This window comes from Marmota monax, unplaced genomic scaffold (assembly GCF_021218885.2).
Source record: "Marmota monax isolate L192 unplaced genomic scaffold, Marmota_monax_Labrador192_F-V1.1 WCK01_AAM20220418_F8-fsc00292, whole genome shotgun sequence".
NCBI lineage: Eukaryota > Metazoa > Chordata > Mammalia > Rodentia > Sciuridae > Marmota > Marmota monax.
The window spans coordinates 236027-359218 of NW_026692864.1; the positions used below are offsets into that span (position 1 = coordinate 236027).

General features: G+C 44.7%; 6 protein-coding genes and 1 long non-coding RNA gene across 21 annotated transcripts; 3 read left to right on the forward strand and 4 right to left on the reverse strand.

Moving 5' to 3' along the window:
* Positions 1 to 370: 370 nt before the first annotated feature.
* Sumo2 (small ubiquitin like modifier 2) lies at positions 371 to 16421 on the reverse strand. Of its 3 annotated transcripts, none has more exons than XM_046449566.2 (4): positions 16216 to 16421; positions 14520 to 14651; positions 3769 to 3840; positions 371 to 1056 (listed from the first exon to the last, which is right to left on the reverse strand). In XM_046449566.2, the coding sequence occupies exons 1-4, from the start codon at positions 16234 to 16236 to the stop codon at positions 994 to 996; spliced, it is 288 nt and encodes a 95-aa protein (XP_046305522.1). In that variant the 5' UTR covers positions 16237 to 16421; the 3' UTR covers positions 371 to 993. The 3 variants fall into 3 exon arrangements, with proteins under 3 accessions (XP_046305522.1, XP_058436968.1, XP_058436967.1); XM_058580984.1 differs by lacking the exon at positions 371 to 1056 and adding an exon at positions 1064 to 2076 and having other exon boundaries at positions 16216 to 16380; XM_058580985.1 differs by lacking the exon at positions 3769 to 3840 and having other exon boundaries at positions 16216 to 16380.
* A 17310-nt stretch (positions 16422 to 33731) lies between these two features.
* Nup85 (nucleoporin 85) lies at positions 33732 to 62827 on the forward strand. Of its 3 annotated transcripts, none has more exons than XM_046449577.2 (19): positions 33732 to 33874; positions 37199 to 37292; positions 38721 to 38883; positions 42801 to 42871; positions 45102 to 45145; positions 46966 to 47035; positions 48824 to 48945; positions 50025 to 50159; positions 50262 to 50384; positions 50611 to 50742; positions 50954 to 51060; positions 57319 to 57402; positions 57553 to 57618; positions 57793 to 57944; positions 58643 to 58760; positions 58864 to 58964; positions 61747 to 61898; positions 62281 to 62382; positions 62652 to 62827. In XM_046449577.2, the coding sequence occupies exons 1-19, from the start codon at positions 33842 to 33844 to the stop codon at positions 62751 to 62753; spliced, it is 1971 nt and encodes a 656-aa protein (XP_046305533.1). In that variant the 5' UTR covers positions 33732 to 33841; the 3' UTR covers positions 62754 to 62827. The 3 variants fall into 3 exon arrangements, with proteins under 3 accessions (XP_046305533.1, XP_046305534.1, XP_058436972.1); XM_058580989.1 differs by lacking the exon at positions 33732 to 33874 and adding an exon at positions 38484 to 38553 and having other exon boundaries at positions 37202 to 37292; XM_046449578.2 differs by lacking the exon at positions 57319 to 57402.
* Positions 62828 to 63370: 543 nt separating this feature from the next.
* Gga3 (golgi associated, gamma adaptin ear containing, ARF binding protein 3) lies at positions 63371 to 79866 on the reverse strand. Of its 6 annotated transcripts, XR_006852769.2 has the most exons (19): positions 79728 to 79846; positions 75393 to 75466; positions 73181 to 73265; positions 72982 to 73057; positions 71115 to 71213; positions 69953 to 70076; positions 69570 to 69673; positions 69323 to 69403; positions 68810 to 68947; positions 68283 to 68364; positions 68062 to 68178; positions 67502 to 67735; positions 67130 to 67200; positions 66515 to 66834; positions 66083 to 66306; positions 65596 to 65765; positions 65296 to 65406; positions 64268 to 65080; positions 63371 to 63886 (listed from the first exon to the last, which is right to left on the reverse strand). XR_006852769.2 is itself a non-coding variant. In XM_058580986.1 (18 exons), the coding sequence occupies exons 1-18, from the start codon at positions 79844 to 79846 to the stop codon at positions 64970 to 64972; spliced, it is 2340 nt and encodes a 779-aa protein (XP_058436969.1). In that variant the 3' UTR covers positions 63371 to 64969. The 6 variants fall into 6 exon arrangements, 5 of the variants coding, with proteins under 5 accessions (XP_058436969.1, XP_046305529.2, XP_046305530.1 ...); XM_058580986.1 differs by having other exon boundaries at positions 63371 to 65080; XM_046449573.2 differs by lacking the exon at positions 79728 to 79846 and adding an exon at positions 79334 to 79654 and having other exon boundaries at positions 63371 to 65080.
* A 168-nt stretch (positions 79867 to 80034) lies between these two features.
* Mrps7 (mitochondrial ribosomal protein S7) lies at positions 80035 to 83461 on the forward strand. The gene is made up of 5 exons (XM_046449582.2): positions 80035 to 80166; positions 80698 to 80889; positions 81001 to 81064; positions 81593 to 81760; positions 82853 to 83461. The coding sequence occupies exons 1-5, from the start codon at positions 80084 to 80086 to the stop codon at positions 83072 to 83074; spliced, it is 729 nt and encodes a 242-aa protein (XP_046305538.1). The 5' UTR covers positions 80035 to 80083; the 3' UTR covers positions 83075 to 83461.
* Mif4gd (MIF4G domain containing) lies at positions 83381 to 88295 on the reverse strand. Of its 4 annotated transcripts, none has more exons than XM_046449587.2 (6): positions 87934 to 88295; positions 86674 to 86805; positions 85447 to 85556; positions 85112 to 85267; positions 84899 to 84991; positions 83381 to 84148 (listed from the first exon to the last, which is right to left on the reverse strand). In XM_046449587.2, the coding sequence occupies exons 2-6, from the start codon at positions 86759 to 86761 to the stop codon at positions 83921 to 83923; spliced, it is 675 nt and encodes a 224-aa protein (XP_046305543.1). In that variant the 5' UTR covers positions 86762 to 86805; positions 87934 to 88295; the 3' UTR covers positions 83381 to 83920. The 4 variants fall into 4 exon arrangements, with proteins under 4 accessions (XP_046305543.1, XP_046305541.1, XP_046305542.1 ...); XM_046449585.2 differs by lacking the exon at positions 87934 to 88295 and adding an exon at positions 87712 to 87839; XM_046449586.2 differs by lacking the exon at positions 87934 to 88295 and adding an exon at positions 87329 to 87705.
* Positions 88296 to 89372: 1077 nt separating this feature from the next.
* On the reverse strand, positions 89373 to 102175 carry Slc25a19 (solute carrier family 25 member 19). Of its 3 annotated transcripts, none has more exons than XM_046449579.2 (7): positions 102059 to 102175; positions 98217 to 98386; positions 97876 to 98031; positions 95790 to 95960; positions 92156 to 92339; positions 91024 to 91154; positions 89373 to 90159 (listed from the first exon to the last, which is right to left on the reverse strand). In XM_046449579.2, the coding sequence occupies exons 2-7, from the start codon at positions 98346 to 98348 to the stop codon at positions 89977 to 89979; spliced, it is 957 nt and encodes a 318-aa protein (XP_046305535.1). In that variant the 5' UTR covers positions 98349 to 98386; positions 102059 to 102175; the 3' UTR covers positions 89373 to 89976. The 3 variants fall into 3 exon arrangements, with proteins under 3 accessions (XP_046305535.1, XP_046305536.1, XP_046305537.1); XM_046449580.2 differs by lacking the exon at positions 102059 to 102175 and adding an exon at positions 101887 to 102017; XM_046449581.2 differs by lacking the exon at positions 102059 to 102175 and having other exon boundaries at positions 95790 to 95982; positions 98217 to 98380.
* A 15205-nt stretch (positions 102176 to 117380) lies between these two features.
* Positions 117381 to 118396, forward strand: LOC124096080 (uncharacterized). The gene is made up of 2 exons (XR_006852777.2): positions 117381 to 118018; positions 118091 to 118396. It is a non-coding gene; the product is annotated as an uncharacterized LOC124096080 (long non-coding RNA).
* The last annotated feature ends 4796 nt before the right edge of the window (positions 118397 to 123192 follow it).

The following is a 123192-nucleotide window of genomic DNA, read 5'->3' on the forward strand; positions in this document are numbered from 1 at the left end:
TTTTGGCAGCAGAGGCTACCAGAGGCTTAAACACTGAGCCACATCTAACCCTTTTTTTTTGAGACAAGGTCTCACTAAATTACTAAGGGCCTTGCTAAATTGTTGAGGCTAGTTTGAATTTGAGATTCTCCTACCTCAGGCACCTGAGATGCTGGGATTACAGGTGTACCAAGCTTTTTTGAAGATGCCGAAACTTCCAATGCCAGTCATTTATACAACTTTGCTACTCCTTGTTTATATGATTTGCTCAGAAATGCTTAATAATTTCATTTCTTCTCCTGAAATGTTACTTCCAGCAGGCCCATTCAAATCATGTTTTATTCTAGGCTTCAACTTTTTATTTAATACTCTTCAGAATAAAGAAAACAGCTCATTTTAAACAAGAAGTTTATTTAAACAACAAGACGCTTGACTTGAAGGGAAAACTATCTAGGAATCTTTTTTAAGAGTAATTTACCCCTACTTAAAGACAGATTGCCCTACATGTAACAGCTACGTACAAAAAAGTTATAAAATTGTCCTTGGTTTTACAATGATAAATGAAAAACATTAAAATTCTCCAATCGAACAAGGTATGCAAGGATTTTTATGTTGTTCAGGTTTTTTTTTTTTGTTGTTTTTTTGTTTTTTGTTAAAACAGTGAGAGCAAAATAACTTACTGGAATATAAAGATAAGAGCTGAATGAGCATGCCACTAATGGAGAAAGGGGATATTTTCACAGAACCAGTATTTTTCCCCATCCCATCTCCATTTGATGTCAATCAAAACATATCATTGGCCATTTAGTTTAAAAAAAAAAATGCAATATGCTTGTGCACATACACCAGTTACTTTATGTACAATAAAGGAATGGGGAAGGGGAAAATGAAAGAATAAAGAAAACTATACTGTAGTAGTCAGGATGTGGTGGAACCAAATTGCAGTTTTCTAATTGAGAATGTATTCTTGGTCTGTAAGAACAGAGTTCTGGAGTAAAGTAGCAGGTTCCCTTTTTAGTAGACACCTCCTGTCTGCTGCTGGAACACATCAATTGTATCTTCATCCTCCATTTCCAACTAGTATAAAACAGAAAAACAAATTTAAGACCACTGATTAATTTAGATGTCATGGATTAATCAGGCATCAAATTTGATTTAAGTAATTTTTCACTTGGCCTCCTTTTTAAATGAATGTCACAGAAATCTTCGTTTTTAAGTTAAAAAAGCTAGATATGTCCACTGGACCTTACTGCAATATTTAGATCAGAAAAGATGGGGAATAACTTGTCAATAGAAACTCAAAGAAATAAAACATGATACATTTATATCCCAAAGATAAGACTAAAAATAAAATTTAAAAACTAAGCAGATTAATAGCTTATAGTATGATTAGATTGTTTTTATGAGTTTATAAAAATGAGTGTAGATAATAGGCAATAAGAGTTCACTTTATCATGCAAATTTATTTATATAGAAAAAACAATTTAAAATTCCAAATTATATTCAAAAATTTAGTTACCAAGATTTACTATTCACACACTATCTGTAAAACAACCATGGTGATAGGAAGGTCTTAGCACATATTGAAACACTGTAAAGTCAAGCAGCTTTTTAATTGTTTACTATGCTGCAAATTAACTTTTAAACCATTCCTTCTAAAAACTGATCACCCTGCCCCTCAGAACTGGGGACTGAAACCAGGGGTGCTCTACCTCCCCAGCCCTTTTTTAAATTTTTGAGGCAGGGTCTAACTAAATTGTTCAGGTTGGCCCAGAACTTGTGACCCTCCTGCCTCAGCATTAGGACTTTCTGGGATTACAGGAAAACACCACAGCACCCAGCTAAATAGTGATATTTTTTAAAATAAAATAGTACCCTTGGATACCTTAAGACAAGAAAGGAAGCTCGTTCTAAGTAGATACAAATAGACTAAAAGTAGAGGTAATATTAAATATTAAAATATTCTTAACTCTAGTTCTTCTAGTTGGGTGTGGTGGCTACTTGCCTATAATCCCAAGGATTGTATTGGGGAAGCAGAGGCAGGAGGTAGAAAGTTCACAAATTCAAGCAAGGACAGGCTTAACAATTTAAACAAACCTGTCTCAAAAAAAAAAAAAAAAAAATCCTGTGGATATATTGCTCAGTGATAACACACCCAATACCTAAATAAAATAAATCCATGACTCTCATTTCCCACTTCTATAAAATATCACTCAGTTATAACAATTAAAAATGAGTCCAAGAAAGTAAACCATAACTAGCAGAATGAGGGGCACATACTAATCATTTGTGATCTTAAATAGAACTTTTCATGTAATTGAGAAATACTGTGAGAGTTCTAAAATGAACCAAAATAATTCCAAGCTGTACTTAAACATTTTATAATCCCTCACGGGGAGTTTTTCTCTCCTACCACCAATCCTGTACTGAGGATTGAAATCTGTGACTTTACCACTTAGCCACATCCCCAGACATTTATATTTTTGAGACATGGTTTTGCAAAATTTCAGAAGCTGACCTTGAACTTGCAATCCTCCCACCTCCACCTCTCAAAACTGCTGGGATTACAGATGTACACCACGAAGCCCACCTCAAGATCAAAGGCTCTTTAATTAAGGCTTACCTTTTCACACTGAAATGTCACTTTTTTTGGGGGGGGGGGGCGGGGGGAGAATCAGGGATTGAACTCAGAGGCATTCCACCACTGAGCCACATCCCTAGCCCCTATTCTATATTTTATTAGACAGTCTTGCTGAGTTGCTTAGCACCTCAATAAATTGCTGAGGCTGACTTTGAACTTGTGATCCTCCTGCCTCCACGCTGGGATTACAGGCTTGTGCCCAGCTTGAATTGTTACATTTTTTACTAAAACTGTAAAAGCCTTCCAAAAAAGGGCCATTATTTATAGAGACTATAGCACCTCCTAGCGACTACACTATGCAATTGTTTTATGGAGACTCACCAATGGAAATCTTCTTCAAAATATTCTCCCCTAGAGAACTCAGATATGTCAATTTTTTGAAGATCATCAACAAAACCACATCTGGATGTGCTACTTCATTAATGCCATACTTATCTTTCTTTTACTGGGCAACAAAATTAAAATTCAAAAGTATAAATGATGCACTTTAAATTTCTGCAAGTAAATTATTTGTTTCCAGGACTAAAATCTTAAGTTGAAATGGTAAATAGAAACAAAGTGTTCTGCCATAGGAGATAGACCAACCAATCCCATACAAGTCACAGAACAAACTGATATGTAAAAAAGATTAAGGATCAGAGATCATCACCTTTCTTACAAAGTGTCTGAAAAATCTCTTATTATCAAGAGTTCTTCCTGTCAAACTAAGGTATCAGGAGACTTTGCAGGTAAGAGTAATTAATTCTGGAGAATAGATGAAAGCAAATTCACTTCAGCATGAGGAATTTAAGTGGGCAGGATCAATAGCCAACCAATTACCTGTGGAGAACCCTGGGTATGATCAAGGGCTGCAGCAACAAAAACAAATGAAACTTATATTCTGAAGAAAGAGACAATGGTTTTAATTATTTTTTCCAAATAATGATGACAACAAGGGAAAAATGGGATTTATTAAGTAATTAAATAACCCTTTACTGAGTGGTAACTGGGTAATTAAAAAACACACTGGCATTTCCTCAATCTAGTCCAATTTTTCCCTTTCTAATGTCCCTTGGAGACAACAATTACTCTCCAAGTCAAAAAGTTTACAAATTGATACACAAACTTGTTTAAAAAAGCACAATTTTTCTAAATAACAGAGACTTTACCTGTGCAGGTGTGTCTGTTTCATTAATTGGCTGCCCGTCAAATCGGAATCTGATCTGCCTCATCGACAAACCCTGAACAAGAGTTTAAAAGCAATAAGCAGCATGTAAAGAAAAAACTCCATTTAGATAAAACTATACACATATTTAAATATTTAACCATGAATATTAAAAGAGATATCTAATAAATAACCATCAATAAGTTAACATTTTTATGTGGGTAAAAAGATGTGAAGTGATTCTTACTTTCTTTAAAATGCAGCATGTTTGATTTTTTTGAAAAGAATAAATTGAGCTGGGAAGCCAGGTGCAGTGGCACCTGTTTTTGGTAATCCTGGAAACTCAGTGACTAAGACAGGGATTATAAACCCAAGATCAGCTCCAGCAACTTAGTGAGACCCTGTCTCAAAAAATAAAAAGGGCTGGGAATACAGCTCAGCGGTGAAGCACCCTTGAGAAAAAGTCCCCCAGCTGGACATGTTGGTGCACGGCTTGGGAGGCTGATACATGAGGATCGCAGGTTCAAAGCCAGCCTCAGCAAAAGCAAGGCTAGCTACTTAGTGAGCCCTGTCTAACAAAGACCCTATCTCAAAACTGAGGAGACCAAAAAAAAAAAAAAAAGGTGGTGGGGCTGGGGCTATAGCTCAGTTGGTAGAGTGCTTGCCTCGTACACACAGGGCTCTGGGTTCAATCCCCAGTAAAATTAAAAAAATAAAAATAAAAAAAATTGGGGCTGGAGTTGTGGCTCAGTGGTATAGCACTCACCTAGCACGTTCGAGCCTCAGCACCACATAAAAATAAATAAACAAAGGTATGTGTCCAACTAAAACTAAAAAATAAATATTAAAAAAATAATAGGGGCTGGAGTTGTGGCTCAGTGGTAGAGTGCTTGCCTCGCACATGTGAGACCCTGGGTTTGATCCTCAGCACCACATAAAAAAATAAATAAGTGAAATAAAGGTGTTGAAAAACAAAATAATAATAAGGAATAGGGATGTGATTAGTGGTCAAGCACTTCTGGGTTCAACCTCTGGTACACCCCCCCCTCAATTGAGTTTAGCTTCAAGATATATAGCCCCTTCTACAAAACTGATTCCAAGGTAGGCACAGGGGCACACACCTGTAGTCCCAATGGCTCCAGACACTGAGGCAGGAGGATCTTGAGTTCAAAGCCAGCCTCAACAATTTTCATGAGGCCCTGGCAACTCGGTGCGATCCTGACATAAAGAAGGGCTAGGGGATGTGGTTCAGTGGTTAAATGCCCCTGGCTTCAATCCCAGGTACCAAAACCAAAACCAAACCAAACAAAAAAACCTAATTCCAGTGTTTCATTTGAGAAGCATTACTTACCTGATAAAGAAGTGGCAAGAATGGGGGGAAGGGAAAAGCAGCAAAGCTGTTGGCAATGACAGCCAAATGACAACAAACAGGAAAATAAAGTATCTTTAGAGGCAGGCTGGAGATAAATTAACTTAGTCACTCCTGTATCATGTTCAATTTTAAACTTATTACAAATTTACATAAACACCCTTAAATATAAATTGATACTTCAAATAATTAAAAGTATTCAAAATATTGAAACAAAGTAATAAAACATTTGCATAACATCTGCATTCCCCTTTAACAAGGAGTTACTGAACCTGTGCTTAAATATATCCATAAATAGGAAGATCATACTGATTTCCTTTAAAATGACAAATTTATGGGCTGGGGCTGTAGCTCAGGGGTAGAGCACTCATCTCACAAGCACCACATAAAAAAATAAAGAAATCGTGTCCATCTACAACTAAAAAAAATTTTTAAAAAGCAATTTTGCAATTGAAGAATTGAAAAATAAAAACAATTTTAAAAAAGGAAGGATTCAATGCCAAGCCATCAACTGCTCAGTATTTTGTATCTACAAATAATATTCCATTAAAGAAACTCCTTGCTTCAATAAAATACTAAGCACCTTCTGTATTCTGGGGTTCTTGTTTCAACCACTGAGCCACATCAACCTGTCCTATTTTGTAATTTATTTAGAGGTAGGGTCTTAGCACTGAGTTGTGTTAGCACCTCGATTTTGCTGAGGCTGGCTTTGAACTCGCAATGTTCCTGCCTCAGATTCGCCAGCTGCTGGGATTACAGGAATGTGCCACCGTGTGGGGGCCCCCTTATTTTAGAGTATTAAAAAATGTACACAGAGGGCTGGAGCTGTAGCCCAGTGGCAGAACACTTGCATGGCATTCATGAGGCACTTAGTTCAATCCTCAGCACCACACAAAAATAAACAAACAAAATAAAAGCATTCTGTCCATCTACAACTACAAATAAATAAAATAAGTGAAGGGGCATTTTAGCACTGCACTATATCCTCAGACCTTTTTATCTAAGGTCTCACTAATTTGCTGAGGCTGGCCTTGAACCTGTGAACCTCCTATATCAACCTCCTGAGTAGGTGAGATTATGGCAAGCACCACCACACAATGGCTAAACTGGGAATTTTGAAAGACCCAACATGAAATATTAAGTTACTTGTAGTCATTGATCTACCATAATAGCTTTCTCAGATAATTTAACTCCTGCTTTTTCTCCTCAAAAAAAGTTCTAAATCTAAACAAGATGTGCCTTTAAGATACTGCAAACTGAGGCTGGGATTTGCAGCTCAGGGGTAGAGTGCTTGCCTAGCATGTGTGAGGCACTGGATTTCTGGGTTTGATCCTCAGCACCACATAAATATAAAGGGTATCATAAAAAAAAAAAAAAAAGACTGCAAACCAAAATGTGAGTTCCTCTTCTGTATCAATATTATTGAGGGTTGGGTTCTAGCACACGCGAGACCCAGGGTTTGATCCTCAGCACCACATAAAAATAAAAGTATTGTGTCCAACTACAAATATATATACATATATATCATCCCTGAATTAGCTATGACCTGAGAGTTTCAATTTCTTTATTTATTTTCAATTTCACAAAAATAAACTGGAATAAATTGGTGATTCTGTGTTTTCTGAAACCACGAGAAGCTCCAAGATAAAATCAAAACAAAACCATACTAGAATGAAACAGCATGCTTTCTCAGCTGAAACATATGATTGACATACAGTGGACAAATTCTTCATGATTAAAAAAATTATTTGTAATTTATTTAGGGTAGGGTATAAACTTATTAGTTTGAATGTACTCTACCATTTTACAAGCATTGTTTGAGCTTGTTCTACATATTAAGTACTGGTTTAGAGCAAGAAGTCCCTATTGGGCTTGAAATGAGGCTCAGTGGTAGTGGTAGAGTGTTTGCTTAGCATGCATGACGCCCTGGGTTTGATAACTGGCACCATCAAAGAGCTTACATTTTAGTGGAGACAATTAAAGCTCTTCGGATGTAATGGACAAAAAACAAAATAAAATGGCTGTAAGCCATGTGACTGTCTACCTCATCTATCCATAAAAATGTTAGCTACATGGGTGCAATGGCACAATCCTGTAATCCTAGCTACTCAGGAGGTTAAAGCCCTGGGTTCAGCAGGGCACACATGCAATCTCAGCCACTTGGGAAGTTGAGGCAGGAGGACTGCAGGTTCCAGGCCAGCCTCAGCAACTTAGTAAGTTCTAAGCACGTAGCAAAACCCTGTGTTAAAAAAAAAAAAAGGCTGGGGATGTTGCTCAGGGGTCAAACCCTGGGTTCAATCCTCAGCATTACAAAAAACAAATGTATCAAATAATAAAAAGGGCTGGGGGCATAGCACAGTGAGTGACGGATTGCACTTATCAATCCTCAGTACAAAAAAAAAAAAAACCTTATCATTCTAACATCAATCAACATTTAAAAATTAAGATTTTCCTTTTTAATACCAAGTCCTCAAAATTTCACATTGTATATTTTACATTTTTAAAAAATATTTTTTAGTTGCAGTTGGGCACAATACCTTTATTTATTTATATTGGTGCTGAGGATGGAACCCAGGGCTCGCACATGCTAGGCAAGCTCTCCCGCTAAGCCACAACACTAGCTCCTGTACATTTTACATTTTAAAGCACATCTCAATACTAGCCATATTCCAAGTGGTCAATAGTGACATGTGGCTTCTGGTTACCATATTATACAGCATACATAAAAGAACAGAAATTGCTGCAGATTTTATAAATTATGACAGCATCATCAAGGATGAGTCCAAGATTTGTAGGTACCAGGGATTAAACCTGGGGCACTTCACCACTAAGCCACACCCCCAGCCTGGTTTTTATTTTGAGACTAGGTCTAAGTTGCTGAGGCTGGCTTTGAACCTATGATCTTCCTACCTCAGCCTCTCAAACTTTGGGGAGGGCTGGGGTTGTAGCTTAGTGGTAGAGTGTTCGCCTTGCATGCATGAGGCACTGGGTTCGATCCTTAGCACCCATTAAAACATAAATACAGGCCAAGCGCGGTGGCACATGCCTGTAATTCCAGGATCTGAGGAAAGGAGGATCGAGTTCAAAGCCAGCCTCAGCAATAGTGAGGTGCTTAGCAACTCTGTGAGACCCTATCTATAACTAAAATACAAAATAGGGCTGGGGATGTGGCTCAGTAGTTGAGTGCCCAGAGTTGTTCAATCCCCAGTAATAAATAAATTATATATATATATATATATATATATATATATATATATACACACACACACACACACACATATATATATACATATATATATATATAAATTTGATGTGCCCTAGTAAAAATCCTCAGTCAGAGCTGGGAGAGGTGGCACATGCCTATAATCCCAAGGACTCCGGAAGCTGAGGTAGGAGGCTAGGAGGATTACAAATTCAAGGCCACCTTCAGCAGCAAAGCAAGATCCAGATTCGAAATTAAAAATGCAAAGAACTGGGAGGGCTGGGGATGTGGCTCAAGCAGTAGCGTGCTTGCCTGGCATGAGCGGGGCGCTGGGTTCAAATCTCAGCACCACATAAAAATAAAATAAAGATGTTGTATCCACCAAAACCTGAAAAATAAATATTAAAAAAAAAAATTCTCTCTTCTCTTCCTCTCTCTCTCTTAAAAAAAAAAAAAAAAGAAAAGAAAAAGAAAGAAAGAAAAAGAAGAAAACTGGGAATATAGCTTAATAGTAGAGTGCCCCTGGGTTCAATCAGCAGTAACACACACAAATCCTTGATTAATAATTCACAACTGCCAAAAAACTTTAGCTATGCAAATTGGACTAGATAAAGTCTTTTGATAGCCTGTACCTACTCTTAAGAAACAGGCAATCAGATCAATTATGTGACATTTTAAAATCTTCCTTAGACAAGGGAAACTAAATTCACAATAGGTGAATTATGGAATCAACACAGGTTGAATGGATTAAGAAACTGAGATACTTGCGTGCACAAAGAGTTTTACTCAGCCATAAATTATAAAATCATGTCATTTGCTGGTAAATGGATGGAAATGGAGAATATCATACTAAGTGAAATAAGCCAGAGCTTGCCTGGCACTTGGAGGGGCTGGCTTTGATCCTTGACACCAGATAAAAATAAATAAATAAATAAAATAATAAAGGTATTATGTCCATCTACAAGTAAAAACAAAGAAATGCACAGAAACTCAAAGGTTGAATTTTTTCTCTCAATGTGGAAGCTAAAATAAAATAATGGAAGCGGGTGACTAAGGATGTGGTTCAGTAATAAAGCACTTGCCCCATGTGTGGGACACCCAAGTTGCATCCCCAGCACCACAGAAGAATAAATAAATATAGTAATTTTAAAAAATAAAGGAAAGGGGGAGGGAAGGATAGGAAAGCATAAAGGGAAATCGGTAATGTAGGAGATCAAGAGGCACAGTGGAGGGTTGGGTAAGGGGAGTCAATGTAGAATTCTTTAAAAAATCATGTTATACTCATATATAGATGTACCACAGGGAATTTCATCTTTATGCATGAATAAAAAGAACCAGTTAAATACAGACAACCAAAAGAAAGTCCAGTAAAGGATGTAGAATGAGGGAGCAGAGGGAAAGGGGGAAGAGAAAAAGGGGATTATGAACTGAAATCAAATTCCATGCACACATGAGTTTGCCAGGATGAACCAAACCACTATGTGTAACTATAAAGCTCTAATAACTAGATTGGGGATATAGTTCAGTTGGTAAGTGTTTGCTCTTCATGCACCAGCACCAAACAAAAGAAAAAAAATTATATATAGGTATATAATATATAATAACTTAAAATTTTTATTTCTTTTGAAAAACAAACAGGGATCATCTTGCTCAAAACTCAAGAGGTAAAGCAGGGCACAGTGGTGCACACCTTAATCCCAGTGGCTCAGGAGACTGAGACAGGATTGTGAGTTCAAAGCCAGCCCCAGCAAATTAGCAAGGCCCTAAGCAGCTCAGTGAGACCCTATCTCAAAATAAAATACAAAAATAGGGCTGGGATTGTGACTCAGTGCTTCACTGCCCCTGAGTTCAATTCTTGATACCCAAAAATAAATAAGCAAAAATTAAAAATTTTAAAAGAAAAAAAAAATGAAGGGCTAGGGAGCTAGGGATGTAGTAGCTCAATGGTTAAGTCCCCCTAGATTCAGTCACAAGTTGGGGGGGGGGGGAAATCAAACCTAAAGAGGTCATTCCCAACTTAAGAGGAAATAGGAATAAATATCTTTGAGAGCTCTTTCTGGATCAGATCTTAACTCAGGGAGGCTTTATCAATAAGCCATCCCCAGATTTTTTCTTTTCTTTTTCTTTCTTTCTTTTTTTTTTTTTTTTTGAGACAGGGTCTAACTAAGTTGCTGGGGGTGTTCTCACTAAATTGTTGAGGCTGGCCTACTTGCAATCCTCCTGTCTCAGCCTCCAGAATCACTGGGATTATAGTCATGCGCCACCATGCCTATTTTTTAATGGACAACCAGTGTTTCTGTCTTCTCTACTGCAAGTCAACGAGTGACTGTAATAAGTTTAATCAAATGTAACCCAATCTTAGTCTTAGGACCCAATAACCAGAAAAATTCAAGGAAAATAGGCTAAAATTGTAATAGGCTAAATTTGATTTTAAAAGCAGGAAAACACAAAATTTATGGACTGACCTAATTAAGTCTTGGTCTTAGAATAATCTCCTATAAGAACAATCTGAAATATAGAGGATGTGCTATGTTTTTTGTTTCTGGCACCTAGTTTGATGCCCCTACTACCTTGCAGGAATTTAGTAAATAGCAGATGAATAAAAACAATAATTTAATAAAACATTAATTGCTGAACTAGGTGATAGGTAGTCTTCATAAAATTCTTTCAATTTCACTCTCTAAAGTATTAAACAATGATGGGGCTGGGGTTTCAGCTCAGCAGTAGAGTGCTTGCCTCGCACTTGTGAGATACTGGGTTCGATCTTCAGCACCACATAAAAAATAAATAAGATAAATAAAGATATTGTGTCCACCTTTAAAAAAATCTTTTTAAAAAAAGTATTAAACAATGACAATTTAAAACCTAAAATTTGGCACACCTGTAATCCTTGAACTTGTGATCTTCCTCCCTCACTGGGACTATAGGCACACACCACCGAACCTGGCAAAAGGTAAACTTTTTTTTTTTTTTTTAATTTAGTTGTAGATGAACACACGGTATCTTTATTTATTTTTATGTGGTGCTGAGGATTGAACCCAGTGCCTCACACATACGAGGCAAGCACTTTATCACTCAGCTACAATCTCAACCCCGCAAAAGGTAAACTTTCTTGCCCCAAACAAGTAGTTTTCCAAATCACACTGATCAGACATTATGATACATCAAGATACAATTACTAAGCTTGGTGTGGTGGCACATGCCAGTAATCCCAGCTGCTCAGGAGGCTTAGGCAAGAGGATCACAAACTCAAAGCCAGCCTCAACAACTTAGCAAGGCACTAAGCAACTGAGTGAGGCCCTCTCTCTAAATAAAATACAAAACAGGGCTGGAGACGAGGCTGGGTGGCCAAGCGCCCCTGAGTCCAATCCCCAGTTACCCACCCCCCCAAAACAAAACTAAAATTTTGTAATAATTATAGAAAATATATGAAGACCATATTTTCACCAACAACCAAATAAAAGCCTATTTTTCTTTTTTTTTTTTCTTGCAGTACTAGGAATTGAACTCAGTTGCACTCTATCACTGAGCTACAATTCCAGCCTTTTATTTTTATTGAGACAGAGTGTCAAAAAACTGCAAAGCTGGCCTCAAACTTTCAATCCTCCTGCCTCAGCCTCCATAGTCACTGGGATTACAGGCCAGCACCATTGAACCCTTTACTTCCTAAAAGTATTTTGTATTTGTACTTATCCCCTTTGCATATGGTCTTGCTATCATCCTTTAAAATTTCCCCATATTCTGAGGGGAGTAGTGTTCAAATACAGAAGATGCCAGTGCATAAATATTTTAGCACAGTAAGTACATGTTTGGACTGCGGGAAAGCTTAGTTGTATATCTTTAGTACCACCACCACAAAAAACAAAAAAACTTTATGCTTAATAATTTGGGAGTGATTTCACCAAAATTCTTCAAATGAGAACATGTTAAATATCTTTGAAAAGAATTGCAAATTTAGCTAGTACAGTGGCACATGCCTGTAATGCCAGTGGTTCAGGAGGCTGAGGAGCTCAAAGCCAGCCTCAGCAAGAGTGAGGTGCTAAGTAATTCAGTGAGACCCTGTCTCTGAATAAAATACAAAACAGAGCTGGGGATGTGGCTAAGTGATCGAGTGCCCCCCAGTAAGATCCCTATACCCACCCACCCCCCAAAAAAATTGCAAATTTATTCTGGGCCTGGTGCTATACACCTGTAATCCTGACAACTCAGGAAGTTGAGATAGGAGAATGACAAGTTTGAGGCTCCGCCTCAGCAACTTAGCAATACCTTGCCTCAAAAAACAAAGACTGAGGATGTAGCTCAGTGATAAAAAGCGCTCCTAGGTTAAATTTGTATATGAAAATAAAGTATGAGCAAAAAGTAGGAAGGGTGGCACAAGTATGTAATCCCAGCAACTTTGGAGGATGAGGCAGAAAAATGGCAAATTCAAGGCCAGCCTTGGCAATTTAATGAGAACATCTCAGAATAAAAAATAATGTGGATGTAGTTCAATGGTAGAGAATCCCTGAATCCAATCTCCAGTACCAACCCCCAAAAAGCAAAATTATGAACACAGTAATAGATATGGGGTGGCTCAGGCCTATAATCCTAGTGACTTGGGAGGCTGATGCAGGAGGATCATAAGTTTAAGGCTAGTACTGGCAATTTAGCACAGTTCTAAACAACTTAGTGAGACCCTATGTCAAAATAAAAATAAAAAAGGGTTGGGGATGTGGTTCAGTGGCAAAGCACCCCTGAGTTCAACTCCCAGTACCAAAAAAAAAAAAAACCAACAATGAGCACATCATTCTCCTTTCACATTAAAATAAAATATATATAAATTAAAGCTGTGAAAACTTAAAAAAAAAAAACGGGCTGGGGATGTGGCTCAAGCAGTAGCGCGCTCGCCTGGCACGCGTGCGGCCGGGGTTCGATCCTCAGCACCACATACAAACAAAGATGTTGTGTCCGCCGAAAACTAAAATAAATAAATAAATAAATATTTAAAATAAATAAAATGAAGATGTTGTGTCCACCGAAAACTGAAATATAAATATTAAAAAATTCTCTCTAAAAAAAAAAAAAACTCAAAACATTTGTGACTTCAAATGTCCTTAGGTATCATAGATGTCAAGCATCAGCTCAAACTCTATTTGGGAGCTTGGCATTTTTGTCGTTGTTTTTCCCACCTTTTTAACATTCAGGAAGACAAAAAAAAAAAAAAAAGAAAGAAAGAAAGAGAAAAAACTCTGCTGCCAGGTTGAATGAACCAATCTATGATTCAGTGTTTTGGTTAAACTTGCAAAAGCCACCTTTAAGCTGGGTGCGGTGGTGCACACCTGTAATCCCAGTGGCTCAGGCAGTTGAGGTAGGATGATCATGAGTTCAAAGCCAGCCTCAGCAAGCCCTAGGTGCTAAGCAACTCAGGGAGACCCTGTCCCTATATAAAATACAAAACAGGGCTGGGGATGTGGCTCTATGGTCAAGTGCCCTGAGTTTAATCCCCAATACCCCATCCACAAAAACCACCTTTAAACTTGTCTTTGTCTTATTATAGACTCAAGCTCCCAAAGGAAAATTCTTTATCTTAGTAAAAGCTTATATTGACTTCCCAGCATTTAAGGTACTACTACTTCTTTTTCATGGTATCTACATACTGTTTTTTCTAAATAAAATGCAAATGCCCCTATAGCAAAATTTATTCTTGGCTCAGCAGGATTATAATTTTTCTGATCTCTAGGGTTGGGAATGTAAGTGGTAGATATTAATGCTTTGTCCTTAAAACCACATTTAACTTTATTTCCAAAGTGGTTAAAATATTCAAAAGGTTCCAACAAAAAAATTTTTGAATTTTAAAAAAGAGAACCTGACAAGAAATTTTACCAAGTTCACTCATTTTCTTATTAAAGTAAAATCACACACCCTTGGGAACTAGCCAAGTGAATATAATTTGATTTGATTTATTTCTGGTTTAATATTAGAATCATAATACTAACCAAAGCATCTTAAGGGTTTTCATGAATAATCGATAATCAAATACATGATAAAACTTGATATGATAATATATATATATATATATATATATATATATATATATATATATATATATATATATAAAGTCATAGTAATAATATGCCAGTCTACTCTCTAGAAACTTTTTTCAAAATAAGTGCATTTAGGGTAAGTACACATATCAATTCCTCACCTGTCGTTCACAATATGCTTTCATTAGTTTACTAAGTGGTGTATGCCTCTTAATCTTAAACTGCACCACAGAACCATCCTGCCCCGCCACCTTCAAGTTAATATGATCGTTGTTCTCAGTCTTGACTCCTTCCTGTTGAAAGAAAAATAAAGTAGTATTTGGAAAATGTGAAAAACAGTAGCAGCAGCAGCAGTGCAAGTTGCTTCAAAAAAAAAAAAAAAAAAAATCAACAGGTTTCTTATTCTATATGACCAAGCAGCATACAGCTATTTTTAGACCCCAAAACTAATCTGAAATACTACAAATTCTGCGGCATCAGTATTAGATAGCTGTAGCAGAAAAACCTACATGAAATGCTATCAATGACAACAATAATTTTAAAATATGGGTCTCACTCAATTTATTACAACGTTCTCTTCAGGCTGAACTGTCTAAAATGGCACATCTTCTGTCACTGCCAAAATCTCCCCCGACCCCCCAAAAAAAGATTAAAAAAAAAAAAAAAAGTGTCCTTTCTCTTCACAAAGTTCTTTAAGTACAATTGCTGAAACAGTGCAAGGAGGGAAATTGCAATTCAAAACTCAACACGCTTCTCTTGTTAAAAAGTTACCAAACTCAACTTAATAACTTAAATCCAATTCCAACCTCCACTTTAAAACTCCAGTGAGGTAAATCTTCCGGTCTCTCCCGAGGCTCGGTACTAACTCAGAGCCACGAATAACCGTGGGGATCAGAAGCATCATTTTGTTTATTTTTAGTCAGGAGCGCTTTTCCTCCCCTCCCCTTTGTTGTCATGGGTCAAACATACAGGTTTCTTCCAAGTCTTCTGTATAGATGTCGACCAGACCCCAAGTTCACCAAAACCAAGTGTGGAAACAATTTTGCAGCCCCTAAGTCACTCCAGAAAGCAGTGCCGAGGGAGGGGAGCGTGTCAAACCACCCCAAGTGGCAGGTCCCCTGTGGCCTGGAGATGCGCGTCCCTGGTCCTCCAGGGAAGTCTCCCGTGCCTCCAAGCCGCGCTCCGCTCCGAAGTTAAGCCCCACTCGGACCTCGGCCTCCAACTTCGCGGAGCCACATGGCCCCTGCGCCTCGGGGGCAGCTGGCACCGGGCAGGGCCGCCGCCCCTCCCCCTCGGGCTCCGAGGCCACGGAGGTGGGAGCCTCTCCCCGGGAACCCCCGGCCGCCGGCATCCGGCTCCCGGCGCGCCAGCGGTCCATTGATTCTCCCCAGCGCCGCCGGCCGCCGCGGCCCTGGGCAAGGGTCACGCCCGCCCGCCGCCCCCCACCCCAAGTGCGGCAGTCGAGGGCCGGAGAGTCTTGCCACCGGCGGGCAGCACGGCACAGTCGCGGGGTCCGCGGAGGCTGGGCACCGTGCGCCCAACGTCCTCCTCACGCGCAGGCGGCCGGCCGAGCAGCCCGCGCGGGGATGGGGCTCGCGAGCGCTCGCGATCCGCCGCCCGCCTCGCGCCGCGCGCGCGCGGAGGCCCCGGGGGCGGGGGAGGGCGGCGGGCCTCCTCCGGCGCGGGAGGGAGGAAGAGAGGGAGGGAGGAAAATGGCGCGGAGCGCCCGGGCCTGAGCCGCGGCGGGCCCTGTGGGGGGCCCGGGAGGCGCTAGGAGCCGCGGCGGGCTCGGCCGGCCCCCAGGCGCCGGCGTCCCCGGGTCCCCCGACGAAGCGAGGCGGCCGGCGCCAAGCTCACCTTGGGCTTTTCGTCGGCCATGGCGAGCGCCGGAGTCTCCTCAGCTGCCGCTTCACAAAAGAGGTACCAGGTCCGCACCGAACGAGCACACAAGCAGCTCCAGGAGCGGCAGAAGAAGGAGGCGGCAGCGGTGGACGAGGGAGAGGGCGCGCGCACGTCGTGCGCTCCCTCCCCCCACCCTGCGTGCGCGAGCACGAGCCGCCGGGGCCTCCTATTGGCTGTAACCTCACGGGAGCGCGCAACGCTTACATAACCACCCCCATCCCCCGCCCCGCGCTGCCGCCGCCTGGGCCAGGCGCCCGCCAGGCCGGCGGGAAGAGGCGCGGACACGCGCACCCGGGGTGCCGCGGGGGCGCGCCTGGCTCTGGGCGGGGCTGTATTGTCCTCCTTCTGTGGTGGAGCATAATCAAAATGGCTTCCAGCTGGTCCTCGGCGAAGACGGGAGAGGCTCGAGGCCTTCGACGTAAGCCTTGGGCCGGGGAGGGCGGCCCTACTAGACGTGGAAGGGGGAGCCTAAATCAAGCCCAGCGTGAGGCTCCTCAGGGACATACTCTTGTCACGTGAGCCAGGCGCAGCCCTCCCTGGCTTGGGGGAGCATCACACGTCCTAACTGCCAGCCCCATCCCTAAAGGTTAAAGCTTCACCCTCAACAGGCTGCCACTTGCTCTCGCCTCCACTGCGACGACTGCTTCCGCGCTGCTAGGAGCCCTCGACGGGGACTCGCTTATCATTCCAAGGACCTCCTTGCTCCAGGCCAGCCTTCCAGCTCCAAGAGGAAAGGCTCCATCAGGAGCACACCATTACGAAGCTCCCACACCAAGCGCTTCCCCCGACGGCCCAGTGACCCCACGGCCATGGCCGAGGTGCTGCGGTCCACAGCCTCACAGTCCACCTTCTGCTTCTGAGTCCTGTGTTTATTCTCTCAGTTCCCCCCTGGGGCGGGGGGGGGGGAGCGGGGACAATTCGATTCTGTTAGGTTTCCACCATCGCGGTCTTCTTTCTTGGTCACACAGCTTGAAAAAAGGTCCAGGTCTCCCCCACCCCACCCCACCCCCAGTCACCTCCCACTCCTCAGTCCTCTGCAATGTGCTGCTGTGCCCCCCCACACCCAGCGCCACCAAAAATCGCCTTCACAGAATCCATTTGTCATCCCTTTTCTTGAATTCCTAGAAACTTTGCAGGAAGTAGGTTTTCCTCTCACCTCTGGCCTGTCCTTTAGCACTCCTCACGATTTTTTGTTGTTGTTGCTGTTCCTCAACCCCTCCCTTGACTGTTCTTGGGTTTTGTTCTAACTCCTTTGCTCTTATTGTATTCTCTCTCCTGGGACAGTTCTACCCACTTCCATTACCATCTATTTTCTAATGATTCTCATATGGAAGTGGGTAGAATTGTATTTCTAGTCCAGATCTTTCTTTAAGCTTCATACAACATCTACACTTGGAGAGCTCAGAGAAACTGAAACTCAGTAGATATCAACTAAAACTCATTTTACTTCAGGGACCTATCCTCTTCCAGACCGGTAGCCTTATACTTAATTGCATAAACCATTACAACAGCTTCTCCACACCAGAAGCCCTGGGGCCATTCTTATCTCCCTCCTTTCCTTCCATACACTTCCCATCCAATAAATTTCTAATTCTTTCCTAGTCCATCTTCTAAATATCTACCAAATCTGTCTACTTACTTTTAGCCAGTGCCTTTGAGTGAAGTTGGATATGATGGGCCCTTTCTACTTGGGAAGGAAGAGGAGGAAAGACCTAGATGTCTAGATGTGAGACAAGCCAAGGCAAGCAGATTGATCAGAGACGCGAGGGAAGTCTAATTCCATCTGGTCCAGGGACCCTCTCCCCAGAGCTACTGCATTGCCCTTCTAAGTGGTATTCTTGTTTTTAACTGTCCTGTTTTATTTGACTCCCATGATATTTAAATGAGTCATAATCACTTACAGTGTTGGTTTAAATAAGAATCTTAGGGTCCTTTGCAGCGTGGCTCTGAAATATGCTGTTTAACAAGCTTTTCTGATGATTTTTTAAGCTTAAAACAAAGAAATTTATTCTCTCGGTGTCAGAGGCCAGAAGTCTAAAATTAAAGTATTAGGGCTGGGGATATAGCTCAGTTGGTAGAGTGCTTGCCTCATATGCACTAGGCCCTAGATTCAATCCCCAGCATCACACACACACACACACACATACACACACACAAAAAAAAAAAAGAAAGAAAGAAAGAAATCAAGGCATTAGCAGCACTGCGCTTCCTGTAACCTCCAACTTCGGATGGTTCCACTCCTTCTTGACTTGTTGGCTTCATCACACCAGTCTCTGCCCATATCGTGTGGTCTCCTCTGTGTCTCTCTGGAGATTGTGAAGCACACTAAAGTTTGAAAACCACAGACCATTCTAAAATAAAAATGAAGAAGTTCTTGAAGTCCTCTCTGGTTCTGTGGCAATCCTCTGCCTTACATGATAAACTCCAAAATTCATGAAAGATCTACAAAGCCCTTTGAGAATTAATGTAGACCAACCACTCTAGCCTCCTTTCTCATCATTTCCTCCTTGAAATTCTGCTTGGGTCATAATCAATTACTTGGGGTTACTGAATGTGCCTGTAGTTTCTCAATGCTAAACTTTTGTCCATTGTGAATGCTCAAAGAATGAGTAAATACATTAAAACTATCACTGTGTAAGGTCCTATGGCAGTGGGGATACAAAAAAGGGCAAAGTCTCTGATTCTGCTGGACATAGTAGTGCACACCTGTAATTACAGCGACTGAGACAGGAGAATCAAAAATTCAAGACCAGCCTCAGCTATTTATTGAGGCCCTAGGCAACTTAGAAATGAAGGGGAAGAGACCAGGCAGAGATACACATAAGTGTTTATTTTTCATAGCTGACAAATAAAGACCCTCTCTCTATAGGAGAGAGGCAAAATAGGCTTTTGAGTTCTGGGACTTTTATGGGAGAGGCTCAGGAATCAGAGCCAGGCAGGTCCTAATGCAGGGTGGTTAAGGGTTGGGTTGGTATGAGGGAGTGGTAAGACTTTCTCAGAAAAGCCCTTAGGCAAGAAAGTGAAACTTTTTCTTTAAAATGGTGGCTGTCACTTAAGATGGCCCTCCAGATGCTGAGTAAGGACCTTATATTCCCTCCTTTTTTGTTTTTATTTGGCCTCTTAGGGGACAGGGATGTAGGTCAATCTTCTGTAACTGCTTCCTGCTGGGAAGGGTTGGCATTTGAATCCTTCATTAGGGGTGCAGGATGTCATTGGAAGGATTATGGAGGTTGAGTGATGGTGGAATGCTGTCCCTGGTGTCCCAATTTTTGGTGAGGGATTGGTATTCCTGTAACAAAAGCTGGTTTATAGTTTGATTAGAGATTTTTTGGATCTGGTCTTGAACCAATCTAATGACTCAGGGGGCAAGCATTAACAGAAGGCCTATGACAAGGGGAGGGGTAGGAAGGGAAGTGCCCACTGGAGAAGGGCTTTACTTAGCTGCCATCCTTCAGTAGAGGAGAGCTGTTTTTTTTGATGTTCAAGGTCTTGTTGGAGTTGTTTTATCTTGTCCTTTACTATACCAGATTGGTTGACATAAAAATAGCATTCTTCCTGTAGGTATAGACAAAGTCCACTTTTTTCAGCCATAAAAAAAGGCCCCTTTGATTCTGCAGAATCACAGTAGCTAAAGAATCGAGCTGATATGATATGTCAAGAGCCTTGTAATGTTTTGAACAACCAATAAAAAAAAAAAATCGAGCTGGGATTGTATGGTTAGTATGGTTTGAGAAGTTGCTGTAAATTTCCTAGAAATTGGAATGGTAATTCCTAGTAATGGTACCAATGGGAGGTGAGTGCAGAATAAGGTAGGAGGACAAAAATGAAAAAGGGAAGGGTGGTACTCGTAGTTCTGCAGTGTCCTCGTGGTCCTCAGAAACCGAAGGAAGATTGGGGGTCCAAGATTGGAGAAACGCAACTTGACAGGGCCTGTGGGTGTCACTATGTAATAAAGGGCAGAGAAAACCATTTTAAATGGGAGTTATGGAGCCAATATGGGAGGCCCTCAAGGCAGGCCACCATGAGAGTGGTAAGAATGACCCGATTAGGGTCCAGTCCATTTTGCAGAGAGTTGAGAGGAAGAGGAGGAGGGCCTGTGGTGGGGGGGGGGGTAAGAAGTACCTGGTTGCCAGGAGACAGAGTGGCAGAAGAGGAAGAGGCAGAACTAGGCTTTGCCAGAACAGCATTACTGTATTGCCAAAGAAGTTTCCTAATGTATGCAAGGAAGGGGCCAGAAAAGATGTGGAGTAAGGGGTAGTGGAAAATTAGAGGGAGGTGAGTTGAGCAGGGAGATAGACCATCCATATAGAAGCTCAAAAGGGCAGATGTTGACTGGCTTCTTTGGGAGGGATTGTAACCTAAGAGCCAAAGGAAGGAGTTTTGTCCAATCTAAATGTAATTCAAGGGATAGTTTAGCAAAAATGTTCTTCAAGTTCTGTTGGTACATTCCACCTTGCCAGAGGACGGGGGTTGGTAGGGGATATGAAAATGCCAGGAGATAATTGAGTGCGTTACCTACACACCGTGAAACATGGCAAGTAAGTTCAGGACCATTATCAGACTGGAGCGAGGAGGGGAGGCCGAATCGGGGAAGAATGTGTTCAATGAGGATACTGGCCATTGTGGGGGCACATTTACTGGTGTTAAGAAAAGCCTCGACCCATCCCAAGAAGGTGTCAATGAGTACCAAAAGAAATTTGTACCCCTTGACTGGGAGCATATAGGTGAAATCCAGCTGCCAATCAGAGCAAGGGAGATATCCTCTTGCCTGGTGTAAAGTGAAGGCAGGTGGGCAGAGATTGGAGGTAGGATTGGTTTTTTGGCTGATTTCATAGGAAGCAGAGAGGGTAGAGAGAAATTGTAGGTCCTCTGGAGAGAGTTTAAGGTAGGAAGTGAGAAATTGTTTTAAAGATGTGATGTTAGGGTGAAAGAAAGCTCTGAGGAATCCTGCCATACCTAGAAAGGAGAGAATTTCTTCCTTAGTAGAGGGTATTGGTATATTAGTGATAAGGCTCTTTCTGTCAACCATAATGGCTTTGTGTATAGGGGTCAGGAAGAGGCCCAGGTATGTTGCCATTGCCAAGGAAAGCTGTACATTGGTTGGAGAAGCCCTATAGTCATGGGCAGAAAGGAAGTTAAGAAGTTTACAGGTGTCCTGATGACTGACCTCAAAAGAGGGACTGCAAAGAAGGAGGTCATCAACATACTATAGCACCATAGACTGAGTGAGATGTATGCATGCTAGGACCTTAGCCAAGGCGTGTCCAAAGACATGAGGGGGAGAACCCTTGGGGGAGAACTGTCCACATCAGCTGAGTGGAGTTATAAGACTCAGGGTCTGTCCATGTAAAGGTGAAAATGTCTTGAGAGTCAGAATGGAGGGACATAGTGAAGAAGACATCTTTCAGGTCTAGTACTGAGAAGTAAGAGGTCCCAGAGGAATGGTGGAGAGAGGGGTATAAGGATTGGTTACCATGGGATGCATTGATATGACCGCAGAGTTGATGGAGCAGAGGTCTTGGACCAAGTGGTAGGAACCATTAGGTTTTTTACTGCCAAGATGGGGGTGTTGTAAGGGGAATGAGTAGGTCTAAGGAATCCCTTTTGCAAAAGGTCTTGAATGATATGCTGTAAGCCTAGGAGTTTTTGTTGGGAGAGCAGGTATTGTGATTAGGCCAGAAAATGGAGGGGGTCTTTGAGATGGATGTGAATGGGCTCATGGTGTGAGGCAGTAAAGAACTTGAAACATCCCAGACAGTAGGGTCCACCTTGAAAGGGGGTAATGGGAAGGCACTGGCAGACAGAATAGGGGATGGTCCTAAGGTCAGGATGAGGATCAGGGGAGCGGCAGGTGAGTCTGGATGGAAGCCTAAATGAGGAGAGAAGGAACACATAGCCTCCAACTTTGTGAGGATGTCCGTTCCCATAAGGGGAACAGGGCACTGTGGAATAACCAAAAAAGAGTGAGTAAAAATTAGAGAGCCAAAAGCTCAAACAAGGCTAGGTGTCTATAAGGGTTGGTAAGGTTTACCCTCTACCCCGACAATAGAGGTCATAGAATGAGTAGTAGACCCCAGAACTCCTTGAGGGCTGAATATGTAGCCCCAGTGTCTAGGAGGAAGGAGACAGGCCTACCTGAAATATGAAGAGTTACCCTGGGTTCTCGAAGAGTGATGGTAGTGTCAGGTGATGAGGACCTGGGTGGGCCTCATCAGTCCTCTGCAGCTTGTCCTAAGAGTTGGAAAGGGGAACCAGAAGGGCCAGATGGCTACGGACCGCTATAGGCTTGGGGATAGTCAACGGCCCAGTGTCCCTTCTGATGGCATTTAGGACAAGGGCACAGAAGCTTGTGAGGCTTAGGACATGTACAAGCCCTGTGACCTGTCTGACCACATTTAAAACAGGGTCCTGGCAGTCCTGAGGGCCAGTGGAACCAGGGACACATGCTAAGACTGGACGGTCGGCTTGAGCAAGCATCTGGTATTTTTGCTTCCTAGCCTTCTGGAAGACCACTTCTAGAACCTCAGTTTGGTGAGTTAGGGGCCCCTCTCGAGTTACCTTAGTTTGGCCTTAATATCAGTAAATTCTGGGAGAAAAAGTAGGTCATTAGAGTTATCTCCCATCTGGAGTTTCAGGGTCCAGGTTAGTATATTGCAATAAATCCTTGGTCAGGTGGTCTAAAAATGTTGAAGGGTTTTCATTCTTATCTTGGAAGTTTTCCTGAAAGGCTGGGGTTGTGGCTCAGCGGTAGAGCGCTCGCCTAGCACATGTGAGGCCCTGGGTTCGATCCTCAGCACCACATAAAAATAAATAAATACAGATATTGTGTCCAACTAAAAAATAAATATTAAAAAAAAGATTTCCTGGAGCCTTTCATAATTGATATCTTTATGGGATGCCTTTCTAAGTCCTGCCATGAGGCAAGTAATGAATTGGTTTCTACTAGTTACTCCTCTAGGCAAATTATAATCCCAATGAGGTCCTAATCAGGGACTGCTTCAGTGCCAATTGGATGGGCAGGGGAGGTCTGATGTACCTCATCAGCTTAATTTTTAGCTTGCTCCCAAACTCGCCTGCGCTCCTTAGACAGGAGGATGTTAGATAAGATCATATGGACATTGTGGAAGGTCAAATCATATGATTGGGGCTGGGGTTGTGGCACAGTGGTAGAGTGCTCACCTAGCATGCAGGAGGCACTGGGTTTGATCCTCAGCACCACATAAATGTAAAATATATTGTGTCCACCTAAAATTTAAGAATAAACATTAAAAAATCTATGTCCCGATGTATCATCTCTTTACATGGTAAATAAACCCAATAAAGATTTTTTTAAAAATCTTATGATTGAGTCAGATATTGAAACTCTTTGATATATGTGGTGGGACTTGAAGTATAGGACCCAAGCCACTTTTCTGTCTGTGAGAGATCTGACAAAGAGAAGATACATGAACCCGGATTACAGCACCTACCCCAGCAACCTCACATAGAGGATGCAGAGATGCGGGTTGGGAGGCAGCAGCCCATGAGTGTGTGGCAGAAGGAGAGAAGGGTAGAGGATCCAAGAGGACAGTTGTTGTGGTGGCTACATCAGAAGGAGAATTGTGCTATGGTGGGGGCTCATCTGCTGAGTTGAAGGAGGAAGAGTCCTGGGTAGGATCTCCTGTTCCTTTGGAAGTAGGTGTAGGGGAGGTGAGAGCTAAGAGGACTTGTACGGGAGAGCAAGAGTTTCAGAGCAAAGGCTAGAACACAGAGAGGAGAAGGCCTGAATTTATGATATCTCTTTCCATTTTCCCAAATGCTCACAATAGTTGAAAAGATCCCTGATAATATTGGGATCTAGAGTGCCATTAAGCGGCCATTTAGAGTTGTAATCCAAAGGATATTGAGGCTAAATCTGATTGCATAAGTGGAGAAGTTTTGGGGGGTTTAGGTCTGGGGTGAGAGACAGAGAGAGACGGCCCCTAGGTTAGCCAGGAGGCAGCCGAGGGGACTATGGGACGGAATGGATGAGGAGCCCGCCCTGGTGAGAAGTAGGAGGTGAGTTTAGAGGTGGGGCATCCCTCAATCTCTATTATCACCTAATCAAGAGGAAGGTTACGCTCAGGAGGTCATTACCACTGCTGGGCAAGCGTCCTGGCAGGAGCCTATATAGGCACTTGGGCTCTGAGCTGGGATTATGTAGTAGGGGCAGACACTGGTAGAAGTGCCAAAAGCCCATAGAGATTAACCAAGAGGTAATCTCACTAGGAACAACTCCCAATCATCCTCAGTATTTTTTTCTGAAAACCCAGGACCCAAATAAAAGACCACCTATAGGCTCAGTCGACAGTAGGAATCAGTCATAGCTGTGAAAGCTGTGGCTGGGGGTGCCCCCAACCACATGGTAACCCTGGGAATACCAGACATTTCAACAGTCATTTCCCAGGACCCGGAGGTCATTTAGGTCCACCAGAGGCAGGTCTTACTTGGAATGTCCTGGTGGTGGGTGTGGAGAGGGTGTTCAGCAGAATGGAAGGCCTGGTCCCATAACGGAATTCGGATTGGGGTCTGGGGAATGCTCAGCGACCCTTGAAGAGGGGAGTGGGCACACCGGGGAACCTAATCCTGGGTTTCAGCACCAAAATGAAGGGAAAGCAAGGAACGCAAGGCCAGTAAGAGAGAAATGAAAGACGGAGACCAGGCAGAGATACACACAGAGTTGATTTGTCAGAGCTGTCAAATAAAGGCCCTCTCTCTATAGGAGAGAGGTAAAACAGGCTTCATTTCTGGGACTTTTATGGGGGAGACTCAGGAATCAGAGCCAGGTGGGTCCTAACACAGGTGGCTAAGAGTTGGGTTGTTATGAGGGAGTGGTGAGCCTTTCTCAGAAAGGCCCTTGGGCAGGAAAGTGAAACTTTTTCCTTAAAATGGGGGCTGTCACTTAAGATGGCGGTCCAGATGCTAAGCAAGGACCTTCTAAGAACACGTCTCAAAAAAGAGAGTGGAGGCTGGGATGTAGCTCAGTGGTAAAGTGCCCCTGTGTTCAATCTTCAGTACTTTAAAAAAAAGAAAAGAAAAGAAAAAAATCCTTGATTCTAATAGCATAGTTGAGGAGGCAGAGGAAATACACAAAAAGTGAACGGGAAAGAGAACAATTGTTGGGCACCTGTACCAAGTGGGGCTGTACTAATGTTAGCTCAATTTCTTCTCACACAAACCCTTTCAAGAGAGTATCCTATTTATTTGCTACCAAATCTTGAAACAGTTAAATACCTTGCCCAATACCACACAGCTCAAAACTAGTGTTGAAGGCCTGGTGCGGCGGTGCACACCTGTAATTCCAGCAGCTGGGGAGGCTGAGACAGGAGAATCGCAAGTTCAAAGCCAGCCTCAGCAACTATCAAGGCACTAAGCAACTCAGTGAGATCCTGTCTCTAAATAAAATACAAAATAGGACTGGGATGTGTCTCAGTGGTTGAGCACTCCTGAGTTCAATCCCTGGTGCAAAAAAAAAAAAAATTGTGTTGATTGAGCTCCTACTGAATAACAGGGAATGAACATCCTCGGTGCCCAGACAGGTCTTGGGGAGAGAGAAAAAGAGACGCTACCACTGTCCAGGAGGCTATCCTAAATTGTAGGACTATTGAACCTATTGAAGAGGAGTATATCATATAAAATTTACTCTCATTAATTGAATGATTATTCACTCATTGGCTTCTGTGTGTCCTGTGGGTCTTTTATTTATTTATTTATTTACATTTTTTAGTTTTGGCAGACACAACATCTTTGTTTGTATGTGGTGCTGAGGATCGAACCCGGGCCGCACCCATGCCAGGGGAGCGCACTACTGCTTGAGCCACATCCCCAGCCCCTCCTGTGGGTTTTTGCCATATCCCCCTCCAATGTTATGCTATCACCTATAGACAAAGGAGAGTTCTGTATACAATGCATATTCAAATGTGTGAGTAACCTGTATTCCAATGGCAGACAGGAATGATGTAAGCTGGGCTTAAGGAATTTACTGAAGTCATTTACTGAAGATCTTTTTCCAATTTCCAGGGGAAAAAATTTAAACTCCCCCCCCAAAAAAAATCAACTAATAAAAAAAACCCCACTTGAATCAAATGTATGAAATATGATATGTCAAGAGCTTTGTAATGTTTTGAACAACTAATAAATAAAATAAAATAAAATTTCCCAACATCGGCGGGTACAGTTGCACATGCTTGTAATCCCAATTACTTGGGAGGCTGAAACAGAAGGATCACATGTTCAAGATCAGTCTGAGTCAGGTGCAGTGGCATAGGCCTCTAATCCCAGTGGTTCTGGAGGCTGAGACAAGAGGGTTGTGAGTTCAAAGCCAGTTTCAGCAATGGTAAGGTGCTAAGCAACTCAGTGAGACCCTGTCTCTAAATAAAATACAAAATAGGGCTGGGATGTGTGGCTCAGTGGTTGAGTGCCCCTGAGTTCAATCTCTATACCAAAAGAGAGAGAGGGAGGGAGGGAGGGAGGGAGGAGAGAGAGAGACACCAGTCTGAGCAACTTAGTGAAACCCTGTCTCAGAAATAGATAGATAGATAGATAGATAGATAGATAGGTAGATAGATAGATAGATAGATAGACAGATGGAGAGATAGAGCTGAGGATATGAGCATGTAGTTCAGTGGCATGTTCAGCCCTAGGTTCAATCCCCATAACTACAGGAAAAGAAGGAGAAGGCAAAAAAGAAGAAGAAAAAGAAATTTTCCATTATTAATTTTCTTTCTTTCATTTTCATTGGGGTGGGAAAGGCAGGTAGCTGTGCACTAAGAAAGATGTTTAGAAACAGAAAGGACTGCCAGGCACAATGGAGCACACCTGTAAAACAGCTACTGAGGCAGAGGGATCACAAATTTGAGGTCAGGCTCAGAAATTTAGCAAGACTTTGTCTCAAAATAAAATTTTAAAAATGCAAGAAGTGGGGCTTGAGATAAAGCTCAGTTGGTAGAGTGCTTGCCTTGCATGCACAAGGCCCTGGGTTCAATTCCCAGCACCACAAAAATAAATAAATAAATAAATAAATAAAGTGTAAGAAGTCTACACAGGGGCTGGAGTTGTGGCTCAGAGGTAGAGCACTTGCCTACCATGCATGAGGCACTGGGTTCGATCCTCAGCACCACATAAAAATAAAATAAAGATATTGTGTCCACCTATATAACTAAGAAATAAAAAAGAAGTCTACCCAGAAAAGAATAGCAATAGCATACATCCATCATTAACTGAGTATTGTTCAGTGTTCACAAAGCCTCTAATAATTATCTTTTTTGTGTGTGTGTGTGGCACTCAGGATTGAATCCAGGGTCTTGCACATCCTAGACAAGTACTCTACACCTGAACTACATCCCCAGCCCTTTAAAAATACTGTATTTGAGATAGAGTCTGACTAAGTTACCTAGCTTGGCCTCAAACTTTCAATCTTCCTGCCTCAGCTTCCCAAGTAGCTAATTATCTTTATTTTACAGATGAAGAAAATAAAACAGAGAGGTTGGACCAATTGGTCACCCAACTTGAAGTGGTAGGGTCACTATGGATCTTAGGACTTTGACTTAGAACCCAGAGCTTAATTAGCACAGGGGCTGTAGTGGAAGGTCACAGAGGGACTATACACACACACACACACACACACACACACATACATATACATACATAGGAACAACAACAACAAAAAAAGAAAGGTGAAAAATCCTAGAATAGACGAGCACCATTTTGATTTGAATTCTTATTTATGTTTCCCAGCAAGATGGAAATTCCATGAAAGCAAAATATCTATCTTGTTCAGAGGTTTTGGGGTCTTTATTTGTTTATTGTTTTTAGTACTGGGGATTAAACCCATGGGTCCTTTACCTCCAGCTATACCTCCAGCTCTTCTTGTTTTTTGAAACAAGGTCTTGCTAAATTTCCCAGCCTGTCCTAAAACTTGCAATCCTCACACCTCAGCCTCTGAAGTAGCTGGAATTATAGGCCTGCACCACTGTACCCTGCTTATTCACAGTTTTATTCCCAACACTTAGTGCAATTCTTGGATCACACAAAGGAATAAATAAGGAGGGAGTTGGTAGTGAGAAGTTTTCACTATTAGGGACTTCACTAGAGATTTATAAAAGAAAAGCCTAACTCCTCTTGGAACCTAATTAAATATCAACAATTGGTATTATTGATATTCGAAGTAGAAATAAAAATAGTGAATCAGCCAGAACATACTGCCCAAAGCCAAGTGCCAAGAAAAAAAATCATTTTCAAAAGGAGCAGGGAACAAGAATTATACAATCTGTTTAGAGCTTTAAATCCTTGCCAAACTAGGTACTATAACACATGCCAGTAATCCCAGCTACTTGGGAGTCTGAGGTGGGAGTACTGGAAGCTTGAGGACAACCTCAACAATTTGGTGTGACTATATCTCAAAATGAGAAATAAAAAGGATAGGGCTGGGATTGTGGCTCAGCGGTAGAGTGCTCACCTAGCACAGGGGGACCTGGGTTTGATCCTCAGCACCACTTAAAAAAAATAAAGGCATTGTGTTGAGTCCATCTACACTTAAAAAATAAATATTAAAAAAAATAAAAAAGAAATAAAAAGGTTGGGTTATAGCTCCAGAGATAGAGCACTTGCCTATTGTGCAAAGTTCTGGGTTCAAACACTAGCACCACAAAAACAAACAAAAAAATTAATAAAATAAATCCTTGCTGAAATGCATTAGAAGCATGTAAATTTATGATACAGATGACTAAACTGTGCATACTTAAATGTTGTTTCCTTCTTGCTCTAACAGTTAAGTCCTTGCTTTCTCTGTGAATACAGAATACTGAATTCCACAAATCTGCAGAAAATCTGGAGACATAACGGTAAATGTTGTAGAAATCCTTCAACTTTCTAGCTTGGATCATGGAATGGAGATGGGACCCATAATTCTATCAGTCATCAATGCCAAAAACCTATATATACACCTCTGTAAATCCATCACCCCAAGAGCCAGGTATACTGGCACATGCCTGTAATCTCAGCTACATGGGAGGCTGAGGCAGGAGGATTGCAAGTTCAAGGTCAGCCTGAGCAATTAAGGGAGACTCTCCTCTCAAAATAAAAAAATAAAAACGTCTGGGGATGTAGCTGAGTGGTAGAGAGTCACTGGGTTCAATCTCAGTACTGCCTAAGTAAATAAATACATCAACTGGGATATAGAATACAGGGAAATATTGTCCCAGTTCACATAGTATACATTTATTGATTGTGTGTGTGTGTGTGTGTGTGTGTGGTGCTGGGGGTTGAACTCAGGGCCTCACAGATGCTAGTTCTAGCACTGAGCTATATCCCCAGTCCCATTTCACTGAATGTTAATGTGTACATTGGTAATATACTTAATATTACCTGACCATTGCTATGTATATTGAACAAACATAACTTAAGAGAATAGTCCTGTAAATCTTTTGTGTATAGGTACCATCACCTTTTATCTTTGTAGTTTCTGCAAATAACAAAGTCCTGGGAGCCAGTGATGAATACATTGACCATTGATTTATCAATGCAGTAGTAATTGTTTTTTTTTTTTTTTGTACTGGGGTTTGAACCCAGGGGTAGTTTACCACTGAGTTGCACCCCCAGTCTTTTAAAATTATTTTTTAGGGGATACCAGGGATTGAACTCAGGGGCACTTGGCCACTGAGCCACATCTCCAGCTCTATTTTGTATTTTATTTAGAGATAGCATCTCACTGAGTTGCTTAGTGTCTTACTGTTGCTGAGGCTGGCTTTGAACTTGCAATCCTACTGCCTCAGCCTCTCAAGCTGCTGGTTATACAGGCATGTGCCAATGGCACCTGGCTAATTTTTATTTTGAGGCAGGGTCTTGGTAAGTTGCTGAATCTGGCCTCCAACTTGTGATCCTTCTGCCTTAGCATCCTGAATCGCTGGGATTTCACTACACCTGGCTGTAGTAGTAAATTTTAGTACTCTTCATGAGAATACCAAAAATGCCTAAGTAAGGGTTTCAAAATATCTTTCAGTTATATAGCCTTTCCATTAGTATGATGTGGGAGGCCCACTGAGTACATGACCAGCGTTTGTCTCCCCTTCTGATTGGTCGGTCACTCTGTGATCTGGTTGCCCAGGTAACCCAGACAGTAGCCCTGATCTTTAGGGACCAGAAAACACAAATTGTCTTGTGCATGGGCATGCCTTCCCTCATCCTCAGAGATCGAGTTACCTCACCTGTCCTTGTAACCCTGGCCCCCATGACCTTCATTGGATGGAAATTCCTAAAGAATCTAGAGTCCCCCCAATAAAAGTCCACTCCGAAATGTGCTCACTCTCTCTCACCAGCCTCTGGTGTGTTTCCTTGCTCTCCCGTTTGGGGAGCTTGAGGCTGAAGCCAGAGGAGCTGTCTTGGGGCTTGATTTAAAGGTAAATTGTGTGTCTGTGTTTTATTCTGATGCCTTGGGAATTTCCCTCCAGCAACCTTTAGTTAGCTGTCTGCGTGGGTCATAGACGGCAGTATGACAATTTCAAGTTATTCTTATTCTATTAATGTTCCAATCCTACTTTTCTGTTCATTACTGAATTCTAGCAGGGCAGTGGGAATAAGCTAAGTGACTCAAAGTGGTTTGTTTCATAAATAAACAGAAATATCTGGGTGTGATATTACATGCCTGAAATTCCCACTACTCAGAATTGAGGCAGGAGGATAGTAAGTTCAAGGCCAGCCTAGCAATTTACTGAAATCTCTGTCCCAAAATAAAAGAAAAAGGAGCCAGGCATGGTGGCACATACCTATATTCCCAGCAGTTTGGGAGGCTGAGGCAGGAGGATCCCAAGTTTGAGGTTAGTCTCAGCAATTTAGTGAGGCCCTAAGCAATTTTGAACCTGTCTGTAAATAAAATATAAAAAGGGCTGTGGCTAGGTTCAGTGGTACATGCCTGTAATCCCAGCGGTTCAAGAGGTTGAGATAGGAGGATCGCAAGTTCAAAGCCAGTCTCAGCAATTTAGCAAGGCACTTAGCAACTCAGGGATACCTTGTCTCAAGTAAAAAAAAAAAAAAAAAAAAAATATATATATATATATATATATATACACACACACACACACACACACACATGTTTTGTTCATATGTAATATAAATATTAACATATATGTCTATTACTAGAGACAGAATATATATATATATATATATATATATATATATATATATATATATTATCAGGTTTCCCCCCCCCTTTTCTATTTAAATTATTTATTTATTTTTTGTACTGGAGATTTAACCCAGAGTGCTTTACAACTGAACTATATCCCCCCAAAACTAAGATTTTTATCTAGTTACAGATGGACACATACATTTATTTATTTATTTATTTTGAGGGCTGAACCCAGTGCCTCACACATGTTAGACAAGCACTCTACCACTGGGCTACAACCACAGCCCCTAATTTTTATTTTGAGACAGGGTCTCAATAAATTGCTTAAGGCCTGAGTTGCCCAGGCTAGCCTTGAACTTGAGATCCTCCTGTCTCAGTCTTACAAAAAGCTGAGGTTACAGGCCTGCATTACCACATCTGGTTTAAATTATCTCTTGAAATGGTTATATATTTATTTTTCTGCGAATTAGGAAGCATTATTTTTATTAGGATTTATTAAAATACATCTACTTAGCACTTTACACAAGCTACATTTTGCACAGTTAATGTGGTTTGATCTGAGACAGATTCTAAGCTTGGAATGACTTAAAAGTGATTTTGGGGTTTGACTCTTGTGCAATAGGTATTGTTATAAGTAATTTTTATTTGGTTCCAGAAATATTTTTCTCTTTTTTGTGTTACTAAGAGTTTATATTGCTTGCATAAATGAAGACTCTCCCAAATTAGATACAATCTAAGAGTTAAACCAACCATTCCAGGGGTGGGGGGAAGGAGAGGGAAAGGAGTCACTGGTGGAGGAAAGGGAAGAGAAAATTAATTAATTTTTTCGGGGGTGGGGGATACAGGGGATTGAATCTAGAGATGCCTAACCACTGAGCAACATCCCCAGCCCTTTCATATATATTTTATTTAGATTCAGGGTCTCCCTGGGTTGCTTAGGGCCTAAGTTGCTGAGGTTGACATTGAACTCAAGATCGTCCTGACTCAGCCATTTTGCTGAGGTTGGCTTTGAACTCAATATCCTCTTGCCTCCCCAGCCACTGGGATTACAGGCGTGCCTTTGGACTTTTTTTTTTGGGGGGGGGGCGGGCGGGGGCATTCCGGGGATTGAATTCAGGGGCCCTCAATCACTGAGCCACACCTCCAGCCCTTTTTTTTTTTCAAATTTAGAGACAGGGTCTTATTGGCTTTGAACTTGGGATCCTCCTGCCTCAGCAAAGGCAAACCGTCATTTTCAAGGCTCTGGAATTACAGGTGAGCGCTACACGCCGGGCATATTTATGTTTTAAAAGGACGAATTTTTTATTTATAATTTTTGGTACTGGGGATTGAACCACCAAGTTACATCCCAGCCCTTTTTATTTTTCACCTTGAAAGTTTCTTGCTAAATTGTTGAGGCTGGCCTCAAACTGGTGATCCTTCTGTCTCAACCTCCCAAATTGTTGGAATTAACAGGTGAGAGCCACTGTGCCCAGCTACATGAACAAATTCTTTACAGAATGACAGGATTTTACTAATCCATTCTGACTAATTTCCTTTTCGCCAATTCCTATAGGTCATTTGGAAAAATCTCAGGGAAAGGAAACGTTCCCACAGGTAAAACATGGATACATTTGTCTTGTTTTCAGGGGCCAAATTTTGTTCTGAAATAAAAGCTGTTACATTTTCTGGTATTGTTTCTTAAGAATTACTTTTAAATCACTAATTAACTAAAGTTGGGTCGTTTGGAAGTTTAGAATCAGAACTATTCTTGCTTGATGTGTTACATACTATTCAAAAAATAGAAATTTAACTCCTTGAAGTTTTGGGGAACTTTCGAATTTTGCACAATTCGCCAGGGTTCCCCGACTTCAAGCTTTGCCTGCTTCTCCACGGAGAGGGAACCACACCAGTCTTGGTGTTTAATTCAGCAAGCCCAGCTGCCTCGATTTGGGCCGCGTGCGTCCTGCGTTTTGAGGCGGGAGTGGCGGCGGCTGCCTTTGAACACAAACCCCGCTACATGATCGGAGTTTGAAGAAGCGGCTTCGACGAGATTAACGCCCCAGACCAGGACCCAGCGAGCCCAGGCAGCCGCGGTCACCAGCGGCCGAGACTCCGCCGGGCTGCGCTAACCCACGCGCGCCCCGCCGCCCCCGGGGCCTTCCGCTGCTCGGCGCGGGGCTGTCCGCGGCGCCGCCTGACCCGCCGAGAACGTTCCGGCGAGGACTGGCGGTCTCTGGCGCCGTTTTTCTTGGCGAGCTGTCGCGACCGGGAAGGAAAGACGCCTAGAAAGCCGCTAAGGAGCGGGTCGTGGCTGAGACGAAAGGCCTCTGCAGCGCCGGCGCGCCCGGCCTGCAGGCGTCGCAGGGGGCGCCCGGGCGGGGTCCTCTCTCGCAGGCGGCTCTGAGCGGGAGTCTGGAACGGGCAGCGCTGGCGGCTCCGCGAGGTCCAGGTGGCACCATGGAGGAGCTGGACGGCGAGCCGACAGTCACTGTAAGAGCGCCCGGAACGGGCTCGCTTGCTCGGCACGAGGACTGCGTCTGCGTTGTCACTTGAGGCTGGCCTACCTCCCCGCCGGGCGCAGCCCGCCTCCTGGACTCAAGTGTCCTGAGCGGAGGCGGCCTGCGTTGATTAGGGAGAGGGTCGGGTGGTAGTGGTCACTGCCTTTGGGCGCCTTGGTATACTCACAAGCCTCGGCCTGGAGGCCTCTTGTTCCCTTATCTTTCCGACCTATTTTCTTGGTATCCTCGAGGGCATTCCAGCGAGCTCAGATCAAGCAGAGGACCCTGGGCTTTAAACTTTCCAGCCAAACTAGGCTCCACATCACAGCGCCGTGAACTTGCCTTTCACCTATGGTGCTGTGCGGGTTCTACGGTTATGAAACGTATTTATTCTCTTGCAAGACTGTTTTTATTCAGTTCCGCTTGAACTCTCAAGAGAGTATGTCAAGTGTGTATGATCTGTAATAAAGAAATTCCTGAGCTTTAGGTAGGAGATGCCTTCCATTTCCGACTCCTGCAATGCTAGTTTCTTCCCTGCTTTATTTGCTGCTCATTTTTCAAATGGAAGCTCCAGCAGCCTATCTTAACCTCCTTGACTAGGTCAAATATCTGCTCACTGTAGCTTTTCGAAAGTTCTATTTTATTTTATTTTTTTGGTACTGGGGAGTGAACGCAGGGGCGCTAAACTTCTGAGTCACATCTCTTTTTGTATTTTATTTTGAGACAGGGTCTGCTAAGTTGCTTAGGGCATGGCAAAGTTGCTGAGGCTGGCTTAGAATTTGTGATCCTCCGGCCTCAGCCTCCCGAGCTGCTGGGATCACAGGTGCTTGTGACCTTGCCTGGCTCTTTTGAGACAAGGATTTCACTAAGTTGTTCAAACATGCCTCATAATTAAAATTCTGCCGCAGCTTCCCAAGTAGGTGGAATTACAGGAGGGTGCCCCTGTGCCTGGCCTTTAAGTTTTACAGATACTGTTCTACATTGTGTCTATGATCTAATTATTTGTTAATTTCTGTTTTGGTGCTGGGGAATTGAACCCAGGACTTTGTGCATACAAGCAGGCATTCTGTCACTAAGCTAGACTCCCCCCACCCCCAAAAGGCTTTAGTTCATTTTTGTGTATATTGTGAAGTCTTTTTTTTTTTTTTAAACCACTGAGTCTGGTAAAACCCGTGGGTGCTTTACCACTGAGCCACATTTTTATTCATTTATTTATTTATGGTACTGGAGATTGAACCCAGGCCTTGTGCATGCCAGGCAAGCACTCTACCAACTGAACTGTATCTCCAGCCCCCACATTTTTAAAAAATATTTATTTTTTAGAAGTAGTTGGACACAATACCTTTATTTTGTTTTATTTATTTATTTTATGTAGTGCTGCGGATCGAAACCAGGGTTTCACATGAGCTAGATGAACGTTTTACTGCTGAGCCACAATCCCAGCTCCCACATTTTTATTTTGAGACAGATCTTTCCAGGTCACTGATGGTCTCACTGGGTTACTGAGGCTGGCCTCCAACTTATGATCCTCTTGCCTCAGCCTCCTAAATTGGGATTATAGGTGTGCACGACTGCTCCCAGCCTCTTCTTGCTTTGTTTGGCTGCATTAGAACTTCCTAAGAACTGAATATACTTGTATCAAGACTAGACTATTGGCAGTCAAAATTCATTGTCAAAAATATTTATGGTATGCCATCTGAACCAGTCTCTTTTTAGGCAGTGAATGAGAACCCTAGAGTCCCCTGATCCTGTGAGCTTTTGTCTACTTACAGGACAGATAATAACCATGTAAGAGAGTCATTTGGATGCTGACAGAGATGCAGTGTTCAGAGGAGAGTTCATGAGACCTTGGGTTATACAGGGTTATACAGATAGAGGTGGTAAGTGGTTAGAACTGGAGTCATTGGTGGATTGGATTTTGGTGCTGAGGGAAAGAGAAGAAGCACAGATTATTTCTAATAAGTGGGAAGACTGTTCATTTGTGAGTATGGAAAAAGGTTCTGGGCTAAGGATGGACATCACGGGATCCTTTTTTTTTTTTTTTATTCTGGGCATGGTGGCACACACCTGTGGTCCCAGCTGTTGGAGAGGCTGAGGTGGAAGAATTGCTTGAGTCCAGGAGTTCAAGACCTACCTGGGCAACAGCAAGACCCCCATCTTATATATGTTTACTTTTGGGGCTGGGGTTGTAGCTCAGTGGTAGAGCATTTGCTTAGCATGTGTGAGGCACTGGGTTTCATCTTGAATACCACATAAAAATAAGTAAAATAAAGGCATTGTGTTAATCTATGACTAAAAAACAATTTTTAAAGATTTACTTTTTCGCTTTTGGTTATAGATATAGCTCTATAGATTAATTTTTGGATTAGGCAGTTGCATGTGTGAAGCTGACACTCAAAGGGATTGGCCTGAGGGGGGGAAAATCACCATTACAGAGATGGCACAGAAGCTATAGGATTGGAAGTTTCTTTCTTTCTTTCTTTCTTTTTTTTTAAGTAACAGTTCAGTTATTTACTTATTTTTCATTTTTATCATTTTTGTGCTATTGGGGATTGAAACCAGGGCCTTAAACATGATAGGCAAGTGCTTTACCACTGAGCTATACCCCCAAGCCCCACCTAACCTTTCAAAAAATTTTATTTGAGGGCTGAGGATGTAGCTCACTGGTTAAGGGCTTGCCTAGCAAGTTCAGGGCTCTGGGTTAAATCCCTAGTACTCCCCCCACCCCCCACCAAAAACAAACAAAACCCTTCATTTTTAAATGATTTGACACAGGGTCTCACTAAGTTGCCCAGGGCCTTTGACTTTCCATTCTTCTACCTCAGCCTCCTGAGTACTTAAGATTATAGGCATTTGCCACAGCTTCTGACCTTTTATTTTTTGAACTCCTTTTTCCAAACCATAGATTGCTAATTACAGAGTAAGAGTTGATGAGGGTGAACTGGACACAGTGATGCAGGCCTGTATTCCCAGTTGCTGAAGTGGCTGAGGCAGGAGGATGGCAGATTTGAGACCAGTCTGGGCAATTTCTTGAAACCCTGTCTCAAATTAAAAAGAGTAGGTGAAATAGCTTACATGAGCATGACTGACTCCAGTAGGGGGGGGGCAGGGGGGAGAAACCAAGTTGGTGTATAGCTTGGCAGGCAGGGTTGAGGTGCCCAGCAAGGTTCGGGGACTCAGTGGTCCCTGAAGCTGGGCATGTGGATTAACACTTCATAATTTTCATAACCACTGATTTCTAGGATTGTACTTAAAAATCAATTGAAAAGCAAAGCCTTCAGTAGGAGTAACATTTTCTACTCTTATTTTTCTCTAGTTGATTCCAGGTATGAATTCCAAGAAGAAGCAAATGTGTTTTGACTGGGGTCCTGGGGAGATGTTGGTGTGCGAAACCTCCTTCAACAAAAAAGGTAGTCATTTTTTCCTACTAGATTTTCTTGGCATATTTGGTTGTTTTTCTTTCATGTTTGACTAGCAGAGACATGAAGCTATTGTGCTTATTTTGCACCATTTTCATTTTAAAACTAATTGATTTATGAGACCTGGAAGATGTTAAGTCCAAGGGGAAAAAAAGTCTCCTTGTTTTATGGGAAAGTTGGTTTTTTTTTTTGGACTGGGGATTGAACCCAGGGCGCTCTGCCACATCCCCAACCCTGTTTTGATTTTATTCAGAGAGAGGGTCTGAGTTGCTTATGACTTAGCTAATTCACTGAGTCTGGCTTTGAACTTACCCTGCCTGAGCCTCCTTAGTCACAGGCTTAGATTATAGGCTTACAAGTATGCACCAGCTCAGAAAGGATTTCCTTGATGTTTTAAAACCTCAAATGTTCTTTTCCCCTTTTCCTTTCCGTTTCCTTTCTTTCCTATCTTGTGCTGGGGGTCAAACCCAAGGCCTTGCAAATATAAGTCCCCTTGTTGTGAAACTTAGGTCCTGTGGCCATCACTTTTGCATTCACAGTGTGAATTGAATGATGGTTTTGTAGAAATGGTGGTTTATATCCACAGCAGAAGAGGTGCAGATGGCTTATCCTTGGCTTGGTTTTCCTAATTTCTGTCAGTGACTGGTCATGGATCTTTTTAAAATTATTTATTTATTTTTTTAGTTGTAAATGGATCTTTTATTTAATTTATTTATTTATGTGAAGTGCTGAGGATCAAACCCAGGGCCTCGCACATGCCAGGCAAGTGCTCTACCACGTGCCACAACTCCAGCCCCTGATCTTTTTTTCCTGCTACACTTTTTTTTTTCAGTGATGTTGGGAATCGAACCCAGGCCCTTACACATGCTAGGCAAGCGCTCTACCATTGAGCTATATCCCCAGTCTTTCTTATATGGTACTGGAATTGAATCTAGGGCCTTACACATGGTAGACAAGTGCTCTACCACTGAGCTATATCCACAGCCCTTTGTATGATTGTATATCTGAATGATTTATAAATGGTAATCCATATTACTTTATTTATTTTGCTTCATTGGTTGTTTTCCAATGTTGGAGATTAAAACCACAGCCACACATGCTAGGTGAGTATTCTAATACTGAGCTACACCCCGAGAGAGAGAGAGAGAATTTTTTTTGAATTTTTTAATATTTATTTTTTAGTTCTCGGCGGACACAACGTCTTTGTTTGTATGTGGTGCTGAGGATCGAACCCGGACCGCACGCATGCCAGGCGAGCACGCTACCACTTGAGCCACATCCCCAGCCCACACTTTAGTTTTTATAAATGAAATCAGTAGCACAGAAGCTAATTTATAATTAAATACTCAATTCAAATTTTTAGGATGGATTCTCTTTTGGAGGTGGTAATGATGTTAATGTTTTTTTTTTTTCCCCCAGAAAAATCAGAGACAGCCCCAAACTGTCCCTTTATCTATATCATCCGGAAAGATGTAGATGTTTACTCTCAAATTTTGAGAAAACTCTTTAATGAATCCCATGGAATCTTTGTGGGTCTCCAGAGAATTGAAGAAGAATTGACTGGAAAGTCCAGAAAAGCTCAGTAAGTAGGCTGCTGAAGTTTATAGCTTTATTGTGAAAAGCCATATGAAATGCATTCTCATCCTTTTGAGTGATGAAAGGGATGCCTAAAGAAAGGAGTGACTCCTGGTTCTGGTGTATGGCCTCCCCATACACTAGAATACAGGTCTCACAGGAAATGTTCATATGCTGTTGGTTGACTCTGAGTTGCTATGCTTTTGCTGTTTGTATTCCCACTTCATTTACCCTCCAAAGAAGGCAGTTGGGCCAAATCAGCCCTTGAGAATTATTGAATGAGGTCCTGTTGTTTTAAGATTTGTTATCCAAATGGCAGGGTTTTTTTTTTTTTTTTTTTTTTTTTTTTCTCATTACTGGGGGTCAAACCAAGGGCCTTACACGTGCTAGGCAAGTAATACTCTACCACTGAGCTCTGTCCCCAGACATTTTTATATTGAGACAGTCTCACTAAGTTTGCCAGACTGACCTTGTGATGGTCCTGCCTCAGCCTTCCTAGTGTTGCTGGAATTGTAGGTATGTACCATCACGCCTACTTTGTTTAGTCTTTACTTTTGAGACTTTTCTTAACATTTGAGACAAGAAAACTATTGTTTTCCAAGATTAAGAATTTTTTAACATGTTTCAAGGCTTAACTCTCTCAATATCAGGGTGTTAACTTGTTAACTGCAAATTCTGGGTCCCACCTCAGATCATCAAAATGAAAATCTTTGGGGTTGTTTCTGAAAATCTCCAGGTGATTCTTAAGCACACCGGAATTTGAGAACTTCTGTGTTAGATTTTTATTATGTCTGGTCATATTCTTAGGGCATGGGCATTTTTTGTATCTTACTTCCTAGCTAAGCTTTTCACAAATGAATCATTCTGGGCAATACCCTTATCAATTGTGTGTATGTGTGGCGGGGGAAAATATCACTGGTTTAAGAGGCTGTAATATGGAATATGATGACTCAGAGAAATCTGTTACTATTTCTAGGAAAAAATATTAAAAGTCCTGTAAGTCCTTGATGGCAGGGGACCTTGTCTTAACTTCTGTGGATTATCTGTTCCTTCATCTCCAGTGTGTCAGTACAGTTGGTGTTTTGTATAGTATGTTCAATGAACGAATATATATGTGAATGTTCTAATTGTGAGAAGTTAGTTTTGTCCACAGGGGCTTGCCCATTACCTTGTTGTTTGGCTAGGTAAATTAGTCTTGTCTGAGCCTTTACTGAGTCTGTTTGTCTGCCTTTCTTCTTTTCCTTCCTTCTGTGGTGGAGATGAAACCTAGTGCCTTATGTATGCTAAGCAAGCACTGTACCACCAAGCTCCATCCCCAGCCCCCTGAGTCTTTATACTCTTTACTATAAAATGGGCAATAGTGAGGATTGGGAAGATAATTGGGAAATTATTTTACTCTGTATAGACCATTTGCAGAATACAGGTACTATTTTTGTTTTGTATGTGGATGGTACTGGTGATTGCACCTAGGACCTCACACATGCTAGGCTAGTGCTCTAACACTGAGTTACATACACAGCTCTTTTAAAATCTTCTTCTTCTTCTTCTTCTTCTTTTTTTTTTTTTTTAATATTTATTTTTCAGGGCTGGGGATGTGGCTCAAGTGGTAGCGCACTCGCCTGGCGTGCATGCGGCCTGGGTTCGATCCTCAGCATCACGTACAAATAAACATGTTGTGTCTGCCGAAAACTAAAAAATAAATATTAAAATTCTCTCTCTCGCTCTTTCTCTCTCTCTCTCTCTCTCTCTCTCTCTCACACACACACACACACACACAATAATAATAAAATAAAAGAGAATCAATAAATGTGATGGAATCAAACTAAAAAGTTTAAAAAATATTTATTTTTCAGTTGTAGTTGGACACAATATCTTTATTTTATTTATTTATTTTTATGTGGTGCTGAGGATCAAATCCAGGGCTTCACTCGTGCTAGGTGAGCGCTCTACCACTGAGCCACAATCCCAGCCCCAAGTCTTATTCTTTATTATTATTTCTCGGAGGCATTGGGGATTGAACCCTAGAGTGTTTTACCACTGCAGTGCATCCCTAGTCCTTTTTAAAACTTTTTTAAATCTTAAGACAGGGTCTTGTTAAGTTGTTGAGGCCCTCATTAGCCTCCTGATTCACTGACATTATAGGCATGTGTCACTGTACCCAGCTCTCCACCCCCCGCTTTTATGTGGCACTGAAGATTGAACCCAGTGCTTCACTGGTGCTAGGAGAGCACTCTACCATTGAGCTACAACCCCAGCCCCCACAGCCCAATTTTGTATTTGATTAGAGACAGGGTGTCACTGAGTTGCTTAGTTCCTCGCTGTTGCTGAGGATAGCTTTGAACTCTCAATCCTCCTGTCTTAGCCTCCTGAGCTGCTGGGATTACATACATGCACTACCATGCCTGGCTCCCCAGCTTTTTAAAAAATTTTTATTTTGAGGGCTGGGATTCTGGCTTGGCCGTGGAGCACTTACCTAGCATGTGTGAAGCACTAGATTCAATCCTCAGCACCACATAAAATTAAATAAATAAAATAAAGGTAATGTGTCCCTCTACAACTAAAAATATAACAGATTATAATTTTGCCCGTGAGTTTGTGTGTGTTTTTCTTAGTCTCTTTCTTGACCTTCATACTTTTGAAGAATATTGATGACTGTTTGGCTTTGTCAGATGTTTTCTCCTAATTGACAAAGCATGTATAGCATTTGTTACCAAGAAGAACACAAAAGTGGAGATATGTCTTTACACACAGGTTCATGATACTGATGTTTCATTACTGAGGATGCTGACCTTGATTATGTGGTTTCTGTTGGGCTTCTCTGCTGTCAAGTTCCATTTTTCCCTTGCTGCTAATATGTGTTTGTGTGTGTGTGTGTGTGTGTATTAGGGGCGAAAGTTTGAGACTGTATAAATCCTATTTCTCCTCATATTTTTCTTTCTTTTTTTTTTTTAAAGAGAGAGAGAGAGAGAATGAATTTTTCAATATTTATTTTTTAGTTTTCGGCAGACACAACATCTTTGTTTTTGTATATGGTGCTGAGGATCGAACCTGGGCCGCAAGCATGCCAGGAGAGCGCGCTACCGCTTGAGCCACATCCCCAGCCCCTATTTCTCCTCATATTTTTCACCCACTAATTTTTGTGTCCATCAATGTGTCTCATCTGCAGTAATATATCCAGGTGCAATTGTGCCTCCTGTAATCTCAGAGACTTGGGAGGCTGAGGCAGGAGGATTTGCAATTGTTCCAGGATAGCCTCAGTAATTTAAGGAGGCCTTAAGAAACTTAGTGTGACTTTGTCTAAAAATAAAATATAAAAAGGGCTGAGGATGAGGGTCAGTGGTAAAGCACCCCTGTGTTTAATCCCCAGTACAAAAACAAAAACACCTAAAATCATCTGCAGTGATAAACATTAGTGTAACCTCATGTTTGTTTTATCCTGATTATATAACAATAATAATTATTATTTTAAAAAATTTGTTTTCTTTAGTTATACATGGACACAGTGTCTTTATTTTGTTTATTTTTATGGGTTCCTGAGGATTGAACCCTGTGCCTCACACATGCAAGGCAAGCGCTCTGCCACTGAGCCCCAGACCCTAATAATTAATATTTTAAAAATATTTTTTAGTTGTCAATAGACCTTTATTTATTTATATGTGGTGCTGAGAATTGAACCCAGTGCCTCACACATGCTAGGCAAATGCTCTGCTACTGAGCCACAACCCCAGCCCCTCTATCATAATTATTTATTTTGTCATTCATATTGTTCCAGCTTTGGAGCATGTGAATCTCTTTCAGGTTGGCTGATGCCCCCCACTTTTTTTTTTTTTTTTTCAGCAAATTCCTTTGTGATTTGAGTGTTCCCTTTCTGATATCATGAGATGTTCCAAGCTATCTTGTATATGTCATTTCATTTTTTTGTAGATTGGTTCGAGTGAGTAAAAACTATCGATCAGTCATAAGAGCCTGTATGGAGGAAATGCACCAATTTGCAAGTAAGAATTTTGTTGTGTATGTGTGTGGTCATATTCATGGTATCTATTTGGCTACAAATACTAAACAGTAAAGTCTGACGTATTTTCAAATTCTTTCCAATTTTACACAATTCCTAATTTAAAAAAAATTTTTTTTAGTTGTAGTTGGGCATAATACCTTTATTTTATTTATTTATTTTTATGTGGTGCTGAGAATCGAACCTAGTGCCTCACACGTGCTAGGCAAGCACTTTACTGCTGAGCCACAACCCCAGACCACAATCCCTAATTTTTTTTTTTTTTTTTTTTTTTGGGTACTGCAGATTGAACTCAGGGGCACTCAACTACTGAGCCACATCCGCAGCCCTATTTTGTATTTTATTTAGAGATAGGGTCTCACTGGTTGCTTAGCACCTCGCCATTGCTGAAGTTGGCTTTGAACTCATGATCCTGCTGCCTAAGCCTCCCAGCCACCAGGATTATAGGCTTGCTCCACCAGGCCCGGCTAATCCCTAAATTTTTGATAATAATCTAAAGTATGTTTTTCAAATTATAACATATTGACAGTGAATTACTTATTGAAGGTGGCAGGCTAATAAACAAAATTAAGCCTCTCTGAAAATTACGTTCCCAGTTCTCTGACCTTGTTTATTTAAAGTCACCATAACCATGAGAGTTACATGATTCATTGGTACCAGGATCAGTGTTTGTTTTCCCAGGGGCACCTAACCACTGAGCAACATCCCCAGGCCTTTTTAAAATTTTAATTGTTTAAAGTTTTATTTATTTTTCCTTGGAAAAAAACATAATGTCACACAAGTAGGTAACACAATTTTCATGGTAATACTCAAGGAGAAATTTGATATCAAGAACCTCTGTCTTATGGAATGGAACTAGACAGATAGTAATATTTCAAATGCTTTAAGAAGGGGAAACTACTATAAAACTCTTTGAGTTATATTGTAACTGTACCTGCATTTTATTTTTTATTTTGAGACAGAGTCTTGCTAAATTTCTGATGCTAACCTCAAACATGCAATCCTCCTGCCTCAGACTCCCAAGATGCTAGGATTTTAGGCATGTGACACCACACCCAATTGGATGAGTCTTCAGTTTTATATAACACAAAGTCTTTTTCAGGGTGTTTTAGTCACCTTTTTTGCTGCTGTAACTGAAAGACCCAACCAGGGCAATTGTAAAGGAGGAAAAGTTTACTTGAGGGCCCATGGTTTCAGAGGTCTCAGTTCACTGATAGCCGGCTTTATTCCTCAGGGCTTGAGGTGAGGCAGAACAACATGGTGGAATAGTATGGTGGAGGGAAGCAGCTCTCATGCTCATCAGAAAGCAAAGAGAGATCTCCACCTGCCAGATACAAATATATACCCCCAAAACACATCCCGAATGCCCCATCTCGTCCAGCCACACCCTACTTGCCTTCCTAACCACTCAATCCCATTGGGTGATTAATTCACTGATTGGGTTAAGACTCTTGTAACCCAATTATTATTATTATTAATATTTATTTTTCAGTTTTTTAGGTGAACACAATATCTTTATTTTGTTTTTATGTGGTGCTGAGAATCGAACCCAGTGCCTCACACATGCTAGGTGAGCGCGCTACCACTTGAGCCACATCCCCAGCCCCCCAAATATTTTTTTCTTGAACTTTCTTGCATTGTTTCACATGTAAGCTTCTGGGGGACACCTCAAATCCAAATCGTAACACAGAGGATTTTTTTTGTTGTTGTTGTAGTGCTAGGGATGGCACCCAGGGCCTGGTACGTGCTAGGCAAGTACTCTGTCTATAGTGCGTGCCACCACAACTGGAATCAGAAGCCTTTAAGATGGCTGCATTATAGTTGAAAGTGCTGTTTATAGCCTGAGTAGTTTTGTTTGAGAGGCATTGAAGTACAACAAAGGGATATGAGACATCAAAAAACATGTAGAACTGAACACAGTGGCACATGCCTATAATTCTGGGCAATCTCAGCACTTTAGTGAGGCCCTCAGGAATTAGTGAAACCCTCTCTCAAAATAAAAAATAAACAAGGGGTAGGGATGTAGCTCGGTGGTAAAGTACCCCTGGGTTCAATTTTTAGTATCAAAAAATATCTAGAAAATGATGGTCATTAAGAGAAACAAAGGCACATGCTATAGAACTGACATATGAAGTTAGAACAATGGGAATAACATTTCCATAGCATAACATTTCACTTCCATAGCTTGTTTAAAATGTTTTGTGTTTTGTTAGTTGCTGCAAAGGATCCAGCCAGTGGTCGCCAGTTCAGCAGCCAGGTAAGGGGGAGCTGCCTATCGTATTGGCACTACTATCTGTGTCCTTAGGACCCACTTAGGATAGCTCTACAGTCACTGTTAGGGTGGAACCCTTTCTTTCCAGGTCTACGGGCAGCCATTTGGGGCGACAGAGATCCTGCTAGACATCCTTCAAGGTCTAGCACATTGGAACACAAGGATCACCTTGATAAATACCATATGAGTTTTCAAAGAACTGTAAATCCTAAACACACAGTGTATATGAGTTGTCACTTGAGACGGATAGTTGTATGTTCAGAACCAGTGCGTATTATCATAAAAACAAATCACGAACTCAGAATTTTTGCTGAGTGGCAAATGGTTATGCTTTAGTTAGAGCTGGAAGATGACTTGCCAAAATCTTCTTTCTTTGGTAGACTCTTGGTATTTTTTTTTTTAATTTTTTTTTTTTTTTTTTTTAAAAGAGAGACAGAGAGAGAGAGAGAATTTTTTAATATTTATTTTTTAGTTTTCGGTGGACCCAACATCTTTGTTTGTATGTGGTGCTGAGGATCGAACCTGGGCCGCACGCATGCCAGGCGAGCGTGCTACCTCTTGAGCCACATCCCCAGCCCAACTCTTGGTATTTTTTAAATTCAGTAGTCAGTAGGGAAAAGTGTCCTATCTCTCGTCTACAAAGTGTTTATTTTCCTCTTATGAACAAGGGATGATGGTATCTGGATGGAAGAGTGGTAGAGAAGAGGAGCCTGTGTATTCTTTTCTTTTTAATTTCATATATATATTTTAGTTGTAGTTGGACACAATACCTTCACTTTATTTATTTATTTTTGTGTGGTGCTGAGGATCAAACCCAGGGCCTCGCACATGCTAGGTGAGTGCTCTGCTGCTGAGCCACAACCCCAGCCTGAGCCTGTGTATTCTTAAGGGTAGGGTCCAAGTCTGATTTATTTTTAGGTATTGTGTGGGGCTTTATTGTTTTGGTATTAGGAAATGACCCCAGGGGTGCTTTACAACTGAACTATATCGCCTACTGTTTTTATATTTTGTCTTGAGACAGGGTTTCACTGAGTTGCCCATTTTGGCTTACATCTTGTGAACGTCCTGCCTCAGCTTCCCAAGTAACTGGAATTAGAGGCGTGTACCACCACACCCTGATGCCCACTTTTTTTTTCGGTTTTGTGATTCAACTCAGCCTTGTATATGCTCAGCACATGCTTTACCTCTGAGCTGCACCCTAGCCTAAGATTTGCCTTTAGTACACTATTTCTTAAAATTGAGTCATTGAAGTACCAACTTCACAGTTTTTGCCTAATGTATATTTTTATTATTTAGTCTTTTTTAAATATTGTCTCTCCCTTTTTACTTAAATACTACCACTTCCTAAGTCACAATTCAATAGTATCAGTATGATGTGCTGGTTTTATTTGTCTAATGAACATTAAAATAAAATCACAACCATTAAAATAATATCCCCACCACGTGGCTCAGTGGTGCACGCCTGTAATCCCAGTGGCTGGGGAGGCTGAGGCAGGAGGATCTCAAGTTCAAAGCCAGCCTCAGCAATGGCGAGGGACTAACAGCTCAGTGAGACCCTGTCTCTAAATAAAATACAAAATAGGGCTGGGGATGTGGCTCAGTGGTTGAGTGCTTCTGAGTTCAATTAAAAAAATAATAATATCATCACTGAAAATTTTGATATGGAATGCCCTGTGGAAATACTGCCATAGACGTGCCAGTAGTTGTTAGGTTAGTGAGGGACCGTCATGGGATTCAAGCCCTTCTTTCTTTCTTCTGAGAACAAACCTGAGGAATATTAAAACCTGTTTCTGTTTCTTCCTAAGGTCTCCATTTTGTCAGCAATGGAGCTCATATGGAACCTGTGTGAGATTCTTTTTATTGAAGTGGCCCCAGGTGAGCCTGGAATAATCCTATCATATTAGAGAGCTCCCTGCCCTCCACTGATCATTGCTCATCTTTCCTATGAATCAGTATGTTTTGCTGCTAGGAATGTTTTTTTCCAGTGTTCTTCATAATAGCCATCAGAAGTCATTATAAGACACCCCAAGAAATGTGTCATTTTGTTAGATGTGCAAAAAACAGTCATATGGAGCACCTTCCCTCAAACAGGCAGGGTACAGTGGTGAACACCTGTGATTCTAGCCATTTCAGAGGCTGAGGCAGAAGGATTGCAATTTCGAGGTTAGCCTGGTACCTTAGTGAGTCCTGGATTCAAAATAAAAATGAAAAGGACTGGAGATGGAGATGTAGTTCATTGGTAGAGCACCCCTGAGTTCAATCCCTGGTGTTCCCCAACACCCAAGTACTTAGTAAACAAATATTCAAGTTGTGCAGAGACTAGTGGTTAGTATTTATGTTATGGATAGGTGAAGCTTAAAGTTTTAAAGATGTGAAGAGGGGGCTGGGGTGTGGCTCAGTGGTAGAGTGCTCGCCTGACATGCACGAGGCACTGGGTTCGAGCCTTGGCACCACATAAATGTAAAATAAGGATACTGTGTACATCTAAAACTTAAGAATAAATATTAAAAAAAAAAAAAAAAAGATGTGAAGAGGAGTTAGGTGGTGAGAGTCAAAAGTTGCTTTGAGAATTTGATAGCTAATGATTGGGTCAGGGCAACCCTATATCTGATCCATGTCTAGGTGGGATTATTCTGTTTAGGTTTTTTTTTTTTTCCTTTTCTTTTTTGTATATGCTGGAAGTTGAACCCAGAGCCTCACACATGATAGACAAGCACTCTACCATTGAGCTATATCTACAGCCCTATTTTGTTGATCTTGAATTATGTCATATAGTGTCCTGGCTTGAATGTGTACTCTGTGGAAGTGTGGTAGGCTTTTTTTTGTGTGTGTGTGTGGGGGCGGAGAGATACTTGGGATTGAACTCAGGGGCACTTGACCACTGAGCCACATCACCAGCCCTATTTTGTATTTTATTTAGAGACAGAATCTCACTGAGTTGCTTAACACCTTGTTTTTTGCTGAGGCTGCCTTTTTTTTTTTTTTTTTTTTTTTTTGGTAGTGTTAGGGATTGAGACAAGCACTCTACCCACTGAGCTATATCCCCAGCCCTGAGGCTGGCTTTGAATTCACGATCCTCCTGCCTCAGCCTCCAAAGCCACTGGAACTACAGGTGTGTGCCACTGCACTTGACTGTTTTTAATTTCTTGAAATGGTTTTGTTTGCTAGTATCCATACATGAGTATTGACCTCTGTGCTGTATAGCAGTTCATTCATTCTACTGCTGAAGCACTGAGCAACCTGAAAGTTAAATTAGTTGGTCAGATACCTACTTTCTCTAGTAGATTTTGAGCAGATTGCAGTTTCACATCACTGCATGTAACATCTAGTCAGTACTAGTCCCTAAATGGCCATTAACCACATAGCCATTAGATTTTTGTGAAGAATCTGGCTAGGGGAGATGAGGTCTGAATCCCAGCTTCAACCCTTTCCAGGATTCAGTGAAAGATGAAGCTGACTGGCACAGGGAGGATTTTGTAAAAGTTCCACTTGATTTTTCCTAGCATAGCACTTGGTGCAGCACCATGTGTGCCTGTTTAGGAGGGATGAGCCCCTCTTGGAATGCCATCTTGTCCGCTTTCACATTCTCCGTACCTGGGGTAAAGCAGAACTTGCTGCAGGTGAAGTGAAGTTTTTGTGCATGATGAGACTCTCTCCTCCCAGCTGGCCCTCTCCTCCTCCATCTCCTCGACTGGGTCCGACTCCATGTGTGCGAAGTGGACAGTTTGTCAGCAGACGTTCTGGGCAGTGAGAATCCAAGCAAACACGAGAGCTTTTGGAACTTGGTAAGGACCTCGTGCAGGCCTCCCCTTCCTCCCGCCTTGCATTCTGCTGCCTGGATGCTTTTTGAGTGATTCTGAGGTTGTCCTCATGCTCCTGCCTGGCTCCCCAAGTCTGATCATGGAGATACTTTTTCCTTCCCTGCTTTAGGGCAGAGCTTAAAAAAAAGGTTCATAGATATTCTAGTGGAAAGGGATTTGAGTTCTTTTTGGATCTAAGGAAGAAAACACAGGAAGATCATACAAAAGCAGTTGACATCCCCAGCCCTTTTTATTTTTTATTTTGAGACAGTCTTGCCAAGTTGCTGAGGCTGAATTTGAATTTATGATGCTCCTGCCTTAGCCTCCTGGGTCACTGGGATTATAGGAGTGTGCCACTGGGCTCAACTGCATTTGTCATTTGAATGGTGGTGAAAGTGCCTGAATATTGATTTGGGGGTTGTAAGTAAATTTTAATGAGAATGTTAATTCACAAGTAGAGGACCTGCTATATTGTATGTGTATGTACATAAATGTACTTGAATTGCAATTTCTTTCCGTTTTTGGTGATATTGGGGACTGAACCTGTGGTCTTGCACATGCTAGGTAAGTGCTGTACCACTGAGCTATCTCTTCAGCCCTTTTATTTTATTTTTTATTTTTGGCACGAGGTTTGACTATATTGCCTAGGCGTTTGACTATATTGCCTAGGCTGGCTTTGAAATTGAGATCCTCCTACCTCAGACTCCAGTGTAGCTGGGATTATAGGTGTGCACTACCAATAGGCAATAACTGGCAATTTGATAAAAATGGTCAGGGTAAAACTATGAGACTCGTGTGATAAATGGATTCTGAAGGGAGCCATCCATGGAACTGAATGCAGTGGCACACACCTGTAATCCCAGCAACTCAGGAGTCTGAGACATGAGTATCCCATGTTTGAGGCCAGCCCCAGCAATTTAAGGAGACCCTGTCTCAAAATTTTAAAAAAAGGGCTGGGGATGTGGCTCAGGGTTGGAAAAAAGGAAAAAGTCATCCATGGAGCAGAGAACTGCCCAAGGAGTTGTAAAACCTCTCAGGACCAGACCTGTGCCATCTTCTTGCAGGTGACCGTCTTGGTGCTTCAGGGTCGGCTAGATGAGGCCCGACAGATGCTGTCCAAGGAGGCAGATGCCAGCCCCACCTCTGCAGGCATGTGTCGAATCCTGGGGGACCTGATGAGGACAATGCCTATTCTCAGTGTATGTGGAACTAGCCTTGCTTGCTGGGTCATGGGATTGGGAATGATTTCTTGAAATATAAAGGGTTGGTGGTTTGGCATCTCATGCGGTCTTTCCCCTTAGCCTGGCAACACTCAGACACTGACTGAGCTGGAGCTGAAGTGGCAGCACTGGCGAGAGGAGTGTGAGCGGCACCTGCAGGATGGCACGTTTGCCTCCAGCCCACGCCTAGAGTCTCTCTGCAAGGTCTGGGGGAAGCAGTTTGGTTGGGTCCTGATGGCCTTCCCTAGGGCTGTGGCATCCCCTGGAGCCACAGCAGAAGCTGGCTCCCTGGACAAGGCTGTCCCTCACTATGCTGGGAAAGAAGGAACTTTTGGCTTCTAGTTAAAAGCTTGGGCCCCAACTGAGATTAGCAAAACCATAGAGAAGCTGCCCCTAGAGGAAGTGGAGCTCAGGGAATTTCTCTCCTCAGATCATGCTGGGAGATGAGGCCGCCTTGTTAGAGCAGAAGGAACTTCTGAGTAATTGGTACCATTTCCTAGTCACTCGGCTTCTGTACTCTCATCCCACAGTGAAACCCATTGATCTGCACTTCTATGCCCAGGTGAGTGAGCTCTTCATGGGGGGCAGTAGTCCTGGGGTCTATTTGTGTATTTTCTTTGAGTTGAACTTTTCCAGGAATAAGGAAGGCTCTTTTAGCCCTTTTTGAAGGAACCCATCATCCCTCTCCAGGGGTCCCTGTATAGCAGTCCTGACTGCTCCCCTAAATCTCTGCTTCCATGCTGGGGATTGAGTGGGTCATCACCTTTCCACAGTCCAGCCTGGACATGTTTCTGGGATGTGAGAGCAGCCCAGAGCCCCTGGACAACATCTTGATGGCGGCCTTTGAGTTTGACATCCACCAAGTGATCAAGGAATGCAGGTAGGACCCTCCAATCCCATCACTTTATCTTTTTCTGGGAGGTGTACTGGGACTTGAACTCAGAAGTGCTCTACCACTGAGGTATGTACTCAGCACTTTTCTTTCTTTCTTTCTTTTTTTTTTTTTTTTGTATTAAGGATTGAATTCAGGAGAGCCTAACCACTGAGTCTCACGTTCCCAGCCCCTTTTATTTTGAAACAGGGTCTCACTGAGTTGCTTATGGCCATGCTAAGTTGCTAAGGCTGACCTTGAACTTGTGATCCGCCCCCTCTGCCTCCTGAATTTACAGGCGTGTACCACCACATCCAGCTTTTTCTTTTAATTTATTTTGAGATAGGGGTCTAGCTAAGTTGTGAGGCTGGCCTCAAACTTGTGCTTCCACTGCCTCATCTTCTTCTGTAGCTAGGATTACAAATGTGTGCTGTAACAGGGTCTTAATGGATTGCCTAGACTGGTTTCAAACTTAAGATCTCTTGCCCCAGCCTTCCAAGTAGTTAGAATTTCAGGCATGTGCCACCAGAGCCAGCCACTTTAACCATTTTTAGATGTGTACTTCAGTGGCATTATGTGTATTAATAGTGTTGTATTTTGTCACCACCATTCATCTCTAGAACATTCTGGGTTTTTTTTATCCTTTCTCTTATAGAACAGCTGCCTTAGTTTGTGCTGCTATAACAGAATACCTGAGACTGGGTAATTTATATAGAATAGAAATTATTTTCTCACAGTTTTGGAGACTAAAATAAAGGCACTGTCAGATTTGGTGTCTTATGAGGGATGCTCTTGTTTGCATAGTGGCACCTTGAATGCTGTGGAGGGAGGAGAAGCATTGTGTCCTTTACATGGTGAAAAGTGGAAGGGAATAAACTTCCTCCAGCAAGCCCCTTTGTAAATTCATGGCCTAATCACCTATTGAATGCCCCAACTTTTTTTTTTTTTTTTTTTAAATACTGAGGATTGAACCTAGGTGTGTGTTAACTCTGAGCTACATCCTTTTTTTTTTTTTTTAATTTTGAGACAAGGTCTTTCTAAGTTTAGCCTCCAGAGTTGCCGGGATTACAGGTGCATGCCTTAATAAGATTCTCACATTGGCAGTGCCCGAAATTTGGAAGAGACATGTGTCCAGCTCCCCTTCTTGTCCAGATGCAGGCAGATAATAGCTTCTCTCGGGATGAATTTGGGAGCTTCCCTGAGGCTTGAGGGCTATAGTGTTTGTAACTATCTCCTTTTTATTTTATTTTATTTTTTGGGGGGTGCTGGGGATTGAACCCAGGGCCTTGTGCCGATGAGGCAAGCACTCTACCAATTGAGTTGTATCCCAGTCCTGTTCTTTCTATTTTGGGGATGTTTATTTAAAATAACATTGCAGGAAATTACTTTGATATTTAAAATCTAGATAAAACAAACCTGGTTCTTGGCACCAACTGAGCATATTACCCTGTTACAGGACAGTGTTTCCCAGCAGTCTCATTCTAGTTTTATCAGGGGAATCAAACCAATGGGCTGAGGGCTGAGATTTCTAGCCTTTTCCCCAAAGGCTGTCCCATCATTGGAAAGCCTCTGGTAAGGCAGGAAAGGGAGGGTCAAACATAATGAATTGAAGGAAGGCTTTCCAGAAGTATCATATATAGTAAGTCAATAAGCATCTACCTTTCCTGGACGGTGGGTGTTGTATTGAAGCTTACTGGGAAGGGATGAGGTTGGAAGTGGTATCAGTAGGCTTTGTTTAGTAGCAAGCTCACTGACCTCGACTGGATCTGTTTTAGTAGATGTGGGAAGGGTTTCCTTTTGTCACATGCTTTTCTTGTTTTGGCCAAAAGAAAGCCAAGAGCTTCACAAAAATGATACTAGATTTGGGACAAGATCTTTCTAAGTTTAGCCTCCAGAGTTGCTGGGATTACAGGTGTATAAATTTCATGTCAATGTTGTTTTCACAAGCCTGTAAATAGGTAATACTGGGGTAGGGAATGTTTATGTAGTTAGAATAACTTCAAAACACACACATGTATTCATGGAGGCATACACCTCATCATCTGGCCTCACTGGTGTCTGTTCCAGCAGTTCTAAGCCATAGGTCTTCCTGCATCTGCTCTCCCTTTCAGCGGTGAGTCCCACCAGGACTTCCATCATAAGCCAGATCTGGAATTTTAGGAACAAAACAGATTTGAGCAAACCAACTGTCTTAGGTGCAGGGACAGTAAATAGGGAGACCACCCTGCTATTCCTAGTGACAGAAGAAAGAGAGGGAAGTGGCAGTAGAATAAGGATTTTCTGAATCACATAGTCACAGCAGTTGTGTTGAAGGTGGTGTTAGGCTTGTAGCCCTGTCGAGGCGCCTCTGCCTCAGAAGCAGTACAGGATCTGCGGTTTGCTGGTGTACATCTCAGTATTTGCCTGTGACTTAGCAAGAAGCTAACTCCTGTTCACTGTGGACAAGGAATTGAAAAGAACTCCTCAGAACTTTTAGGATATAGTGTCTTCAGAGCAGTAGTGGAGTTTTAGAAACCATGCCCTCCTGGATGGGCAATGATTGAGTCAGGGTCCTATGAGCACTTGGTTTCCCATGGCTTCAATTGTTCAGATTCAGGAACAGTTTCCCAGAAAGTGTCTTCATGGAATGTGGCTGGTGGTGTGGGAAGCCTTTATGCTTGGGGTACTATGTCAGCTGGTTCGTGACTGCTCCATTATAGGTGGATGAGAGGAATCCTTTTTAAAGGTGCGAGAAGGGAGGTTTCCTATGTGTATCTGGTTAACCCCCACGAAAACTGCAAGATCCTCAGGGGCAGAAAGAGTAGCCAGAGGTCCTGAATCAGAGGCCCTGGTTTCTCAGGCCCTGCTTGAGGGCCATGAGTTTGTGGTCGGCACTGTGTAGCCATGCTTGCCTGTTAACCCAGAGTTGGAAAGCCATGTCAGGGGTCCTCTGAAGTTTAGCTTCCTCCCTGCCTGCCTTGGGAGACTTGCCAAAGGAAGCAGGACTGGCATGCACTTAAGTGAGTTAGCCAAGGTGTTCATAGTTTCTTACTGCCCTTCAGGTTCTCCAGAAATATTGAACTAAAAGGCAATAGGACTTCCTTCAAAAAGCAAGATGTGCAGTTTAAAGTCTGCTGAATCTAGATTCTTTTGTTTTGGCCCAGTTTGTAACCTTGCTGGGTGCAGCAGTACATGCAGACCTCACTCATTTCCAGAAGAGTAGGGCTGGGTCAGGTAAAGGGAGTGACAACCATGATTACTATAAAGCCACCAGAAAGCAAGGTGAGTTGGAGTCAGGTGATATTGGCCTCAGTGTGGGTCCCTCCACAGGGTCCTCACCTTCACTGTAGGTGTTCTTCCTTCCTCCACAGTTCTTCTGTTTTCCAGCAACTATTCTGGAGCTTTTCCTTAAGTCTTGCCCATCTGGACACCAAGCTCTCCACCTGCTCTGCATATAAGCTGCCGTCTTAGAAATAGCCAGTGTTTGTATGAGGAGATCTCAAATGTAGCTCTGAGGTTGCCTGACCCTTCAGGGAGATGGGGTGGCCTTGGTCAGCTCTTAGTTTGGAATCAGTCACTTTAACCCTGCTGTTAGTTTGCCTGAGGCCTTCAGTAGTCACTGATCAACTGCATTGGTGGCTGCTGTGATCCTTCAGGAAACACCATGCAGCCCTTTGTTCCATTTTTAGGTGGCATTTGAGCAGACTAGAGCATGTCTGGTGACTTCTCAGTCTGGGGTCCCCCCATAACCACTTCCTGGCCTCTGGACATAATTGTCAACTAGAAGTCTGGGCAGCAGCTGCTGTTCCTGGAGGCTAGGGGACCTTTCCTCTTGTTGCCTAGTCACCTCCACTCCCCTGCTGCCTTTTTAAAATTTGGTGTTGGGGAACCAAGGAATTTATGCATATAGCCACGAAATCTACCACAGAACTATACCCCCAACCTGCTTTTTTTGTTTGTTTGCTTTGTTGAGTACAGGTCTTTCTGTGTTGCCCAAGCTGGTCTCAAATTCATAGTCCTCCTGCCTCAGCCTCCTGAGCAGCTTGAATCTGCATTTTAACAAACATGAAATCCCCAGCTAATTCATATGTATATCCAAGTATGAGGAATGCTGGTTGAACATATCTTTAGAATTAGGATTTTTATGCTGGGCAGGGTGGCATATGCCTATAATCCCAGCTGTTTGGGAGGCTGAGGCAGGAAGATTACAAGTTTAAGGCCCTAAACAACTTAGACCTTGTCTTAAAAAATCAATCAGGCTGGTGGGCTGGAGCTGTCGCTCAGCAGTAGAGTGCTTGCCTCATATGTGTGAGGCACTGTGTTTGATTCCCAGCACCACATATAAATAAGCAAATAAAATAAAGGTCCATCAACAACTAAAAAAAAAAAAAAACAATTTTTTTCAAAATTCAGGCTAGGAATGTGGCTCAGTAGTTAAGTGCCCCTGGGTTAAATCCATAGTACAAATAAAACCTAAAAATAAAAAAAGAATTTTTTGTGTATGTGTATGGTACTGGGGATTGAACCCCGTGCCTCACACATGCTAGGTAAGTGTTCTACCACCAAGGTACATTGTCAGTCCTTTTTATTTTGAGACAGGTTCTTGCTAAGTGCCCAGGGTAGTCTTGAACTTGAAATCCTCCTGCCTCAGTCTGCCAAGTAGCTGGAATTATAGTTTGCCCTACCACCATCACAAGAAGCCAGACATGTTTTTTGTTTTGTTATGGTTTTTTGTAATGCTGGTGATCCAACCCAAGATCTTCCACATGTTAGGTCAATGCTTTACCACTGGGCTACATCCTCAGCCCTGAGACATGATGTTTTGATCTTTATGGACATTTGCAATGTGAAGTGTTTATGGCAGTCAAATTAATTAGCATATCCATCATCTCATATAGTTGTCCTTTGTGTGTGTGTGTTAAGAAGACTTGAGATCTCTCAACATATTTTATTTGTTTATGCGTACTGGGGATTGAACCCAGGGGTTCTTTACCATTGAGCCACATCCCTAGCCCTTTTATTTAATCTTTAATTTCTTTGGGGTTGAGGGAAGGTACCGGGGATTGAACTTGGGCACTTGACCACTGAGCCACATCCCCAGCCCTATTTTGTATTTTATTTAGAGACAAGGTCTCCCTGAGTTGCTTAGTGCCTCACTTTCACTGAGGCTGGCTTTGAACTTGCGATCCTCCTGCCTCAGCCTCCCAAGCCGCTGGGTTTACCAGTGTACGCCACTGTGCATGGCTATTTTTGAATTTTGAGACAGGGTTTTACTAAGTTACTGAGGTTGGCTTTGACTTGCCATCTTTCTGCCTCAGGTTCCTGAGCTACTGGGATTATAGGCATTGCCACTGTACATGGATCAACAGCTTTTAGTATTCAATACTTTATTAACTTTCGTCACCAAGTTGTACATTAGGTTTTCAGTACATATTCACCTTTTAACAAAGTTTGACTAACATCTCCACATTTCCCACATCCTCTGGAACCCTTGGTAATCATTCTACTCTGTCCTATTTTTAGATTGTACATATAAGTGAGATCATGTAGTATTTGTCATTCTGTGTCTGGCCTATTTCACTTACCACAGTGTCTTCAGGTTCATCCATGTTGTCACAAGTGATAGGAGTTCCTTCTTTTTTTTAAGGCTAAATGATATTTGTATATGCATATATGGAAATCTGTCTATCAGTCAATCTGTCTGTCTCTTACATCTCCTTTATCCATTCATCCATCAGTGGATGTGTTTCTGTGTCTTGACTGTTGAATATGCTCTTTTGAGATAGTGAGTTCCTTTGGATGTATTTCCACATGTGGAATTGCTGGATCATTTGGTAGTTTGTTACCATGGATTGAACCCAGGGGTGTTTAACCACTGAGCCACGTGATTTGGTTGTTTTACTAATGTCTTTCAGAAAGGCTGTACCAGTTTCCACTTCTACCAGTAGTGTGCCAGGATTCCCTTTTCTCCTTTTTCCCAATTCCTACTGGGGATTGAGCCTAGGTGCTACATCTCCAGTCCTTTTTATTTTGATGTCTTCCTAAGTTGTTGAAGCTGGCCTTGAATTCATGATCCTCCTGCCTCAGCTCTCGAGTTGCTAGGATTACAGGCTGGTGACATTGTACCTGCTGTATCTTTTGACTTTTTGATAACAGCCATCCTAACATGTGGGAGTGATAGCCCCCCATCTTTCTGAAGTGCAGGATGTGGAGTTCTGCTCATACCCCACTCACGGGGGATGTGGGTTCTTTCTTATATCCTTTTTGCTTTGGTGTCTGAATCTGCAGCATTGCCTTGAGCAACTGGTGGTTTGTGGCCCACCTGACAGACCTGCTGGATCACTGCAGGCTTCTCCAGGCACACAACCTCTAGTAAGTAAACTTGACACTGCAAACCTCTTCTTGCCACCACCAGGTTTTCAAGGGTAGTACAGGCTGAATGCCTGGAAGGGAGGTTGGGCTACTAATGGGGTCCAAATGGAGCAAGCTTGGAGTCTGGTCTTGTGTTATGTCTTATTCCAGTTTTGGTTCCAACATGAGAGAATTCCTCCTATTGGAATATGCCTCAGGACTGTTTGCTCATCACAGGTAAGGCCCCACAGGGAGGCTGCTTTCCAGTACATCAGTGCCAGTGACTCTTGGATTATTCTTTCTGACTTCTTGGGGGTTATAGAGTTTTGGGGAAGTGAGGTTTTGCCTTCAGACCTCACATCTACAGGGCAGCCCCTGAGCTAACCACATTTTCTCTTTGGATCTTTGCAGCCTTTGGCAGCTAGGGGTAGATTACTTTGACTACTGTCCTGAACTGGGCCGAGTTTCTTTGGAGCTGCACATTGAGAGAATCCCTCTCAACACAGAGCAGAAAGCCCTCAAGGTGCTGCGAATTTGTGAGCAGCGGCAGATGACTGAACAGGGTGAGTTGGTCATGCTCCTAGCTTACCCTCTGGGATGTTTGGGTACACTGAGGCCAAACTCTGCTGACATCACACCAGCTTTCTCACCAGTCACACCTGGGACGGGAAGAAAACTAGCATTCATTTTTTAGTAAAGACCTTGTCCCACTTCTCAGTCTAGGAGCTCAGGCCTAGGGTCAATGCTTTTTCCTGTCTAGGTTGCTGCCAGCTAGGCCAAGCCCAGCTGGGGAAATGGTACAGAGGCCTTTCACAGCTCGGCAGATCTGTGAGCAGATCTGCCCTCCTCCCCCACTCTGAGTGATAAAAACCTGCTTTACTCCTCTTCTCAAAGGAACTCGCACATTTATGACCATCTCTGAAAGCACATGGTGTTGAAGACCCAAAGGAAGATAGGTTTTTAAGCATATGGACAGATAATGGAGGGGTTGGCATGTGGGGAGGAGCAAACATCTTTTTGCCACCACTGAAAGCATAGCCACTCATAAAGCAAATCCCACAGGGTATGTCTTTCAGTATGCTGTTAACAAAGCAAGGACACTGTTAATAAACACAGGAGCATTTTGTTCTAATGACCTGCCTGTGTTTGGAGCTCATAGGCTTTGGGTTATAGTGATGTTGTGGGAAAACCTGGCCCTGCAGAGCTCCTGAATGGATTAAGGGCTGCAAGGCTTCACGTTTTTGTCTTTTACCCTGCAAAGTCCGCAGCATCTGTAAGATCTTGGCTATGAAGGCTGTCCGCAACAACCGCCTGGGCTCTGCCCTCTCTTGGAGCATCCGTGCCAAAGATGCCGCCTTTGCCACACTTGTGTCAGACAGGTGGGTGCAGCTGGTGCTGGCTCCCAGGAATTGTTTGGGAGGCTGAAGGTTAAGGAGGTGGGGCCAGGACTGCTGCTCTGATTTTCTCTGGTTGGTGCTGCAGATTCCTCAGGGATTACTGTGAGCAAGGTTGCTTTTCCGACTTGGATCTCATTGACAACTTGGGGCCAGCCATGATGCTTAGTGATCGGCTAACATTCCTGGGTGAGTCTTCTGTGTTATGTCCACTGGTTAAAAGTGGACACTTGTGGGGCTGGGGTTGTGGCTCAGAGGTAGATCGCTCACCTAGCACGTGCAAGGCGCTGGGTTTGATCCCCAGCACCATATAAAAATAAATAAAGGTATTGCGTCAAACTACAACTAAAAAATATATTTAAAAAAAAAAAAAAGTGGACAGGCCGGGCGCGGTGGTGCATGTCTGTAATCCCAGTGGCTCAGGAGGTGGAGACGGGAGGATCAAAAGTTCAAAGCCAGCCTCAGCAATTTAGTGAGGCGCTAAGCAACTCAGTGAGACCTTGTGTCCGATAAAATACAAACTAGGGCTGGGGATGTGGCTCAGTGGTTGAGTGTCCTTGAGTTCAATCCCTGGTACCAAAAAAAAAATGTGGACACTTGTGCAGATTGGAGGGAATGTTCTACATTTGTCCAGGTGTTTTTTCTCTTGGTAAGCCCATACAGCAAACCACATAGAATTCTGTGTGCTAGATTCTGCAGTTTGTAGTACCATTTTACTTTCCAGCAATTTTAAACAGACTAAGTTGCAAAATTAGTATGAGAAATGAGTACCTTCCATGTACAGGTTTTCCAGATTCAGCAATTACCTATTTTTTGCCTCATTTATCATTCTTTCTTGCTTGATCAATTCTTTCGGGACCAGTTTGAGAGTAAGTTGAAGATACTATTCCCCTTTCTCCATAAATTCCTCAGTGTGTAAGAATAATAGTTATCACAAACAGGAAACCTCCCAGGTATGGTGATACATACCTGTAATCCTAGTTCCTTAGGAAGATGGCAAGTTTGAGGCCAGCCTGGGCAGCTAGCAACAGCCTGTCTCAAAATAAAAAATAAATTGGGATGTGGCTCAGTGGTAAAGCACCCCTGTACCCTAGTACCATTAAAAAAGGTGGGGGCAGGAGATCCATTTTTGATACAGTATTCTGATCTAATCCATAATCCACATTCCGATTGTATTCAGTTGCCCCATTAATTTTCTTAGTTGTATCCAGGATCACAAATTTAGCTGCCATGTTTCTTTAGTGCCTCTTTTTTTTTTGGCAGGGGGATTGAACCACAAGTGACATGCATGCTAGCTAAGCAGGCACTTTAAAAATTTGAACACTGAGCTACACCCCAAAACCCTTAGTTCTTCTTTCTTTTTTTACTTTTTGGTAAGACATGGGTTTTGCTATTTTGTTCAGGCTGGCCTGAAACTCCTGGGCTCAAGTGATTCTCCTGTCTCAGCCCCGAGTAGCTGGGATTACAGGAGTACTCCATTATGCCCCATCTCTATGTGCTTTTTTTTGTGTGTGGTATTGGGGATTGCACTCAGGTCCTTGCACACGATAGACCAGTGCTATATCACTGAGCTACATCCCTAGCTGAGAATCGAACTCAGTGCCTCACAACTGCCATACAAGTTACTGAGCTACAACCCCAGCCTTTTTTTTTTTTTTTTAATGCTGTAGATGGACATAATACCTTTATTTATTTTTACGTGGTGATGAGGATCAAATCCAGTGCCTCACATGAGCTAGGAAGTGTTCTACCACTGAGCCACAATGCTAAACCTGTTTTTATTTTTTGAGTCAGGGTCTCACTAAGCTACCCAGGCCAGCCTTGAACTTCTGATCTGCCTCCCAAGTCTCTGGGATTACAGATATGTGCCACCACACCCAGCCTCTTTGTGCTTCTTCATCTTCCTTTTTTTTTTTCTGGCGGGGTACACTGGGTATTGAATGCATGAGCGCTTAACACTGAACTACATTCTCAGTCCTTAAAAAAAATTTTTTTTTTTTTTTGTAGTTGTAGAGTATGCCTATATTTTTATGTGGTGCTAAGGATTGAACCAGTGCCTCACATGTGCTAGGCAAGTGCTCTGCCCCTGCGCCACAGCCATAGCCCCTAAAAAATGTTTTTGGGGGACAGGGTCTTGCTGAGTTGCTGAGGCTGATCTCTGACTTGTAATTCTGCTGTGTCACTTTGCCCATCTTCATCTTTTAAAAATTTTTTTTTCCCCATGTGTTTGGTGCTGGGAATTGAACCCAGGGTCTTGTGCTTGTGAGGCAGACACTCTACCAACTGAGCTGTATCCCCAGCCCCCAGCTTCATCTTAATATTTTTGAAGGCACAGACCCACCCCTTGTAGAATGTTCTCAGTTTGGGTTTATCAGATTTTTCCTGATTAGATTCAATGCTGTTTGAGGCAGGAATTCCACTGAGATGTTGTGAATGGAATTGGTGAGCTGTCTGTCCCCTTACTGCTGTTGGTGGTATTCTGAGCATGTAGCTAGAGTAGAGTAGGCTGGGTGGCTCCTGTGATGCACTCTTTTCCCCTGTAATTTAGTGATTGGTGGGGAGATGTTTTGGGTGATTTGAATGTCTTTTTCCTCACTGTACTTCTGCCTCTAGATTGTTGCTCCTGTGTATTAGCTGGTGTCTTACTGTAAGGAAGTGTTCCCTTCTTTATTATTTGACTTGTAGGATTGGGGATTTGTGGAATATCATCAGTCTGTTATAATCCAGGACTCTTGACTTCTTTTGATGCTGGTAGTTTCCCACATTTGGCTCTGGGAGCTCTTCAAAGCCAGTATTTTGGAACTTCTGAATTTGTTTATCATTGATCTGTGAATTTAGAGACAGCTCTGGAAACTTCTCCCTGCTCTGTGGAGTGGCTGATCTAGGATCCCTTTCCTTTTGTCTGGGTCCTGGGTGATCTACATGTCACCTGGGAGCTTGCAGGTGACCTGGTTTTCCCTCCTCTTGACAGGAAAATACCGTGAGTTCCACCGATTATATGGAGAGAAGCGCTTTGGGGATGCTGCATCTCTCCTGTTGTCTCTGATGACTTCCCAGATTGCGCCCCGCTCTTTCTGGATGACTCTGCTCACAGATGCCCTGCCCCTTTTGGAACAGAAACAGGTAAGGCTTAAGTTTCTGGGGATTTTCTTTTCTGCCTTTTGTAATTCCTGACAGCTTAGTTCTGTAGTCATGGCCCATATTCATGTTTTCTCTTAAGTAGTTGTTTGCCTGTGTATTCTCCCCAAGCATCTATGCTACAAATCCAGTAGTCACTAAAAAAAAAAACAAAAACAAAAAAAAAACAATTTTGACAGCAGCTGTCCATTAACAGTCCTCTGTCGAGGGCCTGAGTAGAGGGCTTAGAGGGCTGAATGTCAAGACTCTGAAGCTGCTCCATCCTCCGTGGCACCACATACAAAGTACTTCTCTTAAGGGCACAGAGGGCCGACTTTCTCTGGCCTTGGCTGGAGAACAGCTAAGTGAAGCAGCTTCTCTCCCCCAGGTGATTTTCTCAGCAGAACAAACATACGAGCTGATGCGATGTCTGGAGGACTTGACCTCAGGGAAGCCAGAGCGTGCAGAGCCTGATTCCCAGCGACTACAGGTCAGTTTAGCTTCCAGTTTGATGCTTTCACAGTGAAGACAGGAAATGGCTGTCTGGCTTTCTTTCCCCTGCTCTGTACCCCCTAAAACACTGGTCTAGCCCATGTGCCTCTTGGTTTCTGCTTAGCCTATAGTTGACGTGCCACATTTTAGGGGGCAGTGGTCCATGTTTTCCCCCTGTTGATCAGCTGTATTGTGGCCATCTGCATACTCTTACTCTGTGTATCTTTGAAGATTTTCTGTAACACATGTTGGCTCTCTGCTTTTCAGGATGAGGATATAGAAACCACTAAGGTGGAAATGCTGAGACTTGCTCTGGCCCGGAATCTTGCTCGGGCAATTATAAGAGAAGGCTCATTGGAAGGTTCTTGACGTCAGCTGAGAGCTGCTGCAACTATATGGCAATGTATATATAGATTTTTAAAAATAAACTTTTTTTTTTGCAAGTACAAGGCAAATTCTTATAATCCACCAGTGAGTTTCTGTTCATGTCTATTCTGAACCTGAGGTGACAAAAATGAAGAAAATGGTTGTTTTATGTTTTTTCATTCTTTAGGTGGGTCTTGCTATGTTGCCCAGGGTGGCCCCAAATTTCTTGACTCAAAGATCTTCCCGCCTTACCCTCCCACGTAGTTGGGACCACAGGTGTGTGCCACTGTGCCTGGCTTGTGTTCTCTTTGACACAGAACTGTCTTCCTTTATCTCCTTAAAGAAGCCACCCCAATTTAGGAACGATGAGTGTAGTGTCTTTCTGCTTGTAACTGGAAATTCAAACAAGAGCCCTTAGTGTTTTAGTTATGGTTCAGACACCTTGCCTTATTTCAAATCATCTGGAAAACTCCATCATCCAACTTTTTCTTTTTCCCCTTTATGGCTTCAAAGCCTATACTTTTAACGCAATTTCACATAGGCTATGCAACTACCTATGTTTGGGATTCGCTGTTGGCACCTTCCTGTGAGTTTGGTGTCTGTATTAGAAGGATTCCATGTAGGGTGAAAATGGTTTTATTTAACATGCAGCAAAACAAGGGCAGTGGAATTGGTACATTCAGTACAGCTTTTTGCCATGAAGTAGTGACCTCAATGGTAACTGGTAACACTCACATAATGTCTAAAGCATATTATAAATGTACATGTCCACATAGTAATCCCATGGACATTCCCAGGGCTATAGCAGCCAGTCTCTGAAAAGCTCTTGGATTTATTCCTTAAGTTATGAAAAGAATTCACTCTGACCTGTCCTGATGAAGCAGTGAAACCTGCTTGCTACAGTCAGGGGACGGACAGGTGAGATGACCTCTGAATATATAGCAAGGAAGCCTGGTGGGGGCAGAGGGACCAGGGGATGCAGTTCGTGCCACCTTCCATTCCCCACAGATGCTGGATAGCTGAGCCTGTCCAACTGAGCTGTTTGACCTTTCCCAGCTTCTATGGCAACTGGTGGCAGTTTCCTGTTGCCTTGTGAGGCTTAGTGTCCCTGGCCCAGGAACAGTTGGTACTGAGCACTGTTGAAGCAATAGGGTCTGGTGACTTGGTTCAAGCATGGCTCTCATCTCATCACCTCCAGACCCAACATTTTGCTGACAGTACCCCTTCATAGCTGGGGAACATTGGGGCTTCTGTACCACACACAAGGATATAAATCTAGTGCAATATGCCTGACCCTGAGGCCTCTTGGGTCCACCCATGAGTGCCACACCACACGCCATCTGGTAGGAAGAGGGGAAGGCCAAAGCAGGATGACGCAGGGGGTTGGGACGAATTGTCCTCCCCTTCAGAGATTCTAAGGGAAGGATAGCAGTTTATTTCATGCCAAGCAAGAGGTAGTGAGTAGGATGGCCTGTCTGTATGGCAGGAGATTTACTCTTCCCAGAAAGCTCCAGTACCTGCTTTTGAAGGGGAAACTGGTTCTCTTCCATTTTCCTTCCTATCCCTAGTTGAGGCTGTGATGAGGCCACGTTCTGTTTCTGCTAGGCTGGGTTCCATGTCCTGCTGAGATGTTCATAGGACAGTCTGCCACTGCCAGGGATGAGCATAAAACTCATTCAGGGGCCACTGCAGGTTGCCGCTGCTTACAAAGGACAGGGTGGAGAACCTGGAGTATTCCAGCTCCTCATTGGGCCACTGGCCTTGCCCACCTCATTGAGGGTGGCAGCAGAGCCTAATGGCAGGGGAAGCAATAGAGGCAGCAGCCTCTCACACCATGCCCCTGCAGAGTGAGGACCTAGTTCTTGAGGTGGCCCAGAAACCTCTCTTTCGAGCCCACCCCTGGGCACCAGGAAATGCCAGTAGAAAGGAAAAACCTACTCCATGCCTGGAGCCCATGTTCCCAGAATAGCAGTGAAGCCAGGGGCCACTCCCCACCCCTGACAGTATATGGCCACTTCAAGTCACACAGGTAGATAGAAACAGGTCCTTTTAGGGGCCCAAGGAGGAGAGATTATCACAGCTGCAGCTTGGCTCCCAGTAGAAACGCCCCTGTTCCATGTCAAAGCTACAAGCATTGCCGTCAATAAGTGGACTGGAGCCCTCTCCGTCTCAAAGCAGCCTGCCTGGCTTCAAAGTAGAGATCACAGCGTCCTCTGAGGTCATAGGCTCCCCCACTGCTCCACAGGAGGGAACTGGTCCACCTCGCCCACCTCTGTGCTGAGCTGCTCCCCCAGGGCGAAGGTCAGCCTATACCGAAGCCGCACCTTCTCCTGTGACAGAGGGCAGCAGGTGAGATCCAGGCCAGGGAGTCCCTCAGCAGGATGCCTTCTTCCCTGCTACCCACCATGTCCACCCACACTCAGGCACTTATTGCTGGGGCAGCAAAGGGAGGGGTTTATGTTGTAGGTGACACACTGCAGGCTGGGAGGTTGTCTCAAGATCCTAATTTGGGGTAGCTGAGACTTTGGGTTCTCCCATTGCTCACCTTCATTGGATTGGCTAGCAGCATGACCTGGGTGATGGCTGCAGGTGGCTGGATGGGACTAAATGGAGAGAGTTCTGTCCCAGAAGGTGGTTGCAACTTCACTTTCATTGACTGAAAATAAAGAGAAGCTTCTTCCAGAACTCTCTTCAGAGTTTGCAGGTACCCAAGATAGAACTCAGTTTGGTCCCAGTAGATACACACATACTGCCATCTGCTGGCTACCAAGAGGCCCTCAAGGTACAGCTGCGTTCAAGACAAAGGCAATTTTGGTGTCTGGAAGACCCAGGGGTCCATGAGTACCTTGGGCACTGCAGCCTGCAACACAATGCTCTTGACAGGCAAGGGAGCTGTATTCAGCATGGACACCACCACCACCAGCACATCAGGCCGTCCAGGTGGGCACTCCTTGGCAAAGTGGAAGAGGATGCGGAAGCCATTTTTATCATAGGCTGTCACAGGAAGGGCACTGCCTGTAAGAAGAGGCATATTAAGTGTGATAAGGGCAAGTGCCAAAGTCATTCTGGAGCCCGGTGGTGCCTGCTGTAGTCAAGTGGGTGGCAAAAAGGCTACAGTATGGCCTTTAAGTACAGTGCTCCCTTATGGAGTCAGGGAAAGGAAAGGCCCTCTGTTGAGAGGGGCCTAAGGTCATACAGCTGCAACAAAGAAGCTGAGACAGGAGGAAAGCAGACACTCAGCTCCAAGGACGTTTGAGCATGCACATGCAAACACCACACCACACCCTCTAACACCTTGGCTGTGGGCCCCACCTCCCATCTCCAACACCTACTAGGCTTGATTGATTCCAGGGGCACATGGACACTGGTCAGGGAGAGCTCAGGCCCTTTCATGGGGCTGCCCTGGGACTGGAAGGCTGGTGGCTGGAAGAGAGGGCTGCCGGGCCCAGTGGAGAAGGTCAGAAGAGGCTTGGCTGGGGTGGAAGTGGGGAGCAGTGGGGAGGTGGTGGTTCCGGGCGAAAAGCAAGAGGAGACAGGTTTCACTAAGCCTGAAGTCCTGGGAAGCAGGAGAGAAAGTAAATTAGAGTGGGCCAGAGCTGCTGGGTCAACCCCTCACTAAAGATCTCCAGGACAGCAATGGCCTTTAGCCACCCCAAACTCCAGCTTCCAGTCCTGACTGATAGAACCCAAAAGGATCCCCATTCTGCTGGCTCTGTACACTAGGCCCAACCCTCAGCCACCCCACCTCTTTTCCCACTTGTTACACTTTAGCCTCTTCCAGAAGCTGATCAAGGGCATCCAGGTGGTGTAGGGTGCTGTCACCCAGTGCTGAGCCATGGCTTTCCGGGGCCACAGGTTCAGCCTTTGGAGTCAAAGCTGGGGTGAGTCCAGAAGAGAACATGAAGGAGGCTGCACTGGGGGCAGGTACACTGGAAGGGACCATGGGAGCTGGGAAGGGACGTGGCAGTGAAGCTTGGGAGGTACTTGAGGCAGGGGCTGAGGATGGGAGCAGGGTCCCATCTGAGGAGCTGCAGACAGCAGGCCCTGGCCTGGGGCAGAAGAAGTCCAGGTTGGACTGTTCATTCTGTGCAAGAAAAATGACAGGTGAGCAAAGGGCTGGGAGGGCCTGTTGCCAATACCAGGGACACTTTATCCCCCCATACCCTATCACACAGCCTGCTGGACCAGGTGCCCTCCAAGGACAGGGCCAGAGACAAGTACTTGGAAGAAACATGTTTCCAGCTGCAGAGGGTAGTGCTCTGGAGGGCAAGGACAGCCAGGCTCCAACTAAATGCAGCTGAGCACAGGTCAGGAGAGAGAATACTGATAAGTGAGGGTCCCTGGGTACTTCAGTGATATCCTCAGGAATAGGCCCCTACCTGGAACATGTGCCACTGGCTGTTTCCAGCTGATTCTTTGGGGGGAGCAGTAGAGGCTGGGTCGGTAAGGCCTGAGAATATAGAATAGGATGAGAAGAGGCTCTGGGCCCAGCACCAGCTCCAGGGGTAGGGATCCCTTTCCTTTCTCACATGCAGATATGAGAGGTTGCTCAGGAAAAGAGCAGCAGAGCAAGATTTGAGTGCACCATGTCCACCCCAAAATCCCCTGGGAGATAGCCCTGGTGCCTTTGAGGGACACTGAACTTGACGAACAAACACACCAGAGGCTCTGGGCCTCTTCATTTCACATGCCTTTCTTTCTTTAAGGGACCTACCAGGAGGAGTCCCATATAGCTGCCCTCCAGGACATACCCAAGCAAAGCAGCTCCTCATCCAGCAAGGAAAGGGCATTGCTTGTGCTGCTGGGCCCTGTGGGAGCTTCAGCCTGGCTGGATGAGCGACTGCGTGAAGGTCCAGAGGTCTGAGGGGGTGGAGGGAGGACAGGGATGCCTGAGGGGAGCGGGGCAGGTGCAGGGGCCAACATTGGGGATGAGTTGTTAGGTGTCTCCAACTCAGCAAGATCGATGAGAGTGCCTTGGCTGTTTCCTGGATGGGTCAAAAGGAGGGGAATAAGAATAATCGAATCATCTAATGGCTGTGCAACAGCAGGAGCAGGACCCTGGGCATAACAGCTGACACTCTAGCCTTGGGCCTAATTCAATGGCATTTCTTCCAGGGAACATTCTGGATAAAGCAGGTAGGGAATCCCCACTCATCTCTCCAGACCTCTAGGAAGCTGGAGGACCACTGGAGTGGCTTAGAATCCCCTCAGATGCTATGGGTTGCATACGTTCAACCTGTACCCAGGGCTCCTTGGAAGGGAGTTGAGGCTATCTGGAGGGTGCCCAGAATGAGGAACCATAACATTTTACCTTCAGAGTCAGGCATGGTTGAGGTGGTCACCTCACCATTGATGACCTGCCCTTCAATAATTGTTTTATAAGAGTTGATGACCCGGGAGAGGTTGTCACTGGCCTGCAGGATGTCCCCTAGAGCAGAAGAGAGAGGAGTTGTCACTCCTGGCAATGAAAACTCCCACACACTTATTAAAATTCTTGGCTCATTATTGCCAATTGTTTTCCTTTTCACTCACCCAAACTATTGTCATTGTCCTCCGTCTCGCTGGCTAATTTAAATAATGTCCGTCTCTTATTCTCACACCGATCAAACAACTCCTAGAGAGATTTGGACAAAGTTACAAGTATAGAAGCCCTTTGGAATCCTCTGCTTCAGAGGCTATACCCAGAATGAAGCAGGGTTCCCCAAAGAATCAGGGACAGTTACAGAGCTGGGACCAGAGTGCACACCCTCGTGTAGCTAGCCTACACACTGGCTACTGAAGCAAGCCCCTTCCTGCCTCCCAGGCTGGCATGCGTCTCAGAACTCAGTGTCTACCCAGTTACAGCCTGGGCCACAACATTAGCATCAGCATCCCTAATGCTGCCATCTCTAGAGGCACAGACTCAGGTTCACACCCAGCTCTTCCATTTAGGGCACTTTAGCTAATGTCATGTGTAAGGCAGGGCACCACCCTCCAGTTTCCTGCTGTCATGCAGATAAACAGGCCCATCAACAGTAAGTGTGCCCTTGACAGGACAGTTCCAGCGGATGGCAGCCTACCTTCATGAGCTCTCGGTCTGCCTCTGATGAGTGCTCCTGGCTATAGTGAAGCAGCATCTCATGGAGCAGCTTCACGCTGTTGTGGACCTCCTCCAGTGTATGCAGGCGCTTGGTCACCTTTTGGATGCGAGCCTCATCCTGCCTCAACCAAGAGGGTCCAGGAGAGAGTAGGCTCACACGACCCATCTTCCCACTCCCGTGAGGGGAGGCTAACTGCTTACCCCATGGCACAAAAGGCCATACCCAGTGCATGGTTCCTGGGACCACAGGCCTCGGGACCCATCGTACAGTCATATTTTTACAGTGACAACCCCCACTCCCAACATCCCCACACTCTGTCTTTCCTCTCTTCTACTCCATTCTCCTCCAGGGAGCTACAACACTTCTCCTTCCAGTGGCTCCAGGTGAAGGCTGGTGGCAGTGAGAAAATGGCCTAACTGTCCCATGGGAAGACTTCTGCTCTGTAGCCACCCACTCCTCCAACCTATACCCAGAGGACCAGGGACCACTCACTTCCTTCACCATGGACTTGATGAGCTTATTTGCCTCTTGCAGGTCATCTGGGTTTTTGCTTTTCAGCAGTTTGGCTAAAAGCTGGAAGAGAAGAATACTAAAGTGAAGGCAGAATCGGCACTGCGTAAACACCCCCCACTCACCACCACCAGGGAGAACCCGGAGCTCCCCACAGTACCAAGCCAAATGTTTCTCCTGGCTGCCACCTGCTCACTGAGAGATCCCAAGGTCCAGAATTGTTCTTTACCTTAGATTTCTCCTCATCATCAAAAACAGGGTTTTTGGGACGAGGTGGTGGAGAAGGGATCAGCGTCCTGTCCATGGGGATTGGTGGGTCAGACTGCACAATGCCTGAAAGGAGACACAAGCAGCAGAGCATGCACTAGGATGTAGTCATGTTGTCCCTACTCCTCACACATCAAGGCCATATCAAATGATTAAGATCAGGAGATAGGGCAGTTTCTCATACCTAAGCCCACCATAACCCCAGCTAACCCCTGCTCTGTTAACAAAAGCCCTACTCTCTTCAGGAGGAAGAAAGTGAGTCTGGGGACCTCAACATTCTCGTGCTTTCTTCCTCTTCCCAGTCTTCCAGGATCACCTTGAGACTGAGAGAAGGTAGATATGTACCTTGTCTCTTCAACATATGGTAGGCATCTTTGATTTTTGCTTCTTCTGGCAGGGCCATTGTCCAGCTGTAAAGCAACTCGATGACCTTGGTCTTCACTTTCTCAGACACTCTGTCCCCCAGGTACTAGGAGGCAAAAGAAAATGGGAAAAACTAGTAATTGTAGTTTGGAAGCAAAGAGTTAGGCTCTCTTCACAGCAACAACATAATCACTTATTAGATAGTTCCCAAGCCTACTTAAGCCCAGCAGGTGTGAAGATGTATGACAGAACAGGGGAGGGGAAAGAGCTCCCTATGGCATAACTGTGTAGCTAGTTGGGAAGCCAGGAGCTTATCACTGTAGCCTCACACATAAGCTACCTGAAACACAATTGCATTTTATCTTGTTTTCTGCAGTACTAGGGATTGAACCCAGGGATGCTTTACCACTGAGTTACATCACTAGCCCTTTTTGTTTTTTATTTTGAGACAGGGTCTCTCTAAGCTGCTGAGGCTGGCCTAGGACTTCAGCATCCTAAATTGCTGGGATTAAAGTATGTACACCACACCTAGCTAATTTATCTTTTTTTTTTTTTTTTTTTTAAGAGAAAGTGACAGTGAGAGAGATAAAGAGAATTTTTTAATATTTATTTTTTAGTTTTCGGCAGACACAACATTGTATGTAGTGCTGAGGATCGAACCCGGGCTGCACGCATGCCAGGCGAGCACACTACCGCTTGAGCCACATCCCCAGCCCTAATTTTATCTTAAAGGACAAGAATGTCACTGCATGAAAATTGTTCCCTTTAAGTGGGAGGTAGGCAACAGAACCTGGACAGCAGAGCAATGAGGGCAGCCAGCTCCTCCTAGCCCTAAGATAAGTCAGAAGAGCCACAACTGCTGTGTGTTCAGAGTATGGAGTTCCTCACTGCCAGGACCATGTTCTTGGGCATATGCACAGCTGCTGCCACACCACCTGCCACATTTAGACTGGGAGCCTGTCAGAGGAGATTGCCAGCCATGTGGCTTGTTCAGTCATTCCACTATCTACAGGGCCTACCTCTGCAAGGACAGGGCATGAAGGATTAACTCCACGGAGATGTTTGCTGAACAGAGAAAGAAAGATGGGATATGGGGAGAAACAGAAAAAAAGTCCTTATAAGGGAGGAACTACTATCAACTGACCTTTGGAGAGACGACTTTGATTAACTCATTTAAAAACCGGAACTTTCCCACTTCGTTATGAAATCTCCTCCCACAGTTCTTCATACACGCCTCCAATACCTGTAGCCACGAAGAGGATAGGCGCTCGGTGTGGCGGCTCTGGACTCAGGCACCACCTGGACTGCTGGCACCCAGACTATCTGAGGAAATACTTCTAGGTGAAGGAGCTCATCTTAAGAAGTGGGCACTCTGCCTTGGGGAACTGTGCAAATCAAGCCCCGGGATCACTTACCACTACACAGCCCTCAAACAGCACCTATGCTAGGGATGCTACACAGGGGCTACAGTAAGAAACACTGAGACCCAGACACCAAGACCGCCTAGCTGCCAGACCTGGAAGGTGCCTTCCTCAAACACACTGTTCTCGTGTGTTAAAGATGAGGAAAACAGGTTCAGGTACAGTAATAGTTCTTTCAGGGCCCAAAGTTCTTTCCACAAGGCAACCAATATTTTGGGGGGTGGGGGGGTGCAGCGGAGATAATGTTATTTCCAATAAGATGACAAAATGATTTCCCTCCCCCTGCCCTCCATTTACGCATTCTTGTGCTGCCCAAGGCCACCAGTACCTGCAGTTTATTATGGAGGATTGTGCCCCATGTAGCCTGGGGCTCCTTTTCTTGGCTTATTTCTTTTTCTTTCTTTTTTAATAACTTAATTTTACTTATTTATTTTTATGGGTGGTAAGGATCGAACCCAGGACCTTGCATGTGCGAGTTGAGCGCTCTACTGCTGAGCCACAATCCATAGCCCCCCGTCTTGGCTTGTTTCTTTAAAGCAGGATTTCTCAAATATAGGCTGATGTTTTGGACTGGTCACTCTGCTCTGCTATGGGGACTGTCCAGTGCATTCTAGGATGTTTAGCAGCACTCCTGACCTCTACCTACTAGATGCCAATAGCATCCCCAAACCCCAACAACTAAAAACATTTCCAGACACTGCCAAAGGTTCCTTGTGGGGCAAAAGTGCCCATCTTGCAAATCACCTTTTTTTTTTGGGGGGGGGGGGAGGTGGTACTAGATATTGAACTCAGTGTTGCTTAACCACTGAGCCACAGGGTCTCACTTGGTTGCTTAGGATCTCATTAAGTTGGTGAGGCTGGCCTCAAACTTGCAATCCTTCTGCTTCAGCCTCCTGAGTTGATAGGATTATAGGCATGTGCCACATTCAGCAAGAATCACTATCTTAAGTGATTGCGGTAGACAGGTGCACATGGGCCTCTAAGCACCCTCTGGAGCTTCTGCCTCTTCAGGACATGAATGAAGTCAAGGGGGATCCTGGGTTCCCCTGAATTCATTGCTTTCTGGTTTAGGGAGGAGTGAGAGGTAATGGAGTGACATGCAGTACCTCGTCCTGAATCCCTTAATCTCAATAAAGATCACCCAGAGCTCTCACCTGACAAGGTAATACCTCCACTGGCACAGGCAGTATTTTCAGCTACAAAACACACTATGCTCACCTCATTTTTCTTCAGCTGGCCAACTCTTAACTGTCAAGACTTCCAGAAGACTTTCCAAGCCCCATGCTGGGCCCAAGGCTCTGGGTCTGGGTTCCCTCCCTTGGCAGCTCTACCTCTTACACTAACCGTGTAGTCATGCTGCTAGAGGTGGCACCTCAGTCATCTTTAAAGCCTCAGGGCCTGGCCCAGTGGCATGCACACTTGGGGATTGGCTGACTGAAAATGTTCTAGACACATCTATTCTGTATCAAGAATTTTCTGCTGGCCTTTCGGTTTGAGCCCTGAGAACCACCGAGGAAGGCCCAATGGGTACATGAGGAAAGGCCCATGCAAGTGAGGAGCCGCTGCTGTCAACTCAGAGTGAACACCTACCGTCAGGGCCTGTACTGCTTCCCATTCCTGTGGAGACTGGATCTTGTGGGCTAGTAGTCGGACAGCAATCTGGGGCCTGGGGGACAAGTAGACCATAGTCAATGCACTGACCCCGGCCTACCTGGCCAGCCCTCCTTGGCTAGTTTTGGGTTTTTCCTGTTAGCTTTTCCACCTGCCCCCTAGCAGTGCTGAGACTTACCCTTCAAGCTCTTTGTTGATTTGATCACAGAAGCCAATTATGTATTCCCAGTCCTCTTGGCGGTTGGAAGGATTGGTAGCTTTATCTTGGGACAGAACAAAGGACAACAGTTATGAAGAGCAAGGAGGACATGACAGATTTTCTTCACAATTTTAGGCACCAAGAAGAGTTTGCTTCCAAATTTCTTGTCTCATAGAGAAGCCTCAATAGTTCAGTTAAGCAGCAAATATAAACCCTGCTTTCTGCTGAGTATTTTGGAAATCACACATGAAAGAGAAAAAACCCTTAGCTTCACAGAGCTTATCAGGATCCAAAGGATAAACATGAATGATTAAAATATTCACAAATAAATAATACTTTTGTAAAATAGGCAAATATAACAAATATAGATTAATTCCAGCTACACAAAAATGAGCTAAATGTCCATTAAGGAGGGATGCCAAGAAGTGTTTCCTGGAGAAACTAAAGTCAGGCTAGACTACATTAAAAAATTTGAGTTTTCTGATTTTGGTACTGGGAATCGAACCCAAGGGCACTTTACCACTGAGCTACATCCTTGGCCTTTTTATTTTGAGGCAGGGTCTCTCTAAGTTGTTTATATTCTTGTTAAATTGCTAAGGATGGCCTCAAATTTGAGTTGTAATTTTCCTGCCTCAGCCTCCCCAGCTACTGGGATTACAGGTGTGTGCAACCATACCCAACTCAAAATATAAGTATTTTCTATAGATCCTTCAAAAACACTTTTGAAGCCACACCCTTGGGTTCAATCCCCAGTACCCATGCCACACACGCAAAAATATTTTCAAAACTAACCTTCCTTAATAGTTTAAACTTTTTTTTTTTAGGGGGGGTGGATCAAACCCAGGGCCTCAAGCATGCTAGGCAAACACTCTACCACTGAACTACATCCCTAGCCCAGTTTAAATGCTTTTTACATTGCACACAATTCTCATTACTGTCAGGCCAGCAATACATATTGAGCCTCTAGTAAACACTAACCACTGTGCAGTCTATCCCTGGGACCACACAAACAAAATCTTAGCTTGAGTATAGAGCACCCTCAGGTTTAAAGAGCCTGCCACAATTATACACAAAGACAAATGCTAGAGAGTCTCTGAGGGAGGGTCACTGAGGGTTGAAAATCCCAGTGCTAAGTACAAAATTTGGTAATATTTGGTTTGGGTCCTCCTCCTCTTTATCCTTGGGATCTGTGCTTATAGAGGATGGCCCAGTTGAGGGTGCTTCAAAATGGATTCCTGTCTCTGACTCAGATCTGGAGTCTGCTTTTTTCCAGAAAGAATTCTCAAGCTGTTTGCTAAATTTAGGCCTCTAAGCTCAGAAGACAAATGGAAGACGGAGAGGTACAAGCTCTTAAACATCCATGTTCCTCCTGTACCTAGTGACAGCCCTCCCAACAAGGGATGCTGTTAGAAATTTCTGCATTCTGACTTCTCATGACTGCGGTCTTTATTGTTTTTGTTTGTTTTATACTAGGGACTGACCCACTAAGGTACATCCCAGCTCTTGCTAAATTGTGCAGGCTGGCCACAAACTTGTGATCCTCCTGCCTCCTCTCCTGAGTAGTTGGGATTACCATGTCAGTTTGTGAGTATTTTCTTAAATAAAAAACCCCCGAACTAAGCCAGGAGGATCTCAAGTTGGAAATCAGCCTGGGCAATTGATTGGACCCTGTCTCAAAACTAAAAAAAAAAATAAATAAATAGTCAAAAAGAGAGGTAGGGCAGACTGGAAGCCCTGGATTCAAATTCCAGCATTGCAAAATAAATAAATAAATAAATAAATAGGCAAATAAAGTTTGTGTTTTAGAGGAAAAGAAGGTGGTTTGCTCTCAAACTTGAAAGAAAATTAGCAAGCCCTTCAAAATGTCAAGCTTGAAGGAAAGGAATTTTTTTTTTGGTGAGGGGGGGTCACTGGAAATTGAACACCTCTAGTCCTTTTTATTTTTTGGTACCAGGGATTAATTCCAGAGGCACTTAATCATGAAGCCACATCCCCAGCCCTTTTTTATTTTGAGACAAGTCTTGCCAAGTTGCTGAGGCTGGCTTTGAACTTGTGATCCTCCTGCCTCAGCTTCCCGCTCCCGAGCCACTGGAATAATAGGCAAGCACCACCGTGCCTGGCCAGTCCTTTTTTATTTTGAGACAGGGTCTCGCTAAATTGCTTAGGGCCTTACTAAATTGCTGAGGCTGACCTGGATCTTGCCATCCTCTTGCCTCAGCCTCCAGAGTCGCTGGAATTGCAGGTGTGCACCAAGACCACATCCAGCTGAAGGAAAATTAATTTAATCGAAGGCAGTCATTTGGAAAGAAATGCCTAGCAATCCTGCACAGACTGCCACAGTCAACCCCTAGCTATCACCTTCCCAAAAAAGCCTGACTCCCCACCACTTCTCTGAAATCTTCTCAAGCATTAGCATGATTTTCTTATTAATTGCTATCACTTCACATAACACCAAGAAGCTGGAGGATTTAAAAATAAGATTGTCTAAGGAGTCAACTCCCCCCCCCCACCCTTTTATCATTTTGGTAAAAGTCACAAACCTCATGGTAGAAGATTAGCCCACCTGTTTGCACTGTTCACAAAGAGAAAAGTATCTCCCAAACAGTAAAATGTGGATTTCTCCATCCCATAAACAATGGACAATCACCAAACAATGCACTCTTCCCAGGCCTGCTCCACTCCCTATAGCATCCCTGCCTCCTGAAACATTCCCACCTACTTTTCACTGTGTTCACTCCTCTAAGAATCTCACTTCCCTAAAGACATTCCTACTGCCACAGGGAACATTCTGTCTGCACAAGGCATAAAAAGCCCTAGTTGGAGCCATGGTCAGTGCCACTTTCCAGTGTCTGCAACAGACTCCCAGCAGCTTAGAAGATACATCTGTCACCACAGGAGCTGGGAGAAACAGCTGGGGATGATGCTGGGTGACTCTCTATGAGCCTAACTGCTCCTCCAACAGAGGAACATGCCCTTCCACCCACCTAACATTCTCTTTCATCTGGCAGGGGAGACAGTGAAGACTCCCATGCAGACCCTGCCTTCTAGAACCGCCCCTCTGGGGCTCTGTTCTGACTCATGGTTTCTATTTTCAGATCTCTGGTGAAAGCCTGTCTCATTCTCTTCTGTCTCTGTGCCTTTAGATTTCCTGCTCTCATTTTCAGCTTAATTCCATTGTTAGTCTTGACTCTCATGGGAACTCAAAGGTCAAATAGGGATGAAGACAGCAGCACAGAGTACCCCATTCCAACATGGCTCGGATAATCCAAGGAAGCCAAGTTCCACACAGCAGTGACTTAGAAATAAGAGAGGATGGAAAGGGATCACGGATGAACTGCAGTGTTGGGTCTTGAAACACAGGTGAAACTTTCTGAGATGTTCAGAGAAAATGAATGAGCAGCATTCTAGACAGGAGGGACTACAGGAGTTCAAGACACAGAGCCACTCTTGAGGAAGTTGTGCTCTTTGGGCTTAATATATGGGAAAAGGGGAAATTTGGACAAAACCGTACACAATTACAAACGCCAATTTGGTACAAATATGACTCTAAAAGCAAACTCATTCTTTCTGACTGACTTATTTTCTCTAACTGGTGCCATATTCAAAAGCTTGTTTGTTGGCACAGGCCTGTACTCTCAGCCACTCAGGAGACTGAGGCAGAACAGAATGCTCTAGGCCAGCCTTGGCAATTTAGCAAGAACCTAAGCAACTTATCGAGACCATCTCAAAAATTTAAAAAAACTTTTAAAAATAAGGACTAGGAATGTAGCTCAATGATAGAGAACCCCTGGGTTCAATCCCCAGTACCACCATTAAAAGAAAAAAAAAGAAAGCTGGGCATGGTGGTGCACGCCTACAATCCCGGTGGCTTGGAAGGCTGAGGCAGGAGGATAATGAGTTCAAAGCCAGCCTCAGCAAAAGCAAGGTGCTAAGCAACTCAGGTCTCTAAATAAAATACAAAATAGGCCGGGGGATGTGGCTCAGTGGGCAAGTGCCTCTGAATTCTGTCCCCAATACCCACCACCAAGAAAAATGGAAGGGAGTCTGGGAGCATAGTTCAGTGGTAGATTCCTTGACTAGCCGGTACAAGTCCCTGGGTTCAATCATCAGTTCTGGGGGTGGGGATATGTTTTGGCCCCTATTCCCAAACAACCAGGCTTGAAATCCCATTTATGATTCCTTGCCTTTCTTCACCCATTCCCACCAGTCTTGAGGTCCCTTCTTTCTCAATGTCATTTTTTGTGGTATTGGGGACTGAACTCAGATGCTCTACCACGGAGCTACATCCATAGCCTTTTTTATTTTTTGAGACAGGGTCCTGCTCAATTGCTGAATCTGCCCTCAAATTTGCAACCTGCCCACCTCAGCCTTCCGAGCTGCTGGGGTTACAGGTGGCGCCACTGTACCTGGCCTAATATCTGTTTAAATTTGTTTTGTATTCCTGCCTTCTTAATTCTCGATTGTTTACTTAACTTCTAATACATCCTATGTAAAGCTCCTATATCAATCCTCCTAACACACTGATGGTACCAGAGGAGTGGGGACCTGATAACTGTGGAAATTTAAACTTCTGGGTCTAAAATACCCACTCTTCCTGAATCTGGCCCTAACTTCCCAGCTTGATCTCTCACCAGACCCTCTAAGAGCTTACTGCCTGAGCCAGCCAAACACCTACATTACTGTGTTCAATGCTGGGTGACTCCAGCTCTCTCTGTGCCCACAAACAGACTGGCTCCCTCCATTTCACCATGCAGTGGTTTTTTTTTCCCCCTTTTTCTGCTTTTGGTATTGGGGATTGAAGCTAGAGGTGTCTTACCACTGAGCTACATCCCTAGTCCTTTTTTTAAATATCGAGACAGGGTCTAAGTTGTTTAGGGCTTTTTCATTAAGTTCTTGAGCCTCAGACTTTCAATTCTCCTGCCTCAGCCTCCTGAGTTGCTGGGATTACAGGTGTGTGCCACCATGTTCTTCTTCTTTTTAATGAGACAGGGTCTCCTTAAGTAGTTCAGGTTGGCTTCAAACATGTGATCCTCCTGCCTCAGCCTCCTGAGTGCACTACACACTCAGAATCATCCAGTGTTTTCTTAGCCAATTTTTCTGATTTTTTAAGACTTAGCTTAAATTCTGTCTCCTTGCTGGATCATTTGCCAATCAAATTCCTAAATCCTCCCTCCCCAACTCTGAATCAAACCAATTCCACTGTGAAATCCTACATATGATTCTAGGCAGGTAGTTTGATTGCAGTCAGGGTGTTATTTTTTTTTTTTTTTTTTGAGAATTTTTTAACATTTATTTTTTAGTTTTTTGGCGGGCACAACATCTTTGTATGTGGTGCTGAGGATCGAACCCGGGTCGCACGCATGCCAGGCAAACGCGCTACCGCTTGAGCCACATCCCCAGCGCCAGGGTGTTATCTTTTTGAGAAACTTGACAGCAGAACCTTCTTTGCTAGGATACTTGTAAACAATTTCAATGAATATCTATATAGCATTTTGAGCTCCACGGAGAACAGTTAGTTCCACATATACTAAAGACTTTGTGACCTACCTTCAACAGCAGGCTTTGCAAATGTAATTTTACTTTTCTCCCTTTTGGAATGTGCTCTGTTAAAGCCTAGGTTCTACCTCTTGAAATGGGTTTCTTAAGAAAGGTCAGGCAATTCGAGGCACAGCCATCACCCTCAAGAACTTGGAGACTACTCAGTAAGGCATACTGCACAAGGCAGGATGTCCACATCTTTCTGTCTTATCCTGTCCAGTATCTGTTCTACTCAAAGAGACCCCCAGAGGGTCTAGCCCTTAGGAAAGTTCACTTATTAACCCTTTAGCAAAATACTGCCTGCTAAGGTTAACCCTCATTCTTTCAGAGTAATGTGAATTAACAATTACAGCAATACATCGCTTTGGTTACAGCTTCCAACTGCTTCTCCGCTTTACTCAGAGTGTGTTATGTCGCGAAGATCAAGTGTGTGCGTGTGAGGGAGTCCCAAAGTCGACTTAACAAACCAGTTGTCTATCGTCGCTCTCTTTGGAAAATTACTCGCACTTCAAGCTTTCTGCCTGAGCAAAGCTGTCAGTTCTCCATGGTCAAGATTTTGAAGATGCCAGGCTGTGTACCGGTGGCAGCACCCACCTCTCCCCCGAGCTTCAGCCCAAATCCGGAGCTTTTTCCCTTCCTCGGGGACTGGGGTGCAGGAATTCCGGAGTCACACTCGGGAGCGGCCCTACCACCAGCTCCAAAGCGCCAATGACCGTCAGCCCTGAGAACTTCCTTGCCACTCTCCCCAGGCCTGTCTGGCCACGACAGGACCCAAAGCTGCGGCCGCCTCGCGCGGGAGCGGGAGGACGCGCTGCAGAGAAGGGCCCTCTGCTCGCGAAGGGGCGTGATCGCCGGATGCTTGCCAAGGGGTCGCCCGGGCGCGAGCCGCCAGGCGGCGCCGCCGCGGAGCCCGGGAGGGGAAGGGGGGGGTGAGGAGAGGGACCGCTCGGTGGCTCGAGGACAGGCAGAAGCGGCCGCGGTTACTCACTCAGCCAAGACTCCAGGCTCTCCCCTTCCGCCTCCGCCATATTGCAGCCGCCCGGGTCGACCCCGCGGCCTCAACCCTCGCGAGAGTCCGTACGAGCTGAACCAGGGCGGGGCCTGCATGGGGGCCTGAGAGGAGTGAGCGCTGTTATTGAGGGTCCGCCAGACTGCGACGGATATTGGGACCGCGAGTGTTTCTTTTTGGTTCTTCCTTTTGGCCCTTGGAGTGAGAGATTCTAATGTGCAGATCAATGAGAATGAAATGAAGTTTTAGGATCCTCTGACGTCTTTATCCCGTCTCCCGTCCCTAGCTCAGGCGCGCCGAGGACAGTCCTTGTGGGGTCCTCGTGGCCGGCCAAGATGGCTGCCCCCGCACTGAAGGCTCTGCTAGGCTGGTCAGGCTTGGCGCCGGGCTTGCTGCGTACTGTCAGTCCGCTTCTAGGGTAAGAGGGCAGCGGGCAGCTGGAAGCACCGCCTGGGTCTTCACGGAGGGACCTGCGGGGAAAGAAAGGAACCACAGGCCGACTCACGCTGGACCTTGGAGCGAGCGCTGCTCTAGGGGTCGAAACACCTAAGTTCAAGCCTCTTAACTAGCTGCGTAACCTTGGGCCAATCTGAAGATTTAGTGACTGCCCCTTGGCTGGGAGGTCGGGCTATGTCGGGGTGTAACTCGAGCTGGAAGTGCAGCCCTGTTAAGAGTTTAGAGCTGAGATGCCTGGAGGTGGGTGGAGAGGTGAGCTGGCGGGAGCCTGTTCTTACCGTTAGCATTTGACTAGGAGGAAGCTTTCCTGACCTGTTTGGGGGAGGTCCTTCTACCTCTTGGGACAGAGCCAAAATTATTACTGTTCAGGTAAAGCTCGCGGCTTCCGTGCTGCTCTCCCTCGTTGGCGGGTTGCACACATACCTATTGTTAAGTCAAGCTTGTTCACTTGTGGAGTCAGCTTGTGCCTGCCTCCTTTGCTTCTCGCTCCCAGGCAAACCCAGGTGAGGTGGAGCCGCTATGGTGCTGAATTCAGAGATCCCCTAATTGACAAGGAACATTACCGCAAGTCTGTGGCAGAGCTCACCGAGGAGGAGAAATATGACCAGGAGCTCAAGAAAACTCAGCTCATTAAAGCTGCCCCAGCGACGAAAACAAGCTCCGTGTTTGCAGACCCGGTGATCAGGTTAGATGGAAACACTTGTTCCACGGACTGGGATTATCCCAGGGAGGGTCTACAGCAAGGATACCATAATACAGCCTTAGAAAGCTAAACCTGTTGCTTTTCTCCTTGAAGTAAATTCACGAACATGATGATGAAAGGAGGAAACAAAGTACTGGCCAGATCTCTCATGAACCAGGTAAAGAGTTCCTCCTGTTATCTTTCTCCTCAAGAAGAATGGGCCAGGCATGATGACACATACCTTAAACCCCATCAACTCAGGAGGTTGAGGGAGGAGAGTTGGAGACTCTAAGCAATTTAGCCAGACCCTGTCTCAACATTAAAAAACAAAAAAAAAGATGGGGCTGTGGCTCACTGATTAAGCTCTTTGGGTTTAATCCCCAGTACCCCCCCAAAAAAATTAAAATCAATTCATATGCCTTTTTTTAAAAATTAACTCCCCTGTAATGTATAGGGTTTGGGGCTTCAATGAGGTCCTGCAGGAGTCAACAACTGCCATTCCCTGCCATGTCACAAATCTCTGCCCACTCTTTCTGTCCTAGTCTAGCAAAAGAAGGAGGCACTTAAGAACTTTGTATTGTACATGATGAGGGTTCAACTGTACTGCCGAAGAACTGAGTGGTGGGAGTAAAGGGCAAGGTACTAGCTGGATGGGTCAACTCTATATGAAGCCTGGTGCAACCTCTTCCACTGTCTCCCTTTGCAGACTCTGGAATCTGTGAAAAGGAAGCAGTTTAAGAAGTACCATGCTGCTTCTGGAGAGGAACAGGCAACCATTGAATGCAACCCCTATACCATCTTCCACCAAGCACTGAAAAACTGTGAGCCTGTAATTGGGCTGGTACCCATCCTCAGGGGTGGCCATTTCTACCAGGTGAGTGGTCTGGCAAGAAAGCAGGGATGCCCACATGGAAAACAATGGGAATGGAAGGCTAGGAGTGTAGCTCGGTGGCAGAGCACTTGCTTACTAGCATTCATAAAGCCCGGGGTTCCATACCTAGTAAAGACCCTCCCCCACCAAAAAAAAAAAAATGGTGGGAGGGCTCAGAGCTGGGCCAAGAGATTGTTAGCTCTCTAGACTAGAGACCATCAGGATCTACTCACTTTAGTTGTGTAAGCAGAAGACGGAAAAGGAAGAGCGCAAAGAAGTAGCTAAATGACATTTTCTGGTAGCCCATCCCTCCCACCTTCTGTTTAGCATCCTGATTGTCCTAAACCATATATTTTTTTTGTCGAAGGGACTACGCTTATATCCCAAAGTTATATGCCAGTATCTAGCATAGTGCTTGACCCATAACTGATGGTTCATCACTTTTAGTGGTATTGAACTTGGTATCTCTAGCATAGGTTGTAATAATCTTTGATATTAGAAGGGTTTCTTGCCTTATCAGTATAAACTCCATTATGGTACGAAGTTTCTCACTGCACCTTTAGTATCTGACACATAGAGCCTTGCAAATGATTCTTGTACACAGGGTCATGTTTTTAGGCACTCTTGGTCACCCAGAGTAGCTAAGTCACCCAGAAACAGGGCTTTTTCCAATCCGTGCTTGTATCAAAGCTTTTTTTTTTTTTTTTTTTTTTAATATTTATCTTTTAGTTTTCGGCGGACACAACATCTTTGTTTGTATGTGGTGCTGAGGATCGAACCCGGGCCGCACGCATGCCAGGCGAGCGCGCTACCGCTTGAGCCACATCCCCAGCCCTGTATCAAAGCTTTTTGTGGCAAAGCTTCCATTAGAGGGGAAAAGGCCAATACTTGGTGAGGTTTGCAAAGCCACTTATGTCTGCTACCCTGAGGTTATCCAAAGATGAGGGAAGCTCAAAGAAAAAAAGACAGGCCTCTCTTCAGGAACCTTACTGTGCTAGAGAAAATACAGAGCCATTCCTTACAGCTTTGGGAGTCAGGGGTCCCCAGCCATGGCAAGCCCCTGGACCCGCTTACCTGTCCTGTCCCCTCACCCAGGTCCCTGTGCCCCTAGCTGATCGACGTCGCCGCTTCTTAGCCATGAAGTGGATGATCACTGAATGCCGAAAGAATAAGCATCGGCGGACATTGATGCCAGAGAAGCTGTCACATGAGCTGTTGCAGGCCTTTCACAACCAAGGCCCCGTGATCAAGAGGAAGCACGATATGCACAAGATGGCTGAGGCCAACCGAGCCCTGGCCCACTACCGTTGGTGGTAGAGGGGGAGGAAAGGTTCCCATCAGAGCCCCAGGGCTTCTGCCATTTAAAAACAAACCTTATGAGCCACTGTTCTTGAAAAATACCTGTGGGTTAAGGATATAGTTCCTTTTGAGAAGAATGGAGCAGCATGTTTGTTGCCTATCAATCCTCTTCCTTTGGGGTAGAATAGCTCTCCCTGTCCCATCTCTTTGTAAAGAGAACATGTCAACGTATTGATTTTCTCCAAGAAATTCAGGGCCCAGGCTTCTCTCACCTCAGAGTGGGCCTTCGGATACTATGAAAGGAAGAAATTTTTGTATCAGAAATGATTATTAGAAAATCTTTAATCTGAACTAGTGTAACACATTATGTAAGAACTACCATTCATTAAAACTGGCTGGAGGATATAGGCTGGTTTCCACAGTGGTTTTTATACAAAATGTATAAAAAGCAGTTTCTGGTGCGAGCTGTGCTCTGTGCTCCTCAAAATCCCAAAGCATCCTATGGATGACTGTGATTACCCATTTTACATATGGGGAAACTGAGGCACCAAGGTAATGTTGCACCAATTATTATAGGGTGCAGTGGTTAGAAATTGCCCTTCTCTGACTGGCCTAGGGGAAAGGTGGTAGGAGAGAGGCTGATCGAGCTGTGGGGAAAGGGGATCAGTCTTGAGCCCAGGGAGCAGATCCGTTTGGTGTCCCCGCCAACCTCTGAGTGGGGGAAGGGAATGAGAGGACTGTGGCATAAATGGGGAGATGTGGAAGTCTAGAAAGGGAAAGCCTTTGGAAAAGGCAGCTGTCTTGCCATCTTAGGAGAGGGTGGAGTAAAGACCAGTGCTGCAGTGAGCAATCACTGAGCCAAACCTAGTCAGAAACCTCACTGTAGTAATACTTGTGGGCAGCCGGCGTGGTCTTCCAGCCAGCCGCCCGGAACTCAATGATCTCTAGCAGCAGCAGCTGGGCCAGGGAGCTGAGGCCTGTTGGGAGCAGGAAGCCATCCCGGATCAGGACAAAGAGCTCATCCATGCGCTGCCCATTCATCTTCTCCAGCTGTTCCCCAACGCGGTGCAGCTGGAGCACCAAGCAGTCCACCTGCAGAGGTAGCAGGAAATACCTCGTCAGTCTGGGTAGGACCTGCCTCTCACAGGAGTAGTATTGCTTGCTGAGTGTCAGGCCCCCATGCCTGGTCCTTTATTCTAGTTTTTCATTTTCACACCTCCCACCGTGTTACCCACGTGTAAGGAAGGAAACAAGTGGCTGGGTACAGTGGCACATGCCTATAGTCCCAGTGGTTCGGGAGGCTAAGGCAGGAGGATTGCAAATTCAAAGCCAGCCTCAGCAACATAGAGCCACCAAGCAATTCAGTGAGATATCCTGTCTCTAAATAAAATACAAAATAGGGCTGGGGATGTGGCTCAGTGGACAAGTACCCCTGAGTTCAATCCCTGGTAACTGCACTCCCCAATACCCTCCTCCTCAAAAAAAAAAAAAAAGAGTTCAGAACCTTGCCTAGAACATCTGGCCAGGCAGGCCTCACCTGTTCTCCAAACTGCTTCTGAACTCCACTTTCCTGCTTCCCACTGACTGCCTGACCTGGTTTGGTTTCTAGGCCATCTGTGCCCACAGCTGGCTGTGGCTGCCACCATTCCTATCATAGCTTGGTTTTCCTGCTGGGGAGAAGCTGCTGAGCCAGTCAGTCTTGGTTGCTGTCTGTCCTGGATAAATTCCAGACCCAGCAGCTTGTCATGTAACTATAACATACTTTAAATGTCCCCACCAGGCTGCTACCCAGAAGTGATGCCCTCCAAGCCCTCTACAGCCTTCTGTGCCAGGGCTACCCACCTCTTCCTCTTTGCTCAGACTGTCAGGCTGGGCCAGCCGGAAGAGGCAGTCATAGACAGGGTTCACCAGGGCCATCATGGGCATATTGTTCACCTGTGGAGGAAAAGGAGGGGACCGAGTGGCAGCCATCTCTCAAGTTTGAAATGCTCCATGGGGAGCATTTCAAACTTGAGAAATGGTCATGTCTGCCTCACAGGGTGGCTGGGGCCTCACCCTCAGGTAGTCAAAGATGTTGCAGATAAAGGTGACATAGCAGACCCAGCCCTGCAGGGAGCGTGCCCTCAGCTGCTCCCGGGCTTGGTACTCCTGCTGCAGCCGGTTGAGGAGTCCACGACGGAAGACACTCTGGCCTGCTTGTTTACTCTCTGCCTGTGAGCCAGGGAGAGGCTGGTGAGGGGCAGGGGCAGTGATGTGGTCACCCCACCTATCCTATACTTCTCCCTGCCATTGAACTAACGCTCTTCGTATCTCTGTCCTGCTGGCAGCCTCTTCCCACTACTGAGTAGTCTTCCTCAAAGCAGCTCCCTTTCCTCTGCCAACCCCCCAACCTGAATGATGGCGTAGCACATGCGTCCTGCTTCCTTGCTGAACACACAGTCCTGCAGAGAATGGTCCACAATCACATTGGCCACTTTCTCCAAGTCCACAGCGCCTGGATCTAGGTAAAGATAGGAGGGGAGTCTAGAGCTGCCTGCTGATCACATTTGCCTTCATCTGCTCCCAAGAGGAATTTGAGATATTTAGGGTATTCACATTATATGCTTAAATTTAGAGAGATGAAGAAGAGGCTGAGGGGAAGCTCAGTTATATAGAACTTCCCTAGTATGCATAAGGCCTTAGCTTTGACCCCAAGCACCACAAAGGAGAATACCTACAGAAGGGGGTAAGTAACCACTCATAGAAGCAGCTCCAGCTGTAAGACCCCTGGTTGCCCAAAGAGAGAAAATAGGGAGTTACATGGCTGGTAGCGACCAAACAAAACCAAAACTTCTTAGGACACATATCTTCCTGGCACTAGGTTGAGAAAGGAACACTTATACTAAGCTGTCTACATCAGTTTCACAGAAGAAATTTTCTTTTAGCCAGATGTAGCAGTGATGCACACTGTAATCCCAGCTACTCGGAGGTAAGGCAGGAGGATCATACATTTGATCCTGGGCAACTTAGCACCTGTCTTAACTAAGAATAGGGCTGGGGATGTAGCTCAGTGGTAGGGTGCCCTTGGGTTAATCAGTACTGGGTGGGTCGGGGGGAAGTTCTATGATTCACACACAGCTCCTGATAAGTAGGTATGCAGGGCTTTTCCACAGGCTTAGCCTGGCATGTGATGGGCACTGCTAATTGGAAGTTGGGTCACAATTTTGTCCTGATTGCTATAGAAGGAAAGTTTTGGGACACAGTAAATATCTCCTCTGCAAATCAATGTTTTCCATCCTCTATCCAAGTCAGGTAGCCCCATATAACCAAGAGTGGGCTTCAGCAATGCTGAACCCAGCAAACAAATACAAAGGTTTAAAAGACAGGAACTGCTCTCCTCTTTCATGGGTATTTCAAAATAAATAAATGAATGAATGAATAAATAAAGCATTACAGTCTGAGAGAGGGTTCTGAACCATTCTCCCAAATATTAGCTTTAATGTAGTTTATCTTCCAGTTCAAGAGTTAAATTGTGACTCCTCAGAAAGTGAAGGGAGAGGGATGAACATTCCCTGGCCCTAGGGCTCAGCCCCTTCTCTGCAGCTCCTGCCCCAGCTCAGGTGAAATCTCGTGCTCACCTTTGAGTGCTGTCTTCAGAAGCTGTTGGGTCTCAGCATCAAAAGATTGGATTTTATACTCCTCTCTACTGGCCTCCCCCATGACCATTCAGACCCAGCAGCTCTTTAATGGTCTGGGATTAATGACAGCACCTGAGAGAAGAGGCATAGGGAGAGGACTCAGGCGTGGAGACCCGAGCCCAGGGTTCTAATCCTTCCAGCCCTGGGCGGGTCAAACAGTGCTTGTGACAGGTGCAACTGAGCGGTCCATGGCACTCAGTGGTTGACTGAGAGCCCACCAAGCCTGTTTCTGGCGGAGACTGAGTACCAGCCAAGCACCTGCTGCTCAGCTTAGGAAACCCTAGACTTCTGGGATTACCCAAGAGGAGAGATGAAGGGTGAATGCACCTACCCTCCAGTCCCAGCAGGAGGCAGGTTGTTCTCAGTCGATATCAGGGAAGATTTGGGGGAAGGGTTCGCTGAGCTGGGGGCGTGGGTAGGTGGAGGCTAGACTTGCCCATATAAACCGGCCTGCTGGCTGCTGGCTCAGCTCCATTGCGAGTGACCAGAATGAGGGCTCTGAGCTGCAGCCGGCTCCGTACGGCGGGATCCAAGGCCCTCTCCCAACCTTCTCCCTCAGCTTTCGCCAGGGTCGTCCTCAGTCCTCAAAACCCACCCGCAGGCGTCGACCGCTTGGGTGGGTGCAGGATCCTCATCGGCCGCCCCTGCCACTCGGAGCCCGAGCTCCCACTGTCCCGGCCAGCTTCCGCCCGGAACCGACTGGTTAAGCTGGCCTCCCGAGTGGCAGAAACCTGGCCCTACCCATCGGGACTCCTATTTCTGTGCTGCAATCCGGATCCTTCTTAGAGCGGGAGCGGAGTGAGGCGTCCCTCTCTGGACTCTGTGCCTCCCTCTGTCCAGAGGAAACGACCTTAGGGGTCTGCAGACGTCGGCAGCCTCCCCCAGCCCGCAGCGCCCTTCCGCGCCGCGCAGGGCGGGCGGCGGAGCCAGCCATGCGTGTCCCGCGAGCGGGAACGGCTGCGTGACCTCGCGACCCACCTGCCGGGCCGGCGCCGCGCCCGCGTGCCCGGGGACTCTGGCGGCCACGGAGCGCGCGCCCGTCCAAAGTGCTGCGCGGCCGCCGCTGAGCTCATCTCCCGGCGCGGTGCGAGGCGGCTCGCCAGCGCCACCTGCCGGTCCCCCGCACCACCGCGGCCGGATCCCCGGTGGGGCTGCGCGGGACGTCTGCCAAGCTGCCTCCGTCGCGCCTGGAGAGCTCACCCTGCCTCGCCTCTCAGCCGGTGCGCTGCGGCCCTGTTCAGGACCGCAGCCGCTCGTGCCGCTGGGCCGAACCTGCTCCTCCATCGGCACGAAGTCCTCGGACTGGAGTGGTGGCGTCCCCACCTCAACCCTGTCATTCTGACCCTCGGGGGACTTAGGTGAACTGGCTCAAGAGACTCCGACCAGCTGTGCGGGTGGGAGGAGTCCGTTGAGGGCGTGGCTTGGTCCAGGAGCAGCGGGCTGCAGGAGCAGTGTCTTCCAGGGTCGTGCAGTGTCCCCTTTTCCACCCACCAAGGTAGAGAAGGCGGAGGGCAGGTGTAAGAGCTGGGTCAAACCCTACCAACTCCCTCTCCTACTCCAACGAAACTAACAAAATAAGTTTCAAGTCAAAGGGGCAGTCGAAGAGAAGGGTCCCAATTGGCAACATGCGGTCCATGTCGCTGTGCCCTTGGCCTTTCTTGGCAGGGACTGGGTAAGCTTCGTAGTTGCCGCCCCACCCCCCACAGCCCGGTCAAGAGTGTTGCCAAAGTCTCTCTGGAAATGGAGAATTCTCAGCTGCAGCAAAAATTCTCTTGTGAGCAGGAGAGATGAGCATAAACTTTACTCCAATGGAATTTCATTAAATACAATGATGCAGCTGCCTGCAGCAGGCCCAGGCCTCAGGCCTCGGAGAGTCTGGACCTTCATCAGCAGAAGGTCTGAACAGACCACAAAGAGCCAGGTCCAAGGAAAGAAGCATGATGGTGAGAAAGAACTCAGGGATCACAAGGTACCCGGGAAGGCCCCAGCACCCTCAAACTGTGGCCACTCCCTGAAGGTGTCTCCAATTTGGTGCAGGGGCTGCAGCATCATAGCCTGAGTACCAAGTGAGGCCAAGGTGAAGGTGCTGCTCCTCCCTCCTCAGAGCCTAACCCCACAGCAGAGCTGGCAGATGGAAAGGGTGGCAGTCATACCCCTGTAACTGAAGTTCTTCCTCCACATCTGGACACACACCTCTGTGGGTACCTGGGCTCTGGTAACTTCCCTGAGTGCCAACTGTGCCATCACCAGGCTGTATGCCCAGCCCCTTCCATCCCCCTCTGCTCACTGGACAGCTTTGAGGCCATGACCCTTCTGAGGCTCCAGAGGACACACACACAGTGCTGAGCTGAGAAGGAACATCCTGAGCAGGCCCTGATGCCAGCTGGCCTGGCTGTAAGCTCCTCACCCAACAAGGCTAACCCAGGGCCTGCGAAAGGGGAGCCAACCAAGGTAGAGTGGGGGAAGGGCTGTGCCTTTACCAGATCTTGTCCATCAGCACATTCCCTCCACTTCCTGTAGGGTCACTGGTATGTCTTCCCTGGAAGCCAGTGCCTTGTTGGAAGAGCATGGTCTGGTGCTAGTGCCTTTGTAGACATAAAGTCTAGGTCTGGAGGCTTTGAAAATGACTGACTCACCTGGGACTTTATCCTTAGGTTTATTAGGAGCAGCTGTAACTGATAAAGTGGAATTTGAGGAAGTTAGAGTCCCTTCCCTTATCCTGGGTGAGCAAAGATGCAGTTTGTAAGGGAAGGTGGAGGAGCAAGGTAAGGAATGTGTTTTTTTGCTTTAATATCTATTAAAAAAGTTGTTGGGGAAAATAGCCCAAGGATGGGGACCAAACTCCTGCAAAGAGCCCATTCCTTGCTCTCTGCACTCAAGCTGCAGCCCCTTCCAGAAGCAAGAGTTCCCCAATGGATGCAGCCATGAGTTGGAAGGCACTGTCTGATTCCTTTGTTTCTGCGCTGCACTGAGAAGAAACGAGTGGGAGCTCCTTCTCACCGGTGTTGCTCATCCCACAGCCCCAGACCTGTGTTCCATCATGGAGAAAGTCCTGGCCCTTCTGATGGTATCCCATCCGGATAGGTCAGGGTTGCCACCCTGCTCCCAGTGACTGTTCATGCTTGGGAAGGCTGGCCAGGAGGGCAGGCGGGACAAGAGCCTTCAGTGCCACATGAGATCAGGTTTTGCTTCTCTCAGGAGGTGCCCTCCAGTAAAGACCTCAGTCTCTTCCTGCCTCCACAGCTAGCTGTCTGTCCTTTTCAGGCAGTGGAAGAAGTTACAGACAAGCTCATACCAGAAGAACACTAACCCTGTGGAGAGGGCAGCCTTCAGCAGGCTGGGGGACAGGCCCTTGAAGAAGCCTTGGGCACCTTCCTCTTGCAGAATCTGCTTGGTGCAATCCAAGAGGCCCCTGTATCTCCGCACCTGGGGAGAGAAAGGTTCAGGTTGAGCAGAGATGAAGTGAGTAAAACAGAGATGCACCTAGGACATCACATTCCCAATAAATGCTTGCCAGATGAAGGAATGAAAGCAAAAAACAGCAAGTAAGTTACTTTCATTCTTTCCACTCCGAGTAGGCTAAGTGAGACTTCACAGATGAAGTGCCTGAAGCCAGCAGCTGGACAGAGCTCCTTCCTGCAGAGGAGGCATGGGCTGACTGTGGCTCTGGGGATCCACTGACAGTTCTGGACCCTCTACCAAGAAGTGTCTCAAATCCTTCACCCCATTCCACCTGGTTCTCCTTGGGCTACAAATCTAAATCTGGCCCTTGCTAGCTCTTAGCCTGACCAGTGCCACCCCTCCAGCCTGATCTCTTTGCCTCTAGCTGACACCACAAACTGCTGCTAGATCTGTGTCCTCAAGGCAGGACAGCCCTCCCTTTCAACATCATAAAGAGTCAAGCCCAAGCTCTGAGGCTGGCTTCCCTCCCTGACCTTGGTTCCCACTGGTCCTCCCAAGAGCCATCCCCCAATTATGGCCAAAACAGAATTGTCTCTGTTAGGAGTAAGACCTTCCTCCTCTGTCCTGGACTCTTCCACCTCTCCCATTCCAAATTCAAACAGTCTCTACAAGACAGGTTGGTTAATGGAAATAGGTTACAAAACCTTACATTCAGTGTATGACCCCATTTTGTTGAAAAGTATATGTGTGTTTATTTATGCAAAGAAATTAAACTACAGGGGTCAGGCTGGGGGTAGAGGGACCAGTGCTGCCCAGTGGGCAGGAGTTGAATTCTGGCTTCTTCATGTGAGTGCTAGAGTCCCAGCTTTCTGCACAGGGACAGCTCACCTGTCCAAAGGTAGCTCGGGCCTGCTCAAATCCTCCAACCTGCAGCCGTTTCTTGAAGAGGTCCAGGGGATAGGTGAGGGTCTTACTGATGACTCCGGCCCCACAGCCACAAAGCAGGTTTTTGAGGTTCTCTGCACCAGAGAAATGAGATTGAGGGGAGAGGTGAGAAGTGCAATCCCTAGTGGAAACTTAAATGCCATCAGGTCTAATCTTCACCACAAACACAGGCCCCACAAGCATCCTTGGATGCCAAAGGGAATTTAATCTAGGAGCCAAAACCAGAAAGAGTCACTCTCAACAAGAATGATAACAGACTGCAGGCTGGACAGGCGAGGCCAACAGGGCGTGAGCCTTTATGTAGCAGTCTCCCACTGGAGGCTATAAAGGACAGTAGGCTAGGCAATGGACATGGTTCCAGGCTGTAGAGAGAACAGAATGTCCCTTCCAGAAAACAACAACAAAAAAAAAGTGAATTTGTAACTTGGATTCAAAACAAAAAATTCAGGCCGGGTACAGTGGCAGCACATGCCTGTAATACCAGCAACTCTGGAGGCTGAGGCAGCAGAGTCACTCAGACTGAGCAATTCATTGAGACCTTCAGAAACTTAGTGAGACCCTGCCTCAAAATAAAAATAATAGGCTGGGCATGGTGGCGCACACCTGTAATCCCAGTGGCTCTGGAGGCTAAGATGGCAGGATCTCGAGTTCCAAGCCAGCCTCAGCAATGGTGAGGTGCTAAGCAACTGAGGGAGACCCTGTCTCTAAATAAAATACAAAATAGGGCTGGGGATATGGCTCAGTGGTTGAGTTCCCCTGGGTTCAAAAAAATAAAAAGGACTGGGCAGGTATGGTAAAGCACTCCTGGGTACAAAAAAAAAAAAAATGGGGGAAAACTAGGACTGATCACTAGAAATAAATCTCATTGATGCCAGTGATTGGTGTGGCAAGAGATAGAAGAAATAAAGTTGTTTCTAAGCTGCTGGGTTTACTCATTTTGTTGGTTACACTATACAGCCCGGTACAGGAAACAGGGATGCCTTAGCTTCTGATGAGAAAACTATTTCCTTCTTGATTCAGAAAGAGACACATGGCGCAGGCTGGGCTAGGGCGATTCACTTGTGGAATGTCTCACCGCTGTGCTTTCTATCGGCCGGCATGACCCACTCATAGACATGCTTCAAGGAGCTGTAACAAGAGAACTGCAACCCAGCATATGGGAAGATGGCGATCAAGGTGGGGGTCAATCCTTTGTAGAAGACCAAGGGTCCCTCAGTTCTATACATGGTCACGACAGCATCTTGTAAAGTCTTGTAGACCTGAAAAGCACAGATGCAATTTAAGCAAGTTCAGTGAGTTATTTTTTGCCCTACAACCAAGCTCATCATCTCTCTCCCCTTTATTCTAAAGATCCTGCCCCCAGGAGCATAATTTTTCCTGCCAAGAGGACAGTCCAGGAAAACTCTGAAGTTTTTTTTTTTTTTTTTTGTGTGTGTGTGTGTATGGTACTAGGAATTGAACCCAGGGCGTCATGCATGCTAGGCAAGCACTCTACCACATCCCCAGCCCAGCTCCAGGAAAATTCTGGACAAAGAGCCAGGGGTAGAGTTTTCTAGCAACTCCCTTTCTAAAAATTTATATCCACATGTGTGTGTGCACAAAAGCACGTGTCCAAAGGGCCACACCAGAGCATCCTGCAGAACAGCAAAAAATAGTGTTCATCTGTGGGTGATGATTACATAAATAATGATCCACTGGTTCAAGAGAACACAGTGTAGCAGGATAATGAGGGGCTGGGACTGTAGCTCAGTGGTGGAGCACTTGCCTCGCATGTGTGAGGCACTGGGTTGGATTCTCAGCACCACATATAAGTAAAAAAAATAAAGGTCCACTGACAACTAAAGAAAAAATATTAAAAAAAAAAAAAACAGGATGATAAGCCGGGCAAAATGGCACATGCCTGTAATCCCAGCAACTCAGGAGGCTAAGGCATGAGGATCCCAAGTTTAAAGCCAGCCTCAGCAATTTAGTGAGGTCCTAAGCAACTTATCAATATGCTGAAGACCTGTCTCAAAAATAAGTAAGTAAATAAATAAAAAGGGCTACAGATGTGGCTCAGTGGTAAAGTGCCCTGGGTTCAAATCCCAATCCCAAAACCAACCAACCAAAAAAACAGGTTGAGGAGATCCACATGACTGATGTGGAATAATCCCCCAACAGATAAACAAACATAGCAGGATACACAAGAATGGGGCAGAATTTGTAGAGAAATGAACTATATACAGAGATTATGCCCCCCCACCCCCAAGGATACACAAAAGCCAGGAACAGCAACTGCCTCCATGGAGGGAAGGAAGCTGTGCAGTGTCTCTAGGGGCCAGGGGAAGAAGAACGTTCCCCCAAATACCATTTTATGCTGTTTAGAGCTTTTTCCATAGGTAAAGTGTGATATCCATGCAGAAAAACTACAGTTCATTTGCTTCTTAGTTCCTTTCTATTAAGACATATTTGAGCTGGGCATGGTGGTGCATGCCTATAATCCCAGTAAGGGAATAAACTCAGGAAGCTGAGGCAGGAGGATCATAGGTTCAAAGCCAGCCTCAGCAACTTAGCAAGACCCTGTCTCAAAACAAAAAATAAAAAGGGCTGGGATGTGGCTCAGTGGTTAAGCCTGTCTGGGTTCAATTCCTTGTCTCCCTCCTGCACCCCCAGGATATTTGAAGTGGCCTGAGGGGCTCTGACTCAGCCAAGCTGGGGTATGGCATGGCATCTTGTTGAAAGTGGGGGCTGAGGGAAGACTTGCCCCTCTCACTGAGTGGCTCCAAAATTGCTCCAAAATTGCTGAAGGATTCCACCCTGGGGAGCTCTGTGAAAGTGTCAAGCTCTAAGGGAAGTCCACTAGCAACCGCAAAGATGCTGCCTGGAGTTCCCACTCTGCTTTTCTGAAGAATGCAGAAACAAAAGTCAGACTGGATGGGTCATTTCAAGGTACTTTCCTTGGAAGGTGGGGATAGGAGACAAAACAATAGAAAAACAACTGGTTAACATCATGTCACTTTACATTTAACTTAAAAAAATTTTTTTTTGTAGTTGTAGATGGACAACATGCCTTTATTTATTTTTTTATTGGTGCTAAGGATCAAACCCAGTGCCTCACACATGCCAGGCAAGTGCTCTGCCACTGAGCTATAGACCCAGCCCCTACATCAACTTTTTTAAAAATATATTTTTAATTGTAGATGGATACAATACCTTTATTTTGTTTATTTTTTTTATGTGGTGCTGGGGATCAAACCCAGTGCCTCACATGTGCTAGGCAAGCGTTCGAACCACTGAGCACAACCCCAGCACCACTACATTAACTTTTTGATCAAAAGATTAGGTAGAGGGGCTGGGGTTGTGGCTCAGTGCTAGATCACTTGCCTGGCGTGTGTGAGGCACTGGGTTTGATCCTCAGCACCGCATATAAATAAATAAATGAAATAAAAGATCCGTTTACAACTAAAAAATATTTTTAAAAATAATAATACAATTAGGTAGAGGGAACTTCATTATCCCACTAACTGAAGCTGGCCTGTTTGAAAACTTTCGCTGTTCTCTCTCTAATCCTGATTTCTTGGAAGGTCAATAATATGCTTAGTTTCAGCTTCATGACTTAGAACTTCAATGTGAGTGACTCCACTTAGATTTTCAGTCTGGTCTGTTGGGGCCCTGGGCAGGAGCTTAATCCAAAACAATGGCCTCCTGCAATTTTTATTTAGTAGAGGTAAAATGATATTCTCCTAATACACTCTCCACTTTTCCCTTCTCATAGACTGTGTGTGTGTCTGTCTGTCTGTCTGTCTAGTACTGGGGAATAAACCCAGGTACACTACCCTGAGCTACATCCCCGGCTCTTTTTATTCTTTATTTTGAAACAGGGTCTTACTGAGTTGCTGAAGGTGGCCTCGAACTTGCAATCCTCCCGTCTCTATGTCCTCAGTCACTGGGATTACAAGTGTGTGCCACAGCACATGGCCTCATGGACTTTTATAAAAAGTCAGAAAGTGCCAGGAGAGGAACTAGGCACTGTCACTACTTATTTTTTTCTTCAACCCCTCAGTGGTGCCCTGATGCAGAAGGGAGAGAGTGGGAAATTCTTTCTTTGTTGAGAACAACACATACACAGAGAGCTGTTTTTTTAATATAAATATTTTAGGTGTAGATGGACACAATATCTTTATTTTATTTACTTTTATGTGGTGCTGAGGATGGAACCCAGAGCCTCACACAAGCTAGGTGAGTGCTCTACCACTGAGCCACAACCCCAGCCCCAACACACAGAGCTATTCTTAAATATGACCAGACATTATGCTAGAAACTATTTCAGGGTTTAACCCCCTGGTCTGTCAGCAAGTCCTTCCTTGAGCTTGACTCAACTACCCCATTTCCTCCAACCCATTCTTTGTAGAAACAAAGGAGATCCTTACAATAATAGACGCAGAAGTTTTCAAGTCCTACTTTTCCAGATGCCTATCTTCATCCAACCCACTACTGGGCACATATTTGTTCTGTTTCACATCCCTAGTTTCTGTCTCCCCAGGGAATCCATGAGCTCCTTCAGGACGGAGCATCTGCATCTGCATGGTGCTGACCAGTTACAGATTTGACAAATTGGCCACTGCACTGAGAACCCAGGTTTGCCCCAGTTCGGCCTCCTCCAAAATCAAAACCCCCAACTTTTGCATCACCTTCCTCATCCAGGTCCATGCCTGGCCCTGACCACTTACCCTGGGCTCACCCTGAGCTGCAAAGCGGGTGCGCAGAACATCCACAGGGTGCACAGTGAGGGTGGCTGCACAGGCAGACAGACCGCCACACACAAAGTGCACCGAGAATTCACGGGCGTCGTACAGGCTGGCTCTGTGGACCAGCTCAGTCAACAGCTCAAAGGATAAAAACTGCAAGAGAGAGTGAAAGTCACTGATGGCCCAAAAGATGAGTGAGGGTTCAGACCAAATGCTTCCCAATATACCACCTGCCACCCAGGGGTGGCAGGTGGTATATTGGGAAGCATTTTTTTTTTGTAGTTGTAGATGGACAACATGCCTTTATTTTATTTATTTTTTTTATGTAGTGCTAAGGATAAAACCCAGTGCCTCACACATGCCAGGCAAGTGCTTCCCTTTCCCCAGGGAGGGGGAAAGGGCTGAGGAAATACACTCCTTGAGCAGTGACCAAACACAAGAAATACTTTTATAATTATGTAAAACTCAAATGCCTTATCTCTAAGCACAGTGCATGTAAAAAAGAAAAAAAAAAAAAAAAAACTCATAAATCATTAAAGTAGAGTCAGACACCAAAGAATTAAGAAAGCAGACAGAGGGGCTGGGGTTGTGGCTCAAGAGGTAGAGCACCCGCCTAGTATGCATGAGGCACTGGGTTCAATCCTCAGCACCACATAAAAATAAAATAAAGATATCGTGTCCACCTATAGCTAAACAATAAATATTAAAAAAAAAAAAGAAGAAGAAAGCATTCAGAGATTGCTGGGGGTGTAGCTCAGCATTAGAGCCTTGCCTAGCACTTGTGAGGCCCTGGGTTCTATCCTATCAACCAACTAACTCATTCTCATTCTCTCTCTCTCTCTCTGTCTCTCTCTCTCTCTCTCTCACTCACACACACACACACACACAGAACAGGGAGAAAATTTTATATCAGAAAACTCCACTTGTTTACTTAGTTTTCTGACAACTAGGAAAGATGGCCTTCATGTAATTCTTGGCAAAGGACCCCCTAACAGCTGGCACCAGCAATGTCTGAGAACCACTCTCCTCAGACTGTTATCAGGAGCGTGTTCCACAGGGTGACACCCTCACACTCAGATCTTCCCCCAGCCACTCCAGCTTCCCTATGTCTTCAGGGCACAGTCTTCACTGACCACACTGCAATGCCTCCTTGTGTACCAGCTGGGGAGATGGAATGACAGGGCGTGTGTCAGCCCAGTAAGCACCAGACTTGAGCCATGACTGTGATGTCATTCAAAGAGGAGGCAGGGATTACTCTGGCACTGACTGCCTGGGTGAGGATCCTATCTCTGCCACCTTTGTTTTTTTTTTTTTTGTTTCTGTTACTGTTTTTGTGGTGCTGAGGATTGAACCCAGGGCCTTGTACATGTGAGGCAAGCACTCTACCAACTGAGCTAGATCTCTAGCCCTATCTCTGCCACTTTCTCATGAGTAACTTTGGTTGGATTGATTAAGAAAGCTCTGTCTCAGTCCTCTCATATGAAAACTAGGAGTGACATCAGAACCTGCCTCACAGGAGAGCTATGAGATAGTATATATAAATGCTTAAAATAGGGGCCAGGCCCACAGATTGCAAGGGCTGCCTATTACCACCACAACCACCATACAACTACATACTGTATGCCATGACACAAATTGACATCAGCTGAGGGAACAAATGACCAGAAGTCAAGAAGCCTGGGTTCTACTCCGAGCCCACCATGGGTAGGCCACATGGCCTCGTCAGCTCACGTAACCTCCCTGTGGTCCACACAACACCTCTCTACCTTCCTCTCAATGCCCCTGTGAAATTCAAATGAAGCACATGCGTGATGATGGTATTTTGAAAAATGAAAGGCATTAGTATCGCCCTTTGCCAAGCTGTCTGGGGCAGAATGTCAATCTCCTAGGTACAACACTTGTCACTGGGATGGACCTGGGGATATAGAGAAGGGAATGCCAAGGTATAGTTCAGTCTGATGTCACATTCCTCAAGCGAGTAGCATGGGAGCTGCCTCTCCTCACCCTCCCTCTGCTCCTCCACTGAGCAACATGACCCCAGGGGCCTGGTCAGGTCCTTGCCACCTACTTGGACAGCTCCATAGCCAATGGACAGAAGTTGGGCTGGGATGTGTCCTTTCCAGAATGCTGTTGGGCCTTCTTCCTGCAAAATCTGCCTCCCAGCCTGTAGGATCCCATAGTATTTTGCATTGGGGTCACTGCGAGACAGGCGCTCAATCTGAAGCTGGGGATCAAAAGTGAACAGGTCAGGATGGTGGCAGAGGGGGTGGGGTGAGAAGGGGAAATTTCATAAAAGTTTGAGGGCAACAAATCACTTCACCTTGACAAAATTGTGTTTCAGAAACTGCTTTTGCAAGAAAAACTGAACTTGTCTTCCAATCCCTCACAAGGCAAAAGGGGAAAGGGTACCTGGAAACGGATCTTGATGACATCCAAGGGGCTGATCAGTGCCCGAGTGATAAGTCCAGACACAGACCCTGCTACTGCCACCTCAAACTTGGAGTTACTCCTACCATCTTCTTTGGGGTCATAGCCCACCATCCCTGCTTCTGGTCCATCCAACGTCCATCAGTATCAAGCTACGTGCAAGAAACAAGGAATAAATATGAAGGAAAGTTTCTTAAGGTCTTTCAAACATCACCTCCTCAAAGCAGCCCTCCCTGCCCAACCCTTCTAAAATAGCACCAGTCTTTTTCTTTGAAGCCTTATAACTATGAGATATTGATAATTGTACATTTGTTTCTTGTCCCCCACCCCATGCAAAACCCATGATCTCATCTGTTCACCCCTGCCCTTCTAGCACTAGATTAGAGCCCACCATAGTAAGTGCTCAATATCTGGGGACTGAATGAATGAACAGGCTTGATAAGAAATCATTCATGTCCAGAGATCAGGTGGTTTTCCAATGACCTCTGACAACTGAATGGTAAACCCTGCCTGAGGTAATGTGCCCCCCACCCAGGGAGGCTGTCAGTCATATGGTGTCAGAGACCAAGGATTATCTACAAGCACCCCACTATCCAAAGGAGAAGCCAAGTGACTCCTGAGCCCCTTGGCATTTCCCTTCTTCTTCTTCTTCTTCTTTTTTTTTTTTTTTTTTTTTTTTTTTTGACAATTTTTTCAGTGCTAGGGATTGAACCCAGGGTCACATGTGCCAGAAAAGTGCTCTATCACTGAGGTAAATAAATGGCTCACTCTGCCTTCCATTCTTCCCCCCCACCCCCAGGGTGGTATCAGGGATTGAACTCAGGGGCACTCGACCACTGAGCCACATCCCCAGCCCTATTTTGTATTTTATTAGACACAGGGTTTCACTGAGTTGCTTAGCGCCTCACTGTTGCTGAGGCTGGCTTTGAACTAGTGATCCTCTTGCCTTAGCTTCCTGAGCCACTGGGATTACAGGTGTGTGCCACTGCACCTGGCTGTTTCCCATTCTTTACATACACCTTAGACTCACCCGGCACAGTAGAGCTGTACTATGCTATGAAACAATGTTCCAGCCCCACCTGGGCCAGACCTACTGACCCCTTCAGCCTCACCCCAGACGATTCTCCCTTCCGAACCTAACCAGGGAGGTCTCAGTACTTCTCACCAGTTTCCACAAAATGCTGCAGGGACACCTAACTGCAAGCCTTACCTCTTGGCATAGTTCCTAGTGTCCGAATGGCAGCCCCACTCCCGCCCCTTCTCTTCCCTAGGGCAGCTCCTCTGGTCCACCAGCTCTAACTACAGAGCATCCCCTCCTGGAGATGCCATTGTTTTCCTCTAGCACCAGCAACTGCTAGTATGTGTTCTCCACCTCTGCCCACAGGAAGGAGGACCCACAGGGGCAAGACCCAGCCACCTATCTACATCTACATCCCCGGAGACCAGCACAGTGCCTGGCACACAGCAAAGGCTTAGAAAACTGTCAGTGAATAAATGATTAAAAACCAAAGAATTTCTACTGCTTGTTTCAGCAGCATATATACTAATATTGGAACCACAGAGATTAGCAGAGGTCTGAAAAAAACCAACAAACCCAAAGAATTTGTAGATTACGGAAGTTATAACTTTACAGAAAGTTTAGAAGAGATAATAGAAAAAGAACCTGCCATCTTAATATTTTTAACTTCGTATATTCCTTTTTGGGGTTTTGTCTCCATATTCTGGCTTACAGAATGTGAATGTCATAAGCATATTTTTATGTTGTTATAAAGATTTCACCAAACCAGGTGTGGTGGTGCATGCCTATAATCCCAGTGACTCAGGAGGCTAAGGTATGAAGATGGTAAGTCCCAGGTCAGTCTCAGCAACTTAGCAAGGCCCTCAGAAACTGAACTAGACCCTGTCTCAAAATAAAAAACTAAAAGGACTGGGGAGGGTTCTGGGTGTGAGATTAAAGTTGGTAACTGAAATATTTAAAAGATTACGTCCAGTTGGGCACGGTGGCACACACCTGTAATCCTAGCAGCTCAAGAAGCTGAGACAGGAAGATAACGAATTCAAAGCCAGCCCAGCAACTCAATGAGACCCTGTCTCTAAATAAAATACACAATATTGCTGGGGATATGGCTCAGTGGTTGAGTGCCCTTGAGTTCATTCCCTGTTACCCCTCCAAATAAATAAATAAATAAATAAGAGCTGGGGTGTGGCTCAGTGGTGGAGCACCCCTAAGTTCAATCCCCAGTACCAAAAATAAAACAAAACAGGTTTCAGTACAGTATGCCTGAAATATGTTTTTTTTTTTTTTAGAATTTTTTAATATTTATTTATTTATTTATTTTAGTTATTGGCGGACACAACATCTTTGTTTGTATGTGGTGCTGAGGATCGAACCCGGGCCGCACGCATGCCAGGCGAGCGCGCTACCGCTTGAGCCACATCCCCAGCCCTGAAATATGTTTTTTTTAATTAAAGAAAAGCAGCAAGATCTAAATCTGCTCCATATAGTTGCATAAAATATAGAAACAAAATCTGTAACGATGCACACATAGGACAGGTGGTTGGTAAATTAGCCCTGGGAGAAGGGCAGAGGGAAGATAGCTCTCTCTCTCTCTTTGTAGTTCTATATTGTTTTAATTTGGCATTAAAACAAAACTAAACTAAAACTAAATATGTAATGACTTGAGAATGGGCTTCAGAATTAACCTAGTTCTTGAATACTTGTAGTAATGGGGAGGTCACTGCCTACATAGCGACCCTCCACTTCCCCAACCCATCATTGATTTTTTTTTCTCCTGTCACCCACCCTGAACCCCCTCCCAGGCACCTGTGAGAGGCAGGTGACCTGACCTAATGGTTAAACCTCTCCCAGTATTTCCCTGGGACTGCTCAGGTCACCCGGAACAGTATCAGTTTCCTGCATTCTTGGAGAGAATCAGGGGTAAGCCCAAGTGGCAGGTGTTCTGGCTTAGTCTCAGGAGTCACCGGGAGGATATCAGGCTCTTTCCTCTGGAAGCTCAGGATATAACTGCATGATTCACAAGCACGGTGAAAGGTGATGGGAAGGCTAGGGTGTGTGGAGATTTTTATTAATAAGCAGTTCTGTATAGCTGAATATAATACAGACCTGAGCTCAAGAAATTAGAGCTATCATTGGGCAAGGTGGTGCAAGCCTGTAATCCCAGTAACCTCAGGACGCTGAGGCAAGAGGACAGCCTGGGCAACTTAGTGAGAAACTGTCTCAAAAAATAAAAAGGACTGGGGATGTAGCTCAGCGGTAAAGTACACCTGGGTTAAATGCCCAGTATCAAAAACCAAGAACAAAAACATGATTAATATGCATGATATAAGGTAGCACCCAGAGACCGGAGACTGCTGGTGAGCGTGGCAGAGTGGGTGGGGTGGGACTCTGACAGCTGCCTTCTCCACCCTGCTTCTTTTCCGCAGAAGACCCCAGTTCTCCAGGACACAGGTGACCATGGTGAGTGCCCGGGCGCTCATGTGCTCAGCTGAGGGACTCTGCAGAGGTTCCCCCACGTGGGATACCAGTGTCCAGGTGTGCCTCAAGGTGTCTTGTTTCCCCAAGTCAGAGAGCTCGCCTTCGATGTGGGATCCGCGTGCGCAAGTGCGGGGGAGGAGGGGTAAGGAGTTTTACCTCCAGCGTCCCCTGAAGATGCCTCTAGAGTCAGGTGTGCCCTTGAGTACAGTCCCAGTCCCCCCCTCCCCGTGAGTACCAGCTTGTGTGTGCTGCCCGCGGTCCGCCCGGGAGAGCGAGTGTGCAGGTCCCCGACAGGACCGCCAGGAGGGAGGTGGTAGAGGTCACTCACCTACTCAGCGGGCGCTGCCAGACTCCCCGCGCTCGGCACTCCCGCCCTGCTCACGCAGTCTAACAGCAAAACTGTAAAGCGCTTGGTACAAACTGACGGGCCTCTACGCCAATCACAGCGCAGCGCCCGGCAGAGGCTGGACCAATGGTTGTTCGTTTGAGACTCAGCCAGCGCCTCCCGCAAGGATTCACTGGGTAATGTAGTCTTCCGCTCTCAAGGGCTTCCTACCCGACCCGCGAGACGCAGAGCCTCCTGGGAAATGTAGTCCTACTGAGCGTGCGCGCGCATGATCCTGATGCATCGCTAGAAGGCGGGTCAAGAAGGCGTACTGAGACGTTAGAGGTCGCTGGGATCCTGAAGTTTGGAAAGTCAGCGGGCAGGGTGTGGGAAGTTAGGGCGACCTGAACTTGCCCCGCATTCCTCAAAACCCTCTTTTTATCAGAGCCCCGATCATCAAAAACCTTGGAGGAGAGGGAGAGACAACAGTTGGATTCTTAAGCTCAGAACCTATACGCGGGGGTTTTACTCCCAAAGTTTGTGTGTATGTCAATTTTTTTGACATAGGGTCTAAGTTGTCCAGGCTGGCCTTAAACTTGTGGTCCTACTGCCTCAGCCTCCAAGTGGCCAAGATTACAGGTGTGCTTCCCTGCACCGGGTTAGAGACGTTTTTAATTTTAATGTAATCCAGTTTATTGATTTTTTTTCTTCTGTGTATCATGCTTTTTGGTGTCATACCTAAGAAATCTTTGCTTTGCAAAAGGTCATAAAGATTTTCTCGTATATTTTCTAATATAAATGTTAGGTTTTTTTTTTTTACAATTTGGAGTCTGATCCATTTTGTGTTACTTTTTGTGTTTGGTGTGAGATAGGGATTAAAGTTATTTTTCCCCCTGTATGTAGATATTAATTATCCCAACATGTGGAACACTGTTTGTTTTGTTTTTATTATTGTTTTTTTTAGTGCTGGGGATCGAACCCAGAGCCTTGTGCATGCGAGGCAAGTACTCTACCAACTCAGCTGTATCCCCAGCCCCTGGAAAACTGTTTTTTGCTGAAAAGTTTATTTTACCCCTTTTGGCACTGGGAATTAAATCCAGGGGTGCTTTACCACTGAGTCACATCCCCAGCACCCCCCCACACCCCCCACCCCGCCTTTTTTTTTTAATTTTGAGATAGAGTCTTGCTAAACTGCTGAGGCTTGGTTTGAACTTGCATCCCTGACTCAGCCTCCTGAGTTGATGGAATCCCAGACATGCCTGACTTTGTGATTTGTCTTTTTTTTTTTTTTTTTTTTTTTTGAGACAGGGTCTCACTAAGTTGCTGAGGGTCTCACTAAATGGCCCCTCAAACTTGTGATCCTCCTGCCTCAGCCTCCCTAGCCACTGGGATTACAGGTATGTGCTACTACTCTCCACCAAGCTCACATTTACAAAGACTTCCCCAGTGTTCATCCAACAGAAAAGTCATTAAAGACTTTGACCACAGACTAATTGTAAACTGAACTGGACTCAGGGAACCACAGATCATCAGAACTGGAAAGATCACAGAGGTCACTTAGTCCAGTTGGAGCCCAGAGGGGCTGGGTGATATATCCAAGGTCTGTTACAATCAGATGGCAAATTTGTAGCTGAGTTCCAATGGGATTAGGGGCAGGTACCAGTTTTCCTGGGTTTATGCCCTGGTTCTAGTTTTTGACCTTTTGAAATCTGGTCATTTCATTTTAAATTACATATATTTAGTAAATCATGTCATGCATAAAGAGAAACCGGAAAATAATAGATTCCCGTCAGTTTGGGGAAGTGAACCTTCTGTGACTTCATCAACACTTACCCTAAACAGACCTGCTAAAAGTTCCTGGACTTCCCCCGCCTCCTCAGAAGGAGGAAATTTCTCTTTGGCCTTGACTAAATGGAGTTGGTATTTAACAGCTGCTGGGGCTGATGTGGAGGTGAATGGGCCTCATTGTTGAATGAGATTAGCTCTGCTGTGACTGTCCATAAGACCAGAGTTAGGGGCTGGGGTTGTGGCTCAGTGGTAAAGCATTTGCCTGGCATATGCAAGGCCCTGGGTTCCATCCACAGCACCACATATAAATAAATAAAATAAAGATATTGTGTCCAACTACAACTAAAAAATAAATATTAAAAAAAAAAAAGAAGATGAAGAAGCTGAACTTCAAGGTGTCCAAACCTTGCTGCTCCTGTACCACCTCAGGTGTAAAAAAACAAATCTGCAGGCTGGGATGGGAGACCCTGGGTTTGATCCTCAGCACCACATAAAAATAAATAAATAAAGATATTGTGTCCAACTAAAAAATAAATATTAAAAAAAATCTTCATTTTTAGAAGGCATCCCAAGTGGTTCTCAGCTTCAGCTGATACAGGAACCATCTGGGAGGGTCTGGGAAGTAGCTCAGTGGTAGAGCCCCTGCCTTGCCTAGCATGTGTAAGGCCCTTAAAAAAAGCACCATAAAAAAGAAATGAAGGAGGGAAAGGAGGGAGAGAGGGAAAAAATAAATCATCTAGGAGGCTTATTTTAAAATGTAGATGACTTCTTCCTCAGGACACTCATCCTACTCAAGCAGCCAAGCATGAGCCTGGGAATGAGCATTCTGGCAGCCGGTCTACACCTGGATTGATGCTGAACTGGAGATCCACCCCCCAGCTGATGTCCAAGGCTGCCCTTGTTTCTTTCTGCTTCCTCATGACTTAGGATGAGATGAAGCGCCTCTTTTCCATCTTTTTGTTGTTGTTGTTGTTATATTTATTAAGGATCTGCTTTGGCCAGACACTGTTTTAGATGCTGGGGATGCCAGTGAACACTTAGGAATCCTGCCCATTTGGAGCTTGCTTTCTTTCCTTACCAATGGCTTCTAAGGTCCTTCTATGTCTTCTTGTGCCAAATAACGTTCCATTGTGTGTGGCTGGGGGTGGAGCTCAGTGACAGAGTGCAGTTGTGAGGCTCTGAGTTTGATTCCCAGCACCAAAAAAGAAAAGCCCCGTCAGGATGCAGCAGTTTTTGTCCACTCACTTATTGAAGGGCATCTTGGTTGCTTCCAAGTTTTTTTTTTTTTTAATTTATTTTTTAGGTGTAGATGGACACAACACAATGCTTTTTTTTTTTTAATGTGGTGCTGAGTCTGAGGATTGAACCCCGGGTCCCACCGGTGCTAGGTGAGTGCTCTACCGCTGAGCCACAATCCCAGCCAAGCTTCCAAGTTTTAACATTTATAAATGAAGTTGCTAATAAATCGCACGTGCAGGTTTTTTCGTGGCTGTAAATTTCCATCATTTTAGTTATTATTTTGTTTTAAACTTTAGGGCCATAATGCTGAGAAAATCATGAAAAAAAAAAAAAAAAAAAAAAACAACCACTGTTGGAGGATTATAGAGGAAGTTCTGACAGGCTGTGGAGGCCAAAGATAGGAGTGTTTCTGGTAGTTCCTTTTTTTTTGGTCTTTCAGATTCACTCAGCAAATGACTCAAACACCAGTAAACTAACCAAAAACTATTCACTGTCCAGTGACTTTTAAGAGTTGATTTCTTTAAGCATTTCAACCTCTTGTGTTACTCTTCTCAGCAGACCCCAGTGTCAGGGGCCTGTTGGGAGGATGGATTCAGCCCCAAAGGGAGGGATCTTGAGATTGCTGGCAAGGGCAAGCTTTCTGGTTTTCAGTATTTGGTTATCTCTGACCAGATTATCAGCATGTTACTCTTCACCCATTTCTGAGGTTCCCTGAGAAGGTCTTTTCTGCTCTGTCTGTGGGAAACCCTTCTCCACCCTGCACCCAGTTTCACAGAGGAAGAGAGTGGGTGCAGCCCTGTGTTCAAGTTGGAAGTGTCTGGGCCTGGCGGAAGGGTTGGCGTGTCCAGGTCAACCACAAACTGTCTTCTTCCACAGACCCATGACTTATGCTTCTGCCTGACTCAGGGTACTTCTGGGAGTTCCAAATCTAAGAAGCAGGTTCTCTGCTGTCTTACGGCTTCAGGCATCTGTCAGGGCTCAAGGGCTCAGTGTATCTGTGGCTAAGGGGCATTTCTGGACTTACAGAGAAAATGGGCCTGGGGGGTTCCTAGAATCCAAAGCAGGTCAGGAGGTCATTTCATCACTCTCTAGACACAGGGATTTTCTCCCTGAGAGGTCCTTCCCTCTTCCTGTCACTGGCACTCTCCCCTCATCAGTCCCCCAAGGCCCATCTGAGAGACCAGGGTCCCCAGGTATCAGACCCTCTCCAGTTCTAACCTCTGGGAGGGCCTGCAGCCTTCTGTGGCTCCCCAGTTCTCTGCACACACCTTACAGGAGCACTTAGGACCTTGTGCCAGTGAGCACGAGTTGCCCAGTTCTTAGCGTCTAGGAGCTCCTGGAGAGTGAGCAGGGAACACATCTTCTGCCTCTCTAGTGCCATCTGGTAAGACACTCCAGGAGAGTCCTGTGGATAAATGAAGGCGCAGCCAGACTCTGAAATAAACAGTGCAGCCTCCTTCACTTGGAGTTTAAGGTAATGGTTCTTGGCTCAATCCACTCCACGTGGACTTTTGCCATTAGGGTTTTTTGTTGTTGTTGTTTGACAGTACTGGGGATTGTACCCAAGGCCTTACACATGTGAGGAAAGTACTCCACCATTGAATTACACCCCTTGTCCTTTTTAAAAATTTTTATTTTGAGGAAGGGTCTCACTAAATTGCTGAGGCTAGCTAGCCTTGAACTTGTGATCCACCTGCCTCAGCCTCTGAGTTACTGGGATTACAGACTTGAGCCAGCATACCTGACTAGTTTTTCCAATATTTGAAACAAACAACTTGTTTTTATTTTAAGAATCTCATGGTGGAAACTTGGATGATAAAGTTTTGTTTTGTTTTGTTGGTACCAGGAATTGAACCCAGGGGCACTTAACCATTGAGCCACATCCCCAGCCCTTTTTAATATTTTATTTAGAGACAGGGTCTCACTGAGTTGCATAGGGCTTCCCTAAAGTTGCTGAGGTTGGCTTCAAGCTCGAGATCCTCCTGCCTCAGCGGCCCAAGCTGCTGGAGTTACAGGCATGCACTACCATGCCCAGCTAAGGATAAAGATTTTTAAAACCTGTGACTCAGAGGTACCCTGAGTTAATAACTATTTTTTATTCGTTCTTCTTCTTCTTTTTTTTTTTCAGATTTTGAGGGGTTTTTTAAAATATTTTTTTAGTTGTTGATGAACTTTTATTTTTATTTATTTGGATATGGTGCTGAGAATCGAACCCAGTGCCTTATGCATGCTAGGCAAGCTCGTTACAACCCCAGCCCCCTTGAGGCATTTTAAAAAAAAAAATTTTAAATTGTAGATGAACACAATTTATTTATTTTTATGTGGTGCTGGAGATTGAACCCAGGGCCTCACACATGCCAAACGCATGTGCTTCTACTGAGCCACAACACAGCCCTGAGATATTTTAATTTTAAAAATTATTTTATTATAAAAGTAACACAAGTTGGGGCTGGGGTTGTGGCTCAGTGGTACAGCGCTCGCCTAGTACGTGCGAGACCCTGGGTTCGATCCTCAGCACCACATATAAATAAATGAAATAAAGGTACAGTACCTGGGCACAATGGCACATGCCTGTAACCCCAGCAGGTGGGGAAGCTGAGGCAGGAGGATCACAAGTTCAAAGACTCAGCAATTTAGCAAGGGCCTAAGAAACTTAGCAAGATGCTATCCCAAAATAAAAAGTAAAAAGGGCTGGGAACGTGACTCAGTGGTTAAATGCCCCTGGGATTGAACTGAAATTTGGAGGAAACATAAAGCCGTCCATTTATTGCTCTGCCATCTTACTATAACCACTGTTAGTAATTTGATTTACTTTGTTATTATTATTATTTTTTTTGTAGCAGGGATTGAAACTAGTGGTGCTTAACCACTGAGTCACATCCCAGCCCCCCCTTTTTTTTTAAAGAGAGAGAGGTCGGGGGGAGAGAGAGGGGGAGAGAGAGAGAGAGAATATTTTTTAATATTTATTTTTCAGTTTTCGGTGGACACAACAATTTTATTTTATTTTATGTGGTGCTGAGGATCGAACAAAGCACCCCACGCATGCCAGGCGAGCGCGTTACCACTGGAGCCACATCTCCAGCCCCCCAGCCCTTTTTGTTATTCTATTTAGAGACAGGGTCTCACTGAGTTGCTTAGGGCCTTGCTAAGTTACTGAAGCTGGCTTTGAACTCAGAATCCCTGTACCAGAGATTGAAGCCAGGGGTACTTATCCACTGAGCCCCAGCGCCAGCCCTTTTTTTTGCCTCAGCCTCCCAAGCTGCTGGGATTATAGGCGTGTGAGCCTGCACCCAGACACTTTGTCAACTTTTTATTATATGCTTAGTGTGTTAAAATTTGCCCCCATGATCACATTCATTCATATACTTTTGCATTCTCACAATTTTTTGCTTACTATAATACTTTCTCATGTTTTTCACAATATTGATTACTAATTTTTAATGAGTATATAATGCACTCTTCATGGATCTGTTTATTGACTATTTACCTAGACCAGGGTATGACAAACTATAGCTCTGCATTTGTACATATAGTTTTACTGGAACATAGCCATGCCCGTTTGCTTACATATGGCTGCTTTCATGGTACAAAACTCCAGTGTTGAAAAGCTGTGACAGAGACAGTATGGCCTGCAAAGCCTAAAGTATTTACTTTCTGGCCCATTACTTTCTGTGTGACTGACTCCTGCCCTAAACTTTAAGTGGTTCAGCATTTGGGCTATAAAAGCAATACCATTTAGACAGGGTGCCATGGTGTAAGCCTGTAGTCTCAGCAGCTCAGGAGGCAAAGGCAGGAGGATTGCAAGTTCAAAACCAGCCTCAACAACTTAGAGAGACCCTGTCTCAAACTAAAACAATGAAAAAAGGCTAGGGCTGCTGGGCGTTGTGGTGCACATCTGGAATCCCAGTAGCTTAGGAGTCTGAGACAAGAGGATCGCGAGTTTAAAGACAGCTTCAGCAAAAGCAAGGCACTAAGCAACTCAGTGAGACCCTGTCTCTAAATAAAATATAAAATAGGGCTGGGGATGTGGCCCAGAGGTTGAGTGCCCCTGAGTTCAATCCCTGGTATTCCCCTCACCCCCGGCTAAAAAAAGGCTGGGGCTGGGGCTCAGTGAGTAAGTATCCCTGGGTTCAATCCTTGGTACAGAAAAAATTAAAAGGAATACCATTTGGAAAATCTTTGTACATATAATTTTTTATACTTTGGACAAAGTATAAAAGGAGGGTATTAACAAAAGTGAAATAATTGGGTCTAATTAATAAAGACATTTTGGGAGCCGATACTGTGCCCCACTCTCTCTTACGAAATTCTAACTATGATATAATAAGGATGGTGGTAATAAAGATGGAAAGGAAGTCCCAGCACTCTTGTAGGTAGCATTTCTCTGGTTCCTATTAACCCATACATGTAATTTACACTCTTTTTCTTGGGGATGGGTCAGTAACCAGGGATTGAACCCAGAGTTCAACACCAGGGACGAAGTTACATCCCCAGTCCTTTTTTAAATTTTTTTGAGACAGGTCTCGCTAAATTGCTGAGGCTGGCTTTGAACTCATCATCCTCCTGCCTCAGCCTCTCAAACCACTGGGATTCCAGGTGTGCACCACTGTATCTGGCTGAATTCACACTTTTTAAAAATTATTCATGGGCTGGGGATGTGGCTCAAGCGGTAGCGCGCTTGCCTGGCATGCGTGCGGCCCGGGTTCGATCCTCAGCACCACATACAAACAAAGATGTTGTGTCCACCGAAAAAACTAAAAAATAAATATTAAAATTCTCTCTCTCTCTCTCTCTCTCTCTCTCTCTCTCTTTAAAAAAAAAAGAAAAAAATTATTCATTTATTTATATGTGGTGCTGAGAATTGAACCCTGTGCTTCATACATGGCAAGCTAGGCAAGCGTTCTACCACTGAGCACAACCCCAGCCCCTAAATTCATACTCTAGATAAATATTTTTAGTTTTGATCTAAAGTCAACCAAAGAGACAAATAACTGTAAGTGCATCAAGAAAATAAACCAATTCAAAGAAAGAATTTGCTTTCTACTGGAAATGAAAAAGCAGGCAGAATCAAATTATCTGGGTGCCACAGTGCATATGAAGTGTCATCCCAAGCTAGCCACAGAGGCCAGAAGTCCCTGGGAGAGATGAGTAAGGGAAAGAGCTGCAGTGGGAGCTGAGTGTGGGTGGCAGAAGAGGCACAGTGGTTCCACCCCTGAGCACATCCCCACCATAAACCTCCCTACAACTGTAATTAAACTGTCTACAATAAGAAAGTTCTAGGGCAATTGCTCTATAGTCTTTTTTAATTGACTTTTGCTTTGTTTTGTTTTATTTATTGGTACTGGGGGATTGAATCCCTGGTGCTTTACCACATCCCCAGCCCTCCTGCCTCAGCCTCCTGAGCTGCTGGGATGACAGGTGTGCACCACCACGTCCAGCCTCCTCTATAGTTTTGAGCAATCCAGATTCTTCAATCTGAGAAAGTTTCATTCTTCAGAAAGAAAACTTAGGGAATGGGACCAGCTAAATCAACTCTACTTCAAGATAAAAGATGCAGCAGGTGGAGGGGTCTCAAATCCAATCTTTGTGATCCTCTTGCCTTGGCCTCCTGCGTCACTGGGATTAGAGGCTTGTGCCACCATGTCTACCCTAGCAAGAATATTAAGCAGCTAGGGAATATAATATGACACAGTTTGGGCAAAGGTCAGGCAATTTCTTATGCAGTTAATAATATGTACATCTATGATCCAATAATTCTACTTCTACGTATTTATCCACAAGAAATGAAAACATCTCTACAAAAATGTTTGTATAGTCAGGCACGTAGGCTTAGGAGCCTGAGGCAGAATGGTTGGGGGTTCAAAGCCAGTCCCAGCAATTTATCGACTCCTAAGCAACTTAGTGAGATCCTGTCTCTAAGAAAATATAAAAAGAGGGACTGGGGTTGTGGCTCAGTGGCAGACCGCTTGCCTAGCATTCATTGAGCACTGGGTTCTATCCTCAATACCACATAATAAATAGATAGATAGATAGATCGTGTCTACCTACAACTAAAAAAAATTTTTTTTAAATAAATAAAATATAAAAAGGACTGGGAATGCTGCTCAGTGATTAGCCCCCAGAGTTTTATCCCTGGCACACACACACACAAAAAAAAAAAATTGCAAAAACTGGTGTGATGGTGCAGAACTGTAATGCCATCGACTCGGAAGGTTGGGTAGGAGGAGCACAAATTTGAGACCAGTCTCAGCAATTTAGCAAGATCCTTAGTAATTTAGTGAGATCCTGTCTCAAAATAAAAAATAAAAATGCTGGGGATGTAACTCCTGGAGTCAATGTTTAGTACCAAAACACATATATACATAAACAAATAAAAAAATTAAATATATATATATATATATATATATATATTTTAAATATTTATTCTTTAGCTTTAGATGGACACAATATCTTTATTTTTTATTTTTATGTGGTGCTGAGGATCAAACCCAGTGCCTCATGCATACCAGGTGAGCGCACTACTACTTGAGCCATATCTCCAGCCCCAATATATATTTTTTTAAAAAGGGCTTCCGATGTGGGGAAATATAGCTCAATGGAAAAATGCCCCTGGTTTAATCTCTAGTACTGCAAATAAATCAATCCATGAAATCAAAATTACAATCCAGTGGCATTAATTCCATTCATAATGTTGCAATGAACACCACTATTTTTAAAATATTTTTTTAGTTGTTTATGGACCTTTATTTATTTATATGTGGTGCTGAGAATTGAACCCAGTGCCTCACACATGCCAGGTAAGCACTCTACCACTGAGTATGACCCTAGCCCAATATTTTTTTAAACCACTATTAGACTTTTTCATGACCCCAAATAGAAACTACCCATTAAGCAATAACTTCCCATTCTCTCCTTCCTCCGTTCTCTCCTAACCTTTCACCTACTTTTGGTCTCTATAGATTTACCTATTCTAGATATTTCATGTAAATTGCAATCATACAACATTTATCCTTCCTTTTTCTTTCTTTATTTCTCTCTCTCTTTCTTCCTTCTTTCTCTTTTGCAGTATAGGGAATTGAATCCAGGGCCTTGTGCATGCTAGTCAAGTACTCTACCACTGAACTACATCCCCAGTCCCTTTTTTTTTAAAAATTTTTTGCTTTAAGACATGGTCTGGTGGCTGGGGCTCAACCTCAGCCATAGCACACTTACCTGGTATGTGTGAGGCACTGGGTTCGATTCTCAGCACCACGTGTAAATAAATAAAATAAAGATCTATCAACAATTAAAAAAAAAAAAAAAAAAAAAAACATGGTCTGGCCAAGTTGCTGAAGTTTTCAAAAAGTTGCCCAGGCTGGCCTTCAACTTTCCAGGCAATTGTTCTACCACTGAACCACATTTCCATGGCCTCAAACTTGCAATCCTCCTGCCTTGGCCTCCCGAGGAGGAGATGGGATAATAGATGTGCATCACCACACCCTATTTCAGTTATTTCAGTAGATACTGGGGAGTGGAATGTTGGGTTAGTGGGAATTCTGTTTAGCATGTAGAGGAACCACCAAATTGTTTTCCAAAGTAGCTGCAACGTTTCACATTCCCCCAGCCCTGCACAGGCTTCTGATTCCTGCACGTCCTTGTCAATGTGCGTCATTTTCTATTTTTTTGGATGCCCATGTACTTTTCATGTACTACTTTACCTTCTTTCTTAGCACCTTAGCTCTGAAGTCACCCTTTCTTTGAAACCTCTTCTGAACTGTCCAAATATGAGGTCTCCTCTGCTCACCTTGACCCACCCCTGACTCGGGAGTTCCTGAAGGTTGGTATTTTGTAACTTCCTTATTCATATTTCTGTTTCCAGCACCTAAGGCAGGCAATACTGAAAATATTCAGTAGACACTGGGAAGGCACGGATGGGTGACACAGTACCCCACATGGCTCAGAGTGACATGACTTCCTTTTCTGCATCCGCCTCTGCCCATGGAGGTATTTATAGGCAAGGGAATGTGGGAGTAGAAAGAATTCTGTGCATAGGAGAGCTGAACAGAGAAAAACTGCGGGGGCATCCTTGGATGTTTTTCCTTTGTTCACCTCTGAGGTGGGGATATACATGCTGGAGAGGACCTTGGATTTCAGAGACAAAAGTGATGTGGGCATTGACTTCTTGGGGGACAGGCATGAATGACAGTATATCAGGATTAGATTGAGCTGCCAAAAAAGTAGCAGAGTTCCACAGTAATATTGGTTTAAATTCATCCAAGTCCAAGACAGGGCAGGCACAGTTGGGCACACCTGTAATCTCAGCAACTCAAGAAACTGAGGCAGGAGGATCGCAAGTTTGAAGTCAGCTTCAGCAACTTAGCAAGGCCCTAACCAATTAAGCAAGACCCTGTCTCGAAATAAAAAAGAAAAAGGATGAGACTCAGTGGTTAAGCACCCCTGGGTTAAACCCTCAGTACTCTGGTACCCCCACTCCCCTGCCAAAAAGAGTTGTTAGCTGTCCAAAGCAGCAGGAGCTCCAGAGGGAGGAAGGATGGAAATATCACCTGATAGAGGTCTGAGAGAAACCCCCGAAGGCAGAAGAAGGACCTCAGCCCAGTCCTGGTAGGTTCTTAAGCCGCCGAAAGAAATTTCAGGACATGTCAAAAAAGGCACAAATATTTATTCAAGAAAGTAGGGAAATTTATTCAGGAAAGCAAACAATAGAGCAGAATATGTACTTCAAGAGAGAAGGAGTGCAGGGGCTAAAGCATGGTGTGCTTGTGGCTCTCAGACTCTTATTTATGTATTTGTTGTGCTATCAGAGATTGAACCCAGGGACGCTTAACCACTGAGCCACATCCTCAGCCCTTTTATTTTTTATTTTGAGATGGGGTCTCCGTAAGTTGCTTAGGGTCTCATTAAATTGCTGAGGCTGGCCTTGGACTTGGCAACCCTCCTGCTATAGCCTCCCAAATGGCTGGGATTACAGGTGAGCAACACCATGCTTGGCTAGACTCTTATTTATTTATTTTGGTACCAGGGATTGAATTCAGGGGCATTTGCACTGAGCCACATCCTCAGCCCTATTTTGTATTTTCTATTTAGAGACAGGGTCTCACTGAGTTGTTTAGACGGGGTCTAACCGAGTTGTTTAGCACCTTGCCATTGCTGAGGTTGGCTTTGAACTCGTGATCCTCCTGCCTCAGGCTCCCAAATTTCTGGGGCTACTGTGCATGGCTAGGCTCTTTTCTTCTTCTTACTTTCAATATTTTTCATTGTTGTAGATGGACAGAATGTCTTTCTTATTCTTTGTGCTGGGTATTGAACCCAGGGCCTTGTGCATATGAGACAAGCACTCTACCAAGTGAGCTCTATCCCCAGCCCTAGGCTCTTCTTTTAAAGAAAATTTGGTAAATCGTGAATCCTGAACCTGAGTGGGAAGGAAGGTGATATCAACCTGGTGAACTCAGTTTTCTTAGTCATGAAGCTTAGGGTGGGTCACAATGACCTGGTTGTCATCTTTCAGATCTCTAGGTTGATGTCATCCAGTCAATGGATAACTTTGGAATATGCCCATCAATATCTAATGGTATTTTTCCCTTGGCTTTTCTTTAAAAAAATTTTTTTTTCTAGTATATGGACACAGTGCCTTTATTTTATTTTTATATGGTGCCAAGGATTGAACCTAGTGCCTCACATGTGCCAGGAAAGTGCTCTGCCAACTGAGCCAAAATCTCAGCCCTCCCTTGGCTTTTTTAGTCTAAAGAAAATAGGTTGTATAAGCCAGAAATGTGTGCAGTCATTAACCACCTAGAGGCACCAGACTCAGATTCAAGGGCTCTTTAAAGACTTTCTGTCTGGTGGGAAACAGGCCTGGGGAGAAGACAAAGGTGGTCGTGGAGCTTCTTAGATTTACGATTAGTTTCTCTTCCCTCCCTATTAGTCTTTTCTACCCATTCTTTCTTTTTTTTGGGGGGGTGGTACTGGGGCTTGAACTCAGGGGCACTCAGCCACTGAGCCACATCCCCAGCACTATTTCGTATTTCATTTAGAGACAGGGTCTCCCTGAGCTGCTCAGCTGACTTGGAACTCTCAATCCTGTCTCAGCCTCCGAGCCACTTGGATTGCAGGCGTGCTCCACCGCACCTGGCTCCTTTCTACCCATTCTTATTTCTCCTATCCTACCTCTTTCAAGAGAAAGAATGGGGGATTTTTATCCAGAGATACTAGATAAGATGTATGTATGTATGTATATAGCAGTACTGGGGAGTGAACCCAGAGCACTCTACCATAGAGCTATATCCCCAATCCTTTTTAAAATTTTTATTTCTTTTTAAAATTTTATTTTGATACAGGGTCTTGCTAAATTGCCAAACTTGCCCTGAATTTATGTGGTGAAGCATGACTGTAATCCCAGCGACTCAGAAGACTGAGGCTGGAGGATTTACAAATTTGAGGCCAGCAATTTAGCAAGGCCCTAAGCAACTTGATAAAACCCTGTCTCAAAGTAAAAAATAAAAGACTGGGGTTGTAGCTCAGTGGTAAAGCACCCTTGGGTTCAATCCCAGTACCAAAAAAAAAAAAAAAAAAAATTTAATGATGAAGCCCTAATACCCAATGAGATTGTATTAGGAGGTGGGACCTTTGAGTGTTAAATGGGGTTAGATGAGATCATGATGGTGGGGACTTCATAATGAGATAAGTGCACTCATTAGAAGAGGAAGAGTGCCTTCATTTCCTCTTCCTCTCCCTCACCTCTGCTCTCTGCTATGTGAGGACATGATAAGAAAGCAGCTATGTGCAAGCCAGGAAGAGAGCCCTCACCAAGAACTGAGTCTTGCCTGGCACAATGTTACACAGTTGTCATCCCAAGGACATGGAAGATGTAGAGAGGAGGATCACAAATTTGAGATCCACCTCAGCAACTGAGCAAGGCCCTAAGGACTTAGAATAACCTGGATTCCAAAAACCAAACAAACAAATAAATGAAATAAAAGGAAAGGAAAAGAAAAAGAACTGGGTCTACTGACACCTTGACCTTGGACTTCCCAGCCTCCAGAACTGAGAGGAATAAACATCAGTCAGAGAGTGTTGGCAAAAGACTCATAGCCCTTCCTCCAAAAAAAAAAAAAAAAAAGTTTTGTCTGTACTGTGGATTGCACCCAGGGGTGCTCTCTCACTGAGCCACATTCCCACTCCTTTTAATTTTTTGAGACAGGATCTCACTAAGTTGCTGAGGCTGGCTTTGAATTTGCAATCCTCCTGTCTCAGCCCCCTGAGTTGCTGGGATTTTGGTTGTGTACTACTGTGTCAAGCTAAAAAAATGCTTTAAATTTTGTTCAAGTAAGACTTTTTTGACAGATTTAAATAGATTTACTTATAGGAATAAGCAGTCATCCACACTGAGACAAAGTGCTGTCTCTTAGCAGCAGTTATTCACTCCCTTAATGACATCTTGGTGGTACAAGAAGGGCTACAAGCAGTGGAGAGCTGGGTGTGGTGGCACATGCCTGTAATTCTATCTGCTCAGGAGCCTGAGACAGGAGGATCATGAGTTCAAAGCCAGCTTCAGTAATGGCGGGGTGCTAAGCAACTTAGTGAGACCCTGTCTCTAAATAAAATACAAAATAGGACTGAGGATGTGGCTCAGTGTTTGAGTGCCTCTGAGTTCAATCCCCAGTACTGCTGCCCCCTCCCCCCAATAAATACAAGCAGTAGAGAAAGCTTCCTGGAGCTCATCTAGTTGAAGAGCTTAAACATGATGTTTACTTACAATTTTGTCTATGTGAGATCAACCACCAAACCAGTACAGTCAGATGATTTAGCCGGGGAGTAAGAAATCAATACCCAGGGGCTAGGGATTGGCTCAAGTGGTAGCACGCTCGCCTGGCATGCGTGCGGCCCGGGTTCGATCCTCAGCACCACATACAAACAAAGATGTTGTGCCCGCCGAAAACTTAAAAAAAAAAAAAAATAAATGTTAAAAAAAAAAAAAAAGAAAAAAAAGAAATCAATACCCTTCCACACACAGAAAACAGCCAGCCAGACAACAGGATGTGAGAGAAGTTCTGATTTAAAACATCAACAAAGAAGACTACATATCTGGGAACAAACATCACAAAAGACAAGCCAAAGGTTTATGAGGAAGACTTTGAGACGTTCCCAAAGGACAGGAGACCAGGAAGACCTGCTGGGTTCCTGGACAGGGAGACTCAACATCATTCGGACGTCACTTCTTTTGAAGGGAGTTTACAAAGTGAACAGGATCCAAACAAAAACACCAAGGGTTTCTTTCTCTCTTTTTTTTTTTTTTTTTTTTTTTGGAACAAGACAAAGTTTACATTGAAAACCTAAACAAGCAAATAGAGCCAGGAAAATCTAGGAGAAGGAGGAACGAGGAGGAAAGAATGGGAGATCCAAACCTGTTGCCTTGGGACTTAGCACAGCTGCCCACACTGGCCAGGAACAGAGGGACAGAGGGACAGAACGGAAGGCCCTGGATCAGGACCCTGACGTACACTCCCAGGCCTGGTTTAGCTTTTAGACTTTTGAAGGCAGGGGATGGAATGTTGAAGGCCCTGGTCACACAGCCAAGAATAAAGCCCTAGGTCTAGGCCTCCCCTCTCCTGTTCCTGTGGGCCTGGAGTCTGGACTTTGTCCTCTCCACTCTCTGGGGAAGACACAGGGCGGAGGGGGAAGACAGGAAGAGGCTCTTGCCTGGGCAGTGATGGCACCAGTGTTTCCTGGAGCCTGGGCTTCTGGGTACTGCCTGCTCCTGGTTTGCCTCCTGCCCCGCCTCCTGCCTCCAGCTCCGTTGTGGCTTCCTGCTTCCTCGGGAACAGTGCTTCCTCATGGATTGAGGAGCAGGAGGCCTTGCCATGGCCTTGACCTCAGGGTGACACACATGCGGACCAGCCCTGAGGTGGAGCACCTGCTCAGCTTTCTCCTGGCCTTCAGGTGAATGCACCTCCCTGCTTCCCAGGCACATCCTCAGGCACAAGTTCACCTTTCTTCTCCTCCTGCCCCCAGGCTCCTCCTTGAGGTCCCCCAGGTCTACAACAGCAGCCACAGTTCCACTGCCCAAGCAAGGAGCCCTCTAGTCATCATGACCGGCCTCTCCCACAGGACACTGCATTGTCTCCACAGGGCTCCTTCCCCACTGTTTGCTGGACAGGATCCTGTGTGCTCCTCTGCTCAAAACTCTTTCAATGTTCTAATATTGATTGTGGTCATGATTGCATAACTAAAAATTACTAAGAACCATTGAATGGCTCACTTTAAACAAGTGACTTGTATGTTATGTTAGTTGTATCTGAATAAAGCTGTTCTCTTTTTTTTGTTGTTGTTTTTTGGTACTGGGGATTGAATCCAGGGACACTGAGCCACAAACCCAGCCCTTTTGATGTGTATATATATTTTATGTATGTATGTGTGTGTGTGTGTGTATGTATATATAATATATATATCTTTATTTTATTTGTTTATTTATATGTGGTGCTGAGGATCTAACCCAGGGCCTTACATGTGCAAGGCAAGCACTCTACCACTGAGCCACAATCCAGTGTCTTATATTTTATTTTGAGACAGGATCTCACTAAGCTACTTAGAACCTTGCTAAATTGCTGAGGCTGGCTGGGCACAGTGACACACATCTGTAATCCTGGCAGCTTGGGGGGGCTGAGGGAGGAGGATCACGAGTTCAAAGCCAGCCTCAGCAATAGTGAGGCCCTAAGCAACTCAGTGAGACCTTGTCTCTAAATAAAATACAAAATAGAGCTGGGATGTGGCTCAGTGGTTGAGTGCCCTTAAATTCAATCCCTAGTACCCCCCACCAAAAATAAATAAATACATAAATAAATTGCTGAGGCTGGCTTTGAACTCATGATCCTCTTGCTTCAGCCTCCTGTGTTACTGGGATTATAGCCCTGTGCCACCAGGCTAAAGCTGGTTTTTTTTTTTTTTTTTTTCATCTTCCTGCAAATCCAAGTTTAAAAGAAAACTTGTATACAGAATCCAACATAGCAAATACACAGAGGGTAAAATTAAATAAAGCACTGTGTCCTAATTAAGAGTAAAGTTTACAAACATGTTCTGAGATGGGAAGGAATATATAATGAGACTAGAAAATAAACAAAACCTGGGAAGAATTTCCTAACATTTACTGTAAAGTTTACCATAAGACTTTCATGTTCCACCCTGATCTTAAACACTTCCCAACACATAAAGTTCCTACCCTGCTGATTATTTTCTGGAATCATGTTATTTTGTTATGGATTGCCATGTTAAAATGAGGAAGACTACATTCAAGCAGTAAGAAAGGAACCTAAGATCACAGTGAAAACAAAAATGGTTCATAGCTAGGTGTCAAATAAGACCCAGGAGTCAATATAAATCACAGGATGTAATTATGCAGGTAGCTTCCAAACCCAGTTCACAATGACTTATTGTGCACCTAAAATGGTGATACAGGATTGAACAGAAGTTGCATTAGCAGATAGTAAAGCAAAGAATTTGTAAGCAAAGGAGGCAATTCAAGAGGTATAAATAGTTATAGTGTCTAAGAAGAAAAAATGGGAAGAAATTAAAAGGCAAGCATAGAAGTAAATTCTGAGACGTATCTCCTGCTCATGTATGCTTACAATTAGGGCATAAACAAAATCCATGACCTAGCCAGCCTAGCATCAGCAGGTAAGAGAGAGAAGCCCGTGACTGCAGTTTAAGGCTAGGCACATTTCCACATTCTGATGCATTAAGAGGCTAGGCAAATTTGCTGAAATCATCTTCAGCAGTCTCATACCTCAGAAATGATTTTTATGATTTTTCCATCCTTGAGGGGGTTTAGCATACTGAGGTGTTTCTTCAGGTGTGTGTGTGAATGAATATAGTACCAATTTTTTTCTGCTATCTGTATTGTGGTGCAAAACCTGACTCAAACTGTGTGTGTGTGTGTGTGGGGTGGGGGTACTTAATGACTTATTGAACAACTAAAGATAGAAGCTTTGCCTCTCAAACAGGGATGAGCCCTTTCATGAAGAAAACTCGATTTTCATTTTCAGATTCCTGGGATGGTGAGGGGGACTTGGGGGCTGTAAAGTCCCAGCAGAATGCAGGTGCAGGTCTGAATTGGTCCCTGAGGACATCTGGGGCTGCCGTTGTTATCTGTGTCTTGTCTCTTTTTTTTGGTATTGAGGATTGAACTCAGGGGCACTCGAATACTAAGCCACATCCCAGCCCTGTTTTGGATTTTATTTAGAGACAAGGTCTCACTGAGTTGCACAGGGCCTCGTATTGCTGAGGCTGGCTTTGAACTCCCGATTCTCGTGTCTCATGAGTCCCTGGGATTACAGGTGTGCACCACCGAGCCTGGCTATCTGTCTTTTATCAGGTTGAATATAAACCTTAGAGTGCTCACTTGGAGATGCAAAAAGGATTTGGGAATATGTTATGGTAGTAACAAATAGTTTTGAAACTTTAAGCAAAACTTCAAGGTCTAGGGCTGGGTTTGTGGCTCAGTGGCAGAGCGCTTGCCCACATGTGTGAGGCACTGGGTTTGATTCTCAGAACTGCATATAAATAAATAAACAAAACAAAGTCCCATCAACAACTAAAAAAATATTCAAAACAAATAAACAAAAAACTCTTCAAGGTCTAAAGCTGCTCTTAAAAACAAAGAAATGGCCAGGCACGATGACACATGCCTGTAATCCCAGTGACTCAAGAGGCTGAGGCAGAAGGATAGCAAGCTGACAGCCTGAACAATTTAGTGAGACCCTGTTTGGAAATAAAAAAATAACAAGGGCTGGGGATGTGGCTCAGTGATAGAGCACTCCTGGGTTCAATCCCCAGTACTAAACTCAAAACAAAGACCTCAAAACCAAACCCAAACAAATGAACGGACCTGTTTCAGGGGCCTGTGCATTTCTAGCTCCTTCCTGTGCTTCCAGGACCACTAGGTCTGGCCTCTACCTGGTGCACCAGCATCTTCTAGGGCCCCCTCGTCTCTTCCTCTCTGCACACAGCCCTTTCTGGAGGTGGTTGCTCACCTGGCATATACTCCTTCCACAGAGCGCCGCTCCAGGTCTGCAGTCATCACTCCTGTCGGCCCGGTCTTCCTCGACCTCTGGCAGGCAAGAGCTGCTGCCCCATGGCAGGTGTCATTGCTTGGCTTTCTCTGCACATAAGACTGGGAATGTGGCACCATGGGCCTTGTAGTATCTGGGATACGATTCTTAACTCAAGATGGTAAATACTGTGGAGCAGCCCATCTGTTTCAGGAACTATTTATTCTAGGGAAGCCACAGTGACTGAATTCCTGCCCTGTAGGGCTTACCGTCCATTGGGGAAGCCAGGGTAGGAGGCAGCATATGGACAGTAAGGAATCTGTGCAGGCTGGGAGGAGTGGTGCAAGCCTGTAATCCCAGCAGCTTGGGAGGTTGAGGCAGGAGGGTCACAAATTCAAGGCCAGCCTTAGAACTTGGCAGGGCACTAAGCAACTTAGTGAGATCCTGTCTCAGTAAAATATAGAAAGGACTGGGGATGTGGCTCAGTGGTTAAGCACCCAAGTTCAATCCCCAGTACACATGGCTAACCACACGTCGCTTACATACTACATACCAGCATCGAGCACACAGCTATGCATACACACACTGAGGCTGGGCATACTTTGCAGTTGACTGGCCAGGAGAGAAAGCCGAGCTGGGTGACTGGGAGGCTCCACCCAGAATCCTACTTCCTAAGCTAATGTGAACTTGGCCTCCTGGTTTTCCAAGGTTCTGTTCTGGGCACTACTGCAAGTCAGGAGATCCATGGTGCTCCTTGAAAGACAAATGAAAGCCTTCGGAGTGAACAGAAGAGGGTAAGCATTGTGCAGCTGCTTTCAAGGCCTCACAAACCCAGCAGCAGAGGGCTGCTCAGGTGCCTTCTGAGCTGTCTCCAGGAACTGTGTCCACCCCCACCCTCCACACCATCCCACCTGCCCTGTAGGCAGTCTTTTTGTGTGTGTGTGTGTGCAGGGGATTGAATCCAGCACCCTGTGCATGTAAACATATGTTCTACCACTGAGTTGAATCCCAGCCCTACTGTCCTATTAATGACTGCCCAAATAGTCAGGCGTGGTGGTGCATGCTTACAATCCCAACAACTCAGGAGGCCAAGGCAAGAGAATTCCAAGTTGGAGGCCAGCCTTGGTATAAACCCTGTATCAAAAAATAAAAGGGTTGGGCTGGGGATGTGGCTCAAGCGGTAGCGCGCTCGCCTGGCATGCGTGCAGCCTAGGTTCGATCCTCAGCACCACAAACAAACAAAGATGTTGTGTCCGCCGAAAACTAAAAAAAATAAATAAATATTTAAAAATTCTTTCTCTCTCTTTAAAAAAAAAATAAAAAATAAAAGGGGATGTAGCTCAGTGGCAAATCACCCCTGGGTTCAATTATTGTTATATGGGGGGGGGGTGGGGAGCCAGGCATGGTGACATGTGCCTGTAATCTCAGCAGAGGCAGGAGTTCAAAGCCCACCTAGCTGTGTGCAGTGCGCACACCTGTAATCCCAGTGGTTTGGGAGGCTGAGACAGCAGGATCATGAGTTCAAAGCCAGCCTCAGCAAAAATAGAGGCATTAAGCAACTCAGTGAGAGACCCCGTCTCTCTAAATACAAAATAGGGTTGAGGATGTGGTTCAATGGTACAGAGCCCTTGGGTTCAATCCAGTACCAAAAAAAAAAAAAAAAAATCCAAATAATTTCACCTAACACCTAGGTCAAGCTAATGTGACCCACCATCTGTCTCCAAGTCCTTGTCCTAGGGTTGTGAGCTGTCCACACTTCTTCTCTGAAATTTGCTCAGTCTACAACTTGCATGTCAGTATGAAAATCAGGACTGAAGAATGCTTCTGTACCAAACACGGAAGGTCAAAGTGGGAACACTTCTAATATCAGGATGACACAGCAGGGATGACCACTGTGCAGGAGTGGAGAGGGGTGGCTGCTGGTCTGGGAAGGGTGTTCAGGGCTCTCCTCAGCCTCTCACTGGCAGATGTTCCCAATTACTGAGCCAGAAGAGATGCTGCATGTCACAGGAATAAAATTACTATCAGGAGCCATCCACAGTCCCACATGGAGGTAAGGGAGAGGCCATT

What these genes read in the sequence shown, in the direction of transcription:
- Sumo2 (XM_046449566.2), bottom strand. Translation starts at nt 16,236, where the DNA reads ATGGCCGACGAAAAGCCCAAG. An exon ending in AAGCATATTGTGAACGACAG is followed by an intron (nt 3,841 to 14,519) that starts GTGAGGAATTGA and finishes ACTCTTGTTCAG; the next exon opens with GGTTTGTCGATGAGGCAGAT. An exon ending in AAACAGACACACCTGCACAG is followed by an intron (nt 1,057 to 3,768) that starts GTAAAGTCTCTG and finishes GTTTTATACTAG; the next exon opens with TTGGAAATGGAGGATGAAGA.
- Nup85 (XM_046449577.2), top strand. Translation starts at nt 33,842, where the DNA reads ATGGAGGAGCTGGACGGCGAGCCGACAGTCACT. An exon ending in ACGGCGAGCCGACAGTCACT is followed by an intron (nt 33,875 to 37,198) that starts GTAAGAGCGCCC and finishes ATTTTTCTCTAG; the next exon opens with TTGATTCCAGGTATGAATTC. An exon ending in CTGATTCCCAGCGACTACAG is followed by an intron (nt 62,383 to 62,651) that starts GTCAGTTTAGCT and finishes TCTGCTTTTCAG; the next exon opens with GATGAGGATATAGAAACCAC.
- Gga3 (XM_058580986.1), bottom strand. Translation starts at nt 79,846, where the DNA reads ATGCAGGCCCCGCCCTGGTTCAGCTCGTACGGACTCTCGCGAGGGTTG. An exon ending in ATGATGAGGAGAAATCTAAG is followed by an intron (nt 69,404 to 69,569) that starts GTAAAGAACAAT and finishes CTTCTCTTCCAG; the next exon opens with CTTTTAGCCAAACTGCTGAA. An exon ending in TCAAGTCCATGGTGAAGGAA is followed by an intron (nt 68,948 to 69,322) that starts GTGAGTGGTCCC and finishes TGGTTGAGGCAG; the next exon opens with GATGAGGCTCGCATCCAAAA.
- Mrps7 (XM_046449582.2), top strand. Translation starts at nt 80,084, where the DNA reads ATGGCTGCCCCCGCACTGAAGGCTCTGCTAGGCTGGTCAGGCTTGGCG. An exon ending in ACTGTCAGTCCGCTTCTAGG is followed by an intron (nt 80,167 to 80,697) that starts GTAAGAGGGCAG and finishes TCTCGCTCCCAG; the next exon opens with GCAAACCCAGGTGAGGTGGA. An exon ending in TTTGCAGACCCGGTGATCAG is followed by an intron (nt 80,890 to 81,000) that starts GTTAGATGGAAA and finishes TTCTCCTTGAAG; the next exon opens with TAAATTCACGAACATGATGA.
- Mif4gd (XM_046449587.2), bottom strand. Translation starts at nt 86,761, where the DNA reads ATGGTCATGGGGGAGGCCAGTAGAGAGGAGTATAAAATCCAATCTTTT. An exon ending in TCTGAAGACAGCACTCAAAG is followed by an intron (nt 85,557 to 86,673) that starts GTGAGCACGAGA and finishes ATCTTTACCTAG; the next exon opens with ATCCAGGCGCTGTGGACTTG. An exon ending in ACATCTTTGACTACCTGAGG is followed by an intron (nt 84,992 to 85,111) that starts GTGAGGCCCCAG and finishes TTTCCTCCACAG; the next exon opens with GTGAACAATATGCCCATGAT.
- Slc25a19 (XM_046449579.2), bottom strand. Translation starts at nt 98,348, where the DNA reads ATGGTGGGCTATGACCCCAAAGAAGATGGTAGGAGTAACTCCAAGTTT. An exon ending in CAGCTCAGGGTGAGCCCAGG is followed by an intron (nt 92,340 to 95,789) that starts GTAAGTGGTCAG and finishes TGTGCTTTTCAG; the next exon opens with GTCTACAAGACTTTACAAGA. An exon ending in GGCCGATAGAAAGCACAGCG is followed by an intron (nt 91,155 to 92,155) that starts GTGAGACATTCC and finishes TCTCTGGTGCAG; the next exon opens with AGAACCTCAAAAACCTGCTT.